The sequence below is a fragment of the Phodopus roborovskii genome, unplaced genomic scaffold (assembly GCF_943737965.1).
Source record: "Phodopus roborovskii unplaced genomic scaffold, PHOROB, whole genome shotgun sequence".
Lineage (NCBI taxonomy): Eukaryota > Metazoa > Chordata > Mammalia > Rodentia > Cricetidae > Phodopus > Phodopus roborovskii.
This window is the reverse complement of record NW_026125489.1, coordinates 12,474,772-12,618,950: the sequence shown is the minus strand read 5'-3', so window position 1 is coordinate 12,618,950 and position 144,179 is coordinate 12,474,772. Positions and strand designations below refer to the sequence as shown.

At 36.0% G+C, this 144,179-nt stretch overlaps 1 pseudogene; it reads right to left on the bottom strand.

Annotated features, from left to right (window-relative positions):
* Nucleotides 1-8,283: 8,283 nt before the first annotated feature.
* On the bottom strand, nt 8,284-8,720 carry LOC127215855 (60S ribosomal protein L26-like; annotated as a pseudogene).
* Nucleotides 8,721-144,179: the final 135,459 nt, after the last annotated feature.

The following is a 144,179-nucleotide window of genomic DNA, read 5'->3' as shown; positions in this document are numbered from 1 at the left end:
CTATCAAACACTCACACTGGTTTTCTCAGTGGTTATGAGCACTTGTTGCTCTTACAGAAGGCTCAAGTTCAATTCCCAGAACCCACATGGTGGTTCACAACTATTTGAACTCCAGTCTCAGAGCATCTGATGCCTTCTGCTGTCTTCTGCATGCACAAGGAATATATGTGGTGGATATAGATGCCTGCAGACAAAACAGGCATATATACAATAAAATAAGAAAATAAAAACTTTGGGAAAAAAATTCTACACTTAAGAAAAAAATTGTTTGCTTGGGAAATAAGTAATAAAATAAAAACATGCTGGGATAGCCTTCTTTAAAGCAGCGGGAACTGATTGCAACCTATACAAACTTATTCGTGAGTGAAATGCTTAGATTAAGAATGTTCTCCCATGGCTAGATGACAGAGAGTGTCTGAAGAAGGATGCAAGGATTTCCCTGGGAAGAAGAAATAGAAGAGATTTCCTGGGTAAACTGGGGGCAGTGGAGGGTAGGGAAAAGGAGATGGTAACTTTGAAGGAGCAGGTTGGGTGGGCTGGGTGCAAGAGGTGGGTTGTGGGTGGGACTGAAGGGGAGAGTAACAAAGGAGCCAGCTTGATGGGGATGGGGGAAGGGAGAGTTTCAGGGTTAGGGGGAAATCTGGTGCCAGGGACACTCCCAGGAATTCATAAGGATAATCCAAGGTAAGACTCCTAGCTATAGTGGAGAGGGAGGCTGAAATGGCCATCTACTGTAATCTGATTGTTGATCACCCTAATGGTCATCAGAGAGCGTTTACCAGTAACTGATGGAAGCAGATGCAGAGATCTACAACCAAATGCTGCACTAAGCCACCTGAAGAAAGGGATGAGGGGTTGTATGAGCCAGGGGTGATCAAAGTCATGACAGAAGAACCCACGTAGATAGTTGACCTGAGCTTGTGGGAGCATATGGACTCTGGAACAGCAGTTAGGGAGCCTGCATGGGACCTCCCTAGGCTCTGTGCATGTGTGTGACAGCTGTGTAGCTTGGTCTCTTTGTAAGACTCCCAGCAATGAGATCAGGACCTGTCCATGGTGCTTAGCTGGCTTTTGGGAAACTTCCCCACACTGGATAACCTTGCCCAGCATTTATGCAGGGGTAGGAGCTCAGTACCCCTCAACTTGATGTGTCAGGCTTTGCTCAAGTCCATGGCAGGCCTGCCCCTTACTGAATGGAGATGGAGGAGGAGTGTATGTGAAGGCTGGAAGGTGGGAATCACCGGAGGGAGAACATAAACAAAAACGGTAAATAAAATTAAATTAAAACAAACAAACAAAAAGAATGTTCTCTGCCTTTCAGGCTCAACATAGTCCTCCAGTAATACCTGAATAATTACCAATATGTTTATCATTAGCAATGTGTTTATTCTAAAATTAATTTTCTAAAATGTATTCATTAATATATGAAATAAAATATTTTAAATTGTTAAACGTAGATTATGTTCGATTCTAGGAGCAAATTCCTATGAAAGTATCTTTATTTCTGGAAACAAAATTATTCAATAAAATAGGCACATGTATTATTATTTTTAATTCGTTAGACTAGCTTTATTAATGATCTAAAACTATGCAAACCAAATAGAAAATTATCACAAAAGTATAAAGTCATTCTTATTTTGGTCAATTTTTTTACATCAAAGCTTCAAAAATATAGATATCCCCTCTAATTCTATTTGATGACATTATAAAAAAATAACCCAAGTTGAACATACCAGTTGGGTAACATACATCCTGTCCAAAAGCAATATCGATACGTAAAGCTTTCATGAACCTTTGACAATAATAATCCATATTATTAAGTTCTTTTTGTCCTTTCTGAATATATATCCTCAAGTACCAGATCTGACATTTTACACCCTGAGGTTTTAGGTTTAATCACTAATGATTTATTACAAAAACATGAATAAACCCAGGTTAGGAAAATACTTTTCTCTGTGCTAACCTAATGCTATAATCAATATATTGGCTCCAAGAATAATGATATATAGCTAGAACATCATTAAATAGCTTGGCTAGCATTGGTATCAAATTTATGATTGTCTGTTAAGAAGCATTATCAATCCAATTGCAAGTGAGATCAATAAATTCTAAATGAAAAATTCCAAGTAACTTTGAATATGTAATGGGACGTTCATTCCTAAATAATGCTGTAGACCTGCCCAGGCATGGCAAAAGCTCCCTATATTATTGTCACCATCAGAAAACAGATATTTTACAATGTGATTCATAACAAAATTACAGTTGTGATGGAACTGCATTAAGGGGCACAGCATAAGGAAGACTGAGACCCACTGCTGTAAATGACGCAGACTCCAGTTCCATCAAGCCAGGAAGAGGATGATAGCCTCAAGGGCTATGACAAAGAACTTCTTCCAGACTTTTATGAATGTTCCATTTTTTATAATACTCTTAAATAGCCACCTAAATTGTGTTTAATTGAAGCAGATAATGAGCTTTAACTAACAGAACACTAAATTCTGTTGCTATTGAACAGCTGAGAAAAAAATACTTCCATTTTCTTAGATATTTAAAGTATACATCAATCTGTGGCTTTTTTTCAAAGATTAATGTAAAACAAGGTGTTCAGTTTGATGAGAAAAGTGTGCAAATATAATACTATAAAAATGTCAATTCTAAGCAACAGATAGAACATACACATTTCTTAGAACACCTAATCAGGAAAAAGATGAAATTCAATGTAATTTAATAGAAAAATTAGTGTTATGCTTTAAACACTAAAAATAAAATTTTGGAAATATATAAGAGAGAGAGAGATAGAAACTCTAATTCTCACTTCTATACCTTTAGTCATTTTGAATGTTAAGTTGGAACGTTTCTTGCATAATTTAATAAACATGTTCAATAACTGAATTAGAGATTTAGAGGGTTTTACAAAAATACTATCAATTATCTGTCAATTTGTTTTATATTATAAATTATTTAATTTATATTATATCAAACTTACTGGAAACAGATTTTTTCACTTTGTAACCTTTCATAGTCTTGCTTTTATATGTGTGTATTGGAATTCATATTATAACAATTCATAGAAAGCACCACCCACCTCTGGTAAGATTATTTTGATGGGAATAGTGAGTGCTGGCCTTCTGTCATTAGTTTTCCTGCTATTTCTGGAAGCTTGAGCATTAAGATTATTTATTTATTAGCACATTTACTTCTTAGTTTATTTATATATTTATTGATCTATCTTCCTATCTCTATATCTATCTACCATCTATCAATCTATCCATCTATCATCTGTCAGCTATCTATTCAGCCATCTATCATCTACTTATTCTACCATATATCTATCTATCTAATGACTAAGTGGGAAAATATCAGTTTCTCAAAACATACCTACCATATTCCCTCCTCTTGAGGACTGAGGTTGGCACCAATAGTTTCCAACGGTTTTGAAGTATTTAAGCTGAAACAATAGCCATAAGTTGTTCCTTTGCAAGTATGTCCTGTCTCTGGTGAGGTTTCTCTAGATCCCCAGCAAGGCAGGTAAGAGAGCACACTACCTTCTTACTCTAAATCTCACCAGATTTGGATAAAATGACCTGTTGTTAAGTGTGAGGGTTAAACATTAATATGATTATTCACTTTCTTAAAAATGAAATCGGGACATAGAATAATAGTTGAGTGATGACTCTATTTTATAAAGTACACTGCCTTCCCTCTATTATCTTTGAAAACAGGAAACCCATTCTCCACAGGGCTATCAAATTGAAACTCCATTCATAATTCTGATATTTAATATAATACGTTAGTCATGGAATGTGGGTTGTGGAGCTTAAACTTTACATTAATTTTAAAATGCAAAACAGTCTTTATTGCATTTATAAGCATTTTCCTTCTATGAAAGCGTAATCCCAGATTGGTTGTTACTGTAAATGTAAAATTGAAGATCAGTTTTGTGTAGACAGATAAACATTTGATTTTAATGTTCATTATATTAGTTGAGAATGCAAGCTCTCTACTCTTGGGGCATTAAAAATTACATTTATGAACACCTCACTTCACTTTTCCTATGGTGCATATGGGGTTATCGGTTACCATATATTCTAGTGAACATGGCACTTTGCCTTCATTTCTCTGTTATTTCATTCAGTGCAAACCTTTTTTCTGTCAATAGAGACTTTAAACAAGAACTATTACATTTCATGGCAAGGTGAATTATTTGAATTTAAAGTAGCAGAATAACCTGTTGAAAAAATTAACTCTGTATTTCTATTATCATAGAAAATGTATGATTACTGTTACTGTTGTTTATGATTTTTTCTTTCTCCTAGCATACTTGGCTTCCTTTATTTATTGGGAAAGAAGGCAGAGGAGATACTTTTGGAAGTGTTTCAACCAATATAGCTACTGGCAATAGTTATAGGAATGCAACCAATATTTAAAAATAAAGTTGCTTATGTATCTCTTTACCCTTTCTACCATTGTGAATAGTCTTAATTCTCTAAGGCAAAGAGCATCTGGAACATCTTTCTTTGGGACTCAGGATTGTGGTTCTTTAAAACTAGTTAGTCTGACATGGCCACCTCCTATAATTAGATTGGTGACCACCATTTGCCATCAGAGAGCCTTCATCCAGTGACTGATGGAAACATACAGAGTTCCACAGCCAACCACTGGGCTGTGCTCAGATAATCCTGTTGAAGATAGGGAGGGAAGATTTTAAGAGCCTGGGATGTCAACGTCATCTCAAGGGAACCAACAAAGACAACTAACCTGGGCTCATAAGTGCTAAGAGACTCTGGACCAACTACTAGGGAGACTACATGGGGCCGACCTAGTCCCTCCACATATATGTGATGGTTGTATAGCATGGCCTATTTGTGGGACTCATAACAGTGGGAGCAAGGGCCTGTCCCTAATGCTTCATCAGGCTTCTAGGAACCAATTCTTTATACTGGGTTGCCTTGCTCAACTTTAATACAAGTGGCGGAGGAGCTTAGTCCTACCTTAACTTGATATACCGTGCTTTGTTGATACCCATGGCAGGCCTGCCCATTCCTGAACAGAGATAGAGGAGGACTGGATTGGTTGGGGAGAGGTTGGGAGAGGAAATAAGAGGAGAGGAGGGAGAGAAACCAGTCAGGTTGTAAAATGAATTAATAAATTGAATTTAATAAAAAAAAAAACTAAAAATAAATAAATAAAAAGGCAACTCACTCCAAAACCCCTTCCACAAAAAACAAACAGAAACTTATGAGATTCTTAAAACATCCCACAACTGGCTGATTCTGAGGAGTGCAACATTTCTAGACCTTCACACTATTGTATTCTTATTGCTACAGCCTGGATTTTTCTAGAGATATTACCCTTATACTAGTACCTTAGAAAGGGTCAGAAGGACAGCATGCATGGTTGTATTTTAGTTTCAATGTAATCACTGGGATATTTCTGTCTAGCCAAATGTTGTTATGTGCCTGGCACAAGTAAGTTTAAAATTCCATATAATTTCCCTTACACTTATATTTGTAATTTAACTAAAGACAACAGTTTTATAGAAAAACTGCTACTGTTATAAAAACATATAGAAAGAAACGAGTACACATTTTCAAGGCAATTAAATAGAGACAGAAACCTTTGTTTTGATTTATAAGACTATAGGAACAAACGAAAGGCAGACGATAGCAGTGGCAAGGCTCAACGCGAAGAGCTAAAAGAAAACATTGCTTTATTTTTAGAAATGCAAACACACTAGCCTGCAGAATTTCCTGAAGCTAAGAGAGTGAATGAAGTCTGTAGACCTTATAACATGTGGATGCTGGGTGGTTCAAGAACATCAATATGTGAACAAATGTTATAAGATACTGAAAGTAGTCTATATCCTTAGACCTGGACATTCAAAGAATGCGGATCTGTGAAATATGATAGTTTGAATTGCGTAAGAAGTGGAAAGTAATACACTCTCACCTCTAGTTTTCTATAAAATCCTTGCTGTGCAAATTCAGTAGAAAATAAAAGTATAGGAAAATAAAATGGCGTTTCTCAATTAACACATTGAATTAAGGCTAATATTTTGAATTCACTATTTTGGAGAATGTAATTGTGTTGCTCTTCAACATCACAAACTTAATAAAGTATTTATGTGAGTAATGAAACCTAAATTAGCCTGTAGCTTATTCTGCTTCCTTGGGGACATTATAAAAAGTTAAATTGAAATGGAATTTCATAACTTCTATGTGCTTTACAGAAAATTAAATATTTTAAGATGAAGTTATATTGATATTTAGTTTTATTTAATATTCAAATAATTAGTAAAACAAAACAGGTTTAGGATTTACCAAGAATCCTACCAGTGTTATATTTAGAATTATGGTCATAAATATTATCCTCATGAATTATTCTTCTACTTACTGTTCTATATTTACACTAAATGTAAGTTAATAAAGTTTAAGTCATGAGCTTTGGAAGTTTACTAAAAGATATAATTATATGCTAAATATTTTTCCAGGCTTTAATGTTTACTTAATTCTATCATTTGGAAAAGGCCTATTCAGTGCTAGGTTAATGTACTGCATGCCTTATTTACCTCAAAATAATTGCCAAGAGTTATTTAGTGAATTCACTTGAATACTGTCTGTTAATTAATTTGCCCCTATAACTTAGTATCCTTTTCTCTATTAGGCCTATATAATGGTTCCATTTTTGTGTGGGTTTTCAAGACAACCATTTAACTTGGGGTGCCAGTATAGGAAATGGATACTGGTTTACTTTGTAATTCGACCAATACAATTTAAGCTTTCAAAACTAAACATTCATGAATAAAGGGAGAAAAGATATTACAGGTAATGTGATTTAAGCATTGTACACAGATCAAAAACTAAATTCTGTGTCATATGGAAAGGTGCATACTGATCTTCTCCATGGAACAGTTCATCTCAAGGAGATCATAAATAAGCCTGACAAGAGCAACATTTTGGTTTTATTCTCTTTAGTAGTCAAATAAATAATTATCTTGGTCAGTTTACATAAGTTCCTGGTTTTCTTTAAAGAATTCTAAATTGTAAATTAATACAGTGATTAATAAAACCTTCAAAATGCCTTTAAGTATATATATATATATATATATATATATATATATATATAAAATCATTTCAGCAATAAGAATACAAGAGACAATAATGAAATTTCAGCCAAAATATTGATAATATATTGTCCTTGTTATCCAGTCATTCCTGCACACCTTTCTCCTCATATGTAGCTACTCTTCTAGGAGCTGAAACTATTTGTTTCCTTTTAATCTAAACAATTTGAGAACTTCATGTATGCCTATTCTACTTTTATTAATTACACCCATCCTTCTCCCCCATGCAGAGCCTGCAATGTGTCCTCATCCACTCTCAAATTTTGCTTCTTTAATTATTATTGTTTTTGTGCATTTGCTTGTTCATTTTGGTGTCTGTGTGTGTACACATATCCTGATGTGTCCTTTTATGGTTTCTCCTATATGTATTTATTTAGTGCTGGCATCTTAGTATTGGGTCAGGGTTTATTCTCTAGATAAATCTTGTTCTCTGTCTCTTAATAGTCATTAACTCGCTGTAGCTCTTCATCCAGAACTAGAATTTCTTGGTATTTCCCCTATTCAGGTCTTGTTTTGGGGAATATTATTTATTTTTATTATTTTGTGGATAAAGCTTTCTTGATATAGTTAGAAGACAGCGTCTCATATCAGACATCCTGGCTTTCTGGAAAACTTTCTGTTCCTTTTCAACATTCCTCGAACTTTAACTGTAAGAATTCTGGTGTAGATGTATCTCAGTTGGGGCTGGCAGCCCATTATGAATTGTTCTCTACATTTGGATTTTGGTTATGGATTACTGTGATGACTCTGTCTGCTATAAAGAAAAGCTTGGTTGATGAGGGTTGAGAGCTGGATACACTTATCTGTGAGTATAAGGGAAGACAATTAGTATGTAGTTAGATTGGGGGCCCTTGGCAGTGGTATTGGAACCTATCACAGGTGCATGAACTAACTTTTTGGAGCCCATTCCCTATGGGGATACCGTGCTCAGCCTAGACACAGGAGTAGGCTTGTTCCTACCTCAACTTCATATGTCAGATTTCGTCGCCTCCTCAAAGAAGGCCTTACCCCCTCTGCGGATGGGAGAAGGGGAGAGAAGGATAACTGAGGTTGGTATGTAAAATGAAATATATTATATATATATATATATATATGTATATATATATATATATATATATTTACTTAAATCGTCTTTAATGAAATCTGTGTACGAGACGGCCCTACTCTTGCATCTTCTCAATCGTTTCTTCCTTGTATTTGCCCTTCTTCCCTACTTGTTGAGACTTGGCTTTCCTTTCCAGGATCTTCTTGCGGTCTTTGTCCACCTTTAGCCTGGTGATAACCACCTTGCTGGGGTGGATGCCCACACGGAGAGAGTTGTGCCATTAGCCTTTTCTCGCTGTACTCGTTCAATGTAGATGACATATTTCTTCCTGTACACTTGGACCACTTTGCCAATCTGTTGACCTTTGTTGTATTCTCGGCCAGCCTGAACTTCATCATCCTTTCAAATGGGCATAGATCAAACATTGTACTTCTGTCTCAGCTCTTTGGAAAGAGGGCAAGACATGATCTTCCTCTGAATGTGAGAAGGTGCATTGAAATGCCGTTTGCGGTTCTTGTTTCAGTCAGAAGTCACCAAAGGATTGAACTTCATTTTGGCGGCTGCGATCCAGCGATGGCTGCAAGAAGAAAAGATGAATGTAGTTATAAGGTACACCGGTTGAGGAAACTGACAGTGATAGGCTCTTCTCTGAGGTCATGGCCTCACTAGTTAGTGATAGCTATCTAGATTTATAGTAATCAGCATGGATTCTCTCATTTTGAACTGGCCCTGAGTCCAATTCAGCATGTATATAAAGACATACTTGGTTAAGCTGAACTTCTTATGATGTTCCTACAGTTTCAATGATTTTATTTGGCCTGAATTCCTGTTTTCTTACCTTTGTGAAGGACTTGAAATGAAGCTACTTCTTTTTCATCAAACTGTTTCCAAAGAATGTATTTATCATGTATAACTCAGAGTGTTCAAAAGATTTAGCTACACACACACACACACACACACACACACACACACACACACGCACACACACACATACACACCCACACACACACATATATAGTGTACAGTTATATACATTTGTATATATATGGAACCACAAAATGCAGTTGCTATTTGTACTACCCATTGCTAAGTGTGTAACAATGATTAAATAAAAAGCCTTTTTAAGTTTCTTTAGTAGTATGTGTACCTGCTGGTTTTTTAAACATGTTCTGTGGGGAAGAAAAAAGCCATTGTGACAGTTTTTGGCAGGATGCTACTTAGTGCTCAGGACACCACTTTTTCCTTTTATTCATGTTTGAAATTTCAAGGGAGAGAACACAGGAAATAGCTTTGAAGAATTTAGCTTCTACAATTCTACTACAATAGTAGCATAATATTCAAGTTATTTCTTGTACATCTTCACTAAAACAGTCAATAAATTTGTCCCTACAATTTTCCTTGATCTCTTTGCTCTTACCAGATAATAATATCTATTGGGGTAATTAAATTTTCTGTGAAATTCATATAAATATATTAATTTCAAATTAGTAAAAATACAAATATGCATGTTGAAGATGATTCTTTAATGATAACAAAGGGCTATAGCTGTGTTATAGAAATGTGTTGATAAAGGGAATGAGGAATAAAAGATTTACAACAAAACCACTGACTGAATTGAAAGCACAGGAGAGACATTCCAAATTAGTAAGTCAATAAATTTTCAGCTTCAAATATTACATATTTTGCATGCAACAAAACTGTGCATGAAACCATTCACTGTAACGAAAACATCAAATTGCATTGTTTATATCATTTAACAGAAGTGTGGCAAAGAAAATAACATGATAATAAACAAAACTACTCTTTGGACCAAAGAAGAGGGGAATAATAATTATAATACTGGATTAAATATTTGAAATTATTTGAATATGAGACAATAAATAAAATGAGCAGTTTTTGGGGGGAGGGGAATTGAACATGGTTTATTTCTTCCTACTCTGTTTGCTTTTAAACTGTAACAAAGTTAAAAAATATAGCATGCCCATTATTTCCTAATTGCAGGTAATATTTTTTAGTTCTTTATATATATATATATATATGTGTGTGTGTGTGTGTACATATATATATATATATATATATATAATTTTTTCTTATTTTACATATCGATCCCAGTTCCCTCTCCCTCCCTACCATGCCCTCCCCAACCTCCCCTCCTGCCCACCCAGTCCCACTGCCCCCCCACACTCCACAGGGAGGGTGCTGCCCTCCAGGAGCAATCATCAAAATCTGTCAAGTTACTTGGAGTAGGGACTAAGCCCTCCCTCCTGTCTCTAGGTTAAGGGAGTATCCTTCCATGGGGAATGTGCTCCCTTGGACTACCCAGGCCATATCCAGGGGGTCTGGGTTGGTCCAATGCTGGTTTCCCAGTTATCAGTCTGGATGTCCATGAGCTCCCCTTTGTACAGGTCAGCTGTCTCTGTGGGTTTCTCTAGCCTGGTCTTATCCCCTTTTTTCATCACTCCTCCCTCTCTACAACTGGACTTCAGGAGTTTGGTTCAGTGTTTAGCTGTGGGTGTCTGCCTCTGTTTCTATCAGCTATTAGATGAGGCCTCTAAGATGGCATATAAGTTACTCATCAATCTCATTATCTGGGAAGGGTGTTTAAGGTAGCCTTTCCATTGTTGCTCAGATTGTTTGTTTGGGTCATCCTTGTAGGTCTCTGGAAGTTTCTCTAGAGTCAGTTTTCTCTTCAAACCTAGAATGTTCTTTTAACTTATAACTTTTAAAGAAAGGTCTCTTATAGGCAAGGCTGGCCTATAATTTACTACGTAGCCCAAATTGCACTTTAACTCTTCTTGATACTCCTTCCTCATCTTCATGAGTGTGAGGATTACAAGTATTAGCCAAAATCCATAGATTAAAATCAAGTTATACCAGCACTTTTTTTTTTAATTTCAAGTTCACTAATATTGTCCCAAAAGGAAGGTTCAAACTCTGGGGCTCAAATGATCTGTGCCCTTTTTGTGGTTATTTCTTAGTAGGTTGACCATTTAGACTGTATCACCCAATGAAATCTTTGTCTGCATGGGGGTGTTATGCCCTTCCAGGTCCTTGCATGCTGCACTACCAATGCTGCCTGTATTGGGGACACTTTTTTCTTGGAATTCCATGGAACTGTCCCATCTCTGCTATTCATTAAACTTTCTTCCCCTGAACTGGCTACACATTCACTGTGAATACTTGTCTTTCTTTGTTCTGTGTGTACTGTCCATGAATTTAGGAGAAGAGCAGAAGCTCTCTAAGGAAAAGAGCACCAAATCTTTTTACAGCCAACCCTTTGGTTTGTGGATTCTCAGTGGCCAGTCTAAGGTTACAATTGAGATCACGTGTCACCGCAGAGTAATCTCAAGGGACTGACATCTCTTTCTTATTCCCTTACAGAACCCCTAAATGCTGTCTGCAGCTCTTTTTCCATTTAAGGTTTCAACTAAACAACTGTAAAAATGCAATTTTTGGGGGAGAACAGTTATAAAAAGCGTAGAGAAAAAGTAGCAAGGCTGGCCACGTATCAGTGAGATTCAGCACACAGGTTGTAGAGGGATCTATCCCTGTTCCTCCAGCAGACATTTCAAATGGAGGAAGAACTAGCATGGCAGCCCACAGAGTCCCATCAATGTAAACATTGCAGGGTGTAGTTGCTATTTTTCCAATCAGAGCACCTGCATTATGACACTTATTCACTACATGCCAAGAATAGCTTAGCATGACCATTTTCCTTTGTCTAAACATTACAGCTCTGCTCTGCTTAATGTGTTCCAAACATCAATTATATTCCTTAAATATAGACACATCTTAAACATTGATTCTATGTGAGAAGGAAAGGAGAAAGGAAAATCTTCCAAGACCATTTTCACTTGCAGAAGTAAAAGTCAAAAATCTCATTGACTTTAGATCAAATTAACGGTGTTGGCAGAGCTACATGGACCAAATTCTCAGCCTGTAAACCAGTCACTTCTACACTGGGACCTGGGAAAGAAAACGTGTGAGAAGCATTCGTAGTCACAGAAATTATATGCATATTTCGATGTCAGACTAATAAGAAGGGGATGGGGTGAACCCATCAAGAACCCATGATAGTAGACTGTGCTCACCACTCGTCCAAATAGGGCACTGGCAGCAGACACCAGCAACAGCCATGTGTAGCCTGATTTTTGCCACTCTGGTACCATTCTATTGCATGAGATCTCTCAAGGAATATCAATATTCATCAGAGAAAAAATAATTGGTGTGTCCTTTCACTCTCAATATTCAGCTTTAAACAGTAGAAAAAGAATCTGCCACCACAAGCTGAGTTATTAAGAATAAAGGACATTTTACCTCAGAATGAAAGATAAACCCCAATTTATTTCATTGTTATGGACTGAATCAATTTGTCATGGTTGGTGTTGTAGCTATGTTTCTATTGCTGCAATCAAACATACTGACAAAGTAGTTAATTTTGTCTCATATTTCATGGGGATGTTGTCTTTCATAATGGTAAGACACAGCATTTCAAGCAGGAGGTTGCTGATCAGGTTGTGATCACAGTCAGGAAGATGACGGTCATGCCAGTAATGCATGCTTGTGCTCAGGTTCAGTCTCTCTCTCTCTCTACCTCTCTCTCTCTCTCTCTCTCTTCTTTATTTTAAATCTATTTTTCTTAATTGTCCCTTCCCTTTCCTCTATGCAAATCCTTGCATAAACTTTTTCATAAATACATACATATTCCTACATACATAAGAATGTATGTATATATGTACACATATATATTACTAAGTATAAACTGCTCCATTGGTATAATACTATTAGTATGCATACTTTCAGGGCTGGATAGCTAAGTGGTATAATCTTCCATGGTGAGAACTATTCCTCCATCTCAGCATTTTTTAGTTTCCTGAAGTTCTTCACTAGACCTCAGGTTTTCAATACTAAACTGAGATGCTGTGGTTTCTCACTTCCCGGATTAGGATCTTTATTCTCTTCTTCTCTTGCCTGAAGAAGGGAATTGTTGGATTACACATGCCTTTCCATGGAAACCAATTGAATAATGCCCATTTCATAGTTTTATTCCTTCATAGGAACACACACACACACACACACACACACAATGCACACACAAACACTCATCCATTTAAAGATAGATTATAGACATATGATATCTAGCATAATAGATGATAGATGAAAGCAAGATAGACAGATATTTGGTAGGTGGTTGATAGATGACTGATCGATGGTAACTAGATAACTGTGATAGATGTTAAATAGTTTATAGAGAGATGCTAGATAAATAGAAATGGATGTATAGATAGATGATAGATAGATGATAGAGATGGTTGATAGGCAGATAGATGGATGATAGATACATAGATAGATACATAGATAGAAGTGTAGATAATAATCAAAAACCCTGACCAAATCTAGACTTGTCATGAGGTTATATTTCTCCCTCCTCCCATTCAAGAAGTATTAAAGGAGAGCATTACAGATGCAATCTTTCATCACTAGTCATGCACCCTTTGGTGAATGTGTAGACTACATGCAAAGCAGAAACAAAAAAGTGATGATCATTCCAAGTAGGAAGATGCAAGTCAGCAGAAGAGCACGGAAGTTATCTGACAGCCACTCATTCACAGCTGTGATGAATACTTTCTATATGTGAGTCTCTTTATTTAAGCCAACTGTGAACCCTGTATTTCTACATACCAGTTGGTGGGAAAGAGGTGGTATTCATGAGTATACCTGTGGTGTGTGTGTGTGTGTGTGTGTGTGTGTGTGTGTGTGTGTGTACATCACCACTGCCTGGAGAAATGTTTTTTTTTTTTTTTTAAAGAAAAAAGTAACATAAAGACAGCCTTTAAAATGTAGCAGCACCCCCACCTCAAGAATGCTGGGCAATGGTGGTGCACACCTTTAAGCCCAGCACTTGGGAGGCAGAGGCAGGAGGATCTCTGTGAGTTTGAGGCTAACCTGGTTTACAGAGTCAGTCCCAGGACAGCCAGGACTGTTACAAAGAGAAATTCTGTCTTTAACAAAAAGAAACAAAAAACAAAAACAAACAAACAAACAAAAAAACCTAAAAAAAAAACTAAAAACCAACCAACCAATCAACCAACAAAATAAATACATAAAGTAGCAACCACCAAATCTTTTGCTCCTAATTTCAGTCTTTGTGAGGCTTCCTCATAACACTTGGAATAAAGCCTTGACTTGCAGGGCCATAGTCAGCATAGCTTCTGGGTTCCTCCTCTTCCTTTTCACATTCTCCCTTTCTTCTCTAACAGAACACGTATAAGACTGTAATATTCCAGCTGTGGCAATGCCAGAATGTTCAGCTCTTAATTTAAAAGTTCTGGAAACGCCTCTCAGAAGGTTTATGGGGTTTTCACGGTTTTGGTGTTTGCTTGATTACTTTCTCGTGAAGTGGTCACTCACTACTCTATTTCCATGCCTTAGTTTCATGCATATTATATTTCTGGTTTATTATCACGTGCAAGCCACTGTTGACTTCATTGTTAACCTTATAAATTTTTACCCATTTCGCTCATCGTGTATGTAGATAACTAACTCAGAAGCCCAGATGTTTTACATAATATCACTGGCACACAGGAGATACTTGCCAAATATTTATTCAATTAATAAATGAATCATTACACTGTAATTGAAACACTCGAAATTAAGAATAATTATATTGTAAAATGCTAAGAAAAGACTGTACCTTTGTTTACCAAACATATTTTAAAATTGTAAATATTACAATTAGGGAAGAAAATATTAAGACAATATAAATTTTGACAAGGCCTTAGCACTGAATCTTGTTCATTGTTTATGTTACTATCTACATCTAACTCATATTTTTAATATTTTTCTATATGAATAAGAGAAATTTGGTGTCCTTAGGCCAGACATATCTTCTACTGTCCTACTCTTTCACTGTCTCGAGGTTGATTGGATGCTCCTGAACAAAACAAGCTCAGCAGCCTATCTGCCCAAATTATGCATATGTGTTCAGCATCATGCCACGGTGGCAGATTTAAGTCACTGCCCTGAGAACACTGTGATATCCTTGACATCTTCAATTTCATAATTCACTCCTAGTCACTCTGTATCCTTGGATACAAACATAAACAGATCTCTTCATATACCAGGTAGCAGTGTCTTGTCTCTCTTCCTATGCTTTCAGTATATTCTGAAAACAGCTCACATGTCTGCAATCCATACCCCTTTGTCTATACTATGGACACACACATGCAAGCACGAGCGCGCGCGCGCACACACACACACACACACACACACACACACACACTTCCCATTCATCCTATTGGCTCATGATTGAGTGATTAATTTCCCCATTTTTTTTCTGCTATATGGTACCTGTGTCAAGTCTCTGCTCATCATGACTATCAGACTGATGACTTGTCATGGGGACAGGATAGTATACATAAAGGTTTGCTTCTATGACATGAACAACTAGATTAATCATACGTTTCTGAAAACAGACAATGGAATTACAACACATATCTTGGCCAGTGAGATGGCGCAGGGTAAAATCACCTGTCTCTGTGCATGAATATTGGAGCTCTGTGTCTGGAGCTGAATTCCACAAGGTAGAAAGTCAGAAGTGACTTTTAAGGCTTGTCCTCTGACCTACACACACACATACTCTCTCTCTCTCTCTCTCTCTCTCTCTCTCTCTCTCTCTCTCTCTCTCTAAATTAAAAGGTAAATGATAGAAAAGTTATATGAAAAACAAATACTTAAAAAGATACTTTTCTGCTTCAAAATCAGGCAAGTTTTCTTTTCTCATTTCTATGAAAGAAACTGAGAAAAATACCTTCTTCCAATTTTAAATCAAATTAGACATTTATGACGAGAGGTGACAAAATTCCCCTGATTTCTGCTCTGAAAAATAATAAGGCTATTTGGATACTTTCTCATGCTGTTTGGTGAGGTTAACTAGTTGAATTCGCAGAAACTGTCTTGATCATTGGGAAGCCATCTGTCAGTCCATTCCATGTTAACTGTGGCTGCCTGTTTTTAAGAGACCCAGTTCCTCTAACAATATGGCACCAAGTGTGACATTCTCACAGCTGCCAACTCTTCCCCAGACTGCACAGGTGAATGTCATGGAACCAGGAGACAGCCAAGCCCCTCTGCTATGTTTTATGTTGATGAAGATATGGATAAATTCCATTTTTTGGTCTTCAGAAAAAGGTGAATTAGCATTTAGCCACTGATTTAGTTATGGCAAAACCTGTGAATGGCATGGACCTTCAAGTCATAAACTTTGACAGTGTGAGGAGATCCAGGCCTAATCAAGGTGTATATAAACATGTACAAAGGAACAAAAGGGACACATGGTTACTGGGTCATACATAAATATATGCACATACACACACACACATATATGGATTTTAGTTGGCTATTCAATATCATGTGGTCAGCAGTGGGATCACACATACTTATGAACAGCACTAAATGGATTCAGAATTTCTTATAAATAAGTAGAACAATGTAATAATAGTAATTGAAGAAAGTGGGGCCATGCATTTGTGTGTGTGTGTGTGTGTGTGTGTGTGTGTGTGTGTGTGTGTGTGTGTATGGGATGGGGACATGGAAGGTATTGGGTGAAGTAAATAGAGTGGAAGATGATTCAGTGGCATTTTTATTTTTAAAGATTATCAAAATATTTTCACTTTGAAAGAGAATTATCTACACATGAGTATTAAAAAGACTAGTCATGTCTTCCCTGAATTTTATTTGCAAAACAATCACTTGAGCAGATATTTAATGGGAATTATAGAAAGAATTTCAGTGATAAAACACATTTTAGAAATAACTATGTATCTTATGAGTCAAAGCAGAGTGTGTAATTATATTTTAGAATCTGATGATATGTAGAAACTTCCCACACTTGCTTATATATATGCTTTTAATGAGTTATGCCTTGATAAAATATTTTGTAAAACAAAGATTTTGAAAAATACTATCACAGACTAAAGATAACTATATTTATAAGTCATTCTAATATTTTCCCTCTTGCTAAGAATGCATTTTCCCCATTTTGTTTTATGTGTATGGGTGTTTCACCTGTAAGTATGTTGGTACACATGTGTACCTATGCCCATTGAGGCCTGGGTAAAGTGTAGGAACTCCTAGCACTGGAGTTCCAGATAATCCTGAGCTGCTGTGTGTGGGCTGGGTCCTCAAGAAGATCAGAGGTATTGTTAGCCACTGAGTCAGCTCCCCAGCTCTGCTGCTTTCTTTGTACATATTGTTCATGTTTAGTTCTCTGATCTTAATAAACACCCCCTGAGCCTGGCATAGCAGGAGACTGAAGCTAATTATTGAAGTGGCAAAGTATATAAATATAAACTAAGAGAAGTATATTATACGAAGAGATAAATGGAAGTTATTCTTTAAAAAACTAATTTTTTTTCCTCTGGTCATCTTGATATTTTATAGACCTATTTCATTATAATATAAATTACTTCAAGAATGTCAACTGAAAGTACATCTTGGCCCCCATTTCCCTGCTGCATAGATTACCAGCTACTTGGGGATTTCATATGCCAATGAACTGTCATATTCCACATACTAGCCCTCAGATACTTGACTTTTAGTAAAATTTAAAACATTTCAAAAAAGCACAAAAGAATTTCTGAGCTCCATGACTCTTCAATATAGGTTTCCATAAATGGATTCTGTCTCATCAATATCTTTCTAACCTCTTCTGAGACACTATGTTGGATTATTAATTCAATGGTTATATTGTCAGCTAATATTCTCTCATTCAATGAAAAGTTCAGCAGTTAGTCTTAAATTGATACCAACCTGGGATGGAATTGTTTAAATATTCAGCCTGATAGTCTATATGCCTAATTTATTGTCATAAACTGAATAAGTGACATTTCTAAAATTCAGCTTTTATCATAAATTAAAATTTCTACTATAAAACAATCTCCAAGAAGCAAGTTGTTTAATATATTTATTAATCTGCATGATAGGAACAACAGTTTAATAAATTATTATCCATCTAGTCTCAGATATCAATATGCAAGATGCACCAAACAGCTTAGAGATAAGCATGGTTGACACAGAAAAAGAAGAAAGAAAATATAGTAAAGGCATCTTTCATAAGTCCAATATTATGTTTCCATAAGAAATAGTATTGCATAATGATACTTTTCAGTGAAGTTGTTTATGGACAGAGAGGCAAAACAAATAGCTATCATGGACTGCATACATATCCATGCTTAACCATGTAAGATAAAATGATTTAATTCATAGGAAAATACTATAGTTTAAAAAAATGTTATCCAAATCGAGTATCATTGGTGATTGTTTTTCTTCTCCTCCAATTCTTGCCAATGTTATCAAAAGAGCATCAGCTAAAGAAAGCATTCTACCCTTTTGTTCAAAATATGTTAGTGCCCATTTCACCCAGAGCAGTGCATGCACATAGAATTATTTCTATGTGTGTTTGTATAATTTTAGTTTGAGTTCTCCTATTAGATGTGACAAGAACCAAACAATTACATAATACACAATATTACCAGTTTTCATATACTGCTAGCATATTTCTCTCAAGTGTTCAGTATTTTCTCATATAATATTTGTGTAGCATGTATATTCAATGGTTGCTAAATTGACGTATCCTTTGGTCTTTGTGAAACACTATACAGGAGCAATGTTATCATCTCCAACTCACATTAATGAAGAAACCAAATATTAGGAAGTAACTTTTGGGTATACAATGTAGAATGCAATCTTGTCAGCTTAGTTCTACAGATTTCCATCTTAACTTGTGCATCTTATTGTTAGTCACATCAAGGATAGACAAGTTAGGGACTCATTAAAATGTGACTTTTCACACTGTTACACAAACACTAATAAATATGAGTATGTTTTGAATATTTTGTCATTTGATTTTAATTTATGTGTGATTACAAAACTTAATGATACATTGCAATGTTTTGAATAACAATTAGGTCAGTGTTTTTCTCAAATCCAGTGAGATGCTTTAATTTCTAGAAGGATGTAATTCATTTGATTAAGAAAGTTCCAAGCAGGAAATCATCACCGAACACTAGCAATTTTTTGAAGTGAAAAATTATGCACTAATGGATACATGATATATATGAGTGAGCACACAAATGCTAAATCCTAATAAGTGAACTGAAATGATTAATGTACCGCAAAGATTTACTGAGTTTCTACTGATATCTTGTATTTGTCTAGTGGTAAATATGCACCAATGCACAAGGCAAGTTCTCTGCCTTTGTGGAGTTTACAGATTAGCAATTTGAAAGGCATACATGTATATGGAAAAGCAAAACAAAACCATGATAAACTAAGTTATAAAGTAATGGTACTTGTAGAAAATATAACTGAGGTATAGTAAGAGAGAATTTGAAATCCTAAATGTCTGGAAGTGATGTCTTAATCAATTGTTTATGTTGCTATTTGAAGGAAATAAAAAGTAAGAAATTGGCAGGAGTCAAATATTATAAATAAAGAAACAAATAAATAAATAGCACAGGGAAATCAATAATGAGCTCAGATCTTATTGCAGTGGCTCACTCCTATCATCCTAGCTCTTTCTTGGGATGTTAAGGCAAGAAGATTAGGAGTTCAAGGCTAGCCTGATTTTATAGTGAAGTCTAGACCAGACTAACTGCATGGAAATTTTATTCAAAAACCAAACAAACAATACAACTAAAACAACAACAAGAGTTCTTTAAGATCAGGAAGGGCTGATATGGTCATGTTCTAGGAATATATTATATAAGTTGTTATATAAATAAATGCGCCAGCAGAGGTTTTATAATATATATAAATAAACATGTTGCGTTGAAAGATGAGAACAACAGAAAATTAAACACGTACCAGTGAATTGTGGCAGTCCTGCAAAACTGTCTTTGGTGCCAGAGTAAATGAGTAGGAGAAAGGAGTGAAAACTAGAGAGGTGTGAAGTGGCTGAATCTTGTGCTTTAATTTGACAGTAAAGAGGATTTCTTCTCTGAGGGAAATGAGCATTTACTGAATGACTTTGAACAAAAAAGTGGAATGCTTTAGCTGATGCTTTTTTGAGAACATTGGCAAGAGTAGAAGGAGAAATGAAAGCATTAATCACCAGTAGTTCTTTGAATTGGATAACCACTTTATTTTAAACTATAGTATTTTTCCATGAATTAAATCATTTTAGCTTACATGGTTAAGCGTGAATATGTATGCAGTCATGTGTTAGCTATTTGTTTGCCTCTGTGACCAACACTTGCCAGAAACAAGTTCACTGAACAAAGACTTATTTGGGCTCAAATTCAGAGAAAAATGTAATCCTCCATGGAGAGGAAGCCATTCTAGCATTCACAGCAAAGTAATCATGCAGTCAGGGGTCCTCACCTTGGAGCAGAACAAAACAGAGTTTACTCAGGACTTAGCACTCAAAGGCTTGCCTATAGTGACCTACATGAGGTCCTACCTGCTAAAGGCCACAGTTGTTTCCTGAACAAACTGGAAACAAAGGTTTGAATACATGGATCTCTGCAGACATTTTATGTTCTAATCAAAAGAGTTTATGTGAATATATATTGAGAGGATCTTCTCAAAATAAGGTAATTATTTATTTTTTTGTAAATGGATTATACAAGATAAGGATAAAGTTATTTACAGTAAAACTCAGGATCTGAGCTGCAAGAAATGGCATTATACTTAATATAAATGCACAGAAATGGAAATTCCTTGCATTATTGTCTCTTACTAAGTAGTCAGTATTCATTATAAACATCTAATGAATAAGAACATGTAAGTTGTAGTTTAAAGTACACAAACTGAAGATAAATACTTGTAAATAATTCAGGAGATTCCATCTCTTGAAAAAAAAAAATGGCATCATTAACAGGAAGAAATTTATGGGAAAAGCAAGCAGAAACTTGAGCTCTGGAATCAGCAAATTCCAAATGCCAGAATATCTTTCAGGTATCACAGTTCCTGCTGAATAACCTGAAACTGAGACGTGGTGTCCAACAGCAATGAATGAGCAATGACCAGACGACTGTTAGAGTGAAGAGGAATAGCTCTGGGCTTCAAGAATTCTTAAACAAGAAAATCTAAATATTATATATAGAATGCCATTCTGCAGATCACAGGAACTACAAAAAACATCATAGAAGTGATCAGAGAAGAGATAGACAGGCAGAGAATAAGAAGCTCAGAAGAGAGGAATCTTACAAGGCATGTGGATATAGATTGCATCATTCAGGTCGATTGGGTTACTGTCCTACTGATATGAAGAAATACCTACCATGACCCAGGCAGTTTATAAAAGTAAGCATTTGATTCTGTGGGCTGTGTTCTCATTGTGTCCTTTCCCATCTGGTTCCTCTGATCCAGCCTTGATATGGTGGTATGTGCTTGGTATTATTATAGTATGTTATGTCATGTTTGGGTGATGCCCTGGGAGGCCTGCTCTTTTCTCAGAAGAGATGGAGAGGGAGTGGTTCTGGGAAGAGAGAGACTGGGGGAGGGGAGTGAGGGGAAACCTGCTAGGATGTAATATATGCTAAAAGAATAAAAAACTAAATGGAAACAAAAATAAACCATTTAACTGGTGACTTGCTTGCAGTTTCAGAAGTTAAGAGTTAAGTCCATGATCACCATGGTAGGATTCATGTCATTAGATAGACAATGGCAGGTTCTGGAGATGAGAATTCACATATTGTCCACAAGAAGGAGAGAGAGAGAGAGAGAGAGAGAGAGAGAGAGAGAGAGAGAGAGAGAGAGAGAGAGCGCACAGAGAGACTTGGCTAGGAATTGGTTTTTGAAGCCTCAAAACTTTATACACCTTCTCCAGCAAAGCCACATCTCCTAATCCTTCCTAAAACAGTTATACCACCTAGGGACCAAATCACATGTACCTATCTTCAAATCGCCACAATTGGCCAACAATTATCTAATAATCATAACAGAAATAGTAATAACAATTACAAATGGCTGAGGTTGAATTTCATAGGAATAATTACCAAAGAGTTATTTTCCTTAATGGTATATGAAATGGAAATATCTACTTAAATTGCCTAGACAAAGAAAATGAAGCCAATATTTCCCATTGGTGTTTCTTTAACACTGTAGTAAGAGCAACATTTTCAATTTTAAATAGTGAAGTTGTGCATATATTTAAATAGATATTGATTTTTATCATGTAACATTGTCCCTCTGTACATCTTATAGTTTTAAGAATTATCGGAATGACTTAAATGTTGCAGTACTTCAATATTTAAATTTTTTAGAAGTTAGCATTAGTTTATTAAGTCACCAAAAATCTGTTTTTATCATATTAATCCCTCCCTCAACTCTTCCCAGATCCACTTCCCATCTCTGCCTTCCTAGCTTTATGCCTTTTTGCTAATTTGCTTTTGCTTTTTTGTGGTTTACCTTTCAGACCAATTTGTGGTGCTCATATATTCTTGGAAGTGTAGTATTTCACTTGACTATTATTAATTACCAGGGTCTACACTTAGATAAAACTGTTTCTTCCTCTTTCTGTGGCTAAAAATTGGCAATAGCTTCAAGGTAGGAGTGTCTAGCTCTCATTCCCATGTTCAATTTAGTCTGATTTGGGCTTACATAGATTTTGTGCATGATGGCACAAAATATGATATAGGTTGTGTGTACATGTAAATGTATGAATGAGGGCACACACCCTTCATGCATTATACATTGAAGGTCAGAGGACAATCTTGAGTTCCTGTTCCCATCTCTCACCTTGTTTTGGCAGCTTATTTTGCACTCTTGAGTGTGATAAAGTATATTGCTTGCAAGCCTCTGAAGGTGATCCTGTCTCTTCTTTCCATCACACCCAAGGAGTGCTAGAATTTCAGGTGGAGAGCTGAATTCTGATCCTCATGCTTGCACAACAAGAACTTAACTCACCAAACTACCCCTACTATATAAAAGTTGGTATTTCTTCAATGATTATTTTAATTACCAAGAATTCTATCTCTTCTGAAAGTCGTATCTTTGCTCTGGTGAGTTGTTATTGATACTAATGTACTGAATGTATTGTTAACACAATTAAAATAAAAGAGAAAATGTAAAGTTTAGCTTGTTATGATGAAGTAGAAGGAACTGGCATTCATTCCTCTGGCAGACATGGAGATGAATCAAATTTCAGCTATTTAAAAAAAAATAAAATAAAATGACGCAGAGACATAAACAACATTACATAAATGGAAGTATTTAGTAGAAGTCACAGTATTTCAAATAGGGACTCTAGGAAGCTATCTAGAAAAACCTTAGTGACAGAATTGGGTTAGCTGGAGAGTGAGTGCACTTTGAGCAATGATGTGGAGAATTTAAATTTTGCATATTATGAGTCTGCGATGACAAGCAAAGATTACAAGTGGTGACAACTTTTGCCTGTGCCAGTTGCACATTTGTTGTCAGGACTAGAGATATGAATGTGGAAGCTGTTCTCAAGAAACAAAAGATCTAAGGATGAACTTACAGGTTCAGGATGAGGACAAGAAAGCAAAACTGGAGCTGACTTCTAAGATTAAGCACCTTCCCATGATTTATCAGTAGCTACAGTCTTTTTCTAGTAGTGAAGAATCGATGGGGGGAATCTTGATATTTCAGGACACTGATGCAATGTGTCTTTATCTCATGAGACTACATGTTTATGTAAGTCATTCTTAACAAATGAAATTTTCATGAAGGTTGCTGCAGGCATGCCATATAAAGGCCTAGCTCTCAATTACATTTTATCTTTCCAGCTAGTAATAAAATTATTGTGGGGTAGATTGTAGGACTCTGTGTGTTCTGGAGGAACAAAATGCATTCAGCTGTGCAAAGTAATATATCTTTATACATGGAACTAAAAAACTCAGTTATAGCCTTCTTTTTGCAGCATTGTATCCAGCTTATAAGACAAATGAGGAAACAGCCTAAGGCTGTGTCAACCCAATGTCAAAACAGATTGATAAATTCAGTATGAAAACATTCAAGATCTGTAGTTACTTGAAATAATTTTAGATAAATTTTAATATTTTTATCTCACTTTAGGAAGATTTATGAGTCAAAACATACGTGTTAATAACAAGTTCATCTTATTAATTTTGTAATCTATTAAATATGGTACCATCAAAACATTGGGCTGAGCTGATGTCATGCCTAAATTTTTTGTCTTTAAAAATACTAAAAGTATTTGACAATCCATTTTCTGAATTTTTAAACTACTGTAGTATAGTTATGACAGTATCTTCACAAATAAAAAATCTGTAAGATTTTGAACAGAAAGCAATTTGCAAAATGACAGTGTAAAGGCAGGTGGTCCGTGATCTTTTACAGGGTGTAAGCCATTAGGTAGACTCTCTTTAGTTATTGATTCCTTATAACGGTCTCGGTTTCTTACTCTGACTCACCTTCACACATTATGTCTGTCAATCTGGCATCAAACTTGCTATTTGCTGAAACTGACTCGGGACTTTTCATTCTCTTCCCCAGGCTCCGTAATGCTAAGACAAGCATGAGCCACCACATAGAATATATGTAGCTTGTTAAACCTCCACTCCAGAGTTAAAGTGGAAGATCATTTTAATTGTTATTAAATACTACTATATCTAACTGTTTCCAAATCATATTATATCAGGTTAAGTTGTAGAAATAAGAGAATAAAAAAGAAGTATAATATTCAACCTCTTTGGATTCTATTAGGTTCATTTTATCATATATTACATGAAAATATAAGTCAAGATTCAATTAACATGAAAAAAACATTTGTTATACTATTAGAGAATTTGAGAAAAATAATTAACTTTCCTCCATAAAAGTAACATACATAGATAATAGATTTATTATTATCTATCATATATATCTATCCGTCCCATCCTTTGTCTATCATCCTTCCTCTAGCAGTCATCTATTATTTTCTTCTGATCTTACTTATCATTTATGCAAACTTTAAGTATCTGAAATCTGTTGCCAAAAATGCCTTTCCGTTTATTTCTAATTTATAAAAATGAGACAAAGATAACCACCGAAAACAACAACAAAACAGTTACACACATTACACACACACACACACACACACACAATGTTGAGCTTTGTAGTCCAAGAGCTTAGTGAGTGAAGATGGGTTGGTCAAGAGGACAATGTCAGCCTTTTTTTAAAATAGAGTTTGAGGCTATCCTTGCCTAATGATACTGTGTCATAAAACAAACAAAAACAGAGAGAGATAGAGAAGAAGGAAAAGGAGGAGGTACTTAAGAAGAAAAGGCACAAAAAAAATTTAACAAGTTTAGGAATTTTTTCTGTAAATTATCATTTAAAATTAATGAATATAATGGACTAATAAAGAGCACTTATGAAGAATAAATTTGGCACAGTTAGGGTGGAAAGTCAAATGTTTTCCCCAGCACTTGGCACCAAGGTAAATACCGCTTCCTCAGCATTGCCCTGGGTTATGCTAATGCACTGTAAAAGAGTTTAATGACTATAAAAGCAGTTGTAAAATTGTCCATAATCTTCAAGCATTACTGTTTTGTGAAAAGTGGAGAATAAGCAAAATAACATACAAGATAAATATAAAATCTCCTGCAGTTTGTAGGTAAATTAGTATGGTTGAATGACAGAACATGCTGTATGACTGTGTATTCATAGCAAAATGAGGCAAACATTAGAAGAAATATTCATTTTTAAATAGTAAGAAAATAGGGATAATAGCCAGGTAGACACATAACAGTTTAAACATACTATGTACCATAAACAAGTAGAACCTGAGAAAACTAAAGAGGATTTTCTGAATGTAGAGCCCCATCCATGTATTTAGGGTTGGTTAGATCTGAAACCAACAACTACCAGTTCCATACACATTATTATATGCACTCAGAGAGATACTTTCTTTATGGCTGTTCTATGAAGACATAACCTACGTATAATAAAGTATAGCATAGAAAGCATATAATTCTATTCTTCCTATAATTACAGTTGTCAAACAACCTAACAATGTAATTTTTGGAAAATTGTCTTCACTTCAAAAAAGTCCTGTACCCAATAGTATGCATCCTCTCATTCTCTCCAAAAGTTCTTAAGAGACCCCTAGGAACTAACAGCCTATATTCTGTGGATATTCACTTATTCTGTACATTTCATAAAGTAGAATACCACAAAAGGTGGTTTGATTTGTAAATATCTCTAATACCAACCACATTTAACACTCACAGACATTGAAGAATGCTTAATATTTCATTAGTTTTCACTGATACATGATACTGCATTGCTTGGTTTAACTCCATTCAGAAGATAACGGTTACTGTGGTACTTTTACTCCTGAGACTCCTGAGCTATTATGAAAATCACTGCTGTGAAGATCCATGCACCCTATTTTGTGAGAATACACCTGTTTTTTTTTTCTCTTAGATAATACATAGAATCAAAATCAGCAGGTCATATGAAAACTCTGTGTTTAACTTCAAATCTACCATGCTACTTTCCAATGCGGCTTTACTATTTGACATTGTAAGTCATAAGACATACAATTTAAATACCCCAACAGTCCCAAAGTTTTGAAATCACCTAGGTACAAATGAGATGAAATGCTGTATTTAAGTACAGGTCACTTTATTTTAAGAGACTAAGAGAGGGAAAATATGTTATTAAAAGAGATGATCACTTACCATAACAGAAACTATTATTAAGCAAGGAATCTCCTTATTTGAATGAAGTTAAGATATTTAATTCATGAAAAAAGATTAATTAGCCCACTCAATAAATACTCAGTAAATAGTGACTATTTAACCATAAAGTTAAATATTAGCTTATATAACAACTTTTATCTAAAACTATTTTTGTACATGTTCAAACTTCAACTAATGAGGATTTGTTTCAGACAAAAGTCAAGTTAATATAGTGGAAATTTGAAGGTTTCTCATGATAGGAACTTTTTGGAAGTGACAATTCATGTTTTCAGTTCATTTTGTAAATGGTTGTATAATAGGAGACCTGTTGGTGTGAACCAAAGGAACAAGTTTATTCATGCACTAAAAATTATTTCTGAACTACTGCATGCATGCTTCTTCTCCTACCATTCCTATTAGAGATAATTACTGTAATTCATGTGTTACTGGGAATCCTATGAGCCTGCAAACAACATTGCAATTATCAGCTCAATTTTCAGAAGAAAGAAAAAATGCTCTATGAAATCTGACAGCCTCCTACAATTTGATATGTGGTTCCAACTCAAGGTTGATTGTTTTTACCACAGCCTCCCCAGATAGTATAATTATTCATAGAAATATAATTAGTTCATTAATTACTGACATATTTTATCAGGATAAAGTTTCATATGCATGATCCCAAAATGAGTATTAAAGACATCAAGATTACAACTGCTGAGATCGAGTTGAATCTATAGGATTATTTATTTTTAGAGGTAATACTATTTGTTTTCCCCATTTAATATGCTTACTATGAGTTTGTCATTTACAGCCTTGATTGCAGAAATGTGTGTTTATTCTACTTACAGTTTGCTCAGAGATTTTTTAGCATGAAGGAATGTTGGAATTTGCAAAAATATCATGTAATTTATGCCACAGTCATCAATTATATTTCATTGCATTTATTAATTCCCACATACATACATACATACATACATACATACATACATATATATATATATATATAGAGAGAGAGAGAGAGAGAGAGAGAGAGAGACCCTGCTTGTCTGTATGTGCACTATATGTAGGAGTCTGCAGATGTCGAAAGACACAGCTCTCCTCAAACTGGAGTTGCAGGTGGAAATGAATTTTCTTACATGTGTATGCAACTCTCATCCTTTTCAAGAGCTGCCAGTGTTCATAACCACTGAACCATATTTCCAGCCCTCTCTGATTTTTTAAACTTAGATATTCATAGCTGTAAAATTCTCTCAAAACAAACAACTTTAATCTTGCCTGTTTCTCTTTTATTTTCATTCAATTCTAGGAATTTCTAAGGTGTTCCTCCTTGTTTTTTATCACAAACATTCATCATTCAATCATGAGTAGGTAGTTCAATCACATGAATTTGTATTTTTTCTGTAATTTAAATTAACTTTTATTTCTAGGTTATTCCATTGAGGTCAGACACAACACAATGTATTATTCAGACTTGTTGGTATTTTTAATATTATCTTAAGTGTTTGGGTGGACTATACTTTGAATATCTCTTATGTAAATCTGACACATATTGTCATTTAATTCTGTTGGTCTTGTGTTGATTTTTTTTTTTTCTGACTGGCTTGTCATTTGGTCTGAGTGGGATACATAAGACACCAGCTCTTGTGTTAAAGTCAATCTGTAACTTTTCATACATTGATTGTTTAATGAAATAATTGTCCACTGTAATGAATTACATACAGGTGTAGAATTCTAACATCTCCTTTAGCGCTCTTTCATAAGCTTATATCAAGTGACTATCTTCATCTTCATTCTTCTGGCCAATTCAAGATAGAAATCTGTTTTTCTCGGTTGTAAGTACAAGAAGTTTGCAATTGTTTTCTAGTTGCATTTGGTCCCGATGTTCTTTCCTATCCTTTAACACTAAGGTTGTGTTGTGTTTGCTAAGGAGATGTATTTATTATAGTAGACATTTAATTCTTATTTCTTTTTAAATTAATTAATTGATTAACTTTACATATCAACCACAGTCTGCCATCATTCTTTTCTCCCCACTCCTCCCTCTTCTTCCCATACACACCTCCTCCAATCCATACATCCTCCATAATGGCGTAGGAAGGGGAAGGCTACCCACAGGCTTCAGGAAAGCATGCCATACCAAACTGTCTTAAGGCCAAGTCCTGTTTTCAGGTTGGGCAAGGCAATCCAGCATGAGGAATATATTCCTCAGACAGTCAAAGCACCAGGGACAGCCCCTGATCCCATTACCTGGAGTCCCACATAAAGACCAAGCTACACAACTGTCACATATATGCAAAGGTCCTAGGTCATTCCCGTGCAGGCTCCTTGGTTGTTGGTTCAGACTCTTTGAGTTCCCGTGGGCCAGGTTCAAGGTTTCTGGTCTGTTCTGTCCCTGATGCTATGTTTCTGACACTCCCTTCTACCTCTCCTCAGCAGGATTCCCCTAGTGCAACCTAATGTTTGTGGGTCTCTGAATCTGTGTCCATCAGTCACTGGATGAAAGCTCTCCAATGACAACCAGGGTAGTCACCAATTGATCACAGGGGATGGCCAGATCAGGCAGCTGTGCATGTAATGCTGCCAGGAGTCTTAGCTGGGGCCATCTTTGTAGACCCCTGGAAGTTTCCCTTGCATCGAGTTTTACCTGACTCCATATAGCCCTCCTTTCCAGCCATCTCTCTCAGCACAGCTACCCTTGGCCCATCCCTCAACCAGATCCCTCAAGTTCCCATGCCCCAAACTCCCCCAGTCCACCCATGAGATGTCTTCTATTTCCTCTTCCCAGGGAGATCTATGCATCCCTTCCTTGGGCCCTCCTTGTTACCTAACCTCTCTGTGTCTATAGATTGTAGCATGGTTATCCTTAACTTTACAGTTAATATACACTTATGAGTAAGTACATACCACGTTTTTCTTTGGGTCTGAGTTATCTCACTCAGGATGAGCTTTGTATAGTTCCATACATACAGCAGGAAATTTGAAGACGAACAGATAGAACTAATGTTTCTTTCTTAATCCAGCCTTTTGGTTGCTGAATTGAGATCACTAACATTCACAGATATAATTGAGAGTGTGAGTTCATTGCTGTCAGTTTCTTCCTTATATACTGTTTACCACTTCCCTGTTCTTCATTTGCTTATTTGCTCTTGTAGAACAGTTTCTGTGCCTTCGTGGATGTGTTTAACTTCCTTTTAATATGTAGAATTCCAAATATCTTCTATGTGCTGCATTAGTAACCAATAGTTTTATATATGGGAAGTTTTCGCTTTATCCTTCTGTTATGAGACACAGCTTTTTTGGATAGATAATCTGGATTGGTTGCAATTCAGAACTTGTAATCCACCATCCTATGACCTCCTGAGTATTGAATTTCTGTTGGTAACACTGCTGCTGTTTCTTTCAGTTTTGTCTCCATATGTGACTTGGTATTTCTCTTTCAGATTTCAATATTCTTTCTGTGTTCTGTTTTAATAATGTTCTTAAAACACAATTTTGGGTGGTACATTTATGATGTTGTGTAGCTGACATGGATTTGTGGAAAGCAGAACACTTCTATACAGCTGATGAGAATGAAAACTAGTAGAAAGGTTATGGATATCAATCAGGAGATTTCTCAAAACCTAAAAATAATACTGTCATATTCAAGCTTTATCAAGTGTTGACATATATACAAAGGATTCTGTACCTTACTGTAGAGACACTTGCATACCCATGTTCCTTATTGCTTAATTTACAATCGTTAGGAAATTGAGCTAATCAATGGAAAGAAAATTATGGTACATACATACATTGATATATGTCAATGAGCTGCAAAGAAAAATTCAATCTTTTTTTGTTGCATTCATTCATGATATTATTCATGTTCACATTGATTTCATGGAATACTTTATAATCATGCAGTTGAATTTTTTGGGTTTCTATTTATTTCACTCTTGTTAGACTTCATACTGTGGAATTGGTAATTTTTGGAAGAGTTTTCCTTGCTTGGCTTTCCATGTTTCTTATTATTCTATACTTGGTCTTTCATATTTGGATGGGACATTTAGATATTTTTTATAATATATGTTTTGAACTTTTTATAATATATATCTTTGAACAGAAATATTTGTAGCATTTAAGAAGGACTATATTGTAGACTGATTAAGATGTTATCACTACCTTCTTCACTGGTCAAGTTATGAGTAGATAAAACCTCAATATATATGCTTGGATTATTGTGTATTATCTCAAAGACCACTCTGAGGTTAAATAACCATTTCCATGTGACCTCAGCTGATAGATGGGCTTGTTATAAAAATACAGTAACACTGTAAAGGAAAGTGTCTGTCTAGCCCTGTCTCCAAGCTATTTAGTAACTTGTTTGTGCTGCTTCAGCATTGTGATACAATGTAAAACATCAGGAAATTCTGGTAGACACTCTATATCAGGACTCTGACGGTCTATTAGTGCATAAGCTGATGCCCCCTTAAATGCCAGGGCACTTTCCAAAGGACATTTCTTTCCTCCTTTCCCCCTCTACTCTCTCCTTACCAGTCTATTCTATATATACTGAGGATATAGTTTAAGTTTTCAGATGCTCTTGTCTTGTCCTAGGCACTGGCATCAACCCTGTGTGCACTCACTGTGACCCTGAGAATAGGCTTGGGATCTCTGAGATAGAATTTGGACTATTTTCTCTTCTGTTTTTCTGTGCAAACTTCCATTCCCTTTTTTTGTTGATGAAGCTAGTATTTTCCTGGCATCGATATCACCCATCTCACGGGATATCTACTCTCCAGCTTTCCCAGTTTATTCCATAGAGGATGTAGCAGTTGGTGTATTAACACTCTCTGCCATCATGGGATACAGTTACCTGATCTTGATTAGTTTATTGATTTATTTTTCTTAAAATATTTATAACATTGCTTTATTTTTGTTTCTATTTGACTTACAAGGTTTTTTTTTTTTGGAGTATTTTGTTTGTTTTGTTTTTTCTTATCAGATATTAGAATCCTAAAGTAGCCTCCTGTAATCATTGTTTTGTTTGCTTTTGTGCCTTTAGGTATTGTGTTATTACTACCTTTGGAGCATATCCTCCTTCCTTTGTTCTTTCTTTCATTTTTTTTTTTTTTTTTGGAACTCCTCTGTAGACCAGGCTGGCTTCAAATTCACAGAGATCTACCTGCCTCTGTCTCCCGAGTGTTGGGCTTTAAGGCATGTACTACCACTGCGTGGCTCACATCTTTTCTTTTACCACCATGTATATGAAATCTCTGTGCATTATTACAGGACTTACCCCAAATCTTAAAGTAGTACTAACACACTGTGTCTTTTATGGCAATGATTACTGAAAAATTTCTACTGGTAAATTGCAAGCATGTCATGATATATTGCATGATTCTCTGGAAGGAAAAGGTATCCTTTTAATCCAATAATATTAAATCCAAATAGACAAACTATTTACACTTTATAGTAATGCATTTGAACTAAAATGTATGATATTTATGCATTTTTATTCCTTTTTCTTTTATATTCTTGTCTTATTTAAAGCAGTATTGTTATTTTGTTCAATGTTTCTCTTCCAACTTGTATGAGAAAGATACATTTGAGATCTTATTTTGTTTATTATCTTATCATAAACTTGTTAACAAGTATAAATCACCTACTATTCTCCTAATTTTAATATTGATGGGTCTCATTTTATTATTATTTCTATAGAATCTTTTGGATAGTGACACAAGCTAGATAAAGAATAAGTTTGAGGGGCTTTTTTTATTATATCAAGGGAATTACCAGAAAAACATTAAATATACTTATGTTCCAGATACGAGTCAAGCTTTCACCCTGCTGAGGAGATAGTCCTATGAATGAGAAAGTCTCCCTTCTTACATCCCTGTCAAGCCCACCAAGATGACATCTTTAGTATATCACTAGAGTCACAAGACATAGAAGATATATACTGTTTTAAGCCATAGTGTTGAGGTGGTAGGTGACAGAGATAAAGCAAATTTAGAAAAATATTATGTTTGTCTCATCACCTTATCTGTCTCTCAGACAAAATAAGGAGGGCTTAGTACACTGTGATCACTTTCTATTGAGCCCTTCCCTTCTGACTTCCCGATTGCTATTGTTGAGAATACCAGGTCCATCCTGTTTGGTATGTTAAAAGCCTGCAATTAATTAACATCTTGATTGGCCAGACTATTTTACTAAAATGCCATTCAGCATCTGTTCTAAAAATCTGAATGCCTCTCTGTGAGTAGCCTAGTTACTTTCCTCTCGGATGTCAGGCTCCAGATTTCCGGAAGTATTGATAGACAGGTATATAATATATTCTCAGCATTTATGACATTTGTGGAGTGCCGAGGACCCAAACTTCAGTCCTCCTCCTTCTGCACTCAGTTCTCTCCCCTGCTCGCCCACCCCCTCCTGAGGAAAATGTTAAGATATGGCTTCATTTTCTGCCCTCATTCGCCGCCATTAACCCCTCAGTTGCTACCGTTTCCTCATAGAGTGGTTCAACATGAGTTCGTGAAAGTTTCCGTTTCATAAGACCCACTTAATACATATGCATTCTCAAGCAATGACTAGAAGCAAGGGACTTCACTGTCACACCCACCCAGCAACTTTACTGCATCTCTTACTTTCACTCTTCCAAGAGAAAATGGTCACCTCGGCCCTTGATGCATTTTTCTTTTTGAAGGTAAACTGTCTCTTTATGAATTATTCTCTCAGTAGAATAAATGTATATAGACTTAATTATTCCTGCTTCTCAGCCTTTGATCATAATCTGTGAAAGAAGCAAAACATGAACTTGATGTTACATTGCAAGTAAAATCTTTTTTTAATAAAATTAGGATATTCTCCCCTTAGACTGAACACAGAATCTTTTCTTTCTTTCTTTTCTTTTCTTTTCTTTTTTTTTTTTTTTTCTTTCTTTCTATTTTAGGTCACCAGGAAATGCTAGGCTGCTTTCTTTCATCATTACTGTAATTTTAATGTGAGACAGGTAAGACCACAGAGATGAAGAAGACCAGCCCAGGGATGAACCGATATCCAAAATCTCATCCCCATTATGAAAATGTAGGTGATACAGAGATGAGTTGGAATTTAAAAAAAAAAATGCATAGGATAACACTTGGCACAGCACTCTTTCAGGTCTGGCAATGGTAGAGTTAATGGGAGTGACATGACTCCATGCTAAATTGGGAGGCAATTGCATTTGCAAACTAACACAGAAAAGACTGTATGGTCAAGTTAAATTATGTCCACTTTTGTGTACTGCCTTGTGTGCCTCTTGTTCAAAGACCTTAACAAATTTTGTGAAAGTGTTTTTTTGAGACATAGATAGGAACCGTGAACAGTTCTCTCTCAATGCTCTCACTTTAGTGGACTTCCTGTCTTCTCTTTTTAATAACCACCAAGCAAATTGCTAAACTTCAAAATATTCCTAAAGTCTTAATAAGTTATGGTTTCTTTATAGTATTTATTTTTATTAAATTATTCACCATTTAGTGCCTTTCCACTCAGATGTTAATGACTACCTACGGAAAGGCTCATGGTAAATGAAGCAGATGAGAATTTATCACAGTCCGCACAGAGCACAGTTAGAGGATAGATTAGTTGTCTCATGATCGAAACCTAAGTGATATGGATTTAGCTATGGCCAAGTCCTAATTCCTGAAGAGTTTTCCAATTCTCACAGGCTGGAAATGAAAAAGATGTGTGGAGAGATTGTTATGGTTGACCTTGACTATCTACCTGGCATAATCAAAATTCACCCAGGAGGTGGTTTGGGCATGTTTCTGGAGGATATTTCTTGAGTGGGTTGACTGAATGAGAAAACCGGTCCTCTGAACAGTTGGCACCTGGTATCAGTATATCTACAGAAAAGCCATTTCACCTCCCCATTTTCCAGTTTTCTTAAGTAAGACTGTGGATCCTGGCCTGCTGTTGTGCTTCTCCCTGATCTGTGACTCTGGCTCCTTCAGCTTCCACTCTTGAATTGTACTCTAGCTACTTATGAGGACATCTACTATGACTTCAGCTAAATAGTTGAACCCCAAGGCATTTGCCAGTGTAGGCCCGTTCTCTCCTGGATTGTAGAGAGTCTGGCTGGTGTACAGACATACACTGATGACCTGTTTAATAACTATTGTGAATCCAATAAATCATACCCATACACAGTCTATCAGTTCAGTTCTGAAGAAACTTGCTTAGGGCTTAAAACCTATTGTTCAGATGTATAAGCCATGTTGATATTCAATATCTTTTAAAATCCTTGTTATCAATTCAAGAAAATTTTATGACCTGTCAGATTTATATAAAAAAGAACGAGACAAATCAAAAACAAAATTCCACTATGCTTTAACAAAGGAGAACAGCAAAGAAACAAATTTTGATTCTTTGTAAGAAGGTATAAGTATGCACATTTTGTTTTACAAATTTTGAAAAATAATAAGAAATCAGAATGGAAGTTGGAGGACGCCTCAACCTTGGTTAAGTCTGAATCTTTATAGAGCCTGCAATATACAATGTTATCATGGAGTATGCCTTCTTGGTTTAGAAAACTTGTACTTACTTGAGGGCTGAAAAATTTTAATTTAAGGGTAAAAAAAGAATTAAGATACTATCTTTGTTACTTCTTTTCCATTTGCTTTCATATTTTCTGCTCTCTGGGACATCAGGGATATGTATATTCGGTTATCAGTTCCACAAGACATAAACACAGTACATGAAAAACTTCTCTATCTCTCTATGCTTACAGTGAATCTAGTCTCTATATGGCATGCCAATATTTGCAATATCTGATATCAATAAAATGTTCCTTACAAAGAAAAAGTGATGACTAATTAATTATTTACACTTTGTTTTCTTGTTCAGTGATACAGAAAGTTAGAAGACTATAACAAAGTTAACTAAAGTGTGCTGTACTTAGAATAGGCATGGGAATACAATCGCCAATAAAACTGGATTAATAAACCAACACTTCTATGAACATTGTTAAGAGAGAGTCTCATCACGTATTATTTTTCTAACACAGTCAATTAAATTCCAACAACTTTCTTAAATTGATTAGAACATAAATCTTAGTATTGCTGAATAACTTTTATGAATAAATTTTACAGAAAGTAATTGAAACAATGGACATATTTTGACACTGTCCTTGTTTCCATGAATAAATATTTAAAAATAAATTACATATTACAATCATGAGTTTTTACTTACAATGTAATGACAAGAAAAAAAATCATAGGTATCGCTGTTATTTAAGGTAAGATATTAAGCTACATCTAACTTATTCAAATTATGTTAGTAAAGGTTATTGTATTTCTATTGTATCAAATTCTGTCTTGGAACATTAGCTATTATTTTATTTAATACATAGTCATAGCTTAAAAAGAAAACATTTCCTGAAGAATGTTTATTGGGCTCTGATTATATGTTGTCATACTCATTTAATGCTGCTGTAATAGAATATGGAATAGTTGAACTTTTTTAATGGAAATTTATTATTTATTCTTTTGCTGACAGATCTATAGTGTGAGAAGCTCAGGAGCAAGCCAGTGATGTCTAATTATGACCAAGAATGTGTGTCTCTTTCTATTTTGTGGAACAGTTTGAGGAGTAGTGGTATTAGTTCTTCCTTGAATGTCTAGAGGAAAAGAAACTCAAATCCTGTATTAACCAATAGCTAAATTAGGTAGCTGTTCTTTATTCATACACTTTTTCTCTTTCTCTTCTCACATTAAATTCTAACTGGTTCTATATCTAAAGAGAGAGATAAAATTGGAAAGAAAATGCCTTTAAATTCCACATTCATAGTTGTGTTACCTAACTGCCACTTACCAAGGTCAGTGCATGCTGGGAGTTCTTAAACTTTATTGTGCATGAGCATCTCCTGGGAACTGTTACAAATGCCTGCCTCTGGTTCCTCACCCATAATTACTGTCAGCGATCACAGAAGTAGAGGGCTCTGCTTTGCGTTAAGTTTCACGGGGAATTCTTATTCAGGTTACTGGGAAAACCACACACTGCCTGGCTAATAAGATTACTCCAAATTGCACATTTAGCTGAATCCACTTATTTAGCAGTCCCGAAAGAAGCAAAAAGTAAAATCTTAAGTATGAACCATCTTGTGGATCCATTTAAAGTTTTTTTTTCCTTTAAAACTTTGTCCTCTGCTATTGTGATCCCAGTAAATCACAGTCCCTTCTTCCATCTATTTTCTAGTTAACATCTGCGTGAAAAATCTTCTTCCCACACTAGCAGCCTGTATGCCAGCTAGTCACAGAACGACCACGTTTGAATGCTATTCTTATATAATTGCTGCCTGTGGAAGAGGGTACCGCTGTGCGTGATGCTAGTTCGTTAGTTAGGAGAGACACCGGAGCTTGAGGCTTCAAACAAGAAACTCTTCATTTTCTTCCGTTTAGCCAGATCCTCCACAGCTATCTGTAAGCAGGAGGCAGATTTCAGTCTCCAATCAGAGAATCAGGGGAGTACACCCACACCTTGCACATTCATTCAGCAGCAGCAGGTCACCTCCTCCTATCCCTGCATCCCATCTCCAAGGGACAGCCAGCTGCAAAGCAAATGTAGTGCAGGCCCCTTGCCTAGGAGAACCGATTTCCACCAAGTGGGAAATTGATGAAGATTGTGTGATTCCAGTCAATTTCACTCACGATGGGTAAGAAGTGCCGGTGCCCATGCTGCTGTGGCCCATCCAGAGCAGCTGCAGCCATTTACCTGAGTCTTGACTAGATGGGGGAGAAGAAACACAGAGCACGGGAAACAGGAAAGATTATGTTCAAGGGACATTATGTCCTGTCTCTTTACAACCAGAAATTATTTCCTTTTCACATATTAAGTTACTTTAAAAGCACACATGCGTCTAGTTTTATAAAAGTGTTGTCGTTCCCAAATGCATCCTACTGTTCCAAAGGATACATGATTTATTTTCAATAGACTAACACATGAGATCACACATTTGCTTTTGTTGTTTGTTTTAAATTTGTTTCCCGGATGAGGGTATGGCTAGGCATATAGAGTGCCGGTCTAGTATGCACGAAGCCATAGGATTTATCCTTATCACCACACAATCTGTGAACAGTACTACACCCATCTCGTCTTAGCACTCGGAGGTGAACATAGGAAGACCACAAGTTCAAAGGCTTCCTTGCTATATAGCAACAATATGTAGCATGGGATGTATAGTCCAGTATAATCTTTCCAGTTTTATCACATGTATGTCAGCGCCCTTTCCTGCATTATTACTCCTTACCATCTTAAAATCTGTCAATGCTCTTGTTCCTTTATCTATCAGTAAATATGTCTGTAGGAAAGAAGCAAATGTCATCATTAGCATTTGGAAGGAAAAGCAACTATAACATCTCTCTTGTTTTCTCTAGCCCCACAATAGGATGAAAAATATCTAGGAGTTTATAAGGATTTTTCTGGAGCAGAAATGGGATGTATAGTCCAGTGGTTTCATCATATGTGTCTTAAAATTTTAAGGTAGAGCCTCGGAGCATAGCTTCTGCTGGCCTCAAATTTAACATGCACAACAGACCCATTTTCTATGTCATCCTTTCTCTCATCCTCCAGTCTTTTGAGTTATGAAGGTGAGCAACTATACACTGGCTTATAAAAAGTTGAAGTATCTAGAAAACTCACAAAACACTGAATTGTATCCATTTTGTGTTGTTGTCTGTCTGTCTGTTGGTTTGTCAGAGTTAGGGCTATAGATCTGAAGGAAAAAGGTACATAGCATTGGTCTGTGTTCTCCAATGTCTTCAGCTACTCTGGAGCAGACACACGATTCATGTTCATTCAGTTGAGGTCCAAAATAAGATAGCCAGGATTGGAAATCCATTGGCAGCTGCTGAGCTGAGCATATTTTATTAAATATAGTTCAATGTGATATCTAAAAATGTATACGTAAAAATGTCTTAATGAATTAAATTTGGCCATTGGTAAAATGGGATTGTTCACTGTAATCTGAAGTACACCTTCTTTTGCTAAGAGGGAAACATTTTAAGTTTTCTAAGAAATCTTTCCAGATTTGAAAATTACATGGAATGAAGGTGTTAATTTGCATCTTTATCATTACAAGAAAAAACAATGTGGACTAAGGAAGAAATAGCTCAGTAGTTCACAGCACTGGCAGCTATTCTAGGTGTCCAGGGTATGATTTTCAGTGCCCACATGGATGCTGAAAACCATCTGTAATTCCAGTTCTGGGCCATCCAATGCCATCTTCTTCTTCCCCGTGAGCATCAAACATTCACAGGTTGTACAGACACATTGCAGGCCAAACACACTTCCCATAAAATCAAGTTTAAAATAAGACATTAAAGATGGAAAGCTTATAATTATTATGCCTGTCTAGATCAAGAAGAGACCAAAATCTGTACTGTATCTTCAGCCAGAGACGTGGTAGAAATGATGCTGATGTCACAAGAAACTAGAGACAAAAATAGGACAGTGTATGTAAGAAACATTTCAGATTGTTTCTGGAATTTAGGCCTCAAAGGAGGAAATTCCATAGACTATGTCAAATGTAAATTTTTATGGGTTTAACGAAATGCCTTCATTTCCTCATTTTGAGAGAGTCTCCTTAACATAATAGTATTTAATCCAAAGACTCTAGGCCTCTCTAACCCACATTTGTTTTGAAGAAGAAGAAGAAGAAGAAGAAGAAGAAGAAGAAGAAGAAGAAGAAGAAGAAGAAGAAGAAGAAGAAGAAGAAGAATAAGAGAGAGAGAGAGAGAGAGAGAGAGAGAGAGAAACACATGGGAAACATCACAGATTGTGCTGAAGAAACTTCAAGATAGAGAGTCTGTTTAAGGCATAACACTTAGGAAAACTACAAATCTAAGATAAGAGACACATAAAAGTTACAAAGATATAGCACCTGCAGCTATGTCAAATTTTAAGTAAAGTCTACACCCAGTCAAAGTAACATAGATATTAAGGGCCTTATCATAAGGTATTAGATTATAGACAAAAATAAAGTGTGTGTGTGCGCGCACATAGTGTGCATAAGCTGAAACTGGCATAGATAGATATATTTAAAAGAGACAAATATATAATGAATATTTCATAGATATATCCACATACAAATGTGAGAGAGGAACAGACAAATTTGACTTCTGAATAGTAAACCATTCATCAAAAATTTAAAAAAACAATATATATATATATATATATATATGTGTGTGTGTGTGTGTGTGTGTGTGTGTGTGTATGTATGTATGTATTCACACATGTACATCAATATATGTCCTAACAACTGATGAACCATAAAAATCTTGAGAAAACAAAAATGAAAATATTGCATAAAAATGCATGGACCTAACAAAAACAGTTGTAAGTGGGATGCTATTAAAGGAAAAGAGATTACTAGGATGGAGCAATGACCAATGGTGAAGTGTATATACTGACTTTGAAATTGACATATTGAGTTCCTTACACTAATGTTGAAAAGCTAACAACCACCTATAACACCAGATCCAGAGAATTGTGTGTCATCTTTAGGGAGCTGAAGGAACATTTACTAAAGTACATATTTCAACACACACACACACACACACACACACACACACACACACACCATGATTAAAAATACAATAAAATCTTATAAAAGAATAATATTAAGTAATTATCCCATTTACCTGCAGGTGAGAGAAAAACAGTAAATTAAGTTCAAACTTAGTAAGTGATAGAAAAATTACAGCATTTCTAGGAGAAATAAGTGAAACAAAAAAGAAAATGAAAAACCAACCATAAAAATGAATTTTTTTAGATTTAAATGTCTCAGCTTTTAATTAGTTCAAGTATAATAAAGTAATTGAAAAATAAAATTAGAAATGGTGTAGATTTGCAAATAATATCACAGAAACATGAAGAATTATAAAAGAATACTGTAAACAGAAACATATTACCAAATCAAATAAGTTATTAGAAACAACGTACAAAGCTATGAAGATATAAGAAATGTGGATATGTCTAAATGGATAGTAAGACTGGAATCAGGAATCAGTATTTGTCCATACTTCACTCAACAAACTCAGTATATGATGGCATTAAGGTAAATTCTACCAAGTATTTTAGAAAAATCATCATCAGTACTTTATAAATTATTCCAAAAAAATGTAAAAAGCAGAGTAACACATTCCTCTTACATCACCTTGTGCATTCAATACTAACATGATACAAAAATCAGAGAAATATACTACCAAAGTTAGATGAATAAATTAGACCAATATCCTTTGACCATTGATTCAAATATCCACAACAATGTTGTAGCACAGAATTTGTGAACATTACTATGTAAAGGTTATCATACATCACTTTCAAACAGGCTCTCTTTTGGCATTCAAGATGGTTTACCTACACAATTAATCAATGTATAATATCGTTATAAAAGAAATGAGAAAAATATGATAATATCAATAGAGGCATGAAAATGATTTTGTAAATTCCAACATCCCTTCAGGACAAAAATAACTCTGAACAAATTGCTTTTAGAATTATATAAAGCACAAGGCTAACATCTCAATAATAGTGAGAACTTCTAGGTCTAGCTTGTGTATTAAGAAAGATCAACGATGTCCACTCTGGGTATTCTGTTAAATATAGTGTTTGAAATTCTACCCAAATCACTTAGCTAGGAAAGATCCCTAAATATAATGAAGTAAGTTTTTATTTATATTATTAATTATGCTTATGGCTATTACATGCATTCCTATACAACATATGCATCTTCCGTGCCCTCAGAATTGACAGGAGGGCCTCAGATCCCCTCATACTGTAGTTACAGGTGACTGTTAGTTATTATTTGGATTCTGCGTATTGAACCTGGGTCTTTTGGAAGAGCAGACAGAGCTTTTAACTGCTGAGCCATCGTTCCAACTCCTGTAAAGTGATTTTTATATGATGATACTTCAAATGATTCCATCAAAAATACTACCAGAACTTATACATGAATTTATTAAGTTTACTGTGTAAAACAAATAATGGGGGTTATCCTGAATGTTGTGACTATATTTCTCTATTGGTTTGTGAAAAAATGCTGATTGGCCAGTTGCCAGGCAGTAAGTATAGGCAGGGTTACCTGACTAGGAATGCTGGGAAGAGGAACAGACATAGGGTTGCCAGGGAGATGCCATGTAGCTGCTGAGGGAGTAACAGGTCCAGGCAGTAAGCCAGACCATGTGAAAGTACTTAGATTAATAGAAATGGGTTAATAATTAAGAGAGAGCTAGCCCATAAGAAGCCTAAGTCATCAGCCAAGCAGTATATCAGTAATAGATGCCTCTGTGTGTTTATTTTGGACTAAGCAAATAAATAAATAAGTAAATAAATAAATAAAATCCCAAACAAACTAAAGGAACCTAATTTTATCTGTCTACTGGTTTCTCCAAAATTAAATCAACAAAAGGACAACATTTTTGTTAGTTCCCAAAACAATATTTAGTAATGAGTCTTGCCAAAGTTAGAAAAGATTTTACACAGAGAAAGAAGGATCCTCAAGGAGAGAAACTGAAGAAAATACAACTCTGTATAGAAGACATCAGGGAATTTAAAGTTATAACCACAGAGACTAACCAACTCACACGTATGAACACAATTACTTCTAGAATTAAGAGATAACAAACAATGGTGAAGAATAGGGAAAAACTGCATTCTGAAATAAAAGTTAGTACACCCACTATAGGAAACAATGTGCTGGCTACCTCAAATAGTTAAAATAAAATTAGCATGTGAACCTAATGGCTGTGAATCTCAGAAATATAACCATTACCTAGAAGATCTACCTGCACCCCTATTTTCATTGCAGCATTACACTTAATAACTGGAATATTTATAAAAATTGCTCATAAGAATGAAAGCATACTGAAAATGTTACATACACACATGTATATTTATAGACAAACATTATATATGATATGTAAAATTATATGTCATATACATGCATTAAAAGTTAAGGCGACCATATGATTTCCTAGAATAAGGCTGAGTCTTCACAGTGTGATAAATAAAATCCACACAGTGATGAAAACCAAAACTGAATATAAAAATATGAGTTCTGAGAAACAGTATTAAGGGTGATAGCCAGAAGGCACCAGGTGGAAGGGTGCAGGAACTGAGTGGAAACCACACATTTTCTTAGGGAATATATATATAAACTGTCTAGAGCAGAAAGGCTGTATGTTATAGTAAATCGAGACAAAAGACTGTGAAAAGTGGATAAAGAGATGTGTCCCGGCTTATGAGTATTCGCTACTCTTTCTGCGGGGATGAGTTCAGTTCCTAGAACACATCTGGAGGCTCTTGACTGCCCCTTACTCCAGTTACAGGAGATCTAGTGACTTCTAGTCTAATGGCATCTGTACTCCTGTGGCACACACACACACACACACACACACACACACAGAGAGAGAGAGAGAGAGAGAGAGAGAGAGAGAGAGAGAGAGAGGACTCTTATGTTCATACTTATATACATCAATCAAATGACTCACAAATAGAGAGTAAATCTTAAATATTCTCAACCAAACAAAAATGTTGAACTCAGAAAAGGCTTTAACAAAGCTATAATTCTTATACAGTTTATAATGAAAACATCATGATGCATATCTTAAGTATATACTACCGTGTTGTCTATTTCACTTGAAGTTGAAAAAGAAGACAAAAAAGGGGGAAGGTAAAGGAAATGCAATTTTTCAAATGTTACAAAAAATATAAAGAAATGGACCGCAGAAATCTATGGATATTTTAAAGTGCACTTTGTAGCAATAGCATTATGGAGAAACTATTGTCAAACATCTGTGGAGCTGACATTTTTCTTTCATAGTGCCGGATGCTAACACAAACAAACAATGATGAAATATTTCAAGTTCCAACTTGACTTTTGTCTGCCAATACTCTAATACATCATTGTATATATCTATCCCATCCATGGCAACTTAAGCTTTTTCTGGCTTTTTTCAGTTGCTGTGATAAATAAAACTTTTCTTAGTTTCCTTATTAACATGTTCAGTCCATGTAAGTACCTTACAGCAAAGAGGAAGCTTTCTTTCATAATATGTAAAACTCTCTTCTCCACCCTTTATCACTGACGTCACCTACAAACTGAAACACGCATACCCACAACCCAACATCGCACACCTCTGGACTGTGACAACTGTTGAAAATGAAGAGAAGCTAGAGATAATGTAAACCAGCATAGGTGCATGTAAAACAATCAAGCTATGATACGAAACAAACAAGAAACCATAGATGTTTCTAGATTAGGATTTGTTCTCCTCACAAGCCACTGTAAATTTGATATAAAACATTTGACAATTCAGTAATTATGAATAATATCTCCAACCAGATCTAGACATTAAGCTACTCCAATTCAGATCAAACAATGAGCTAATTTGGCACTTATTGATAGATTGGGGGCAAGAAAAATTTAAGTTAGGGACTCTCGCTAGATAATAAAACTTAAAGATATCTACCCTTTCTTTTAATTTCAATTAGTGAATGATCATAAAGAATTTCCAGACACTTGAAATACAGTACATGCACTCTATTTTTTTTCCAGTTCTGTACTATGACCCAGGGCTTTGTACATGCAAGCTAAGTGCTGTACTGTAGAGTTATGTCAAGAGTCCTAGGATAGTCTCAAAATAATCACTTCCTTGAAAAGAAACATGTTACAAAGAGGTCGCAATCACCTTTTTAGTATATAAATAGGTAAATATTTCTTGGGATGAATATGTCATAATATAATTACAATGTCATTTAAAATCTCCTAAAACTATAGCACATATTTCTACAATTGCTGATTGGGTAATTAGAATGTTTTATTTTATCCTTTATATAAATTTTATAGTATTTGAACAAGGGCTATCAATTGACTCTGTTCTAATTATAGAGTGTTATAGAGTGTTTTGCATCCTATTAATTTACTTTACTTTTGAATAATTTGTGTAATATATAACGTGTGTGTGTGTGTGTGTGTGTGTGAGTGTGTACATGTGTGTGTGGTGTGTATCTAATGCAACAGATGCATGCAGTTCCAATGCTTGTCAAAATTGTGTGTCAGATCCTCTGGAACTGTAGTTCCAAGAGGTAATGAACTACCATCTGGATGCTAAGAACCAACCCTAGGCTTTCTACAAGAGCAATAGTTACTTTTACTCTTTAGCCATTTCTTTAGCCATAACAATCTGGTTTTCAAACTTTGAAATAGCTTTAGTATGTTTACTGGAATTATTTATCAAAACTGTAAAAAACATACTGTTTATGGTTTGTGTTTTTTTAAAAAAAAAAGCAAAGCAAAACAAAATAATGAGTACCAAAGAGTCTTTAGAAAATTGTCATCATTTCATTTCAAACAGTAGGATAAAGAGATGTCTTGGTGTTTCCAGATCATACAAGCAAACAATAGGTGGCTTTTTATTTCCTTATTTAGAAACAGCATGGCTATTTTTATAATATTCTAGAAACTCATAATGTTCTGTTCATATGGCATGGCTTCTAAATCTTCTTTATTAATTATAAAGTCATTGAGATAGTACCATTGAGCATAAACAGTAGGTTGAGCTATACTACAGTTCAACAACCAGTTATTCAAATTTTCAGAACATCTCTGATTTAATCTATCTAATGTATTATATATCTTATGGTAATGGCTTTAATTTATATTATGAGTATAGGAAATAATTTTATATTAATGATATAAGTTCAAGAAATAATAGAACAACATATTCCAAGCCCCAAGACATAAAATTTGGTTCATTTTACTTCATATCATTATATGATATACTGTAAATACCTGTCAATTCTTTCTGATTTTACAAAAGAAAAAATAAGCTAAAACAAAAGTTTACCATATTTCTAAAGCATAAATCACCCATTATCAGAGGATAAATTATTTGAACAGAATTCAAAACATCATTCACAAGAAGGTTTTGTTCCAATTAAAATGCCCTTTGTATTACTAGTACATATCAATTACGCATTAAACCATACTGATCATTTAAAAGGCACAACACATTTCTTTCTGAATTAGAGGTGGCAAATAATTTAGGACATAGAAATTGTAACATCAACTATCCTTTGTATTTTGGGTTTTCCTGGTAATTTCTGCTCTCTTGGTTCCCATTGCACAGTAGAACCTTAAAGTTATAGAGAGTAGAGAGTGTTTGTTAAGTTTCATTCCCCATGGGTGCTGGTATCTTAAGAATGTCACTTTTAAATTTCACAATTATGATCTCATTGAATACAATCATATGTTGCAAAGGAGCCTGGAGCATGTAGCTGTACCTGTACCAAGCACCATGGATAATCACAAGATAGTCTAGTAGTAAGATGGTGAAAGTAAGATATCCAGACAAATAACCACCCTTATCAGAAGTACTCTTTTTAATAATTCTAAACATAATCTGACTTTTTATTTTGTCTCATTTATTCATAAAACATTCATGACATTCTTGCTCATGCTTATTAGTTTTTATTATGTAGTATGTTAAATTTATGTCGCTGGACTTTGAATGTTTTTCAATTCTCGGAAATTCTGTGCACGTGTATATGCTCGTGTATATTTATATATGCATACATACATACATTATTGTTTTTGACAACAGAACAACAAACCATTCTTTCAATATGCTAATATTTTCCATAAATTTTCAATTCATATAAATCAAACTTTTAAAGCTATAGAGCAGTTTCAGTGAAGTAGAGGAAAATTCATTCTGATTCATTACAGTGTTCTCCATCATCACAGAGGCTAAACTGTGCAAATAGTAGGCGGCATACAGGAAGGACTGACATGGTTATGATTTTGAAGCAAAGGTAGGGCTAACGTTAGAAGGGTAAGTACAGTCTCGTTGGTAAAGTCCAAGGAAACCACCTATACTTTCACAGACCTGTCATATATATGACAGATATAAATATTTCATTGTAACTATGTATCAGTCAAGACTATGATCATGTATGTATATATGTGTGAGCACACATGATCATATGCTACTTTTACTCATAAAGTATATACATGATTATATATTGATTATAGTTATAAACTTCTCTGGATTGCAAAGCATATAAAAATATAACAGATATATGAAGGGTGATACATGCTTCAAGTATTTATTTTAATTGCATTTAAAAGACAATTATTGTTATTTATTGCATTTATTGTTATTTCTTTGATATTTAAATGTATAAATCTTACTGATAACAGGCCACTCAAAATTAATACATATATACTTTTTTCAATCACAATTATGCTCCAATTACCATGCAGCATTCAGATGAGAGGAGGCCAATCTCTTGTGTTCTTGAAAATAGTAGAAAAAAAGAAACAAACATTCCAAAGAAAGAGTGAATGCAAACCAAAGGGTTGACTGGTGATGGCTCTTTATTGGAAACATTGCAGAATCAGTTCTCACCAGGGTAAGATAAGAAATCACAGCTACCAATAACCTCCCCCATCACCAGAGGCTACTTCTATAACATAAATATTGGCTTAAAGACTTCTCCTTAACTACATTTTCTGAACAGTTCTAAGGAGAGACAAGTGTGTTCTCTGACAACTGTGTGCTCTGGTGTAAATTTTTTATTTCTCAGTAAAAAGTACAATTGATATCTTTATCTGTGATATCTAAATAACGGTTGCCTTGCACCTATAACTTCTATACCATTTAAACTTTTGAACTGCCAGATCAAAAGAGAACATTTTTAGGTTTATGCACATGGTATTATTTTTATGTGTTAATCACCAAAGCATTTTTTTAAGTAAATGAGAATAAAATGCACTAATCAGCTTAATGGAATGTGAATACTTTTGAAGGGAAACTGTCAATTTTTCATATCATAAAATGTGCTTTTTGTTAGCATAATTTAGTTAAATGAAAGATGGGTTAAAAACATGGGGGACTTATATGGCATCTTTTGTTTTCATTTTTTTTCTCTTTTTTATCTCTATTTACAAAGTATTTTTAATTTTTTTTCTTTTTTATATTTAATATTTTTTTCTTATTTTACATATCGATCCCAGTTCCCTCTCCCTCCATCCTCCTATACCCCCCAACCCTCCCATCCCATTCCCCTCCCCGACTCCACAGGGAGAGTGATGCCTTCCAGGAGCCATCATCTAAATCTGTCAAGTTATTTGGAGTAGGGACTAGGCCTCCCTCCTGCCTCTAGGTTAAGGGAGTATCCCTCCATGGGGAATGTACTCCTAAAGTCCTTTCATGCACCAGGGATACATCCTGGTTCCTCTGTCAGAGGTCCCTTAGACTTCCCAGGCCTTCTAACTGAGACCCATTTCAGGGGGTCTATGTCGGTCCAATGCTGGTTTCCCGCTATCAGTCCGGGGGTCCATGAGCTCCTTCTTGTTGGGGTCAGCTGTCTCTGGATTTCTGTAGTGAGGTCTCGACCCTTTTTCTTATCACTCCTCCTTCTCTGCAATGGATTCCAGGAGTTCGACTCAGTGTTTAGATGTGGGTGTCTGCTTCTGTTTCCACCAGCTACTGGATGAGGGCTCTGTGATGGCATGCAAAGTCACTGTGGATTGAAGTGCTGTTCTCTTGCCTCTTCTTCAGTGGTTGGACAAATTGCATGCAGGCTACATTAAATTATATCAAGCAAAAGTTTCTAGTTGTTCAGTAAAGGTTGGACTATCATACCACATTTAATATTTTCAGAAAAATCCATTGCAAATGCAATATTTATGTTATTTCCACCTTATCACAAATTTCATTCTCAAATTTCAGCTAATAGTGGTCAAGTACAACCCCAAAACATTACATGGAAATGTCATACATGAGACAGGAGATCTGCAATTTAGAACCGTAGAAGAAAATTCAGAAAGATCTTTCCTTCAAATGAAAACTTTAAAAGCTTGTAGGCTTATAATTGAACTATAACTTACATGTTGAGGGTCCTAAGATTTTGATGATTACACATTCTTCCCTCTATGAAATCATAATGAAGGGCGAAAAAGTAAGCCAGTATTTTTTTGTACCCATAGTGCAAAAAAATGTAGACTCAGGGCAAGATAAGTCCTTAGTTACAATGAAAATATATTTAATTTGTGGGTAGAAAACCGAGAAGGCAAGCAGATGAATATACAGATTCTGATTGGAAAGTCCCGAGTACTGGAGAAAATGCATCAAGCAAATGAAGGAGCTACTGCCACTTGCAATGAAGAGTCATCAGTCTACTAATAAGACCCAGGTATCAGCGTGCCATAAAGTGATGACGCACATTTGTATATGTTATTAGAAACACACTGCTATAATTGCTTCTGTTTATTATTAGTGCAGGTGATCTGTCATTAATAATTTATAATATAAGCGTGTGTGTGTGTGTGTGTGTGTGTGCGCGCGCGCGCGCGCGCACGCGTGCGCACTTGCGTGTGTGTCTAATGGGAGTTTTATAAAGACGTGTACATTAATATTGTTAGGACTCTGTTTTGAATCTCTGACTTTGAAAGCATTGACTATGTACTCTATTTTTTTAACTCTCTGATTCTAAAAACTAAATTCTCCACACTGTGCCTTAACTTTGGAATAGCATATCAAACTGATAATGGAAGTAAATTACAAGATAATTACAGTAGGCTGGTATTGGTATATAGATGGATTATCACTGAATGTTATCTCATAAAGCAAATTCTATTTATATAACATAGCGATTTTAATTGTTGTTGTTCCTTATGTAGAACATGAGAATATAGTGCAACCGGAATTGCATTTGGAAGAGACATGAGGATGCTAAGACTGATAAAGTAGTTGAACTGTGTGCAGAGCTTCCTAACTGCTGCTGGAGGGCTGCTGCAGTGAGTAGCTCTCAACCAAGCTCGTGATTCTTGGCTCCTTGACTATATTAGCCCTTTATCAGCCATCAGAACAATGATTTTACTGTTTTCTGTTCCCCCTATATCTGTTCCACACAGCAAATTAAGGATCTAGAGCACCTATTTTGCACAAGTGTTTGGGTTACAAGCCTTCCTTTTAAATTATAATTGAAAAACCATTGATGTGGCCATACAGAAATAAACTAAAATGTTCAGTTCCCTATTTGTTTATTTCCAGAATGGATTATGCTATGAATGCTGTTTGTTTTCTGGGTCTTTTCTTATAAAATACTAACATGAATTCTTTTCCCTCTAAGTTTTACATGGATAGAGAAAGTCACAGAAGAAATACAGTAGCTGTTTCAAGATTAACACGTAGTTTAATGGTGTCTCTATTTCTCCATTTCTCCATCAGGCACTTGGAACCTAAGCAGGCGTGCAATGTTCTGCTTCATATCTATTAACTTTTAGTATAAAACATTCAAATTAGAAAGTTTCATACTTCTGTCTTATTCACAGATTCTGTTTTCAATGATGACATGGAAAATTGAAAAGCATAACAATAAAAAAATTACAGACCAACTTTTTCTTTTTTTGCCAGATGAAATTCTCAACAATTCATTTCTATACCAAGTATAACTTTAGAAACATACCTTTTACTCTTTCAAACAGGTTATTGATTTTTTTATGGTTTCATCTCTCAATCAAAGGCTAACATAAAAATGTGTTTGTTGATTTGAGCCTTGATGTAAAATTTAGTTGTACTTTTTTTTTTGGTAGTAATATGTTTGTCAGAACCATAGCAATTTTTCTGTCACAGAAACCAGTGGACTTCTTAACTGCTTTGTTGACCAGAGTATAAAATTATTGCTTACTTCATCTTGATTTCTTGAGTCAACAAATGTTAATTTAAAGAGCCAGAGAGAGAGAGAGAAAAAGAGAGAGAGAGAGATGTCTCATGGGAATACCTTGCACTCCATAGAATTAAAACAGATTTTTCTGCCTTAATAATTCTTATACAAGTTTTGTAACTCAGACACTGGACTCTGTGCTTCAGAGTCACTGGGAAACAAAAGTCCGTAGATAGCTTTGCTGCATATATTCCATAAGAGGCCAAAAACTCTTAGCAATTTGTATACATGGAATAAAAATAGTAACATAGTAACTGGGTTAGTAAGGGGTAGTTTTAACCTGTGAGGTACTTGGATCTGATTTTCTCCTACCATTATTTATAGTTCAGATCCTGTAGATTTTAGATGACAATGTTGGCTAAGCGAAAAAGAAATCAGACTTTATTAAAATTCACAGATATTTATATAAGAATGGCTGTGCTCTTAAATGATATTTAATGAAATATTTGTTTGTATTTTGTAAATGTTTTCAAGAGCTTAGGCAGATGTGTTACCAATTTTAAAATAATAAGCATGTTGTAGGATTGACCAGTTTTATTGAATACTTATTCTTTTATTTGTATTTTTATATTCTGTTTACCATTATAGCCACTAAAAATCAGAGATTAGTTTTTTTTTTTTTTTTAAAGGAAAAAATAATTGAAAAAAGCCTTCCTGCTCTTTCATTCAGGTTTAGCTTTGACAGCTTCATGTAGGTCAAATTGAAAAAGATGTCTCCACCTCTAATTCTTTTCTCCTGAAGATCTTTGGATACTATTTACTGCCCTTCAGAGAGTCTTGTTTCCTAATCTTTCTAAGTTTCATTCCAGAACTTTATTTATGGGAAAAAATCTATTCATCATCCTTGGTGTTCTTAATGGGTTTTGTGTTTAGGCTGCTGCTAGCAAGCTTTTGATTGGGCTACCAAAATTTAACAGTTGGCAATCCCACTCATTTCTAGCCAGCGGGAGCCATTAGCCTTAATGAAGCAGCCATCCTCACATGCTTGAATCAGATTGGCAATCAGCTTGCTGGTAATTGGATTAGTAGAATAGTGTGAGTTTCAAGTCTCTTTGTCAGTTTGCATATTCATACAAGTTCTGCTTCACTCTGATTTACAACTCTTTATGTATACTTACATGGCTGGTCTTTCATTTTACAAGTGGATGGCCATACCAAAGTAGATTTGATTGATTTGCACTAGCTCACATTTATATGAGTGTTTAAAATTCATAATTTAAAGATATGGTCAAATACGATTCTTTGTGTTCACACATTTATGAAAATAAGCTGTATTTTGTATGCAAATACAACTTATTATATCTACATTTAATTCTGCGATAAATCAGAATGTTCTCTCCTAGTGTAATTTTTGAATATGCATATTCTACCAAATCTTGTTCCTGTGTACAATCCTGGATATTGAAAAGCTTTTCATGAGTCCTTCTGCAAGAAATGATCAATACTATGATTTGGATCTCTGAGTTCTCACAACTGCTAGATTAGACCTCTGTTAGCACATTTTTTTTATTAATGTGGCGGTATGGATAAGAATGGCCCCCATAAGCTCATATTCTTGATTCCAGCTAGTGGAACTGTTTGGGAACGATTAGAAAGCATTACCTTGTTGGAGTAGTTTTTTTCTTCTTGGAGGAAGTGTTTGAGGCTTCAAAACTTCAGGCCACGCCCAAAGTCTCTCTTGGTTTGCATGCTCCCAATAAATTAGAATTCAAAAATCTCAGCTCTAACTCCAGTGTTCTCTAATACTAAATGAAAGCCCTCAATTATAGGTTTTCTTTTATAAGAGTTGCTTTTGGTCATTGTGTTTCTTCAAAGCAACAGTAACAGCGACTAAGACAATTGGTCTACCAACATGACTTAAAGATGCCTTAACTGTCTTCTGTCCTCTAACATCCAGAATTATTCTCCTCTAGGAGACACAGCAAGTCAATAGAGTGGGTAAAAGCATTCTAGGCTGGGCATCTTCTAACCTCTTCTGAAAGTTTTAAGTTCTTTCTCAGAAGAAGGCATGATAGATCTCTGATGTTATTGTATAATTAAGGTAGTTTATATATATGAGACCTTTGTATGTTGTGTTTAGGCCCTCCTCATGTATCTAGGTTGAGAGAGTGTCCCTCCTTGTCAAATAGGCTCCCAGAGTCCATTAGTGCACTAGGGATAAATGCTGGCTCAACTGTCATGGGTCCATAGACTGCCCAGGCCTCCCAACTGGCACTCACATTCAGAGGTCTTGGTTTCCCAGCGTTACTACTGGGGTCCTTGTGCCCTCACTTGGTGAGGTCAACTGTTTCTGTGGGTTTCTCCAGCATGGGCTTGACCCCTTTGCTTATCCTTCCTCCCTATCTACAACTAGATTCCAGGAGTTTGGGTCAGTGCTTAGCTCTGGGTCTCTGCTTCTGCTTACATCAGCTACTGGATGAAGGCTCTAGGATGGCATGCAAGGTAGTCATCAATCTCATTATAGGAGAAGGGCATTTAAGGTAGCCTTCCTCTATTGCTTAGATTGTTATTTGAGGTCATTCTTGTAGATCTCTGGACTTTTCCTAGTGCCAGATTTCTCTTTAAACCTATAATGGCTCCCTCTATTAAAGTATCTTTTTTTTGCTCTCCTCTATTCTTTCCCTGACTCAATCTTCCTGATTCCTCATGTTCTCCTCTCCTCTCTTCTTCTCCCTTTCTCTTTCTCCTGACTCCCTCTACTCTCCCCTGCTCCCAATTAGCTCAGGAGATATTATCCCTTCTCCCTTTTCTGGGGGTACAATGTATGTGTCTCTTAGGGTCTTCCTTTTTTCCTAGCATATTTGGTGGTATGGATTGTAGGCTGGTAATCCTTTGCTCTGTGTCTAATATTCATATGGTCACCTCACTCAGGTTGATTTCTTCCAATTCTACCCTTTTGCCTTGAACTTCAATATTTCATTTGTTTTTCTGCTGAGTAATACTACATTGTTTAAATGTATCACATTTTCTCCATTCAGTTTTTCAGTTGAGGGTTATTTAGGTGCTTCCAGGTTCTGGCTATTACAAACAATGCTGAAGCTAGAAGCAAAGTGCATTTCAAATGTAAGAGTAAAGGACTATACCGAAGAGGAACCTAGCAACCAGGATCGCTGGGAGCTGTGGTGGATTTGGCTACCATATGGCTGTCCCTTTGGCCGTTCCATTTTTTTTTTTTTAACATATTGTCACTAAATTTAAGTGTGCTTCATTTACAGAAAGGAGAGTGTTAAATGTAAACGAATGCTATTTACTTATCACTAAAAGACAATACACATGTAACTGTATTATTGAATATGCCTTCCACTATCATGCTATTTTGCAGGAGAGAAGGATGAAAATTATAAATAGTGAAATGAATAACTGCAAAATAGACACAAAAACATAAGTATCAGATCAGGTTGTTTTAATTGTTTACATGCATGGCGAGAAAGGCTTGGTCTAAAACATGGTGTTATGTATTACAATCAGAAGAAATATGTAATAAATTTTGAAACACATTACATGCCTTTTGAGAAGAGGTACCAATGCTGTATTAACTTGGGAATTGAAGGCAACTGAGATAAATAGGATGCTAAGGGCCAGAATAAGAGAGAGGACAAGAAAGGAATTAGATCTGTGATCTTTATATCTCCTATTGTCATGACCTTCAAAGACATGAAAAACAAAACAGCAGAATTATGATGAACTTTGAGCAACATCTCAAAAGGGAGAAAGAAAAATCAATAATTTGTGTTTTTTGTCAAGCAGAAAAGTCCCAGTGAACATCTATGGCAGGGCAAGGAAAGTCTGCAAATGTTTGTGGAAGTACAAAGGAGTGTGGTTTTCCAATACAGAATGAAAACATTGCAGAATAATGTTTTTTTTTTTGTTTTGTTTTGTTTTGTTTTGTTTTTTCACTGCAGGGCTACTGATGAGACTACTTCAGTTACTTTCAATAAGTAAAAATTATTTTCTTCTTTATAGAAACTAATTATAAATATGTATTATGAATATAAGTGTATACTATTAGTTTGTGTGTTAATGCTTTCAAATTTTGTCAAATAATCTTCTGTTATCACATTATGAAATAGTACATGAACATCTAATTCAAACCAGTGGAATAAAAACTTTGGAATTTCTTAAGCTGTATTGGGATTTTTACATATTTTGCTTTTGATGTAACATTTCCTTGCAAGTAAATCACCTCTGTTAGAGTTGGAAATTGGGAAAATTTGAAGCTGGGAATGAACGTTTCTGGAGTACTTGAGGTATGGACTTAAATCATCAGAAAGAAATTCTTTGACTCTGCATCAGGAAATAAAATGCACTTCTCACACTGAAATTTAGCTCTCAAGGATGTGATTGGGGCAAGAGAGGACTCATCTTCTCGGGTATATAAAAGAATGGGACAACTACCACAACAGCATTCTCCTTTTATAAATTCTGCATAGAGGCAGACTTGACTTGGAGTTCTTACGGTAACTATTAACAGGCATGGAAATATTAGTTAGGAATAGTTTTACTCAGAAATATTCCTTTCACCTTTGTTCTCCAAAAGAACTTCACATTGAAATTAAGCAGTGCTAGCCCTAAGAGCAATGGTAAAACACACCAACACATAGAGCTGGTAACACTTTGTTATGGTCAACACAGCTTCTACTCTACTCCTAGACCAGTGCCCTGAATAGACACCATCAGAGAAGCTTCCTCCTGCAGTACATGGGAAAAAAAAAAAAAAAAAAAAAAAAACACAGGGACCTACACCCAGACAATATGCAAAAAGTGAGAGCCCTTGGAACACTCCTCCCTAAAAGAATGCCCTTGTCAAATCCCTTCCCTTGGGGTTCAGCAAACTGTGTAGCATTGGAGGTGGGAAAATTTTAAGAACCAGAGTGGTCAGAGGACACGAAGGAATCAAGACCGTCTAAACACAGGTGCTCATATGAACCCACAGTGACTGAGACATGGGGCACAAGGCCTGCATGGTACTTCACCAGATGAGGTCCCAGAGCTGAAAGGACTAAATCTCCCATCCCTAACACAGAAGGTGTCTGTAATTAAACTTCACTTGTAAATGAAGAGTAGTTTTCTCCAAGGGTGTCTCTGTGGGGAAACAAACAGATTTTAAGCTTGCCCCACATCCAATGTAAGGATGGAAAAAGATGGCCTAACTCTCCAGTGACCCCAGGAAGCTATAAGTTTAAAAATACTAAATACCTTAAATTCCAGACCCTGTCTTCAGCCAGTCAATAAGCTCAAGGTCACATTCCTTGCTACTTATCTGACTTCATAAACTGCCTGTGAAACCCCGCCCCAGTGACCTAACCTAACTGCCATATGTCACCCCATCTAGAAGCCCGCTCAAATGCAGACCTCCAGGGCTATAGAAAACTGATTGTTCCATAAAGCATGGGCTTGGATGGTTTAAATTGATTGGCCCACACTGCGCAGGCTCTTGATGATTGGTTTGCAATACATGGGCTTTGTCGTAAACCCTGTAAAAGCTGTCTCAATTCTGCACTCAGATCCTCAATCCTCTACCCCTGCGTGATGTATGACTGTGGACCCCAGTGCACTTGGAATATAAAAGGCCTCATGCTTTTACATGAAGACTATTTCTCATGAGTGATTTGGGGTGTTGCCTTTCCTGAGTTGGAGCATGAGGGTCCACACTCTAGATGGCTGGCACCAATCAAACTCAATAGTCTATTGTAGGTTCTTTGCCTCTTTATGATAAGTTTGAGCATTCCTTCCTTACTTGCTTCCTCCCTCCCTCCCTCCCTCCCTTCCTCCTTTTCTTTATCCCTCCCTTCCTTTGTTCCAGTGTAACAGAAAAAGTCTGTAATCCTGCCATCTCAGATCACCAGTATTTTTCCTTTTCCAACACTTACAGAGATCACCAGTCTCTTTAAATCTATTACCACTTTGGAGTACAATTAAAATTGCTTTACTGGAAATATTTAAACTAACCAACACTTACAAGAATCGAATCATTTTATATTTACTGTGTGAATACAGTAACCTGAGAAATTAATTTTCTTCTCTAAATGAGTTGTAAGAGTGCTGGTATTCATGACTCAGTCACATGACACCCTTCAGTAAGAAAGCACTTCTGAAAAGCAATTTCAAATTCAGCATTTGTTTACCTGTTGAATAGACTCTAATATATAAGTTTCTTCTGTGTATGTTTATAAGGCAAATATATTAGAGTTCTCCATGTACATTTCAACTTTAATTTATAAGCATGATGTTATATCTGCAAGGTTTATTTTCTAAATCGCCCACAAATGATGAACAATAACTCATATTCATGTGAGGATCTAAAAGAGACAGGCAAAATAATAGGCCATACTATTAAAATATATTAGAACCAAAGCAAGTAAAGGGATTAAGTACAAACTGAGCCTTTGGTAAGAAAGGAAAATTGAGAGTATTGCACTGTACACCTATGCCTTGAAAGGAGAAAAATGTTGACAGTACGAAGTAAGAAAAGAAGTTGTGAAAATAATAATATGCTATAACATAAACACTTAACCTATTTTGGAACTTCTTATTCTAGATCTAATCATTTAATTTTCTGCTAGAAATGCATTTATTTTTATAAATGATGTAGAATGTCACGGAATAGTTTCTTTTATAGTTCTATGACTCAAGAAAGTTTTTATTTCATTACATTATGTGCAGTGCACTGATTTGGTGTATGTGTTGGGGAGGGATTTAGACTAGTTTAATCTAAAACAGAGTATTTTATGTGTATTATTTTCTTTCTTTTTATTGAGAAAATTTTCTAACATAATATATCTAGCCTGATTCTTCTATTTTCCCCAGTTCCTCCCCCATCTCCCTCTCATTTAGATCCTCTGCCTTTTTGTATCTCATTAAAAAACAAACAGGCTTCTAAGGGACAACATTATAATATAGAATATAATAAGTTATAATAATATAAAACAACTGACACATTGGTATTGGAAACAAAACACAAAACAAAACAAAACAAAAAACAAACAGACAAACAGAAAGAGCCCAAGAAAAGGCACAGGAATCAGAAAGCCACTCATTCAGACATTGAGAATCCCATAAGAACAGTTAAGTGGTTAAACTCTATGCATTTCTCCATCTTGGTCTTGACCTCCTCCCCCTTGCTTATGCAATCCCTCTTCCCTCTCTTTGGCTGGATCCCTGGAGCTCAGCACCCCCAGGGAGGCCTTACACTCTCTTAGGAGTTTTTGTTAAATTTTTGAAATAATCTTTCTTTTAGTTTTTTTTTTTTTTTTTTAATCTGCACACTTCTACATTTATTTTAAAAATTATCGACTGAAATTTGGTCATTTCCCACGAGAATCCTGGAAATGTGCTGTGAGCAGACAGTTAAGACTCGGCAGCACTTTACAGAGCTTTAGGCATCAAATGAACAATAAGTAGACGTGTTGCTGATGATATCAGTACTAAGATTTTCCATGGGCTCCCTATTCAGATGACACCACTACTGAGATAATAATTGATAGATGAAGTGGATTTGTAGACTCTAGCCCAATCTCTCCTCCATTTTATATACCATTTCTTTTAATCACAATTCAGTATTGATTGTTTAATTGTTAAAAAAAAATGTCAAATAACAAAATAAACTTGGACCCTCTATTTTAAAAAAAGTTAAGAATCTTTTATTGGTTATATAAGTTAATACTGTTGGAATTTAAATGTACCTAGGCAATTTGATTCCTTTCTTTCTTTCTTTTCTCCTTCCTTCCTTCCTTCCTTCCTTCTTTTCTGCCTTTCTTTCTTTCCTTCTAGCTTTGTCCTTTGTATACCAGCTAGGGTTTGAATGGAGCAAGTTCAAACATTTGCTTATTTGATTTCAATAGTTATGAGTCATACTCAGCCACCATTAGGTTGTGTATATTGTCTTGAGTGGTACACATATATCACTGAATATATGACTATATAGGTACTAAACAAACCGTTAGCTAAACTAGTTAGAAACACTGGTTAATTAAGTACTACCTTGAACAATAGTGACAATATGATAACCATATTTCATGACTACCATAAAAGTAAACCAAATACATAAAGGAATGGAACTACAATGAAGACCCACAGAACTAGATTGAAATTATAACTCATTATTTTTTCATGAGCCCCAAATTCTATTAAAACTGAATTCATATTACTTGTCATTAAAAAAGAGCTGTGAGAAAAAATTGAGACAATGATTGTAGAACTATGTTGTATAATAGAAAATGCATTACAGATATGGGTCATTAGAATTACCATAAATTTAAAAGACAATGTAATCATTTCACGGTATTCTGGTTCTTTCCAAGTCTTTCATACATTTAAGGGAGGAAGACATTAAATGTATCACTTCTACATTCATTTTCCAACTGCAAAATTAGGAATGACCAGCTCTTTATTCTTGATGAAATTACAGTCTATTTCACGACTCTCTAGAAATCACAGGTAAATGCATCTGAAATATGGTGAGGGATCCAAGTGTTTTGAACTAGAATATCCTTCAATCCTGACATTAAGTGAAAATCTACATGAAATTACTGATACCTGTTATCATTGCTAGTTAAGTTTGTGATGTTTATAAACTAATCTTGGGAAGAGAAAGCAACTGTGAGTCCTGTTTTTCTTTCAAGATTTTAGTAAGTATCACATGTTAGTCCCAGAGTATTCCTGACATTATGATTGACTTGTATTGCTTTTGTTTATAAGCATATTGCAAGAATCAAACAGCAATAACTAAGAATGAACCACAAATCCTATTCATAAAGCACATAACTAATGCAAAACAAAATCTGGCTTCTGCAAAAATAAATACAAAATCCCACTATGGAAATCATGCTTAGATTTTATTTTTACAAGTCTAATTAAGACCTGGAATCCTTGAGGCAGTCATATTTATTGGCAAAGATAATGATATCTTTACATCTCCAATAAAAAGGATTATAGTTACACTACTGAAATTTTCCTTTAGAATGCCAAGTATTATTGTGGCCTTTCTGTAACTTGTACGGGAGATGATACAGAAGAAATAGTATGGTTTATGTGTGCGTCCATCCATTAAAGTTTCTCCTTAATAAGTAAGTTGTTGACACCTATTTTTCATGTACTTTGTGGTGTATACCATTTTGCTTTTTATAATTAGATGCACACACGGCAGGACCTAGGTAGAAACTTAAGCAGCACAGCATTGAAGAAAACACATTATAAGCATTATCTAGTTACTAATTACACTCTAACACCACACTCATCTGAGATGATTAATGTGCTCTCAGCAAAAGAAAAAAAAATGAGTCTTCCTGCATATGAAGTAGTCCTGACCAACACTGCAATTAATCTTTCTATTTATATGAGAAAGTGTTTAGCAAAAGTTTTACTTACTTGACAAACATGGATGAATTATCCTAGCTGCCAGTCAAAATAAATTCAAGCTATGGTCTCCTTGTGTTTCAGTATTGATTAATGTGAGCTAATAATTTCTTGATATTTGTCTTCTTCATGATCAATTACTACACATAGGAAGAGCTTTATATTAAACGTAAGTGACATTTTGTAAGAAAAACTCTAAATATATGCCACTTTTGCATGCTGTTAGGTACACTTTATACTGCAATTAGTTTATTTTTGTAATAGAGAAAGCTCTAAACTGAGACATACGTTGACCCTACAGAAGGAAATGAATGATGGGAATGATGAATGTGAAGAAATTGTGTGACCAATAAGGTTAAAATCAAATACTTATTGTTTCCGACATAATTGCAGTAGTTGTCATTGTTAATTTTTATTGTTGTGATAAAACACCCTGAACAAAACAACTTACAGACTGAAGAATTTACCTGGGGGTTAAGTTAGTGATGGCTATGCAAAGGCAGCAGGGGGAAGGTGTGGCCACAGGAGCTGAAACAGGGAGATCATATCTTGAACATCAACCAAGTAAATGGAAAGAATGCACCGAAAATGGCAAATAAAGTTTTAGAGTAGCTAAGACATTGTAGGAAGCTCAAAGTCCTGGGGACGTTATAGTTCCTTGAAGGACTCAAGGTTATCATCTTTTCCAATTAGACATTATCATGTGTTATTGATGATATTTCACCCAGTGTCCACCACATATTTCATAAAATTATTATGATCTAGGAGGCTATCTGCAGGTGCCTTGGCCATCAAAGTGTTTTATCTTAAAACATTCAGGCTTGCCATGTCCTGCTGATCTGAGTAACACATATAAAAGCATATTTAAGAGAATTATGAACAACACATAATACATGACAACAGCAGGAAATGAACTACCATGTCTGTTTACTTACTTACTATGTGGGGTTTTAAAACAATATTTTAGAGTGTGTTCCTGCTGTTTATGCAGAATACTATAAAACAGTAAGTCATGCTTTGCCAACAGCAGACAATAAGATCTGGAGTTGATTGTCTCCTTGACCTCATCATTTCCCCTAGTGCTTCATCTAATCTGGTATTGTCTTGTTTGTCATGGCCCCAAGAACAATAACCTATAAACACACAATATAGCCTAAGTGGATATTTGACTACATTGTCCAGATTTGTCTAAGTACAGTCTGTTTCCACTATGACAAAATTGCAAAAAATGACACTACAATGTCTTGCCTCTATCAAACAGTGAGGCATGACTGATGCCATTATTAGTGTGTTACAGGTGAGGAATATGAATGAAATTTGCTTCTTTTCCTCTACTGTCAGAGTTGACTCTGTTTGTAGCTTCTTTTTATACAGCTGCATTAAAGGATATCATAGGGTTTTTTTTTCAATGTGTCACTTAGTCAAAACACTAAACTCACCTTAGAGTTTAGATGGTTATGATGACATAATAATATTTGACATAGTTAGTGTTTCTATTCCTGTAATAAAACATCATGACCAGAAAGACTTTGGATTAGTAAAGCTTATTTCATTTTTAACTTGTAGTCTATCATCCACGGATGTCAAGACAAGAATGTGAAGTACATACTTGTTAGCAGGAACAGATACAAAGGCCTGGTCAACTCCAACTCTACTACTCTCCGTAGTGCACATAGTTTTTGTTCTAAGCTCAGGCAAGCTTTCTTCTCTAGCTGCAGGTACTGGCACTTGCATTATTTTGGGACCTCTACTGAAATTGTGTTGTATCTTCTCCAATACCCTTTCCTGGCTTCTCTTTAGCTGAAGCTATAACCATAGTTCAAATCTGCAACTTCTTTCCATGACTTATTCAATCTTAGACCTTCTACTTCAACTGAGTCTGTACATTTATCATTTTGCCTCTTCTGGCCTCTCAAATAAAGGCTAAAGATCAGTTTGTATTACTGTGGAAATTATATTGAGAATTGACAAGTATACTCAGAATGACCATAAAATATACCATTTTTAATACATCCAAATATATTACACGCTACTTGGAGGTAACATTTAAAATAATGTATGAAAGCATTCATGACAGTATGAATAACTGTTGTGGAAAAGATTTCCTCTGAGCAGGGACAGTGGAGAGGAGATGAAATGTGCTATTATCTAAAGCTATAATATTTTTAAAGTGAAACCCTTAAGATATGCTTGAGTGCTCTAAAATGTTGTGTGATTCTTTGATTGTGTTCTGACATACAAAATTTGCTTGGAGTCAGAGAGCAGAGCTAGCCACTACCTGACCTAAATTAACCATTGAGGTTTGGAGGACTGTAGACAGAGAGGAGACAGAAGAAGTGAGGTTGGGCTGAGAGAGGATCTTGGCCATTTTGGACTCAGTCATGGAAAAGGTAGTGGTGGGTGGAGGCTCCCTGATTCTCTGATATTTCAGGTTCTTACCTCAATATCTGACTCCTGATTTTTTTAATTAATAAAGTTTAATTAGATCAATGCTTCACATAAACTTGAAAGATACTGTATCTCTACCATTAGATTTAGTATGACTGAGTAAAGTCCAGAAAAAAAATGTCAATTCCCAGTCCTTTATATCTGAAATTGTCAGAGAAACAGTATCCATAAAGTTTTAGATGTGATACACAGACTGATAAAGTAACAATAGTCTGAAACTAATTAATCTTTACTTAGACACTTTGAGAAATAACTTTAGGATTAAGAATTTAACTGTTAACAATCATGATACAAATTTTTTGCATTAAGAATTTCCAATATAAGCAATTGTAACTATTGTTTTGATAATTGTGGGGTAGTTTTTGAAGGAAAAAATGAAACAGAAAAAAATTGACCTATGCTAAGGAGCTCAGATGTTTAAAAAAAAATGGTAATAGAAATTTTAATTTCAAGGGGTTAAAGTGATAATAAGCAATTTCTTACATGCCAAATTATCTCTGGCATATGAAAATATTTAACATTGTAATTTGTATCAACTGCAAAGTTTTAAAAATAAAACACAATTGAAGCCTGTGTATCTCATGCAATACTTTCTGTATCTCATCTCTATTGTCTATATTCAGAAAAAAAAACCTTTACTACAACTGCTGACATTATCATGAACATTTTCATGATATTTTACATGATACCTCCAAATACCATGTGATATATTTGGTTGTGTCAAAATAATTATACTAAAGATAATTTATTTTGTGGTAGTTCTGGAATATCCTTGTCAATTTTAATATAATTTTCATAGTAGTATCAATTTCTCTTTAGCCTTTACTTGAGAAAGTGTATATTCATCTACCATGTACATGATACAATTGGGTAACTTAAAATTTGTCCTTCCCATCTTCCAATAATATTTTCAGTACTATTGCAAACATCTCTGTACATGGATTATTGACCATGTGGGGTTTCTTTAGCTGTCTGAGTTTAATACATGAGCCTCTTTCCATTCACTAGAGATTATGAAGTTTCTTTCCAAAGGGGCTGTGCCAAATTATAAACATGCAAGCGTGGAAACAAGTTCTGGTTGCCCTATATCTCGGCAGTAGCAGTTAGTACTTTAGAAATTAAATTATTTTAACTTGACAGATGTGAAATTGCAGTTAATTATTATTTTAATTTGCATTTCCCTAATTACTAATGGATTGGCTAATTTCCTGTATGACTATGGAGTTTGTGCCTAAGAAAGAATTGTGATTTGCTCTAATTTGTTATCAGCACAGGGAACTTTTAAGAGGAAACTTACTTGTTTTGCTCAGAATTTATGTTGTGGAGAAATCTTTTATCTTTATGGGATTTTGTTGTTGTTTATGTTTTCAAAATGTTGTTCTGTAATTATTGATGTCTATTTCTTAGCACCCAGATATTGAGACAGAGTTACTGTGGAGAACATCTGTAAATTTAGAGTCTTTTTTTTTTTTTTTTAATAGAAAACCATACAGTTTTGAGTAAACTAGTAATTAGGAGTGGATGATTTCTCTTGGCCTTTCTTGCATAAACAACAAAAATGAAGTCAGTGGGTTATATTTATGTATTTGTGCATCTATATATGTAAAAATATGTAAAATTAATACTCCAATCAAAGAAGGCTATAAATTTAGAGTAGAGGGGATATGGGAGGTTAAACCTAATAAAAAAAACAAAGAAACAAATATTAATACAACAAAAACCAAATATTACAATTATAACAGAAAACACATTCCATCTCAATGTCTCATGTTCCTTTGCATATGCCAAGGAGGTATATTTGCGCGCGTGTGTGTGTGTGTGTGTGTGTGTGTGTGTGTGTGTGTGTGTGTGTATCATATATTCTCACTTTTCTGTTCTCTTCTAAACTGGGTGAAGTGACTCAAAGACAGCAGCATCACCAAAGTTCATTTCAGCATGGGTTACATTTCACAAAATGTCTCAACCGGTTGCACACAGCACAACCTTAGACTGATTAACAGGATAGTGAGTGTTTTTTCCCGGGTGCTCAGTTGGTCAGAGTCTTCTCCAGAGACCTTAAGTGGTCTTTATTTTGTCTAGGTGTCCAGCTGGTCCTTGTTTCTTTTAGGTGATTGGCTGATCTCTACTGCTTCCAAAAGCATGGCCATTCTAAGATTCTTTGCAGCTTGCTTTAGCTTACAGTGAATTTCAGAGGCTGCTTATACACTCTGTTTTGTCTTGTCTTGGTGTGTGTGTGTGTGTGTGTGTATGTGTGTTTTGTTTTTAAAACAGAGTTTCTCTGTATAACAGTCCTGGCTGTCCTGGAACTCACTTTGTAGACCAGGCTGACCTCAAACTCACCCAACGCATTCTCCCAAGTGCTGGGATAAAAAGCATGCACCACCAAGGCCCCAATTGCTTATACACTCTTGAGGCAGGAACGTGTATCTAATCAGATTAAGGGACTTCCTGAAGCTATTTTGAGTTGTTTACTTCCTGTATTAAAGGAAACTTCCTACAGTGTGGAATGTTTCACCTCCTTATAAAAATCATACTTTCAAATATACCATTGCTTCACTTCCCCATTTACAACCTGTGTCTTAAGAACTTTCAAACTAGTATGTAATGTTTTAATCTCAGAAGAAACTATTGTAGAACACCTACAAAACCAAACTTGTGTTATATTTTTTAATCCATCAAAACCATTTTTTTGCTGCTTAAATATTACTGGATGTGTGATCATCTAATGGAGTAGGTCATAATTACCAGGGGCTACACTCTTAGAAAAAACCAAATTACTCTCTCCAGAAGCTAATAATTGCAAATAACGTGACAGATAGAGTAGGTTTACCAACCCAACTACAATCTCCATACTAGGATTTGGTCAACATGTGCTTTCAAGGATCTAGTACATGGTGAGACAACTTCTCTGAGTTCATATGTGTAGTTCATATGTGGAGCTACCCTTCTGTGCTCCAAAGACATATTTTCATATGTTCAACCATAAGTTCTGACCCTTTCACTCTTTGCAATCCATCTTCTGCAATAATTTCTGAGCCTTGGTGGAGGAAGTGTGGTATACATGTTCCATTTATGCTTGAGCATCCTTCAGTCTCTTATTTTCTAGACCTTGACTATTTATGGGTCTCTTTGTTAATATTCTCCTTCAGATAGAAACATTTTAGACAAGAACTGGGAAATATGTTGATCTATGTGTATAACCATTTGGGGCTACTCAATATTATGTCTGTTTAGCAAGTCATAGTAGTTGGTTCTCCTGTAGTGCCTATAACCTTTCTAACACAGTTCTCAGTTGGATAATTGTACTTAGTATGAGTTTTACCTTGTGTAGAAGATCTTAAATCCAATCACAAAATGATTTTTAACTCCCATAATATTTAGTGCCACTATTGCACTGGAGCCGTATCTTGTCAGGACAGTTATCTTTGTAACTTGCAAGGTGAACAACTGAATATGAATGGCAATGGTATTGTGCACTAGTGGGATGCTTTTGATCTTCAGGGTCTATGAAACTAGCTAATAGGGGTAATGGTATCAGCCTGATTTTTTTCATGGTTTATGATTTATATGTTGTCTTATTGTTTTAGAAATGTTTCACTGCTTTTTATTGCTCTTATGGGCAAGTCTTGCCTCATTTATTGTTGAATAATACCTTTGTATATAATGGTATCTGCTTTATTTATTAATTCATACATCATATAAAAGATTTGCTAATAATTTCACTTGAAGATTAAAATCAGGAAAGGTGTATGTTATGAGAAAACATTAACCCTTAAGCTATCACATATCTAGTTAAATAACTGAATAACTGATTTCATTGTTCTGTCTTTCCTCTCTACTTGAAATTACTTGGTGTGAATGAGGAGTTGGCTATTGTTTTGTCTGTGTTTGTTTTCCAGTGAAGTATACACAAAGGCTCTGAGCATTCCTTTGTGTTTTGTCTTACTGTATGCTTTCACTCATGGTTGTTTCTGTGTCTCTAAGTTATTGTGGTCCAAGTCTGTAACATGTTTATATAAAAGAAGACTCCTCTGTTTTCTTCCTTGGGTCTTCCAAGAACTTAGCCAGTGTGCCTTCTTTGACTTTTTCAGATTCCTCCTGTAAATTTATTTTCAATGGAATAGTTAGAGTTTTAAATTGTGCTTAGAACGAGGAATAGGAGAGAGTGTCTGTACTCCTTGAAATCAGAAGTTGGATGGAAGTCATGTTCGTCATATTTCAAGTTCAGTAGATTGATTCTTAAGTACCTTTATATGGAAATGGTAATACTCTTAGTGGCAGAAAAATTAAAAAAAATATATACAAAATGTACAGTTTTCTTTTTTATCTAAAAATTGTCAAAGATTTCAGAAAAGCAAAATATACACTCAAAGTTGCAAACAAAAATAATACAATAGCTCACAGGATGAAAACAACACTTGATCCAGTATTGTTTCTCATTTCCCATGCATCTATACAAATACTACTTTGTACCTCTCTACATTTTCTGTTCTGAAATGAAAACTAACAAACTCGACAGCGAACAAAGAGGACTATGCAAAGTTGAATTAATTTATTAAATATTCATGCAGCCCTTTATTTTTAAATTTTAATAATTACATATAGAATTTTACATTTTCCTCCAACACTCCAGTGAATCTTGTGGCATGCTCCATTTCAGGATAGACCTTATGTGAAGAACAGGTCGATAAAGGAAAAGCAGAGTTAAATTAAAAAGAAGATGAAAGGACAGTCATTGGGAGGGGCAAGGCTGCCAAATATTCTGCTGGGTTAGTCAGTCAGTAAGTTCCAGTGATGGGCATTTTTAGTTTGCTTTGCCGAGCAAAGTAGAGAACTCAGCTCAATAGACTGACAGCAGCAGAGACAAGCAGCAGGGAGCAATTGTCACACCTCTTTCTGATAAGTCAGCAGGTTAATTAAAGGCAATCAATTTAGTGACAAATAAAAGAGAATTGCCAGAACTGTTTCAACAGAAGAGACAAAAGGCAATCTATTCAGTAGTGAGTCATCCATGCCAATTTAAGAAAATGTGGAAGGAGAGTGTCCCTGATTAGGTATACTAACTAAGACAGAATCAAATAACTACTACCATATAAGTGACGTTGTGGATTTTTTCTTTAATGCCTTGTATGATTCTGACCCAAATTACTTCCCATTTAGACTCAAGCATATACCCAGCGTAATCATCTTTTAATATCCCCTATGTGTTTGATCATGTGTGATCCTCAGCTGCTGACCATGTTCCAGAAAGTTGTGTGACTTTTAGAATGTGGCACCTCACTAGAGTAAATATGGATGGGGCTTGAGGTACTGTAGCCTGACTCCATTTCTTGTTGTGTCTCTGATTCCTGGATGCAGAAGCAATGTGACCAACCTGCTTCCTGCTTCTACTACTATGTATTTTTATCATGATAGACTATATACTTTACCTGTGAGGGAAATGCACCCTCTACTCTCCCCCCTCTTAAATTGCCTTTGTCAAACTATTTTGTTGCAGTAAAGGAAAAGAAATTAAGGCAGAAATTGGTATGGAACAGTGAGGACATTGTGCAATGAACCCTATCTTGTTGTTCCTATACCTTTGTAACTGGTTTCTTTGAGAACTGTGGAAGGATTTGTAACTTAAGGCTAGTAAGACCTTCCAATGATGTAAGAAGAGTACAATAGGCCATTCTGGTTGGATTTTGGAAAGCTAGAAATTAGAGACAAATGTGGACTCTCCAGGTCTGGTTGTGAGATTCAAAGAGTAAGAAAGAAACTAATGTAAGTTTGGCTGTGAATTCTGAGCTCTAAGTACAGTTAATCAGATCAGCACTGCAGAGTAGATCAGCGCCACAGAGGGAAAGATTGTACTAAGACAGCAATTGAAGGCAATAATTTACCCAAGAAGCTCTTCAACGTTTGAAAAGGAAAATTCCTTTCAAACAGAGAGCCTAAGCTCAGAAGGCTGAAGAATTTTCCTGCTCCTGGAGAGTAACAGCCTGAGGAAGCATTTCCTCTACATTTGCAAACAGGAACTGATGTGACTGTGGCCCAGGAGGCAGGCTCCATCCAGTGGTGGCAGAGATGCTTAGCACTGGGTATGTGCATATGAAAGATGCTAGACTAAGGGAGTCATGTGCCATGTACCAAGAGTGCTGCTAAGGTCAAGCAGTATGTGGCAAGTTTGGAATGCCACCGAGAAGGTACCGATAAGCCACAGAGTGAAGCTGTAAGGATGAAGTCCAAGTTGCAATGGCTAATGTAGTGTCAGAGAGAGGCCAGAACTGCAGGATGCCTACTGAAGAAATCTGCTTACATCATATGTACTGCAGGTAGCATCAGATTGAGAGGAAGGATGACCTAAGTCACTAGGGACTTAGCTGTGTGGTCCTAATTCTTGGGTGATGAATTCTTGGGTTTAGAATTATAGGATTGGGCGTTTGCTGTACTGGATTTTGGATTGGTTTGATAATTTATTGCAAAACTTTACTTCTTACCGTGAAATAGGAAGATATTCCCTATTCATTGTATTTTGGACTACAGAATTTGATCTTTGATTTTGCAACTGTTACAGTTAAATGATTTCCTTTAGCCTCAGAATAGACCTTTGATATTTGAACAGTATTAGATTGTCAAAGACTTGGGGGGGGTATACAGAAGTTGTAGAGCCATTGCCAGCTTCCTGTTCATTCTTTATTAAAAGTATGGATATAATATGAACAGCCAATTTCCTGCTTCTGTTGCAATGTCTTTCTTATCATGATGTATTCTATCCTTCTAGAACTAAGAGTCAAAACAAACCCTTTGTCCCCTATGTTGCTTTTGTCCAGGTTTTAGTACAGAATGAAAAAAGTAAATTATAATGTTTATTTCCTTCACATATCCCCAGTGACAAAATTTCCCAATACGGTAAATATTTGAAATATTTACGTTATCATTATATATTATCCATTTAATTTCCTTGGTACAAAATGGTAATGAGGTTGTGTTGGAAATGCCTAGACATTAATAAGGACGTGATGTCTTATATTTTATACCTTCTTTCATTTCTGAATCTCAAGTGACTTAAATATACCCATTAATCACTAATGCTTACTTGGAAGTGTGTAGGTGGATGGTTTGAACATTATTATCAACAATTAAATATTACCTTGGAGACCAGTCTTCTTTTTGTGACATAAAGGAAGTACACTTTTCATCTTCAAAAGGCTCATAATGAATAAAAGAGAAAGACACTCAGATATGAACATATCCTCAACCACCCTGTCAAATTTCAATGGGATAATTGCACAAAATGAATCTGAAAGTCATAGCGAATAAAGTAGTCTCTTTAGAATATATTAGCTTTTTGTGAAAATATTTTCAATACTTTCATGCCTGTTGGGTATGATTAAGTGCATTAAAACAGTAATTTTGCTTAGTATTGACACAGAAATGCCTCCTGGCTTACTTGTGTGTCCGTTGCTATGATAAAACACTCTGAACAAACACAACTTGTGGAGGAAAGGTTTTGTCTATTCTTACACACCCTAGGTCATAATCCATCACTAAGCAAATTCTGGAAAGGGACATACAGGAAATAAGCCAATGGCAGTAACCTGGAGGCAAGGACTTAAGCAGAGACCATGGAGGGATGTTGCTTATTGGCTGCTTGTTCTGACTTCAATATCTGTCTTTCTCACACAGCCCAGGCCTGCATGCCTCCTGTAAGCAGGGGCCTGCAGTAGGCTTTACCTTCATGCATCAATTAGTGGTTAAGAAAAAGCTTCAGAGCCTTGGCCACAGGGCAATCCAACCTGAACAATTTCTCAGTTTGGGTTCTTTCTGCCCAAATGACTCTAGTTGTGGGTCAGGTTGACTGAGAAACATTCCATTTGTAATGACTAAATTTCTGGAAAGTTTTTATGAGTGAAATCTTAATGAGAAAACAACAGAAAGACAGAGTAAGCATGGATCCTTTCAAAAGACAAATATGATATGATAGTTCATGCATGTGTATAAAAGTATTTCTAGGGAATGTTTCCATAGAGATCCTTTATTTAGAAAAAGCTATACTTAAAATGCTATAAGAAGATATGATTCTGTAGTAAGTTAAAATTACTGAAACTTCGACTAGGTGCTGTGACACATGCCTATAATGTTGTCACTCACGAGAGTAAGAATCAGGTACCTGAGCTCCAATAAAGCCTTTATTACATTTAAATCTACACCTTAAAATTAAAATAAGAAGAATGCATCTTCAACTATTCGGGGGAATATATATATATATTTCTTTTTTTAGTAGCTCTCAAATCCTTCAAATTTTCTTGTATTTTATAATGAAGTATCCAGTAATAATTTGTATCTACTCTTCCAAATATGCTTCACTCAAGTACACAACAACCTGCATAGAGAATTAATCCATTTTTCTCTTTAACGTAATCATAAGGAAAGAGGTTTAGGAACTATGCCATTTCTACATTATCCATTCTTGAAAATACAAAATGTACCTGATTTATGTTGCTAGAAGTATGACCTTGATGCGTATTTGTACATCCAACAACCTTATAGAAGGAACACAGAGATATTCCTCACCAATTCAAATTTCATTCTGACTATATCCATGATATTTTAGCATGATCTGTAAAATTCATTCTTACATCTGCTACAGTGGATTTGCTTCAAAACATAAGAAATGTTTTTATTTCCATTAAACCATCAATATAATTAATATGAAATTTTAATCCAAGTGCCAAGCATCAAAGCTCCTTCTCCATTAAAGATGGAAAAGGATCCAAGTCTACCTAAGACAATGTAAAACAAGGAAGAGTTGAGAAAAGAAATAAGATGATGAAAGGAACCAAATTCAATGGCCTTGACCTTAGAACTAGAAAATTATGTTCATTTTAGGCAAAAACCACCAGCATATTTCATTATTATCACTATTATACTTTGTAGAGAAATAAAGATTTCAATAATACAGATGACTGTAGATAAATGGAAGTAGATATAATACTACTAATGTGTAAGCTGAATGACCATTTAAAATTGTTCTAATCTCAGATCCACACAGGTGGCAGAGGACAGAGATAAATGACTGGGAGAATTTCATGACTGGTGATTTCTTTGGCCACCTCACACTCTTCTCACAAATTGTGGCTCTGTCAAAATTTAGAATGGTTTAAAAGGTAATTTGTCTCTGTTTCTGTAGCCTGGTCTTGACTGCTCTGCACATCATTCCTCCCTCTATGTGGTGGGGAGCTCATGTACCCCCAGACTGGTAGCTGGGAAACCAGCATTGTACCGACTCAGACCTTGTGAAAATGGGTCTCAGTTAGAAGGCCTGGGCAGACTAAGGGACCTCTGACAGTGGAACCAGGATGTATCCATGGTGCACAAAAGGACTTTGGGAGCACATTCCCCATGGAGGGATACTCCCTTAACCTAGAGACACAGGGGAGGGCTTAGGCCCTACCCCAAATGACTTGACAGATTTTGATGTCCCCTCCTGGTAGGTATCACCTTCCCTGTGAAGTGTGGGGGGAATGGGACAGGAGAGGGTTTGGGGGTCATGGGAAGATGGGAGGAAGAGGGAAGTGGGATAGATATGTAAAATAAGAAAAGATAATAAAAAAGAGTTTAATAAATATTATGAGTAATTACAGAAACCATTTACAATCATAATTTTTTATCTGTCTTTTGCTGTTTAGAGTCTTTTATGCTCAGAGTATGCATCGTCCAAGAAACTCTGAATGATGCCTATATCATAGGAAGGAATAGATTGCTGAGGATTCACTTTTTTTATTTAATTTATTATTTTGCATGTAGATCCTAGTTCCCTCCCTCCCTTCCTCCCTCCCTCCCCCCTTCCTTTTCTCCCTCCCTCCCTCACTCCCCCCAGGCCTCGCTCCCTACTTCCCTCTCTTTTACCCTCTCTGCCCTCTCACATGCACCCAAACCACCCTCCCCTCCCATCCCCCACCCCAATTCCATATGTAGGGGAATGCCATCCAGTTGGGGTCATGTAGATCAGACAGGTCATGTGAAGAAGGGACTAGGGCTTCTCTCCTGTCTCTAGATTAAGGCACTTATCCCTCCATGGGGGATATGTTCTCAAGGTCCTTTTGTGCACAAGAGATACATCCTGGCTCCACTGTCTGAGGTCTCTTAGACTGTTCGGTCCTTCTGGCTGAGACCCATATTCAGGGGGGCCTGAGTCAGTTCCATGCTGGCTTCCCAGCTATCAGTCTGGTGGCCCATTAGCTCCTCCTTGTTCAGGTCAGCTGTCTCTATGTGTTTCTGCAGCCTGGTCTTGTCCTCTCCCTCTGCATCTGGATTCTAGTTCCACTCAGTTTTATGTATGAGTGTTTGCTCCTGTTTTCAACCGGTATTAGATGAGGGCTCCATGGATAAATTAGTTGTTGATCTCACTATCTGGGAAGGGCATTTATGGTAGCCTTTCCATGGAAGCTCAAATTGTTTATTGGCGGCAGTCTTGTAGTTCTCTAGTCTTTTCTTTGTGTTCAATTTTATCTTCAAACCAATATTGGCTCCTTCTTTTGTGTTCTCTGTCTCTCTGTCTCTCTGTCTCTGTCTCTCTCTGTCTCTCTCTCTCTCTCTCTCTTCTGTCTTCTATTCCTAACAGGGCTCAATCTTCCTAGTCGCACGTGTTTTCTTTTAAAGCATGTAAATCTGCCAAGAAAACACCTGGCACTTCTTAAGTTGAGCTCCAGGGGTTCTTCTAACCGTTGAACAGACTTCACTATACTTGTTTTATTGATGTGAAGAGACACCAAAACCAAGGAAAATTTTAAAAGAAAACATTTAGTTAAGGGATGACTTACAGTTTCAGAGGGTCAGTCCATTATCACCATGGCAGGGAGTGTGGTATCAGGTAGGCATGGTTTGGGTGGCAGTGAAGAACACACACACACACACACACACACACACACACACACACAGGTACACACACACACACACACACACACACGGATTGAAAGTGTGTATCTGCCTGTGTCTGTGAGTGTGTGTAGTATATGTGTGAGTCTTTGTGTGTGTGTGTGTGTGTGTGTGTGTGTGTATGTATACTTTATGGGCCTATTTGCCTGTCTGCCTGTATGTGTGTATATAAGTGTGTGTGCCTGTGTAGAGGTGTGCAGGGTATAAGCTATTGAAACCTCAGAGCCCACCCCCAGTGACACACCTCCTCCATAAGGCCACACCTCCTAAACCTTTCAAAACAGTTCCACTAAGTGGAAACCAAGTATTCAAATAAATAAGTCTGTGGGAGCCATTCCTATTCTATCTACCACGGCCTTACTCATTTTTATTCTTAGATACGGCCTGCTATATGCATAAACCTTAAAGAGCCTGAATCACGAAATCATTATTGTACTGGTCCCATGGAGCCATACTTCAGTCTTTCTGCTTCAACTTTACACATGATGCTAGTACCAGCTTTGTCACATACAATGGAATCTTGTCACATTACCTATTTTCACTGTTCCTCTCAGAGAGGTGGGTAGTTAGAAACGGAGTGGCGGCGGCATTCGCTTATATTAACCAACAGTTTAAACTGGTTGAAGTATTTGTATTAATTCTTCATTTTTCTTGGGGCTGAAATTTTCACTTGGGAAACTGGGTTGTATGATAAGGAAATCAGCTGATATTTGTCTTAGTACAAGGAAACATATTAAAAAGATAGCCACAGCATTCTAGTATTCTACAAAGAAATACAACCATGTGGCAGAATTTACTAAAATCATTTACAGGAAGCAGGTGTGATGCTAACCTTTCATTGTTAATTTGACTATATCTATATATATATATAGATATAGATATAGATATATGTACTGATTATTTTGTAATATAGGAAGGGAATATGTCTTTGAGGGTTAGAGATGGAGTATTTTGGTTTAATTACAACATTCTTATGTGTCAACTTGACAAGGAGCAGGCTTACCATAGTTTATCTTCACTGTCAACATGCTTAGATTTAAAATTATTCAGGAAACATACCTCTAGGTATGTCTTCGAAGACATTTCTAGAGAAGTTTAATTAAGGAGAAAAGACCCACCCTGAATTTAGATAACAATATCCCATTAAGTAGGATCCTAGACTGAAAGAAAATGTAAAGAGGAGAAAAGTTGCTAAACACCAACATGTTATTTCTCTTCTTTGATACTGTGGCTTTAATGAGTCCGACTATCTTGTTCTTGGTCATTATTCCTTTCCTGCTATGAAAGACCTTCTACTCCTTCAAACTATAAACCAAAATAAATTCCTAATTGCTTTTTAGTTTTTCAGATATTTTGTTACTGTAACAGAATACATCACTAATAGAGATAGAAATGTAATTTTTACTTTTTAGATATATGCTCTATAGTGGTGATACATTATTTATGATTTATTAAAACATGCCTGAGGATTCACAAAGCAAAGCCAGCCTTAAGCTATAGAGATCAGCCAGTGGTAATACACATTTTTAATCCCAGGACTCAGGATTAAGAGGTAGATGGATGTCTGTTTGTTCAAGGCCACACTGACTACATGAAATTGATCCAGTCCTAAAACAAAGAGCTCACAAAAAGGTGATCTCAACACCTGGGATCATAGGCCTTCAGTGCCAGCATTAGGGAAGAATTTAAAATAGGGAAGGGTCTGAGAGCTGGCTTTCATTCTCCAGCCACACTGAAGATAGGGCAGCATTCTTAGAGTAGTCTAGAGACATCTTGAAGAGAGTATAGCAGTCAGAGTGAGTCTGATTAGCAGTGAAGTCAGGAGAAGTTTGGAGCTAGTGAGTAGCTGCTTTGATTTTTCTGACCTTCAGCTTTTATTTATCGTGCTACACACAATGCTTTTGAACTGACTGTCTTTCTTCTACAATCCACAAGAGAAATGACTTAAAAATAAATTGTAAAAGGAAAAAATGTATCTTTCTAATGGGTAATTTATCTGTCCTCTGTCACATATGACACAAAGTAACCAAGAATACATTATTTGCTGACCGGTTTTAAACACCAAATTTTTTAGTTAGGTTGGTTGGTTGGTTTTTGTTTTTCAAGACAGATTTCTCTGTGTAACAGGCCTGACTGTCCTGGAACTCACTCTGTAGACCAGGCTGTACTCAAACTCACAGAGATCCACCTGTCCCTGCCTCTGGAGAGCTGGAATTAAAGGCGTGTGCTACCACTACCACCAGGCTTTCAAAAGCTTAGTTTTAATTATATTAAGTCTAAAAAGTAGCTTTGTAAGTTGTGGCACATTTGGAAAGTCAACACTTAGGAAGCTAAGGCAAGAGGTCAAAGTTCCTTCCAAAAATTATCTAATATGCATTAATTTCTGATTAAAAACCAACAATAGGAACAATAAAATGATTAACAGAGCAAAGAGGGAAAGAAGAGAAGTAATGGCAGAAAACTACAGTTAGAGTCAAACACATGATGAGCTCTAGATTGCAGTGAAAACATATGTCTGTTTTAGGGATATTGATATGTTCTTAATTTGAAGAACGAAATATTAGGATCAGAGTCAAGAGAAATGTGTCTTTTCCTCAGTTCTTATTTAAACTTGTTTTTGGAATGCATTCCCCAAATTCAGATTCTCCTGCATGATTTCAATATGCCTCTTCGAAAAGTCCCCTCTTGCCCTACATACTATTTTGCTCAAGTGTTAATGTTATTACGTAAATTTGAATAAATATTACATAGGGGGATGAGCTCTAATAAATAGGGGTGCATTTTATAAAGCAGGACTTAGACATCATGGAAGTTCGTCCACTAGTCACTGGAATTACAGACCATGGTCTGTGCTAACAGTGATGCATCGCTATGTAGGGCTCTGATTTTTCAACTATCAGATACATACAGCTATATGCAGCTTAGGGCAGCTATGAGATGTATCTGATACCTTGTGTTTTTTTATTTTGCAGTTTTGCCTTGTAACTGAATGCATGGTTCACAAGCACAAGCTTGTCTATGACAGTGTTGTATTACAATGTCTAAAGGTTGGACATATCTGTAAAAAGGAATAAAAGAGGAGGATACACTTGTAAGTATCAATGGATTATTTTCTTTAAAATTAGACTGTAAGCCAAATGTTGTGGGTTACACCTAAAATCATTGAACCCAGGAGCTGTGTGAGGTTCAAGTTTAGCTAGAGCTACACAGTGAGATGTATTCTTAAACAAACTAACAAGTGAACGAGAAACACCAACTCAATATTTCTATCACACTAACATTCTGAACTACAAAAATGTGTAAGTAAAAGATGAATTTTAAAAGTTAGAAAGTATTGTTCTAAACTTAAAAGCACATAGATTTTAAACCTCATACCGGAATATAAAACTCAGATTCATATGACTTATTATCAAATATTAAAGGGAATTGATGGGCCATCCATAAACCCCTTGATAGCAACAAAGCTACATATAAATTGTTTCCTAAAATCCAAATCTTTTGACTTCTAAATTTGTCAAGAATAGTTAAAGGAAATAGGATAATACCTAGTTTCTTCTCCTGGATATATATACTAACTCTTATAAAAAATTTTAAGAGTATATATATATATATATATATATATATATATATATATATATAATATTAAATAATTAATAAAATGATGGAAATTGAATTGCATACATCAGCAATTTACATAAATCAGAAAAAAAATGTATTACTTCAGTAGATGAAGAAATTACGTGCTAAGATTTAGAAAGCAGAGACCTATTAGAACTTTTAGCACTTACAGTTTCACCCCGAGCTACAAAGCTCAAAGCAATATTCAGCAATCTCCCTCTGAATGTATAAATTATGTTATACGTGTCATAAAAGTGAAGCTTGAGTCCCCTTCTCTGCAAAAGAACCCTGGGGTGTTTATTAAAACTGCCATCATAAACATGTGATCATTTTAATTTGTCTGTTAATTATTCAAATGGAAAGAAGATGCCAAATGTGTTCTTCATTTACACTCCCTGCATCTTGAATGGACCATACTGGAAGTATAGAGAATAACTTTCATCCAGAGCAGAAAGCCTTATTGGATAGCACTCTAGGGAATGAGCCAGCATGATGATGAGGAGGAATGATTTAAAAACAGTACTTTTTGAAGAATTTCCTGGTGAGCTCTGCCCTTCCTCTTTCCAATCCATATTTCTTGGCTTATTTTTTCTCCACCATCACCTTATACTCAGAGAGGAGGTTCTTAAAGTACACACTGACAGTCCAACAGCTTCGCAGGCAGATTCCCCTAAAGCTGATCTCAGCAAGTGGGAAAGTGATTTCAGAGCTCTGTGACGGAAGCTTTCAGACAGTTGGTGGAAAGCAACACCTAAGTACATTTACAGGAAACTTGATTTGGCCCTTGACAAAGAGCTAATCATAAGTATCCTAAGTGTTCACTAAGAGGATCCTAGGCTTCTTACTTAAAATGTGATACTGTAGATGTGTGTAAACAATATAAGGAGTCAGCATCATTGCAGCTGAACTTGAGAGAAACCCACAAAACTCATACCCCAGAGAGCAGTTACTTTCTGACCACACTTCATGTCTTAAGGAAGTGGTTTACATTTGTAATTGTACAGCAGTTATCACTCCATTCCTCTGAACCCTTCTATTCCAAGACAGTGGGTATGAGGAGAGACAAAGAACACAGAGTGTATATAGCACAGGGTGTACAGAGACAGATCAGAAGTGAAGCGCTCTTCTTTTAAGGACTTGGTTTCAGTTCCAAGAAGCCACGAGATAACTCACAATTTTCTGTTACTCCAGGTGAAACCATCTTCTGAACTCCACAGGCAACAGGCATGAAGGAGGTGGACATTATATATATATATATATATATATATATATATATATATATATATATAAGCAAAACACTCATACACATCATAAAATAAAATAAAATTAGTAAGTCTAAAAAAAAAGTAAAATTTTGTAAGGTACAAATCTTCAGAGGAAAGCAGTGATTCAGACCTTATATGTAATAGTTAGATCCTGGAAGCAACCTACATGCATTTATTCTTTATTTTTGACAAATGTACTTAAATGGATCTTAAACTGGTAATGCTAAGAGAGAAACAAGGCAGGCATCTTTTTACTTTGGTAGAACATTATATATATATATATATATATATATATATATATATATATATATTCTTATTTTACATATCGATACCAGTTTCCTCTCCCTCCCTCCCTATCTCCCATTCTCCCATGCCCCCGACTACCTTCTCATCCCATTCCCCGCCCCACTCCACAGGAAGGGTGATGCCTTCCAGGAGGGGTCATCAAAATCTGTCATTTGGAGTAGCGACTAGGACCTCCCTTCTGCCTCTAGGTTAAGGGAGTGTCCCTTCATCAGGAATGTGCTCCCAAAGTCATTTTGTGCACCAGGGATACATCCTGGTTCCACTGTCAGAGGTCCCTTAGTATGCCTAGGCCTTCTAACTGAGACCCATGTTCAGGGGGTCTGAGTTGGTCCAATGCTGGATTCCCAGCCATCAGTCTGTGGGCCTGTTAGCTCCTCCTAGTTCAGGTCAGCTGTCTCTATATGTTTCTGCAACCTGGTCTTGTCTTCCCTCTCTGCATCTGGATTCCAGGAGTTAAGCTCAGTGTTTAGTTGTGGGTGTCTGTTTCTGTCTCCATCAGCTACTAGATGAGGGCTCCATGATGGTGGATAAGTTAGTCGTCAATCTCATTATCAGGGAAGGGCATTTATGGTAGCCTTTCCACTATTGCTCAAATTGTTAGTTGGGGTCAGTCTTGTAGGTCTCTGGACATTTCTCTAGAGTCAGTTTTCTCTTCAAACCTATAATGCCCCCCTCTTTTATGGTCTCTCTCTCCCCTGACTCAATCTTCCTGGTTCCGCATGCTTTTCTCTTCTCCCCTTTTCTAAAATTTAGTAAATCTTGGGTATACTTTTATATTAAGAATTATATCTGACTTATTAAAAAAAACAAATTGCACATTAAAAGATATAGGACTTATTTGCCTCACAGCCATCGCTGGAGGATAAAGAACAAAATGGGTTTCATATTTATATCTATGGAGAACTACTGACCTTCTGTTAGTCCTATCAAATTCTTAAAACAATTTTACTCAAATGAATGGTTATGGAAAGATTCTTTTTTAATAGAATGATACTATCTAAATTAAAATGCATTTATGTGTGAAAACATAAGGTCACATGCATTTCTGATCCACATATAATCCAGAATCATGAATAAAATTGTGTTATTAAATCATAATTACTACAGTTTTTACATTGGTATTTTACTTTGAGTCTGTGAGTCTGAGACTGTTTTATAGTTAGTGAGGACAGTGCTGATTAAGTGCTCCAACTCATCTAAGTATATATAGTTATGTAAGAGTCATCTGCGCACAACCAATTTAAATTATATTTACAAAGCTCCTTTAAGGAGGCTCATGAGAAAAATCTTTATTTTATTTTACTTTTTTTCCTGACCACCCTCCCCTCCCCTCCCATCCCTCCACCCCAATTCCACATGTAGGTCAATGCCATCCAGGTGGGGTCATGTAAATCTGCCAAGTCATTTGAAGTAGGGACTAAGACTTCTCTCCTGTCTCTAGGTTAAGAGAGTATCCCTCCATGGGGGATGTGTCTGCAAGGTCCCTTTGTGTACCAGGGATACATCCTGGTTCCACTGTCTGAGGTCCCTTAGACTGCTCAGTCCTTCTAGCTGAGACCCATATTAAGGTGGTCTGAGTCAGTCCCATGCTGGATTCCCAGCTATCAGTCTAACAAAGTGCATGGAAGGAGTTAATAACATAATATCTATGTAAATGTCTTAGAAGACACCCACCCTACACACCTATTTACAATAACATCCCTTTAACAATAACATTGTTATTGGTTTGATTAGTTATGAATCCTAAGTTCTATCAAGCAAATTTCCAGATAGTTTGCATATTGGAGACATCCAAACAAATTGATTATTAATAAATATATGGACATGTAATGGAGCGCATATGAAGAAGGGTGAGTAAGCAGATGGTTTTATTTCCTCTTGTGTGCAGCATGAAATGAAGGCGCTGTAGTGTCACCAAGCAGAAGAACTGGGTAGGAAGAAAGCACAAACATGCTGGATTCCACTTTTTATTCAGTGCTCAGACATTGTCTCTCTTATTCCTCCTATCGTACAGTGTTAGAACTTTGTTCCTTATGTATGTTGAAACCTGAAATTAAATATATTGTTAAAATGATGTCTAAACCCTGTAAAGTAAATAATTAGCCATTATGGAGAATAAAGTAGACGAAATTATTGGTGTTTCTTTTTTTCTTCTGAACAATACATTTTTACTCTCACATAGTTTGTACCGAATTTTACTTAGTTTCCCCTCCCTCTACTCCTTTGCATTCCTCTTAGCTCCCATCACATCTACATCCACTGCTTTTCTGTCTTTCCTTAGAAAAAAACAGGCTTCTAAAAGGTAAGAAAACAAAATAAAATATAATAAGGCAAAACAAAAAAATCTTACATTGAAGTTGAATGAGACAAACTAACAGAAGGAAAACGCTCCAAAGAGGGCACAGTTTTCGGGAACCCACTCATATGCACTCTCTGAAATCCCATAAGACATTTAATTCTGGGCCTTGACAAAGAAAGATGCAGAAGATATGGCCCAGACCAGGGCACACCCTCTGCGTGCTGCTTCCGTCTCAGTTAAGTCATAAAAGTTTTGCCCATGTTGATTTACCCAGTCTTGTCCTCTGTTTGTCCTCCATGCCCTCTGGCTTTTACACTCTTCCTTCCTCCAAAATTAGGGAAATATTAAACTGGCAAAACAAATGCATGAATCAAATAAATACAAGGATGAGTATCTGACTTAGGGTTACTATTGCTGTGATAAAACAATGCGACCAAAGCAAATTTGGGGGGGAAGGAGATTATTTAGCTTACACTTCCATATCCTTGGAGGAAGTCAGGATAAGAACTCAAGCAAGTCAGGATAAGACCTCCAGGATAAGAACCTGGAGGCAGGGACTGATGCAGAGGCTATGGAGGGGTGCTGGATAATGGTTTGTTATACATGGCTTGGTCTGCCTGCTTTCTTATAGAACAGCCTAGGGATGCAGCCCAAGGGTGACTTTCCCCACAGTGGAGTAGACTCTACCCCCATCAATCACTAATTAAGAAAATGACCTACAGACTTGTCTACAGCCTGATTTTGTGGATGCATTATTCTTAATTGACCTCTCCCTTCTCAAATGACATTAGCCTGTGCTGACATAAAACCATCCAACACAATTTATCCCTTGTAAGCTGGACACAGGAACAAGTAAATCCTTTCCTTTCTTGATTTTCTCCAAGACCACACATTCATATAAAATCACAATTTAAAACATTTCACAAACTTAAAATGTCCCACAGTCTTACAAATTCAAATACTTTAAAAAACGTAATCCCTTAAAAAAAATCAATCCTCTTTTATAATCAAAATTCTCTCAACAGTAAGCTCCTACTTTAAAATGTTAAATACTTTATTACTTCAAGAAGGAAGAACCAGGGTATAGTCACCTCACTGTCAGATCAAAGCAAAACAAAACTACAACAGTGTAAAAAATCCAAAGATCAAGGTCTGGGATCCATATGATCTTACAGGCTCCTCCTCTAAGAGTTGGGTCATTTCTCAAGTTCTACCTTCAGCAAAACACAGCTTGTTGTTATGTGTAGGTTTTTCCCTGTAGGTCTGGTCGCACCGCTGTGCCAGCCCCAAATAACACACAGAGTCGCTGTATTTGATATAAAGCTCCTGTTCCTAGTTTCTTATCGGCTAGATCTGTCTTAAATATTAACCAGTTTCTATTAATCTAAGTATTTCCACGTGGTCTCATCTTACGGGAGAGAAGGGCTGGCGTTCTGCTCTCTCAGTCTTCTATCTTGGATCTTCTCCCTACTACTTCCTCTCTCTGCCTAGTCTCCTAGTTTCGCCTATCTTGCTTTCCCATTGGCCAACAGTGCTTTATTCATTAACCAATATGAGAAACATATTTACAGAATGACATCTCCCATCAAGTTGTCTTCTAGACTCAGGCTGGCTTCATTTCAATTCTGTTACTGTTCTTGGCAGTTGTCCCTGTGGTTCTGGCATTCCCAAAATATGAGGCCTTCACTGCAACTGAGCTACACTTTTACAAATAGACTCCCTGGTGTAAACCTCAACTTTTCTCCATGACTCCTTCTGTTCTGGGGCTTCCTCTATTACTCTGGTTGTACCTGCACAAATTGTTTCTCCTGGCCTCTCACAGTGGCAAGCTTGATATCCTATCCATGACCCTATCATACCACCAGGGAAAAGCATATACATGACCAAGTTTAGATGCCCCTTAAGGGATTCAAACTTCCCTCTGATATATCACAAGCCTAAACTTCCATTATCTGCATTCTATCAACATTCTTATCTTCCAAATAACCATAAAACAGATCACCAAGCTTGGAACTGAACAACCAATTATTTTTTTTTCAGTCAAAGTTCCAGAGTCCTTTCACAACCCTCTCCCCCCAAAAAACATGGTCAGGTCTGTCACATTAATACCCTGTTACTTATACCAGTTTCTGACCTAGTTAAGTTTACTGTTGCTATGATAAAAAAAAATCACTACCAAAATAAAATTATGGAGGAAAGGGTTATTTGGTTACACATCCATGTTACTGGTTATATTCGGAGAAAACAGGATAGAACCTCAAGCAAGACCGAAAACTGGAAATGGAATTAAGGGAAAGGCCACAGAGGAATGTTGCTTACTGCCTTGTTCCACTTTTCTTGCTCAGCCTCCTTTCTTGTAGAAGCCAGTACCACCAGCCCAGGGATGGCACCATCCAGAATGATCTGTGCTGTCCCCCGTCTGTCACTAATTAAAACAATGCTCTTCAGCCTTCCCTACAGACAGTTCCTATGAAGGCATTTTTATTAATTGATGCTTCCTCCTCTCAGATGATTTTAGCTCACATCAAGTTGAATAAAACTACCCATCACAATAAGCTAAATTGAAATAATTACAGGAAAGGAATTATCTGGACCTTTGTTGTATATGACTGACACCTGAGCACTGACAGACCTTATCATCTTAATCATGTCAGCTGTGAGTACCAGGAGGCAAACTGCTGGCAGAATGTGCCTGTTGATAGAAGGTTGAGGGGCATATTGAGAGCACACAGATACTTCATCTACTCTCTTCCCTGTGCTTTCTTCAAAGTTGCATGCAGTTTTGTCCCATCTACATGTGATTTGGACACGCATAAGGCACATAGGAAATGCAGGAATCTCTGACTTGGCATCTGCAGCCTGCATTTGTCCTGGAATAACAATTAAGATGTGGAAACACAAATTCTCAAACCTGATTAGCCTAAAACATTACACGATTGGATTGCAAGAATCTCTAGTATGGACTTGGTAGTTGACAATGATGACAACTTGATGTGGCAATGTTAAAACATTGTATAATCTTTAAGGGGGAATCATCATTCTCATGAGGTGGGCCTTTTCAATGAAGCATCGGCATTCCTGTATAACCCATCATCCATGCACCCATACTCAGCCCAAGTAAAGTAATTCACCAAACGAACTTGACTGAAATCATTCCTTTCATCTGTAACTGATAGCCTCACTGCAATAAGTAAACAGAAAAGTCAAAGCAATAGTTTTAAGGAAAATGAGGCAGAAAGAAGACAGAGAAGAGTGCAAATAAGACAAGAAAAACCACAACCTATGAAAATGTTAAAAAAAGAATGGATATTAAAATTATTAAAAGGGTAGAAGCTCTCTAAAATATGTAGACAAACATATGGCTCAGTGATAATTGCTGTATAGAAGACAGAAATTTTCTACAAGCCAGAAGTGTTAGATGACTACTAAGAAAGTGTTTTCTGAACACATGGGACCAGTTTTGTATGTGGACTCACAGCATATATGAGTCCAATGAAACAAAAATACTTTAGAACATGGTTCCTCCTGCTTCTGCCCTGTTAGTGAATTATAGAAATACAGATGAGCATCACTGAACCTGGTTGATCCTATAGCAGAGGCAAAACTAAAGTTTTCCTGTGTGCTAGGCAAGAACTCTTCAAAGTAATCTACACCCAACACCAATACTTTTTAAATGAAAAAAAATCTAAACAAATATATATAAACAATGTATTTCTACTCACAATGATGTCTCTAATCAAATAGCTTTATCTGAACACAGGAGATTAAAAATTACCCTAAACTTATACTGATATTTTTATGGTTCCAAATATGTTTGCATAATTTACGTACAATGTGAGCCAGTAACAGGTGTTGGGGATCATGTATTTCACCCCTCGCATAGCCGTCTGTGTTTATTGGCAGATGTACAGCATTTGGTGCATCACTGTAAAAAGTACATGCATCTTAAAGTGGTGAATGCCATCCAAAATGAGTACAGCATGAGGAGAGCTATTGTCCAGGGAAGGAGCTCTTAGAATGTTCAGTGATCATTAGAAAAAAAAAATTAAGAAAAATTAATCGAACATTATATTGCATAAAAAATTCTTAAGGTTACTAAACCAATAAACCTATTAGTAATAATAATAGCGTATATATAAAAAAAATTGCCAAGATTGTATTTTGTGCCCCTCTAAGAAAGTAAATAGTTAAGATAATGAATAAATTTATGAGCGTGGTTAACCATTCTGCCATGTATATGTGTATCGTTATATCGTAGACACAGTATATTTGCCCCTTAATGGATGAGTTTTAAAGGCCTAAGAAATCCAAAACAAAATGCATCACTATTTAAGTTCCTACATTCAAATTACAAAGTCTGCAACGATAGCTACATTCTTTCCAGTGTGTCTAAGGGAAGGTACTGTGATCTTTGAGAGGATTTTCTTAACACCATTAGAGTGCTTGCCCCAATATCAATTTCATAACACTTTAAATTCCTTCTTCAGCATGATTTTCAGTTAGGTGGCATGCACTGAGGGTGTGTGATTAGAGACTTTCCCACAGGCTTCCCTTTCACTGTCTGCCTTAGAGCTCCCACTGAGCCGGATGCAGCTTCGGGTCACATTGATCCTTCTACCTGGTGTATCTCCTAATTCATTTGCTGAGGCTGGGTTTTTCAGAGGATCTATGCCAGCCTGCTGCCTCCAGAAGCAGCAAGGATTAGTTCTCTTCCTCCTGGTAACCAAAGCCGTGTGTCCAAGGCTGAAACTTATTCCACTGGCTCTCTGGATTTTCATCTTTACAATGTACTCTTTCACAATTCTCCCTAATTTCTTTAAATATAAACCAAGTGTTGAAAAATGAATCATCTATCTTTACCTTATGTACCCATGCCTAAACTGTTTAGGTTTATATCTGGGAATTTATTTTTGGATAAATTATAAATGTCTCCAATGCAATTCTAGCATGTTTTCTCACTCATAAATAAAATAAGATCGAAAACAGGTAAGGTGCAAGGAACATGGTGCCAGCTGGAGTAAACTTATAATAAGTAATTGAAAGTAGGTTGGCTCAGAAATTACTTCACCCCTTAAGCCAAACTGAGGGTAGTAAGGTTCCATATTCTTAATAGGAATTAAAATCATACAAAATCATACAAAAATTTAGTATTGAAATATAAAGCTCTACTCACGGGGACACAAACATTCTCACTTCTGGAACCTGTGACAAAAATAAGAGTTTCCCCAGGGAGCCACTGTCCTTTAGCTATAGATGAGAGAATGGAATATAATATCAGTCAAGCTGACATTATATAGAACCAAGAGTAAGCAACACATATAATTCTAGGTAGGATGAGTAGAAAAACAAATTTAAATAAAATTACAGGAAAATGAAATTGGACCTTTGTGTATGTAAAGAGAATTATAGCATTATGTAAGATAGTATAATCACCTGCTGGACTATTGAAAATAATGTTATAAAAGCTGAATGTATACTAGCCATAAAACATCATTTATTTCTAGTCAAGTTTTGTAAGTAAATAGAACTTGAAATCTTAAATTGAAATATAGCCCAAAACTTAAAATAACTGTAACCAGAAATGCTGGGGTACTTTAATATAAGCAGAAAACGCTGAGGCAGTATAGTAATAAGTAAGGGGAAAAGCAATTAATAATGTAAAAGCCTCTTTCCTTATTATTCCTCTAAATATTTTTACTTATATCGTAATCAAATTTAAAAATAGATATTTCAAGAGTAGAAATTATCCTGAAATTAATATGAAAGAAGAAACAGAAGAAAAATAGTGAAACAACTAAAAATTAAAGTGTATTACCAGAAATCAAAGCATTATATAAAGCTATAGTTATTAAACTTTTGGTATACCTGTGAAAATGATGAATGGAATACTTTAATGGAATGTAATAAAACTTACAATAATTGGTGCTTTATTAACTTTTTTATTATATCTCTTTATCATTTCTAAATATTTTGAATGAGTTTTCTGTAGCTTTGTTTTTATAAAAACATATATAATGAAGTATTTTCTTGGCATAAAATAAAAAAACATTTCTAATATTAATTTAGGGCTCATTAAATAAGTATTTAATACTTAGGTATACTCTTTAAATTAAGTACTGTTGGGCCAGCTTTGTTTGAGTAACACATTGATTTGGAGCTATATTAACATCTAAAGCTTAGTTTTCAGGGTTAGAGATTTCTTATTTCCCATGCAGGACAAAATACATGGGAAGAAAGCAGGAATGATAAACAGGGATGTTGGTGGAGGATGGGGCACAGGAATTCTTTATATGAAGGCATACACAGCCCCAGGATTCAGTCTCAAACATACATTTTACTACATGTGCTTTGTAAAAATCAGTCATGGTGTCTGTGTGCTGTAGGCTGTAAGCTCCGTCACTGCTTTGAACAGAGTACTGTAGCTTCTCTTATTGCTCCAATAAAGTTTGTACATCACAAGCCTTATTATTGTCAGAACACTCTGAAGTAGCCTCACTTTAACTTCAAGTACTTGCATTTCCAAGGGTAGTCGGTTACCCTGTTTTCTGTCACTGTGGGCTGAGAAAAATAAAATGAGAAAACCTGCAAACCCTTGGTCTAATACAACTCATCCTCAAATCTTGATACAAGAACAATTTGAAAACATTTCTCCTGGTTTTGTTTTTTCCTAACAAGAAAACAAAGCATGAATTAAAAAAAAAAATGTTCAAAGGATCTATGATAGATCCATGGAGTCATTCTTCTTCAAAGCACTGCACTAAAATAAACTCGAAAGCTACAGAGCTACTCCTACTGATCTGACATTTGAGAAAAGAAGTGTCTTATTAAGAGGAAAAGTCAAAGGAAAGAAAAGAATTGAGAGAGAAAAGGACAGAGGGAAGGAGTGAGGCAGGAAGTAGAAAGGGAAGGAAAGAGATAAATTACACAATGATCAAAAGCAACTTGGGAGAAAGGTTTACTTCATCTAACATTTCCTTGTCATAATCCATCACTGAATGGAGTCAGAATGGGAACTCAATGCCAGAACTTAGGCGGGATCTTGGAGCAGACACCATGAGGAAACATCTTACTAACTTACCTCTCTCTCTCTCTCTCTCTCTCTCTCTCTCTCTCTCTCTCTCTCTCTCTCTCTCTCTCTCTCCTACTCCTCTTCCTCCTCCTCCTCTCCCTCCTGGCCTTCTATTATACCGCCTGCCTTATGATGATACCACAATGGACTATTCATTTCCACATCAATCAAGAATAGGCATAGCCATCGACATGCCCACAGGCCAATACGACCTACATAATCCTTCAGTTGTATTTCCCTTGTCCCAGATGACACTATGTTGTGTTAACAGTAAAATCTAACAAGCATGGTAGAATAAGTATAAATCAATTATCATGACAAGGACCTTGGCATTATAGTTGTTTTCCCTAGGAGGGAGTACATCTGCTTTTCTTTCCTTCAGAATAGTTATCAAAATTAATGCAAAGCTTTCTTTATTAATTTCAATGTGTACTTTTCTAAGGACACATTTAAATTTTGTGTTTACTTGAATAATTAAATACTTTGCATCATGTATGTGAACAATAGCAATAGTGCCAATGTTTTGACTCTCTTTGCTCTGAGAGGTGATGCTCTTGTTTCTAGAAGATTGTTTATTCCCACCAGGCACAGCTAATCTCAGTAGAAAGTACCAAAAACTGTGTATAAAGTAGAAAACCAGAAATAACAAAGTTAAATTCAGGTATTTGTAATATTCATACAGGAAGCATCATTGTTCTATAAAGCTAACCATATGCTAGCGACATATGTTAAGAATTGAGACTATTGAAAAATCTGAAATAATACAATTAGTGATGCATAAAACTTTGTACATTCTTCAGCTTTCCATGAGCTAATCGAAAAGGAATGTAGAGCTATTTTAGCTATATGCAGCTAAAGTTGACTAAGAACTTTGTGGTAACTAAACAGTTGAGTACACATGTCAGGAGATAAAAATGCATGCTAGGAGAAACTGAAGATAAGCATGGCATCCTAACTTTTGTGCACTATCTTTGATCAATAGATCAAGAGGAAGAGCTAACAAAGCCATGAAGAACCCTTTATGAAAACGGCATTAAACAGGCCTTTGTAAAGACATCCCCTCTCACAAAGAATAAATAAGTCTGGCCGTAGACAAAGTGAATGTTGGGGTCCAAAGAAAATTACCAAATATCCAAACTACTCATTGAAGGGTCTGAAAAGACTATTGAGAGTGGATGATTGTGGTTAAAAAGAAGTAGTAATTTGTGGTTTGCGATGGCAGTTAATAGCTGATGACTGCAATTCCATGTAGACTTTGTGTAGCGGCCCGCACACAGTAAACACAATCAAAAGCTTTACAGGAAGTGACATGACAAATTTTATCTCAACAATGCAAGCAGGTTCTAAGTATAGGGTTTGTTGTTTGTCACAGCAGGGGAATGGAGTTTAAGATAGCTCTGCCAAGCCTCACTCATTATAGTGATGGCCACTCTCTTGAGATTAATCTAAACACCATCTTTTAAGGGATTCTCTTCTTATAGTAAAGGGCTTGCCATTTATTTCCTGGAACCAAGAACTATTTTTTGTTTTGTTTTGTTTTTCTCTTTTTGTTTTCTTCTAACTCTATTATTTGACAAGCTGTAGATATCCAGATGCACAATAGCATTTTATTAAAATATACATCTATTATAACTATAAAAATCAGTCTCTGACATTTTTTCATATATGGGAATATGTATGTGTACGAATTTTATAGGCTATTTATATAACTATCTGTATGTATATTCTGGTTTCCTGGAAGGAGTATTTCCTCATCAGTTTTCCAAGTTTTCCAAGACATTCCTTATTTTTCCACTGTAACATTCAAAACCAGGTAAACCCAATCCCAACTGATCCGGGATAGCTGGTACCCATAAATGAAATTGTAGGTAGGCAGACAAATGAATGTCCTACCTTATATTACTTGGCACTTAATGCATTTGAAATTAACAAAAGTTATAAAAATAATATCCCTATGATATCAGTTGTGAAGTTCTCGGCTATATGTTTTGACAGCAAAGGGGTAAGGGTGGAGTCAAGTTAAGTGTGATAAGACTGGGAAAAGAAGCTCATAAAGATTTCATTTTTAACACAATGTCACAAGGCAACCTTCATAAGTATAGCAATAAAATAAACTTGGTAAAACAAGAACCCTCTGGTGGATACCTCTGTCCATGTTGTTCCATTCTGAATAAGGTACTTAATTCTCTTGAGGCTAAATTTCTTCATCTGTATTTCAAGGAAGGTGGGGAAATTTAAGCTTGGTGGTCTCCTGATGGCCTATAGTCTTAGAATCTAAGTGGCAAGGCTTACACATATTATTTTATTCTCAGACATTCACATCCTGGTACTCAATTACTCACTGGCTGTCCAAACATTTAAGAAACAGAGAATAATTCGTCTTTCCCCATTGGCACAGTGTCAGTATTAGACACTGTATAAAATGTATTGTGTCATTCTTTTTTCCTTTTGGGAAAAGGAAATCAGCTTAACAGTAGAGTGACTGCTAATACAAAAGAGTTTGCTATAAACTTGTTGTGGTAGTTTGAATAAGAATGGCCCTAATAGGCTCATGTATTTGAATGCATGGTCATCCAGGAGTGGCCCTTCTTGAGAGTGTTTAGTGTGTGTGGTTTTTGGGGAGTAGGTACTCGCTTGATGGAGGTGTTACTGGGGTGTGGAGTTCAATGTGTTCTCAAAGTCCATAGGGCCCAGCGTGTCTCTCTTCCAGCCGTCTGTGCATCTGGATTAGAACTCTCAGCTATTTCTCCCGAATGCCATCATGCTTCCCACCATTTCAGTAAAGGATTCAACCTCAGAAACAATAAGAAACATGGTCATGGTATCTCAGCAAAGCAAAGAATACCAACTAAGACATATGTCTCAATGAGGGACATTGAAATTAGGCCAGTCTAAACAGACTTCCCACCTTCATGGGAATCACTTAAGAAGGAAAATGAGGCTTATAGATTTATTTCCCTTGTGATATATATATATGTTCTCAGTCAGTGATGGGAAATTTAAATGGTTTTAAACAGCAGTGATCATGCTCAATTGCTTCTCTAGTGACTACATCTGTGGACTTTCAGTATGGAAACGTGTTCGTCCCAGGGTCTTTATGGTCCTATTGCCTTCCCTGGAAATCAACTCAGTTACTTACTAGATATGATACCATGGCTACACTATTTATAAGCGTTACAAAAAAGATAATATGCCTGATACTCCAGAATTGTTTTAAGCTTTATTTATTGTATGGATAAACTGCTAACGTGTTACTTAACATACTGACTCTACAATAAATATTTGCTTGAAACATGATTAATAAGAAACACAAACCTGTCTTATGAGATTCAGTAATGTGTCAGTAAGTAGTCATTTGACACTAGTGATCAATTTTGTTTTTAAATTTTTTTAAATTTATTTTATATAACAAAGTCCATTTAAATGAAAACAAACATTTATAGACAATATTTGGGAATTTGGGCGTTGTTCTTTCCAAACTACTTCCTGCTGGTAAGGGGCACTGTCATGGGGGATTCGAAGAAGATTCAGAAATCCTGGCTGTAGTCTGTAAGGCTGCTTTGTCCAGCTGTTTTGAATGTAGGATCACCTTGTACTATCAGGCAGTAGATGTGGATTCCTTCCAGACTAATGTGGTTTGATCAAACTAGTGATCAATTTTAACATCTTCTCCAGTTTTAACTATTATGCCATGCCTGTGTATGTGTGTGTGTTTGTGTGTGTGTGTGTGTGTGTGTGTGTCTTTATGTATCATTTCATACTGGCAATTTTGGTCTGGGTTCTAAGATTTCATACTGTAACTTTTATAAATATGATGGTACATGTTTGTAACTATTTTAGTTGGAGATATGTGTTGAGGTACCATTTAAGTATACACAAGAACTACCACAAATGTCACTCTTGTACCTTTAACTTCAGTAGATGAAATAACAAGTTGGGTATAACTATCCTAACGAAAGCCACTAATAGGAGAAGATATCAATTATTCCTTTTGTTTCTATTATTTTGCTTTTAATTATGCCAGCAAAAATTGTTCACACATTTCTAGGGAGCAAATTATATGTAGCAGTGATAATTAATAAAAGGGAAAGAAGCCATGGAATTGAGAGAGAAAGCAGGGAGAGTTTGACTGGGGAGAGGGGTAGAAATCATGCAAATACAGCAATCATGTATTCAATTCTCAAAAAATACTGAATTAAAAGTATATTTTTTCTACCATTTATTGGACAGTTAATAAAACCTATCAGAGTATAGATACAGGAGTAGGCATAAAAGCTTAGTGGGAGAATATGTGCTGTGTGCACATGATGCACTGGTTAGATCATGCATATGTTTTTAGTGTGTCAAACTGAAATGATTCCTCAGGTGGTGCCATTTGTGGAGAGGGAGCGGGGAGGCCAATGCAGAAGGTGAAAGACAGAGGAGGGAAGTACAAATAATACCAAAGTTACTTTAATATGATAAAACCATATATGTTCATATGTGTATGCCTGCATATATATATATATATATATGAACTTGTTTGCAAACACATATGTTTACACATACTATACATATAAACACACACGTATATATGTAAACACACTCAATGTACATGTGTCTATATCTTAAATGAGGTTACGCCCGTTGGGATGATTATTCTCCCCAGAGCAATATAACAATAACAAAATTACCATGTATGAGTAACTTCTTTTGAGTGTGTTGCTAGTCAGGGTAGTCCAAGTCACTCCCAAAAGGAGAGTCAATTTGTATTGTTCTCAACTGCTGCTCAGTGCTTGATGTCCCTAGTTAAGTTCCTATTGCTGGAGACATGGCACACTTCATTCGCAGGACTCACAAGATTTAAGCTGGATGTAACTTGAAAATGTCCTTCCTATGTTCTAGCTTTCAGAGTATCAGAAAATACTGTGAAGGCAGCCAAGGGAGGGAAGCAATCAATAGTCCTCCTAGCTTTGACACCCATGAGCTATAACAATGAGCCACATAGCAAGTTATCCTCAAAGTGCAATAGTGCTACTCATACCCTGGCAAAAGTGCCAAGAGAAAGAAAGCCAACATCAAATGTTTCATTTATGGTTGTGAACCAGAACTGTGTTCCTGCAAAATGTCTGCTATCATAAAAAGGGGAAGACAACAATAATAGAAATTGACCTATAAGCAGAAGAAAAATGGGCCACAATAATAATAATAATAATAACAATAATAACAATAATAAAATCAGAAACACCAGGTATTTCCACGTGTGAGCTAAATCCATAATAAAAAGGTACAACTAAAATGTTATCATTTTATCAATCACTTTACTCCAGGTAAAGCTCTCAAATTCATAGTTCAGGAGATTCAGGATATGGGCATAGTTACCATAAGATGTTTTTATATTATGTTAATACAATATGTTGTTTTCAATAACAACAAAATTTTAACACATACATAAAATCACGAGTGGTTTATGTAAAGGAATGAAAAATGTTGGAAAAAACCAACATGAACTCAATGAGGACTTTGAAATAACATGTCATGTGTGGTCAAGTTCATAATGAAAATCAGAAGTAAGAACCAAGGAGAAGTCAGAATAAAAATGTACAAATAATAGTAAACCAAATGGACAGATTACAAAAAATAAAAATGGAATTACCTCATCTGTAGAGCGTTGAAGAGCCATAATAATGAAATGAAACTTTGGCAATGGGGTTTCAACATCAGATTTTTCACAGTACAAAACTCAGAGCTGGCCCAATGGCTCAGTGTGTAAGGGTACAACTTACTCAGGCCATATAACCTGAACTAACTATCCAGAACTGATGAGGTGAAGCAGAGGACCAAATCTCCCAGGTTGCCTCCATCCTTCACATATACTCCTCCTGATACTCTTGTGGCAACATCATTTATATGCGTGCAAACATGCATACAACCACAAAATAAACAAAGCTTTAAAATAATACATTAATATGAAAATTGAATGGCTGGGTTAAGGAGAGAAAAGTAAACAAAAGCAAACAAAACACAGTAGAATCTAAGCTATATCCTGAAGGTTCTGAGCTGTGGTTAGAAATTCCCCGGTATGAACGCTGAGGGAAGAAGAAAGAGTAATGTTTAACATGTAGTTAGGAATTACGCTAGCCTAGTAAAGAGGACACAGCAGACTATTTTCTAAGGTCCATGATCTCTATAATCACAGGAAACTGGCTAGATTTCCAGTAATAGGCGTGATTTCCCTCCTGTTGAGTAGGCTTCAAATTCAAGTAGACAGCTGTTGGCTATCAACGTTTGAGTGCCCCTTATTTCAGTTTTATGGATAGTTGCCATGCTGGTCAATAATAACCCAGGCAAAAGAGGCTTTTGAGAGTGTAGTGGCAGGGTGGATATTGGAAGGTTTGGACTGAGGGTTCCTGCCAGGGGGCTAGAGGGAGGAAATTGAGGGAGGAAGGTAATGCAATTCTATTTATTTTTAAAAAAGAAAAAGAGTAGAAAAAAATATTGGGTGAAATTCTAGCTGAGTCCTCCCACACAAATGCACGTGCAACAAGGAACTAAGAATACAAGATGCTCTCAGTCAACTCTGAACAGTGAAAATTCAGAGACAGTGCTATTTGCCAATTACCAAATCCCCGAAGACAAGGAATCTTCAAACCACAACCTCATAAATACTAATGTACATGAGTCTCCCCAGTGAAACTAAGGGGTGATTTCTCCCCAGAAGTTTTTATGGACAGAAAGTAAGATAAACAGTTTGAAGGGCTAAGCAATAAAAGTAACACCACCAACCAAGAATTTTGTGTATGGGGAAACTCTTCTTCAAAACTGAGGGAGAAATTGCTGCATTCTTAAATCCACATATATGAAGAGACGTCTTTACTACTGTGTTTGTTCTATAAGAAATACAATAACCCTGAACTGATAACTGAGGAACCTGCATAGGACCAAACTACGTCCTCTGGATGCAGGTGACAGTAGTGTGGCTTGGGCAGTAGGATCAGGGTTATCCTAGTGCTTGAACTGGCTTTTAGGAACCCATTCTCTTTGGAAAGATGCCTTGCTCAGCCCAGATACAGGGGGAAGGGCCTTGGTCCTGCCTCAAAGTGATATGCTAGACTTCTTTGACTCCCCATGGGAAGCCTTACCTTCTCTGAGGAGTGGATAAGGGTGGGGTGGGGGAAAGCTAGAGGAGGAGAGGGAGTGGGAATTGTGTGTGTGTGTGTAAGTAAAATGAGAAAAGATTGTTTTAAAATAAGAAAAATGATTTAAATTAAAAGAAAACAAAGAAGCTCAATAATCTGCACTCAGATTGAAACAAAAGCAGAAACATTGCATTTACCTTACCTATGATACTTAGTTGGCTTGCATAGAAGTATTAGGCTAGCTTCTGAAAACTAATAAAAGCCAAGAACCCTCATTTCCTGAGTAGATACAATTTTATCAACCCCTATGTTTGTAGGGAAATTACGTTCTGTTTCAAAAATGTTACAAGTTTCTGGGGGAACTTTTACCCTGAAACACATGGAAAGTACCAAAAATTAAATGTAAGAACTCTATTCAGATGGCAAAGATAGCCAATATGCCCAGTATGGAAAAATATGAACCTCCATGGGAAGATAGTTAGCTCTATTTCGCTGATCAAAATATGTTCAACTTGATCAATGTGATGAGGCCCCTTTCCAAGAAACATTATTTTTTACCAGAACTCGTCATTTTCTAGCTTTTTTTTTTTTTAAAATGCTGAGATTGTGAGAAAAACCATCTCTACGAGTCCAAAAAGGTACATAGATTTTTCAAACACAAAACAAAAAGATGAACTAAAAATATCTATACATGTAATACGTTTAAATACCATCAGTGTTTAAAGATTGTGTTTCCTGTTTAATAATTATAAAACTTTTCCTGGTTAATAAAATGAATCAAAAAGTTGCATATAATTTTTTATTCAATGACAATAGATTCTTTATATTTTAAAATGTCAACAAAAGCAGGCAGAAGAGGACTTATAGACTGAGAGTCAAATGTCTCATAGCAAGAGAGATAAAAGAAATAGTGTCCTTTTCATGTAAAGATGGTGTAAAAGCAGAGAGGAAAGACCCCCAAATGAAACTAATAAAACAAAAGGAAATTCAGAATTAGCAGAGGTGAAAAGTAGCTCAAAAATATCTTAAAAATTATAGTTAATAAAATCAAATATTTTAAACCTGTTAAGCTTTATTATTTTCCCCTTTTAGTCATTTTTTGATATTATAATCTATTTATATCATTTCCTTCATCCCTTCTCTCTCTCCAATTCCATGTATATACCCTGCTTGCTCTCTTTCAAACTCATGGCCTCTTCAAAATCAAACATTTTTTCCAGACAAAAGCTATGTTAATATTCTTTAAGACTATACAGAAAGCAACGATTAGCAATGTCTAGAATGAATGGCTTAACTAGAGGAGCAAAATCATTAAAAAATATATAAATAGTTCATGCTTCAACATACACACTAATTTTAAGATTTGATTAGGAATAAAACAATATGCTAAACCTAATTGGGAAAGTATAATTGAAAATGAAACAGAAAACTTGAGAAATGAGTAGTCACAGAACAAAGAATCAGAAAGTGTGGAGGAAATGTCCATCTGGAGAGTCTGAATTAGAGCTACAGCTGAGATCTGCTGCAAAGCAGCCAAAGCTACAGGATGTATACACTTGTGCAACTCTTGATAATGTTTGCAAATTGCTGGTAGTGGAGAGTGGCATAGTATAAGGTCAGGGGGACAGAAGTCTATACTTTTAAGGATTTTGCCTCTGGGAATTTCATCTGATTCTGGTGAATAAACTACCTCTTGTTTTTGCTATAGGATCATAAAGCTCACACTATTAAAAAATACTTTGGCATTTAGATAATAGCCTCTCTGTTTATCATAGTATGCTTTTAATTTTTAATATGCTACAATACTTGGAAAAGGGGACTTGGTAAATATGAAAGTAAGTATCATGACACATGAAGGTTATTGTGCAACATATACATAGGTAACACATAATCATATGACTTTAAAACCCTTTCCTGATTTCACTACTGGGAAAAGGTCAAAGGACTGATGCATTCTTGCTTGCTTTGAAGGTGGTAGGAAGAGAACTAGTAATTGAAAGTATGTGGAGAAGGATTCCAAACTCACAAAGTGGAGAATTTCCCTTTAGGTTTTCAGAAAGAACCATAATCTTGCCATCACTGGGATTTTAGTCCAGTGAGACTTCCACAGTTCCTCTGACTCACAAAAATAGATGGTAATAAGAGGTGTGATGGGAGATGTCATTCTGTAAATATGTTTCTCTTATTGGTTAATGAATAAAGCACTGTTGGCCAATAGGGAAGGAAGATAGGTGGGACTAGGAGATGAGGAGGAGAGAGGAAGTAGTAGGGAGGAGATCCAAGATGGAGGACCTACAGGGTAGGATGCTGGTCCCTCTCCAGTAAGATGAGACCACGTGGAAATACTTAGATTAATAGAAATGGGTTAATATTTAAGACCGAGTTAGCCAATAAGAAATGCTAGTAGTAGGCCAACAGAATTATATCTAAAACAGAGTCTCTGTGTATTATTTGGTGCTGGCAAGGTGGAGGGACCAGGCTGGCAGGGAAAAACTACTCATAACAGAGGTGTTATTATAAGCCATCAAGTGTGTAACAATTTGTACCTGCAGCAAAATACAGTGCAAAGGTTCCTGTGTATAGTCTCTACTGTCTTTATAGAATCACTCAGATTCAGCAATTATTCTGCAAGCAGGCACCAAGCAGCTGTGAGCACACAGGCTTGGTCCACAGAGAATCTAAACCCTAAGTTGTGAAGCTTTGACTACAATCACTGTGGTCCTCTACTTGTGATTTAGGTGAAATGATGTAATGCCTACCACCGGCCACCCTGCAAGTTTGCAGATTGGAAAGGCCCATCTGACATCTGTCATGCACCAATTGATGCAGTTAGTTTAACAAAAGGAGGGCATCAACTTCTGTGAGAACATGAAAACAAGGCTAAGGCCATAAATTAGAAATGAGTTATGTTGCATCTGACATATACGCAGAGAGTCAAGGCAGTCGAATGCTCTCACTCAAGTCATGGCTTAGTGGGAGAGAGGAAAAAGGTCCTTGAAATATCTCTGAGAAGTAAAAGACTGTCTGGAGAGTTCCCGGGGTTGGTCGCTGAGCTTTTTACTTGTGGACAAAGTTCACAGGTCTGGCAGTTTGAGGAACATACTGTGACCTGGAAGTGACAATACATAATTCTTTACTTGTTCCCTTTGTCTGAAAAGGGATTGAAAAGGGAGTCAGTGTTCAACAATAGGCAATGTTCGACAATAGGAGAAATGGTTATGCGCAATCATGTCCTTTGTTCCTATCCGTATCTATTTCCATTGCCTTGTGCATGGAGAGATATGAAGGAAAACTCCGATATCATTAGGAGTTCCCTGTAATCTCCTAGAGCTGTGAGACACAGTGGCTGTCGAGCATTTGAAATATAGCCAATCAAAATCGAAGGTTATAAATGTATACAATACAGAATATTAATTAGGCTCAAAACAAAAGAATGAGAATAATATACAGGCTAGCACAATGCTGAAATAGTTCACCCGCAGGCGTGGAGCAATGGCTCAATAACCAAAGTTCATATTCATCCTGCAGAGGACCTGAGTTCCCTTAACCCGCAGGCATGGAGCAGTGGCTCAAAAACCAAAGTCCATATTCGCCCTGCAGAGGACCTGAGTTCCATTAACCCGCAGGCGTGGAGCAATGGCTCACTAACCAAAGTCCATATTCCTTCTGCAGAGGACCTGAGTTCCCTTAACCCGCAGGCATGGAGCAATGGCTCAATAACCAAAGTCCATATTCCTCCTGCAGAGAACCTGAGTTCGGTTTCCAGCGTTCATATCAGTGGCAAACAACTACCTGCAACTCCAGCTCTAAGTTTCATTCCCACAGTAATAAATACTCATTTCTAGATAGATTTTGAACACCCCATCTCTCTCCCCCCTCTCTCTCTGTACTAAAAATTAAACAAATAAAATAACCTAAAATTGTTACCTGTACTTAGATGTGATAGATGTATTAGTGCATATTTGCAATCCTAGCTCTGAGAAGACAGATCAGGGAAAATCACAAGATCCATACCAGTCTCCACTACATAATGAGATCCATATCTTAAAACGAAAAACAACTATCTTTGTTTATTAATAATGGATTTATTAATTTAAATAGACCATATTATTGAAATTGATATCAATTTTTAAATGTATCGTCTAGGAAAAAATAGTAAGTATGCTGATGGTTTCTGTTTATTATACATTGAGTTTGGCTTGGTGTCGATGTGGGCCAATATTAGAAAGCTTTTTATTTCTATTAAAAGCTAAGTAATCAATATTTTAGAATGTGCAAAATGTCATTTTTCTTAATTTTTCTCTCATTAATACTTCTCCTCTTCTTTAGCTGTAGCAACATTGAAAACATTCTTATCCTAGAGATACAAATAGAAAAGCATGTTATATGTATGTTCCAAGGACATAAACTGTCTACTCCAGCTTTATTCTACACTGTGATGTATAAAAGAGTAAGCTACCCCTGATCATACACCTGGTTCATGTGGGGTGAGGCCTGGAAGCCAAGTATTAGTCATGACTGGTAACATTATTTCTAACACAGAATGCATTACTTATTATTGAGGATCATGAACCCTTTTGTATTTCATCACATCTACTGTGGTGATAAAATACTTTATGCCATTTAGAGAATGGTGAAGTGCATGCAAATTTCAGCTAATTGTTGGACATATTACCAGTCTTCCTTTTCATCAGTAGCTTGTGAAATGATTTTTAACATCAATTTAATCTGATAACTACAAAGAACTGCTGCTCATTTAAATTCCTTACATTGTACTATCCATTTAGTGTTCCTTTGCTAAATTAATTCCTCCCTGGAGTGTTGCCATCGACACAAGCTTCCTCTACTGTGTTCTTCGGAAACATTCTTTTGGAACGTCTTTAAATGTTCTTTTTCACACATCACTAGTACATGAAGAAATTTCCCTGTAATCTCAGGGAATCTAAATCACATTGCTACCTCATATGACAGCAGTGTTTTGTAACACTACCTGGAACAATCAGTCTCCTTCACACAGCTACATTGCCAAGATTCTTGGCCTCATCTGCAATTTCAGCACACAGGGTACTTTTCATAGTTTCTTCTTCCAGGGGCTCCTTAGCCATCAGAATGTTTGCCCTTGTATATCAATAAACAAATACCAGCCTTCTTAAACCAGAAAAAAATGTAATTTTTGTTGTTGTTACTGAGGTATGGTACTAAAAACAAAACAAAACAAAATGCCAGGAAAAAAAAAAAAAGAAGTGAAAGAAAATTGAGGATAAATAAAATCTAGCCAGTGATAGATTTTTTTTTTTATAAAAGAAAGGGGAGAGCTAGTTGTGATCATCAGAGTAATACACACACACACTCATACACACACTCACACACACACATATGTGTGCACTACACACACATTCTTACCATATAGAATGTCTGTTTTCTCTTTCCATTGTAAGGACTCTAGAGAACTATCTTAGGTGTTCAAGACTACTAGTATAGCATGGGGAGAAGGGTGAGAGCCTAGAAAGCTTAGTGTCATTGGCTACAGGCACTTTCCCCTACAAAAACTCTCTACTTGGAAAGAAATGAAAAAGAAAATGCTTCATGTACTATTACTTATTAAATTTAATAGAAGGTGAAACTTGATTTGACATCATTATGTTTTGTATTGTAACAAGGTGTTTCTTGGCTTTTGCTATAGTTCCCTCTTTTTTATGAAAGAGAGGATCAAGATTATTCAGAGTGATTGGCATATAAAAGTTAGAAAGTATAAAGCAGAGTAAAAGAGCTAGTTAAAGTTTCCTTTCATAGTATTAAGTTCCACAAACACGTTCTTTGGTTATCTCTTCTAAGTATGATAGTCTCCATCCTGGTGCTCACCAGTATTTGACAATAACAATACCACACTACCCCTGATGGCGATTTTGGTAGTGTAATCCTGAGTAGTCCATCACTTTGTTTTAAAAATCTATTTTAGGAAATCTTCAATGGCCAGATATCTTTGATGTGGTTAGATTATTTCCCTCTCGACACACATTTGTAATCTTAGCATAAAACAACTATTCCTTTATAAAGATCATTGCATTTACCAAATAAACTCCTATATTTAAAATGTGCACATCAGAATGACACACTAAAAGATTAAAGCAAGTCATTTGAGAATAAACTACTTAATATGCATATGAACATTTCAAGTAGAGAAGGTACACTTTAAGGTTTATTTTTCTCTATGTGTATGAGCATGCCTGTAAGATTTATGTGGAGCACTTGCACACAACTCTGCACAGAGGTCAGAGGACATCAGTTCCCTGGAACTGTACTGGCAACTGTTTTGCGCTAATTGCTATGGGCTCTGGGAGCCAAACCCACACCCTGTGCAAGAGCAATAAGTGCTCATAACCACCAGGCCATCTCTCCAGGCCAGAAAAAGACAAATTTCTAAACATCTGTCATATCAAACCTGAGATGTTTTTCACTGTGCACTGACATGAATGTGAATGTAGACATTCTTTGAAACACAAGCTTGCAAAAGTACCAGCATTAACAAACACATAATTGTCGGTCTTGTGAACATGTACTTAAATGTGTTATTTTTCTATGAACTTGAAGGACTTTTGCTCATTGTATGTTGTTGAAAAGGACACATTCTTCCAGAGCTAGAATTAAGAAGGCAGAGGACACTGCCCGAAAACCCTCTTGCTAGTCAGATGCATTCTTTTTGAAATATTTTTAAGTCCAAAGGAAAAGATAAGTAATGCATGAAATTATTGCAGTGAAATAATAGACAAAAATAATAAGATCATATTGCTTCATCTATAATATGTGTTGATGTTTGTGTATTTGTGCATGTATCATGGGGTCACTTACATTCACATGTTTATGTACATGTGGTGATCAGAGTTCAATATCAAGCGTCTGTTTCATTACCTTTCTGCTAGTCTTCTAAGACAACTTCTCTCATTGAAACTGGAGTTCACCCCAGACTAAGAGGGCTGACAAGTGAGTCCCTGGAGTCTTCTGATCTCTTTCTTCCGGTAAGGACACACACCACCACACAAGCCGTGTTACATGAGTGCTGGATGACTAAACCCATGCCTCCTACCTTGCCAGCAAGCGCGTTATCTACTGAGTTGGTTCCTCAGCCCTTGACTTTTTGTGTTTTTTTGTGGGATCGTATGCGTATGGAGGTCAGAGGTCAATGCGAAGCATTTTTTCTTTGGTTTTATTTTTGAAACCAGGTCTCTTAGAAACATGGCTACACCTAAGGGCCAATAAGCTCTAGGCATCCCCGTCTCTACTTTTCCAGTGCTGGGATTACCTCAGTGGCAAGTGAATCTGATGGCTCAATACAGCCCCTCCTGTGGCAGTCACTTCATGGCAGAGTCATGTCCTCAAGCCCTGTCATTCCTCATTCTTTCAATGAATTCCGTAATGCAGTTTATCTGTCAGTCTTTCAGCAAATCACATGAAAGATTTACTTGTCAATTATTTTACTTGGCAATTATTGCTTTAATATAAATTGTTTAATATTGCTTTTTCAATATAAATTGTAAGCAGCATAAGTGGCAAGGAAGGGTGATGTGAAGGGATACAAAATAAGGGAGGGGATGCACACAGCACATGCAGGACAGGGTGGAGTGGGCAGGTCCAAACAAGGTAAAATAATGTGTATTAAAATGTCACGATGGATCCCATTATCTTGTGTGCTAAGTAAGAGCCGACTTTCAAAAGGCTGTAAAACACAGGATGCCATTTTCTTAAACAGCATGTCAAGTTTTAATTCCATATCTGTTGTGTATAAGAGGATGGACATTATTTTTAAGTCCTAAAACTAGACAAGCAAGAATAGAGATCGATAGTATTATTTCCTCTATCACTGATTAAGTTGTATTCATATGATCTGGTATCTTCAGTGCTAACGATGAATAATATGCATGTTGAATGAGAATGGTCTATAGACTGATATGGTTGATAGGTCTGTGTAATAAGAATGTGATCAGAATGATCAAATCACTCTCATAACCAGGCACAGCCACAACTATAAACTTTAATAAGTTGCTCTGACTTGTTAATTTTAGCCTTGATAGTCACTAGTGTAGCATTATAACACATACCATATTCATAATACATCAGATTATTCCCAAAGATAACAAAGATAATTGTTGTCTCAAAATTTAGGCTTGAAGATACATTACTTTGAGTTGATACAGTTGAGTTTAACATTATTCTCTCTGAATTCTACTGCAGGTTTAAATATTAATATTGCCAGTGCAACATATGCCGTATTATGGCTGAGGTTTCTTATATTATTCTTTATTTAAAAATTGGAAAATTATTGTTCATATAACAGATTATGATGTCATTTGGACAAACACAATGCGATACAAAGTAATTCAGTTGTGCTAGAATATATTTACTTTGGGGTTATCATCTACCATGACACATTATAAAATATTAGGAGTTTAAAATTAATTTGGAAATGGTTTTAGTTGCCATGAAAATATAAGTTTCAGGAGAATCAAATTTCACCTTTATACATCAAGAATATAGGAGAAAGGTGGTTAAAGACTTTAAAAGTTTTTTTTTTGAAAAACTGAACATGCTAATAATCTTGCAATAGCTAATTTTACATAGTCCATCAAGTTTTACAGCAGAGTATCAGAAAGCTTCACAAAAGTTCTATACATGTCCCATGTTGTCTACCATCAAAGTAACATAAAGCTTGGCAATGCCTTTGTATTGATGGTTAAAAAATATTGAGTAGTCCTCCAGTGGGTAGATCTGCAAAATACTACATACTAGAAACTAAAAAAGATGCAGAAACAATGAAAGAATAGAAAATACACCACCTTTGCTGTTGATCATGGTAATCCTGAAGTAGATATAGGATGTACTTAGTGTTGTATCCAATAGATTAGGGTTCAGATTTCATTTGCTCCCCCCCCAAATGATTGTGAGTTGAATAATTATATGAGGCTCAATTTTCCCACATGTAAGATATAACAAGTTGATACTTGATATGATTATCTACTGCAATAAACACTTCTACTATATTGAAGAAGGGGTACTGCATGGCTATAGAGTTGGTACCCATTGAGTACTCTGGTATTAGTTGGCAAAGAATTTGTGTCTATCTTGTGTCCTGACTCCAACTGTTAGTTAAGCATTGAGTATGTACAGATGAAAGCAATGAGAGTGATAGAAGAGAGAGTCAAGGTGGAGAGAGAAAGACTGATCCATCAATGCTGTAAATAGCAGTTAGAGACACAGAAAAAATAGTGAATTATCTTAGCACTTGATAATTAATTTTATATGTTAATTTAAATTTATATCAAATTTGAGCATTTGCATGCCAAAGTCTAAAGTCTAATAACTTTAGTAGTCTCAAATGATGAGGCATGTGAGACATGACAAACGTCCCAAAAAGTCATGCTCTGGGTGGTAGAGAAAAGCTAATGAATAAATAACCACTGAAAATGGCCATATATCAGAACAAACACAGGAACAAACTCCTGGGGGAAAGGAAGGGAATTTTCCTATCTCCAGCCTGTGGTGGCACTGGCAGGTTTAAAAGACTTGAGTAACATGTAATTAATGACCCTGAAACAAACCATTGCACTGTGTAGAATTTTCACTCATTCATGTCAGGGAAGGCAGTGATGGGGAAAGGAAGACTTAGGTAGAATGATCCCAAGGCTTGAAACCATTGAATCATGGCATTCAGGGCAGTTCAACTGGGTACAATGGAGGAGACAGACATTGGACTATAAAGAACATGGGCAGAGCTGACAGAAAGTTCACTAAGTTAAAGTGCTCTATTTGGTGTCAGTTTATTTCTTATGCCACGAGAAAGGTAAAATAAATGGTTGTGCTTAGAATAGGATCATTTGCATGTGGAGGCACAGAACATAATGGAAAAGAGCACATTTTAAGTGTAGAGGTCAAGGGATAACGTGTATGAGTCCATTTACTCTTTTCATTATGGTGGTTCCTGGGATCAAACTCATATTATCAGGTTTGGAAGCAAGTGCTTTTAGCTGCTAAGCCTTCTTACAACCACACAATCCCCTTTAATTTTCAAATCCCTCACAAGTTTCTCTCTGTTTCTGAAAACCTCTATTTATTTCATCATTTTTTTCTGATTATATGGTTCTGGATGTAAGATTTATCTGACATATTTTACTCTCAACACATATATTAGTTTTTTATGGGAAAAGACATAGATGAATCCAAATATTATAAATGGGAGCTTAATGGGAAGAATTACAAATAATAGGGCCTGGGTAGTCTAGCAATGGCCATCTCTGTGCAGGAGAGAGTCATAGACAGATGGCTTCTCAGTCCAAAAAGGAGGATGCCTTGGCTGTGCAAATGTGCTACTAGGTCTGGAAGATTGTTGGAGTCCCTGGTCTTCATCTTAAAATGCTAAAAAGGCTAGATGCCAGTGTCAGTGAAGGATGGCCATAGCCACAGCTGAAACGTGATAGCTGGGCTTACTAGTAAGAAGATAAGGCAGCAAGGCCAGAAAGACTGATTATTTAGGTAGAGACTGTTTATATCCGAGGTATAATATAGAAGGTGATACTCACTCTGGGAGATTGTTTTCTCCCATCATTGCTTCCTGGAGATGATCTTACCATTGTCTCAGAGTTGAATCCAGATCCTACCAAGTTGGCAATGGAAATTAACAGTCATGCTAGCTATCAACATCTCCCTCCCAGAGACAGAAATAATTTCAATATTGACCACCCACGAAAATGCTTGATAGTTTGCTAACATATTAAAATTACTAGAATAATCATGTAGTTATGTTGCAATATAGGACATACATTGCAGAAAATCACTGTTAGATAACGTGATTGTCTGAGTGGACTTAGCGTGATGTAAGGCTGACTTGATGTTACTAGGTGAAATAAGCCCATTAGTTCCTTTTGTGTATTCAGTCTATTATTGTCTAATTGTAACTATGTAATTCCCAACTCAATATATTTTTTTACAAATTGACTCCTCATTGGAGGAGAGGCCATTTTTATAATGTCAAAAATGCCTGTCACATTCAAAGACATATTTTAAGGTACTGTCTTAGTTAGGGTATCTGTTGCTGTGGAGACACCATGACCAAGGCAACTCTTAATAAAAGAAAGTATTGACATGGAGGCTTACATTCACTTTCAGAGTGTATGCTATCATGGCTGCTAGTGTGGCAGTGTACATCCAGGTGGGCTTGGTGTTGGTGTTGGAGAAGTAACTGAGAGCTACATTCTGGTCTGCAGGAGAGAGAGAGAGAGAGAGAGAGAGAGAGAGAGAGAGAGAGAGAGAGAGAGGGAGGGAGGGAGGGAGGGAGGGAGGGAGGGAGGGAGGGAGGGAGAATGATGGGGGTGGGGGAAGCTGGGCCTATAGTAAACTTTTAAAACCTCAAAGGAGGTGATATACCTCCTCCAATAAGGACACATCTACTCCAAAGTTTAACTGCTATCTAATCCTTCTGATTAGTATCAGATAGACTATATGCAAATATATGAGCCTGTGGATCATTCTCACTGAAATCACTACAGACACATAAGTAATAGTTGACACAATCTACATTGTCTCCAGTCTATGTTTTCCCCATAAACTACAGACTGATGAAGCAATCTATGAACAAGACATCTCCACTTTAGACTTAATAGGAAGCAAATCACACTAAGGATGAAGTTCTAATACTCCCTCCGAACCTCGTCTGATGATGGCGTTGGACACTCATTAATTTAAGCTAAATCGTTTCTTCCTGTTGTGTAGGTCATACAATTTGTAGCTTCCACTGGTTTGGACCTACTCATATTAAGTCTCACCATCAGTATCCACCCGGAATCTCTTTGTCCTTTTCAACCTCCCTCACCGCCCTTACAGCTCCATCTGAGTCTAGCTTGTCTTGAGTTTTCTAGTAATGTGTGCAATCTTTCTTGCACTTTTTATTTCCATACATTCAATGTATTTTCAGTAGTAGAGTCACGCTTCTCATGTGAGAAGGTGCTCGTTGCTTCCCTGCCCACTTCTATCATTTCATATCTGAGTCTGAAGAAATGGCAGTCTTCTCCTCCAGGGCCCTGAAGGAAGAGGATCCTGTCACTCTCCCAGGTCAAGCTGGCATAGTTTCTGCTCATTTTGCTGAGATCACTTCTATCTGTGACTGTTCCAGAGAAATCTAAATATCCTGAGGGAGTAGCCTATGTAGCCTTTGTTTTTCCCTCTGACTGAAATGCTTTGTCAATGATACATGACTCGCTGACTCACAAGCTTCTTGTCTCAGATAAATCTCATGCTATCACTGAATCCTACCTGGAAAATAGTATACAATACTGAAATTCTCTTGAAACTATAAATCATTTATTTAGAGAGCTTCCCATTGCCCGATGTTTAGTTATATCAAACTATTTTTGTTCCCAACCTTAGAAGACGAGCTCCAGAGGACAAGTACGTAGTGATTTGTCTGGCTTAGGAAATTTCCATGGCACTTAATCAAAAAAAAAATATTATCTTTTGAATTGAATAACTGAATTGTTATTGAATTGAAAATCGTTATTGAATTGAAACGAGTAATCAAAGACCGAAGACCCAGTTAATTGAAAATAAATGTACCCATACCCTAACATACCTTATTTAGATTTGTGATACTTCTCACTGTAATAAAACCATTTTTAAGGTAACTAAGTGAATTAGATTTGTTTGGGGGCAAAAAAAAAAAAAAAAGGGAAAGAAAGAAAGGGAGAAAGAAAGGAAGAAAGAAAGAAAATGACAAAGAAAAGTAGCTATACAAATCTAAGCAGCTCCAGGTTTTAAAATGACAGGATGTATCTTTTTGTGTGTGAACAAGAGCACTGAAAAGATCACAGCAGGAGGAAGGATTAGTGTGGATAAAAAAAAAAAAAAAAAAAAAAAAAAAATTGAGCCACATGACAGACAGTCGCTGACTTCAGTTGTTGAAGCCAACACATTTTTCTCACTTGCCCCTCCTAACTAACTTCCCTAATTTGCTGAACTCTCCCCATTTATAGATGCTCCTAACTGAAATGGCAGGCTCACCCTCTGCCTGCAGAGTCTTCACTCTTCACAACACACTCTTTTATTTCTCTGCATCCACCTCATTTTTCTCCTGTATCTACTTTCCCTTCATCAAGTTTCATGGCAGGCGACATAGGCTTTGTTGAAACTGAATACTCAGATCATGCTACATACGCTGGTTTATTGTTTCCTAACCCGCAGATCTTAGGTTGATCTCTTGAAAGTCTCTCTTTCTCTCTCAATATTATCTGAGTATGCATATCTTTGGAAACTCAGATTATAGAATATTTTATTACATTTATTTATGTCTCTTCACTTCCTTCCCTGTCTCTCTCTCTCTCTCTCTCTCTCTGTCTTCACTCTCCCTGTGTGTGTGTGCATGTGCATCCGTGTGTGTGTGTGTGTGTGTGTGTGTGTGTGTGTGTGTTTGCATGAACCACAGTAAGTGTGTGAGGATTAGACTGTCAGGTTAGAGGACAACAAAGTTGGTTATTTCCTTCTACCTTGTGGATGTAGTTACACAAAATTTGGTTCCTCAGGCTCGGTGATAAGCTTCGTTATCCTCTGAGACATCTCACCATTCCAAGGAGCCTGCTCATACTCTACTTTTGTGTTTCTCCTTGACCTAATTAACTAAGTTCTATGACTTGATTTAGCGTCTCACCTGTCTTCCAATCAGAGTTAATACCTCATACTTAAATCCTAATACCTATTCTGTAACCTAAATATATAGGAATATTTTTGGAAGAAGCACATAAGTCATTTGAAGTGGTGAATTATATTTCTGCCCATTAACATCATAAATAAAAGGCTATACTTTATAGTAGTAGGTGGTTTCAGTTTCATAATGTGTGTGTGTGTGTACAAAAATAAACTTAAAATCAATCATTTACAAATAATTCTAGTATAGAGATTTATATGGATTTTAGACTCATGGTTACATTTCTATATAATAAAACCAATTCTTCATTTCCTGTCCTGTGGTGGCTTGAAAGAAAATAGCTCCCAAAGGGAATGGTACTATCAGGAGGCACGGCCTTGTTGGAGTAGGCATTGCCTTGTAAGAGAAAGTGTGTCGCTGTGGAGGCAGGCTTTGAGGTCTCATACATGTCCAAGCCATGCACAAACCAATTCCTATTGCCTGCATGAAGTAGGAGTCCCAGCTGCTTCTCCAGCAGCATGTTTTGCCCACATGCTACCATACCCCACTATGATGATAATGGGAGATACCTTTGAGCATGTAAGCCATCACTTCAATTAAATATTTTCCTTTATAAGAGTTGCTGTGGTCATGATGTCCATTCACAGCAATAGAAACCCTAAGACAAGCACATGTAAATGGAATGCAGAAAGAAAGGAAATTAAGTGAGAAAGAAGACAGGAATGAAGAAGGGAGAAAAGGTGGGAGGGAGAGAAGTGGAAAGGAAAGACGGTTAAGAGGGGGAGTGTGAATCTACATCAAAAAAAAATCCTATAGAACATTAGCTTTTTGTGCCTTTGTCTTTTCTCCTGAAAACAACTCATCAATTTCACTTTTGTTCAATTTTTGTTTCCCTTTTTCTTTTCTTCTTCTTCTTTGTTTTTAATAATTCTTTCATTAACCATGCATGGTCAAAATGATGGGAGAATAGTGGTTTTAGAACAAAATTGTGAAAATATACCAAATTAAAGCATTAATATATTCTTATTCCCAAGGATCACACACAAATCTATCTGTGTATTTAACCAACAAATGATATGATCTAAATAATGTTCATTTACATTACAAGATCTTTGTAATAATTACAATGGATTATAATTCACCCAAGTACCATGAATGAAGGAAATAATGATACAGTGGTTAGGAAGAAGGAAGGTGTGTTCCATTTCTGATACAGAAAGATTGGTCATATCTCTAAGAATTCTACTAGTAAAAGAAATATTGCTAATGTGTCCAATATTCTTAGTATACAGCATAAGACATTTCTTTTGTAAAGGTTCAAGTCAAAAATAGGGAAGTTGTCCCAGGCTCCCATGCCTAACAAAGAAGCTATCTACAGTTGGCATCCTCTTGCAAGGAAATAAAACATGTTTTCTTGAATGCAGTTTTGTTGGGCATCTCATTTTAAGAGTAGATCCCATGCCCAGCAACAGATAAGTAGATGGCCAAAGTAAAGTATAGTAAATGGTATTTTTGTAAACATTTTTTTTCTATTTGTTTTGTTTGTTTGAGCTTTTTTTTGGGGGGGAGAGGAATGGGGGAATTTTACTGTCTTTTAATTTGTAGAGTTGCTGACTTTGTGTTTTTATGGCTGTGTGTGTGTGTGTGTGTGTGTGTGTGTGTGTGTGTGTGTGTGCATTTCTTGTGGCTTTTCATTTTTTAATTATGGTTTGTTTATAGTTTTAGATGTCTGTCCATTTGCTTTTCTAAAGAAAGAGAGAAGAGACATGTTGTTGGGTATGCATGGAAGTGGAAGGATCTGAGTGGAGTTGGGAAAGGGGGACCATGATCAAATTAGTTTTTTCAAATAAATAATAGATTTAGAGATAAATATGATCTGTAAGAATAAAAATAAATTATTATTTCTTATAAAATCAGTTAATGATAAAAGTTAAATGGAAAGTGTGTGAGTGGAATGTTTATCTAAATTAAAAATTCGTTAGCTAAATATTTTAGGCTCATACACAGGGACATATTTCCTTCAAGCATATGTTACTATTTATATTTTCCATGCTAAAAGTCACATTACTGAGTCTAAGATTTACGTGACCTCATGGGAAATTTACAATATTCAATTGTTTTCACTTCAAAGGCTTTGATGAAAATTGCAGCACATTTCTTTAATTTACTTATCCATGTAACACATCGTCTTGTACATTAAGTTTCCGATTACAAAAAAATAATTTAAAACATGGCTTTGAGAAAGAGATAGAAGATGAAGTCAAGTTTAGAAGCATCCTAATTTCAAGCCACAAATGTTAGTATTTTTCTATAATTTTCCTTTTCTGTTTGCTTTTCCTCTGTGGATAAAAGCCAGCTCTTACCTCTTCAGTGCAAAGCCAATCTACCCAGGAGGAAGATTGACCCCTCTTCTAGCTGCTGACTGCTATGTGCCTCACATCCTGAGTGCTGAGTCTTTCAGAGACATTGCAAAGTCTCCTGTGGGCTGCTGGGAGCTTCCATGCAGAAGCGGAAAGTGAACAGATTTTCTTTGGAGCTGGCCTCATTTCATTTACATACCGGACCACACATTCTAAGAAGACTTTCTCTATTTTTCAAGGGGGAAAAAAAAAAGGTGTTTTTAATATTTGTTCCCCAGAAATCAAAGGGGTCCAGAATTGATCTAGGGATTTGTGGGTCTTGTATTCAATGTCCTTCAGAATATAGAAGATAAGATTACAGGCCTTTGGCATTGCCTTTAATCTATTTGGCTGCATAGATATCTCCCACAGAGTAAGTGGAATATCTGTTCTTTATGGCTTCCACGTAGGGCCTGGTGGTACTCCTTTTGTTGGGTAGTGTGACATCCAGTGCCAGGTGTTAAAGTCTCAGGATAAACCAGGACTGCCTGTGTCTTGATGACAACAAACTTATTATAGTTTTAGTTTTCATTTTCCCTTTTGATTAAACCTTCTGGTGAAAAAAAAGAAGGGAATTCACTTTGTATATGCTTATCAATGTTATAAATTAAAGAAAAGCCTCTATTGAAGCCAGGAGCAGCACGGTAGTTTCCTTCATCCCTCTTTTGATAGATGTGTGGTCAGGCTCACATCGTTAGCCTTAGCTGCTTTGGTGATAAAGATAAAAGGAGTGTGGTGTTTATATAAGTAACTAATAGGGTAATTGTCCATCTAGGTTTCAGACTTAGTAAGAGCTTTTCAGCAAGCTCATTTGAAAGCTGTCAGTCCTTAAAGAAACACCTATGCCAATGAAGGTTCTATCAATACATAAATAAAGTAAATATTAATAAATTAATCACCTCCTATAACATCAGCTTATTCCATACTTATCCAGTGCCATGAATGTAGAAACAAATTGACAAATTCAACACTATGCATAACTTCACCTTTGTTACTAAGGAAATGGGAGGTGTAGCAGTTGGTGTTTGGATGCCTTGCTTTTACGAGGTGTGTTCACCTTATTGTTACTACTACTGCTTGAGTATTTTCATCAATAAAGTCAATATCTTCTTTACTATATCTCAAGCTTCAGAATAAACAGAAGGGTTTGAATGCTCGCTGAGAGTTTTTGTCCCTTAGAATTGTTATCAGAAGTTTGTCTAATATAGAAGCATGAAGAACCGAACTTACATTTCCAATTCAGATAATTTACCATATCTTTTTGTCTTTTCAGGGTGAGTGTCATTAAGGAGAAAATGACAGTGAAAATTCTCCCATCTCTTACAAAAACTCATTTCAAATCATAAGAAGATACTGTCTACCTCTTCTTTGGTATGATCAGTTACCTTCCTATCCCTGGAGGACAATTAGAGAGAAAACTAGAGAAATACACCAGAAAACAAATGAATCAGAATGTTTTCTTATCCCCTTCATGACTATCTTTGTGTCTATTGATATGACAGTTAACTACAGGAATGAAATCTGCTAAGGGAATTTAGCTTGCTAGCCAGCTGCCTTTGAACTAGAAAGATTATTCTGGATTACCAATATGTTTGTACTGAGATACAGAAGCCCATTAATATGAAAGAGGAAGGCATAAAAATGAGTAAGATGTGACAACATAGGACAATGAGGCTTGAATTCTGAGACAACTAGATGAAAAGTTCAGGAGTCATGTTTCTGTGTAGGACCAAAGATTTCTCACAATAACCAACAAACATAAGAAGTCCTCAACTCTATAAGCGGTTAGAATTGAATTCTGACTTTAGTTATAGAAGATTACATGATGACTCTCCAATAAAGAATGCAATAAAGATTGACAGATCATATAAGATAATAAATTGTGTTGTGATAAGCTCCTTGATGCATGGTAACTCATATACCAACAAGAGGAAAAATAATGCAGTTTTATGCATTTGCTTGGTGCAATTAGTTTCTTTCCTGTCCCCAGGGGAGAAAAAGGGAGAAACTGTAGCTAGTTAGGACAACAAAACAATACATTCAGAATATTTTCTTATCCTCATGTCTACTTTCAGCATCATTGATATGATGGAGGTATGCTTAATAACAAAGCCCTTCACATCCGTAGTGTTTTTCAAACCTGTGTCTCTGTGATGGCCTATGAAGGAGACAAAGACTTGTGCTAATGATTTCTCACATTTGTGGTGATATGTATCACTTTCAATGTTTCAGTTGAATTTCGTTAAAACTTCAGAAATGATTACCCTGATATGTGAAATACACATAATAGAACAGAAGCCCATAAATTCTGTGTCATTTGTCCAGTCCCAATTAGACAAAATCCTCCAGGTGCAAATGCAGAAGGCACTAGGGGAATGAAGCATTAATAGTAGACAAGCTACAAAAGGAGCTCAAGGATATCATAGCTTAGAACAACTCCAATGGAGGGCCTGGCCAATGCTGGGGAAGTGGAAGACCTACGCTGATTAATACAACAAGATCACAGGAGTTTTCCATCATTAAAACAACACCACGTTTGATATCTGAAGCTTGGCATGTCTTGTAACTCAATTCAAACACCTGGTCAAAGGAGCAGGTAACCATGATATCTATGCAGTGGGTTAAGGATAATTAGACAAAACAGTGAACTCTTCACTAGATTAATCTGCATTTGGCATGGGATCTTTCAAAATAAATCTTATAATCTTTACAGTAAGTGGAATCAAGATAAGAGGGACCAGTTGGAGGTAGATCTCCTGAGCAAGGAAATGATCCTAGTGTCCTTTTAGGACATTCACACTGAAAGACCTAAAAAGTAATGTTAATGATGGACTAACTTGGAAACCAATATCTGTTCCTTGGAATTTGCTAGCTTCCTCTCACAAGGCCCTGAGATAAGAAGAATTCACACTGCCCCTCCTTTCCTGTGAGTCAGCAGTTGGTAAATAGGGTCCTTAGGAAACAAAGAGATAGCTGTAACTCTGGTTTGCCCAGACAAGATTAATTAGCACACTGAGGCCCTAAGGTCTGTTGACCCTAAAAGCAGACCATCCGGCCTCCAAGGGTCATGTACTCAATGGACAGAGGGTCCCACCCCCTCCCTAAGCTAGTGGGTTTGCCTTTAAAAACACCTGGGCCCAGGGGAGGGGACTTCTTCCTAGCCTGCATGCTGGAGGAGCCCATTTGTGCCAACGTTTCCTGTTCATTAAAGCCTCTTGCGTTTTGCAGCAACTGGACTGGACATTGAGTTCTTGGGGTATCGACCGAACCTGGAAGACTCCTCATTCTGAGGGTCTTACAACACATGTTCCTCTAATGGGATGTGGTATTTCAGCACAGTGAACTAAGACCAGTGACAGTGGCAGCATTGGTATTCAACAAGAACAGACCTCATAGTTTTGTAGCACCAGTGTGAAGTTCTTACTTCCTCCATTAAAGAGGGGCATTTAAAAGAAAGGCCAAAGGAATGAAGAGTTGTTAGAGAGATAGGAGAGGCAGGGAGCCAGGTGGTTTTCTTGCTTGTTTTGTTTTTAATTAATTTGGGTTTTTCTTTGTGGGGGGTGTTGTGGGGTGAGGGGCAGACACGGAGGGGCTGAGAAGTGAACAACATTTGGATACCTGGTGTGTACTTTCCGAAGAATCAGTAAAGAGTTACATCTGAAAAAAACGAAGGGCCTGGGGAGGTAAAGAGGAGACTTGTCTCCAGTCTCCACCCACTCCAAGCTGGTGAAGGAATGACAAGAATGATCTGAATTTGAGGAGAAACCTTTAGAATCAGACATGATTAAAAACATTAAAGTGATTGAAATTCATGGGCTCAAATTAGAAGCAGCTGCAGTAATCAACTACATAGTGAGAACAGAGATTTCAAAGTCCATAGGAAGATAAGGGGAAAAAAAAAAAAGCAGAAATATTTTCTACTTATATACTTTAATGATTTTCAATTCAGTGGCCAAAATGACTTCCTATTACATTGTTCACATCATAAGCTGTGTGTGTATAACATAATAGGTTATTTTTTTTGTCTCACTAGATAATCACGAGGAAAATAGAATGCATTTGAACATTTCAAAGATTTATTGAGCACTTTATGAAGAAGAACTTATTGGTATTTTATATGTAAAATGGTGTGCAAGCTATCGGTATTGAATTAAAATAATCTTGGTAGTACAAGGAAGCTGACATAGTGACCCTTGTGTTATATGTAACATAAATCACAAAAACACAGTGAAAGGCAGGATTTGGACAAATAGTGATGGACTCTTTGGCTCTTTTTCATACTTACTGTTCATGAAGAAAGCATGAAAGCTTTACATTAGAAATTCAAAATACTCATAGTTGTTGACTCAAATTCAGAAGGACTAATCAGTTAATGAAAGAGTGATATTCCTCCAACACATTCCAAAGTCTCCTTAGCATATTTTTGACTGTCACATGTCTGCTGAAATGTTTATTTTATTCCATGCAGTTCTTGAATCTGGACAAATAAGTTGCTCTTGTAGATTCTCAGGTATTTTTCTTTCTGAAAACCCAAATCACTTCCAAAATCTCTTTGGGTCTTCCTTCATTTGATCCCTCAATCTCGAATTGCTTTTATTTTTCAATTTTTTCCTCATCATTTTGCCTCATTATGGGATTGTAATGACATATGAATAGATAGAAATGGGATTGAGTCTATGTGAGATACCAGGTATTCTATTTAACATTTTTGTAGGTTTACACATTTGTCTGTAGGCCGGTAACAACATGCAATAAATAACTCTACAGTAGGGGTGTATTTTCTGATGCTACCAGGAAGCTAAATAGTCAAAGTCAGTCAATCTAGCCACAAGCTCTATAGTGCTAGCTCTTACATAGTCTTATGGTTTCAATTCACTAATTTCTTTTTAGAGAAAAATAAATGTGTTATTTAATGTTCATGTTGAAAACATTATTTCAATATCTGCATTTTTCAATTTCAACACTTCCAAATTATTCATTTTTATTTTTCTCTGTACTTATGTTGTCATTTGCTGTTCTCACCCAAAAGAAAGATTCCAGGATTATAACTCTGGAGTCTTTATTGAACCACACAGACCCAGCTTGGAACACACATTCCTGTGACTACAAGTCTAGATACAGCCCTGAGCTGATTGACTAGGGGAATCATACAGGTAAAAAGCCACAAGTTTGGTACATCTTATTGACATGGCTGTGATGGCAGTTAGCAAGCATGACAGAATATGAGCTTTTTAATAAGAACAGGTATTTTTTTTAGATCAGGCAACAGATGGCCTTGAGTTTCCAGAAACAGAAAAACTCAAGTTAGCAAAGGTTGATATGAGTACTATATATGCCTGAAGTTTCAGGCTTACTCCAGTTTTAGACTGAAGTTGGATCAAAGTTTAGCAAATATGTTTTTCTCATTCCACATAAGGGTTTTATTTATTTATTATAAAATATAATATAATATATAATGTAAAATAATATAATATAAATAATATAATATATAAAATATAATATGAATTGTTATGCCATATGTAGTTTTTTTGATAGTCAGATTTCCAAAGTGCTGAAAACTGCTTTAAGTATCTCTTCACCATGTGTATGTTATCAAATGAAACCTTTCTCTTCTTCCTCAGCTATGGGGTGTTATGACTGAGTTATTAGTTCTCGTACCTTCACTGCTGTGATGGGCAGGTTTGAGTTAGTGACTGGACATGGATCAGAACAAGTGATAGTCATGTTGATTAGGTTATGTGCTCAAAGTGGCACACTAGATTCTCCTCACACCCTCATTAACACATTTGACTCAAGCAAGATGATTTGTGATCATAGGTGTTTCTTGGGTTTCCAATATCACACAGGAAGACTGTCCTCTCCTCCCTATCTTTTATTTGGGAAGAATGTACTATCAGTTATTGGTTTATCTGGATGACTTGTTTATTCCATTCGACAGAAATTTTAGATTTTTATATTGCTCCAATACATTATTTTTCTAAGTGTCCTCATAGTATCATGAAATGCACAAAGTTCAAATTGGTAAACTTAGCATTTTGCTAAGTAAGAACTGAGGAAACTTCTGAAGATCTAGCATACTGTATTACAAATCTTTTAGATCAGGGGCTTGCTCTTTTGAGACAGTGATTCAGAGTGTAGCCCTGGGTGTCCTGGTGCTTTCTCTGTAGACCACGCTGCTTTAAACTCAGAGATCCACCTGACTCTGCCTTTGTCTCCTGAGTGTTGGGATTAGAGCGTGCCACTACTACCCAGCTAGAAAATGAATTCTTAAGCAACAATGATTAAATTGCTATTTTCATAATTTATATTCATATGGGTAAATTGGCATCATTTAATACCAAAAATACAAGACAATTTGTTTATAAAATATTACTTTGTTTTTTATTTATTAGTATATTAGAAATGTGTTATATAGGAAAGACAGGGTTTACCCTCAAGGTAATTCCACAGTTTTCCCTATTACAAGTAAGTAGTGACACACTATCTTCCATTGTTTTTATCTTTTTTACGTAGTCATTAAGTTAATAATGACAAAGATATTTTCTATTTTCAAAAAAAATGTATGCTATTTATTTAAAAGGTTTTTCTTTAGACAAAACTAAAAAGTTCAAAGAAATTGACCTCTCCACATCATTTGGAACTATACAGTCATTTTTTTTTATCAAAATCTAAAGTAACACCAAACTCTCTGAAAATAATATTATTTCACTATTTAACATCATTCATCACTTTCAAATTATAGGGGATTTAATTTACTTTGTAGTTAATATTGTTAAACATTTCGTGAGGTATTTATTCACATTTAGTATAACATCAATGTATTAGACAGAAATGTTTTCAAATGCTTTATTGCTGACTTATTGTTAGACTGATAGAACTACCTGAATCTATGACTAATTTTTCATTATGGCACTGTCTTAGGCCATTCCAGTTAATGAAACAAAGTATTTAAATTTGTGTAAATTATAAACAAACAGCATTCATAACTCACATTTCTGGAGAGTATGACATTGAGAAACCGGAAGAGAAGTTTCTGCTCCAAAGTTGACCCTTAAATGCTGTGTGCTTACCTAGCAAAAATGATGAACAAATTCATTTATATGTCTTATTATCATAAATGTCTTGTCCTCATGATCATCTTGCACCATTTTAACTTATATGTGGAGAGTAGGAGGCTTCACTGTACAAATGATTGGTGAACCTAAAAGTTCTGACTGCAATATCTTGTCCTTGGCTTTCCAAATTTATATCCATCTACAACATAAACTCTTCCCTTCCCCAATATTCTCCAGGGACTTAACTGATTCCATAGCTAAATCAAAATTATAAACTCTGAAGAATCTAGTAAATTTCATCTAAATGACTCAAGAATACTGAATCTGAGGGAGTCATCCTATGCTATGAGTTAATGAAACGAAACATGTTATATACTTCCAAAGATAGGATTAAGACAGACACTGCCACTCAAAAGACAGAATTAGAAAGCAGTCACCTACTGAGTACACTAGCAAGGGAGTTGGCACTCAAGGGCTAACTATTTTAAGATTTTTTTCTTAATTATTAAATTCAACTTTCTAAATATTTTTATGTAATTTGAAACAAGCTTGTTTTACATGTTAATCCCAGTTCCTGCACCCTCCTGTCCTCTTCCTGTTCCCCCCTCCAAACCCTGTCCCAACCCCTTTCCTGAATTTTTCTTTTAAATAATATATTTTCTTAGTCCTTTCACCATATTTTACTGTGATATTTCTTGCTAAATATCACATTCTACTGTTCCCTTAATCCTCCTTCCAAAAATGCTGAAACTCAAATTCAATTCTACCAAGTTTCTTCTACTCCATAGAGAAGAATGCAGTTTTTTCCAAGTTCCTAATAGCTTCTGCTTCATTTCTGCTTGAGATTTATCAGAGTCAAATTTATTATACGCATTTCTGCCAACACTTAGTTGTGTCCACCTGGCAAATGATGCTCATAGAAAAGACACTTTCTCTATAGCTTTTTTCTTTTTTCTGAACCTAAACCTGAATTGATGTTAACAGTTTCATCACAGGTCAACACTGTTCTTTTTTAATATGAGCTTCAAAACATGTACCTTTAAAATGAATTAACTATTTTTTTTTTCAGTTTGGTCTCTTGACAATTTTTTAAAGATTCATTTTTGAAATTTCATTTATGTTTACAATATATCCATGTCATTTCCACCCATACTCCTTTGCTCCAAAGACAATTGTCAACATCATGGCGTCGTAATTTCTAATAGTGTACTGAGTTCATTTACTATCTCCCATGTGTCCATGGATGTGGAGTCATCCATGGGGGCATAGAAGGTTACCAGATGCCACAATATAAATTTTAAGATACTTGAAATGTCAATATATTTGGTAAATTAAAATTACCTTAATATATAAGATTTAAATAACTAACAATTTAAAAGCACTTTAGCTTTTAAATTGTTATTAATGATACTAATACTACACTTAGAGAAGTTTAATTTTTACAAACTGCATGATTTACTATAGATGTCATTAATTATTGCTTCTCTTTAGGTTTACTGTATTAAGTAAACCCTAAACGTTCTTTGAATTGTAGTAATTATCATGAACTTAAGAAATTACTGCTAGAGTGTTATGCAATTAGTCAGTTCTGTGTTTCATGCTATCACATGCATGCCTTGGTGTATTGCTTCCAGCAATACAACATCTGTTCTTTAATGCACTTTTTATGTTTTAAAATAATTCTTTCATAATAAGTTATAATACTTTCAGCCACAGTTTAATAATGTACACAAAGTATGCGTTAAGAATTAAATAAAATCTTAACCAAAGATTAAAATTAATTTGATTTGAGAGTTTTGAAGGTTTTGAAGCACACATACACACACGGCTTAATTTTCATATAGACAGTAGTCTCGCTTGTAAATATTTAAATAGCCAGAAATGATGTATTGCTCAATTATTTGATAAGTGAATATTAATAAAGTAAGAGAAATTGCATACTTGTGGTCACAAGTAAGAATAGATGGGTTCTGGGAGAACTATCAAAGCAAAGACTGCCACGTTCATGATTTTAATGTCAAAACCCTCATGGCATACATACTGGTTGCCTATATTTTGACTTTCTAACTCTTTACACTAGTGGAAAATACTTAGTGATTTTACTTTTCTTATTCTCAGATTTACAAAAAAGATTTTGATTATAATCTTGGATGAGTTACTTATGCCGCATTTTGAATATAGTGGGATAGGTTCAATTGGCACATACTATTAGAATGTGGATGGTTAAGATATAACATTAGTTTGATGTAGGATTTGAGAAGTTACATAGAAGTTTAATGAGGACGATACAACAAGAAGGATGCCAGCTTTACTAGTGAAAACTCTCAACTGGAAAACGGTTTTGAAGAGAGGGTGTGGTGAAATCTGCTGGCTCAAGGCTTTCTTTTTACATTGTCTGATCTGGTGAAGCTACAAGGATCAGAGGAGGCAAGTGGAATCAGGAAGTAAAACTCATTTTCCTGGATTATGTGGGGTAAAGCTCAATAACTTTGCACTTCACAGCTGTTGAAGATGTGCAAAGACCGTGTCTTCGGTTCTACAAAGCAAAGACACATACATAAGTGAGTCAAAAAATTCACAACTGTAAGAGTAACATAAATATATAAAGAAAATATGATGTGACCCCCCCAAGAAAGTTACATACACACACATGGCTTGCACTATCTCTCTCTCTCTCTCTCTCTCTCTCTCACACACACACACACACATTAAATAAACAATAATAAAAATTAAAGAACTACAACATTTCTTAAACCTTTATTCTGATGAAACCAGCAAAATGAATAGAATGTTCAGTGTTGAGAAATGTTTGCTGTGTCTCTTATGAGATTAATAGTTCTAGTTAGGACGGAGAAAAGGGGGTGGGCACAGAAGTACAAGAAGACAGGGTGATTGTGCGAAGTGGCACGTGAGAATCGTTACTCCTTAAATTTACCACATAAATGTACAGGCCTTGTTCTGCCCTCATCCTTAGTACAGAATCAACTACAGAAGACAATGTGTATGGAGATTACCATACCATACTCACATAGGTGACGCGGAGAAGAAAGCTGTCCATAGTAATTCTAAAATCTTATACATGAAGTGTAAGGTCATACATGCATATGTGATATCCTGCGACTGTATTTGCAATTATTCTCTATAGCTATAAGCCAGTTGGAAGAAAGTTTAATATAAGCTGGACATTCCTTGTGGGTTCACTTCTAGAATTTAGTCTCTATCTCCTATGTTGTCCTCGGGTATGGAAAGGAACTTAAAAATGGGTGTTTCGAATAACACATGACTGCTTTAGGAATAACATGAAATCTTAAAATCTTCAACAGTTAGAAAGCACTATTTAAATAAAGACACCGGTATTATTCTTAATAAAATGGCCTGCATGCAAATCTTCTAAACAATAAAGATAGATTTTTTGAAGACCAATATTTCAAAATTTTATTCAGGATATCCTTCATTTCAAACAATGTTTCAAAGAATACAGGAGAAATATATTTTTATTATATTCCTTCAGCACTAGACTGTATTACCAATTTAAAGGACATAACTACCATTCCACCATTTTATTTATTCTTGTGTATTATCAAGTCTGATCTTATATCTACTGTAATTTCATAGGTCTCAAACAAATGTTTCATGTTTTTGTATTTTCTTGAGTAATTATTAGTGCCTTCTTTATAAGATCTTCATTACAAAAACATTGTGAGTTGTTCAAGACTCATGATTCTAAGCATATTTTGAATTTTTGAACATGTGAATGTAAGGCTTGAAATACACTATTGACAGTATTTACAGGTTTCAAAACTCTCTGCTGACAAACATATTTGCAAAAAAACTGAGAGCCCATCATAAGCATTCTTTTTTTTTTTAATCTAATTTATTATTTTACATGTCGATCCCAGTTCCCTCTCCCTCCTTCCCTCATTTTTACCCTCTCTGCCCCCTCACATGCACCCTAGCCACCCTCCCATCCCATCCCATCCCCCAACCCCAATTCCACATGTTGGACAATGCCATCCAGGTGGGGTCATGTAGCTCTGTCAAGTCATTTGAAGTAGGGATTAGGACTTATCTCCTGTCTCTAGGTTAAGGCGGTATCTCTCAATGGGGGATGTGTTCCCAAGGTCCTTTTGTGCACCAGGAATACATCCTGGTTCCACTGTCTGAGGTCCCTTAGACAGCTCAGTCCTTCTGGCTGAGACCCATATTCAGGGTGCCCTGAGTCAGTTCCATGCTGGCTTCCCAGCTATCAGTCTGGGGGGCCCATTAGCTCCTCCTTGTTCAGGTCAGCTGTCTCTATGTGTTTCTGCCGCCTGGTCTTGTCCTCTCCATCTAAATATGGGTTCTAGTTCGACTCACTGTTTAGGTATGGGTGTTTGCTCCTGTTTCCAACAAGTATTAGATGAGGGCTCATGGATACAAGGTGTATTCTAAGAGATTCATATAAAGTCCCTCACAGAAGGGAGAAGGGACAAGTCCCCCAGAGCACAGGGCAAGTGTGTGTGTGTGGGGGGGGGGCAGTGAATGGAGAGAGAAGTAGGAGAAAGAGAGGGGGAAGGAGAGGAAAACACGTGCGACTAGGAAGATTGAGTCAGGGTAGGAATAGAAGACAGGAGAGAGAGAGAGAGAGAGAGAGAAAGAGAGAGAGAGAGAGAGAGAGAGAGAGAGAGAGAGAATATAAAAGAGGGAGCCAATATTGCTTTGAAGAGAAAACTGAACCTAAAGAAAAGTCTAGAGACCTACAAGACTGCTGCCAACTAACAATTTGAGCATCCGTGGAAAGGCTACCATAAATGCCCTTCCGGGATAGTGAGATCAACATCATAAGCATTCTTACAGAAAACTGTTTACCATTGGTCACACATTTAAGTAATAGAAGTTACAATGCATAATTAATCGTACTAACTAATTGATTTTATGTACTTGTGTAGTACTCAAGTCACCTGAGTTTTAAAGAACCAGAAATGCTTGCTGCTTGGACTATGGCATATAACAGGAAATGAGGCTCAAAGTGGCGCTTCGGAAAAACACAGCGGACCTGACGCTTGAGCTCTGTAACTTTCACATGGGTGTGCCCCTCCACAGAAATACATAAGAAATGCAAACAGCACAACCGGTGCTCAGGGTGCATGTGAGGGGGCAGAGAGGGAGGCAGGGAGGGAGGCAGGGAGGGAAAGCAAACACTAAGCTGTGAGGTTACCTCAAGACCACTAGCAAAATGCAAACTGGAGGCTGAAACACAAGGTAGAATCTCTTTATATTCTCCAGAAAGAGCAATCCTCCACAGTGACTCTGACCTTATCTGAAAGGGTCCTAAGTGTGGCATAGTGACACTGAGAAAAATCTATCCAAATATCATGGAAAAAATTAAATAAAAGGCCAAAACATTATTAATGGAAGATGATTTGCAAATATCAGTATTTTATGGTATTTAGAAAATATCTTGCTTGAACACATCAAAATGGAAATTAGTTTAGAAATAAAACAAGGTCACTGAAATCATTGAACTATTAAATAGATTTAGAAATTTAAAAATATTGATTTATTCAGATGGTGTGTCTTTTCTTCATTACACATTGTAATGATTTTTCCTAATCCAGCAGAATGTACGCCTTATTGTTAATTACAAAAATGGCATGTGCCACAAATGATTTAGGTTTTATTCTTACCCAAACCTTGAAGTTATTTTGTATGTTTTATAAGGGGGAAAGACATTATTTTTTGTTTTAAATTAAATGTCATTTTTGATTTTCCCCATCCACTTAAAATAGCTGGATTGAAAACTAACTTTAGTGGATATCATTTTCTGGTTATTGCAGAAACAGCATAAGCCAGACAGTGTCTTTCTAACAGGGTAACATGAAGTCGGCTCTGTACAAACATTGGAAAGAAGCTGGGCAGGGCTGCAGGGCTTCATAACTCCACAGATTAAGAGAACAATGAAAGCTCTTCTCTTTCATTTGTCCCTTTCCTCCTATAAGAAAGGGCAACACCACACCCACATGCCAAGTTACAAGTCTAAGAAATAAGAAGTTCTTGGGGTCTCCAGACCAGGCTAGAGAAACCCACAGAAACTGCTGACCTGAACAACTGGGAGCTCATGGACTCCAGCCTGACATCAGGGAACCCAGCATAGGACCCACCCAGATTTCCTGAATGTGGTGTTAATTAGGAGGACTGGGCATGTATGGGGACTCTGGTAGTGGATCCGTATTTATCCCTAGTATACGAATGGCCTTTGGAGCCCATTCCACATAGAGGGATACTCTCTCAGACTAGATACATGGGGGAGGGCCTAGGCCCTGCTCCAAATGATATGACAAACTTTGAAGACTCCTTGTGGTTCAAATTTAAATATATGTATGTATGTATGTATGTATGTGTTAGGAGTAGGTTTTTCCTGCGGTTCAGGTCCCACCACCATGCCAGCCCTAAATAATACACTGAGACTCTGTATTTGATAGAAATGCTGTTGGCCTATTACTAGTTTCTTATTGGCTAGCTCTGTCTTAAGTATTAACCCATTTTTATTAATCTAAGTATTTCCACGTGGTGTATGTATATTTCTCCAAGTGCTACTCAACTACAGAAAATGCAATTAAAATTTTAAGAGTATTGCCATAATTTGGAATTGAAAACCCAAGTTTTCAGAAACAAAGCCAGCAAAAATATTTGGACTGTACAAGCCATGACTCTTTAGCCTTTTCCCATGCTCTAGTCCAGGGAGTATGAGGGGTAGGACAAGGACACTAAAACAAGTGCTTAATTATAAGGCAAACCAGATTCCTACTCCTAAAGACAAAAGTCTACACCCTGAGTATACGAAACAGCACTGAAAAACATAAAATCCTTTAAAGCTGTGATTCATTTGGGGTTTATTAGTAGACATAGTGAAAAGGAACACTGGTGTACTAGAAAATACATATGCACAGAATATGGAGGAATGCATAGAGTGGATATGGTAAAGCCACAGGAAGGAACGAAATATGTGCAGAGGTCATTATGAGGGAGGGAGGTCTACCTCCAGTTAGAGTCATAAAAGAACAAATAAGGGAGGCACGTAAGTTCCAACTGAAAATATGTTTCTAAGAGTCTCCTAAAAATCAATGTAAGAATGCAACAGCACTACAGAAAGAAAAAAAGTCTGAAAAGTTTCAACTTAGGCAAACTACTGTAAAATTATGAATATTTGAACACAGGAAAAAAAAAGAGCAATAAGAGAACGATAAATGCACCTTCTTTGCACTGTTATTCAAATGAACAGCAATAAAAATGGCACTTGAATCTTAAGCTGCAATGTTGAAAACTAATGGACAGTGAGTAATATATCTAAAATATTTAGAAATGTGTTAAAATATGATTCCAGGTCCATTTAACATACATTTGAAACTGCAAGTGAATGAAAACTAAAGAGAATTGTGGTTAATCTATTTGCATGAATAGGTACAGTAAGAAGAAATTTGATGTAGAAGGGAATTCTCCCAACTTGTACTTCAGTAACGAAGGAGAGAAAACCCAGCAATGAAGGGTAAGGGTACATCAATCTAGGTGAATTAAGTTATATAAAACTGTCATGGGAATTGGCTCATAAGAATTTCAGTATCTAAGTTGAGAATCACTGTCGAGTGTGGATAACATAACAAGTATTATTCTGGGAAGGCCAAATACTAAGGAAAATAAATAACAAACACCACAGAAATAGTTTGAATCAATTTCTAACAAATATGCTGGTTTTCTAGTATATCATTATTCATTCAAAGTGCACTTTTTTTTTTTCCAAATATCTTGCAACAATCGGTGCAATATCCACCGATGGACAAATCCTAATTAGACACATCCTCTCTCTATCCGCCACTACACTACATCTAGGTTAATAACACATTCAGATTATTATATAATTCAGCAATTTCTTTAATTCACATAAGGAAAGAATATCTATGGTGGTAAATATGAAATATTATGAAAGCTTCCAAATGGAATTTACTTAACTGAGCATCCATACAGTCATTTTATTTTCTCCCTACTCAACTGAAATTGGAATTTAAATTTTCTGCACATTTACACATCTTTTCAGATTTCTTTAAGCTTATGTAATTACCACATCCTTGCATTCTACTGTTAGGAGGAAAGGTTTTGCTCAGTGTCTTTTACATTTTGTGGTTGATAGTATCATACAATGAGTTCATTTCTTGTCCCCTGGTTGTGCTCAGATATATATACATGTTTCATTGCATGGTAGTTTTATCTTCATGTTAACTTGGCCGAGTTTAGAATAGTTGTGAAAATAAACTCCTGGGTGTTTATGTGGAGACAACTTCTGAAAGATATAACCAAGTGTAGAAGAGACAGACTCCAGTAATGTGGGGACCACTGTCCCTTTGACTGGGTTCCCGAACAGAATAAAATGATGAAAACCAGCTCATTTCTGGCACTCACTTCTCTATTTCTTGGCTGCAGAGGTAATGGGACCCTGGTCTCCTGCTGTCATACCTTACCCACTAGCTAATGTGGACTCACTATATGTTCTCAAATTGCAGGCCAAAGTAGATTATTTCCCTTTAACTTGCTTTTTGTCACAAAACCGCTAAAAGTGGCTAAAGGGGTAATGTTTCTCCAACATCTATATTTGTTTTCCTTGAGTCAGGTAAAGATTTGTCCCTTCATTCTATTCTTTCTTGATGTGTTAATTTTCTCCAACTCTGATGGACCTTATTCATTCAGTTATTTGAAGAGAATAAGCCATTTATTTTTCCATCAAGTACATTCTCTAAGAACCAGTTAATGTTGTGAGACACAAAGAATATATAATATTTGATGTTAGTTCAAATTTTATGGAACAAATCAAACAAATTGTTTGATACTATAGAGGAAAACAGGTTAAAGCAAGTGATATTTGATATATAGAATCAAATGAGTTGATGCCAATATCACAGTGTTCTAGATCTCCTATTTATTGTGGCAAAATATTTCTTCCTAATTTTGATGATATTTCAGTGACTCAGTTATAAAATATCATCGTATTCTCTATGAAAGACTACTGAGATTGAAGGATATTTAAGACAGTTATTCAGATTTCTAAATGTTAAATACCGATGTGAATGGTTTTCTTGAAGTTTTTAGAAAATGTTAGATTCACAAATATATTAAAGGGGAAGACTATGCAACTTACAATAAGAGACTGAGGGAAAAAAGCTAATAAGATATGTTGAAGTCATGCTTTTCACAACGCGAGTGAGTTAATTCTACCTGTGCTCTGTAAGGCAGGCATCTCCTATCTCTGTCTCATATATTTGTGCAGTTTCACCATTAGAAGATAAAAGAGCCTTAGAGGAGTAGTTAGTAAGCCCAGATGAAGAGGTAGAAAATCAAAGTCCGTATCAATTAGGTAATAGTTTAAATTAAAAGGAAGATTGTAAATAATTCAGTGATCATAATTGTAGAAATAATATATGATTAAAATTGCTTAGGCACTCAATTTCTATGAAACCAAAGAGATTATAGTTTTTAATTTCATGAGTGTGTGAGAAAGTACTTGAGTTTGGAGTGAAAGAGGACTTGATCATACTAGATCAGAAAATAATGAAAGAAATGTAAGCAGGATATGGCCTGTTAGCAACCAAGGCCTCACTATACTCGGTGAAAGTAGATACACATCTTAAAACTGTTGAGTCAATAAATGAGAAGGCTGACAAATAATTCAAAGGAGGTCTCGGGCCACTTAATTCTCTGAGGTTCAGGTAAGGGCAGAGAGGTATGAAGGAGGGGGCCCATCACAGTGTGGAGCATTGACTTAATCTCTTGCAAAGGGCATTTTCTCCTAAAACTCATTTTATGTCTGTTTCTTTCTGCAAAATATATCTGACCATATAAAGATATCTGCATTAGTACTTTTAGATTTTGTTGTTGATGGCATGTAAATGAGTGACCACTGACACAGACATGCATACAGACAGTAGAATTTCATGAAATATTCACCTAGATGGCGTTTAATTCTGTGAACAAAACTCTGCTAGTATGCTAGTAGTTACGAGTACAACAGTAAAAAACTACTTGGTTACCGGAAAACAAAACAAAAAGCCAGAATGACTTTCCAAACAACATTGTGTTTTGATCCAGAGAGAGACAGATCAGACTTCCAACTCATCAAGGGGTCATCAAGCATCTTCACTCTCAAGCATGCAGCCCGTGGCCAGTTCATTTCATGTTCTAGAATCCCAGATTACATATGGAAGTATAAGGGGCAAGGTTGGTTAAAGATTTGAATCTATTATTTTTTTCCAAGAAAATGAACTAGGAATTTCAGCAAGGTAGACAGCAACTCAAACAGCCATGAAGTCCAGAAGTGATGCTTCTGTCAGTAAGGCAGGTGTCTTAAAATAATACTACATTTTAGTGTATGGGCATTCTTACCAAGTGGATGTTATTTCCATAAGAAAGAAAAAGAGTAGATGTTGAGTAGAAATGCAAGAACATCTCTTTCTACTTTTTGAAATGTTAGGTTCTACATAATCTTTATGAACCTAGATAAGTCTTTGAGACTGTGATGATACAGAAATTTAAATGAACTTACCTAGTGTAAATACAAATCAGTAACATTTCTTGCAATTATAGCCTATAAACAAGAACCTGGCTGTAATGACAGAACCCATGGGATGCATTTATGATTGTGACTTCAGAATCTTTCATTACGACAAAGTTTTCTCTTTCATCAGAATTAACAGTATATGAAAATAACAAGTAAGTGAATGCTAGAAATCAGTTAATTAGGCCTTTTACTTTTTATATTGTTTATGTTAGATGCAACAGACTGTCACATTTCAAAACAACAGAAACTCAATTTCATGGTCTTCTGCCTAAGTGACTTAGAGACATATACTAACTGCTGCAAGTTTGATTATCTTAATGATTTGAAGTCTACCGAAACTGAAACACAGATTTGTGATTTTTCTAAACAATATAATTGTTCCTGGGTGAGGACGCTATGTGTTAAATTACAAATTTGCTCTTTAGACCACAGACAAGATGTCCTCTGTAAGAGAACTAAAGGGCTATCAAAGTCATATATCTAATTTATGACTAGTAAATTGGGTGTACAATAAAGCATAACAGAACTTAAATGTGATTATCAGATAACCCAAGGTTATCTATCACTAAAGCTAATCTGGCTGTTTATTCAGATACTTGCTAAAATAGGTTTAGTTCACTGACAAATTATTATTTGATTGCATGCTTTACTTTGTAGGTTGTCTATCATTGTTAATTAAACTATTTTGAGTACCTGGTAGATTTGTTGTTGTTTTGTTGTGTTTTTCAAGACAAGTTTTTTTTTTTTTTTTTTTTTTTTGTAGCTTTGGAGGCTATCCTGGAACTAGCTCTTGTAGACCAGGCTGGTCTTGAACTCACAGAGATTCACCTGCCTCTGCCTCCCAAGTGCTGAGATTAAAGGTGTGCACCATCACCTCCTAGCACCTGGTAGAATTTTAAATTTGATTAATGCTGTGTGAATGACATAAAGAACAAAATTTAAAACACCCTGCTTTATGTTCTCTTATTGGCATTTGTACATCAGACCAGATAAAAATATTTTTTTATACAACTGTGCTATTATACTATATACTTCCTAGATTATATTCTGAAAGTAACGTAATTTTAAAAGTTAATATAAATGTGTAAGGGCTATATACTATTTACAACTGATAATGATGTTCATTAAGTCCCTTGATTGGAATATTTGAGTATACTTAAAATACACGTTCTTTAATTTAATTTTCATATAAAATTTGATAAATATTTACTTGAGCTGCACATATATGCGTACTCATCAGGAGCTGTAATGAACACCAAATAATTCAAACAGACTTCCTGCTGAGAATAATTAGAAGATCTACAAGGATATAATGAATCAGTCTTGCTACGAGAAACTGAAGATATTACGTGATACTTATAAAGACAAATCAAGGCCATGGGAACAGAGCTTGGAACTTTTTGCCTCTCCAGGGTGTTTTATGATTATAGCCAGGGTGCCTCAGAGGCTGAACTGTAAGGTTAAAGATCAAATAATTACCTTAGTGGTCTGCTGAGCGAGGTTAGTTACTGAAAAAATCTTGGTTTTTTCCACTGGGCTCACAAAGCTACTTTCAGTGGTAGCGAAGCGACACTGAGAATACCTAGGTGAATACAAAAACGAGCAGTCTCTGATAATCTCAACTTCTAAAATTAAAAGGTTTCCTAGAGCATAGAGTTAGTATGATAGGTTTATGTCAGAGTCAAACAAAATCCTCTCAGGAGGGGAGTCCATTAGGGTAAGGACTCAAAAGTGTCCCCAAGTGTTGCTCCTACTCTGAATAATGAGGCAAAGGTGACTTACATGGTTAGAGATAAATCTACTTGAATAAAATTATATGGAGGGAATATGTAATAGAAATATAATTAAAAGTTTCTCAAATGCTGTGAATAGCGGGAGAAATCTTCCATGATTATCTCAAGAAGACGAAGGGAAAAAAAAAAAAAAAAAAAACCCAAAGGAGAAGAAATAAATAATGTAAAAATAAACAAATTAAAGCTAAATAAAATTAAAAATTATCACCTCTGTAGACTTGATGAGAATACACGAGACACAGTTAAAAAACAAAAAACTCAATGTGATGTAGATAATTCTAAACAAAAGATTTAAATCTGAAAGCAGAAACTAAGGCAGCAGTCCCAGTACTGTATAGAAATGGTAAAAGAGAGGTGGGGGAAAGAAATAGTAGCATGTCTGCTGAGTTCCTGGAAATGAACTGACAATACACAGCAGTAATTTTCTTATTCGGGCTTCTAAAACAAACAAAGGAAAGAGATAATACAGATGAATTCTTGCAAATTTACAAAGACAGCATTTTGTTAATACACTTTAACTTTTACCTCAGTCGTGCCTATATGCTTTATAGTTTGGCAACATGATTTCTCCAGATTTTGTGTTTATGCTATGATGTCTTTACAGAAAACGAGTAAGTAACATTAGTCCGAAAAGTTACCAACTATTATAAGCAGATACAATTTAGTAAGGAGGATTAACATAATGATTTTTCACATGAAATTAACTTACGCTGTTATAGATTTTTATAATTTATACTATTAGCAAAGAGAAATCACTCATTTTCAAATTAATAGTTTTCCATTATGCTATAATAATTACACCATTAAAAAAATCAGAACCTTGCTATTATAACTTCACCCTCAAAACCACTTTGAATCTAAGATTTCTGGAATTGTTATATTCAGTTACACAGACTGCTTGGGAGTATGCTTTATATAACAACATGTGCAAGACCATGTGCGCTTTTTGGTTAGAAATATTTCCTTTGTTCTCTAAGTTGACCATCATTTCCATCTGACTATGGTGTTTATTCATTTTTTGTTGATAATAGCACAGTAGTACAGGCACAACCCAATTTTGCATACAGTTGTAAGCAGAGCTAAGTCAAGTGACCGGACATTGTGATGGTCTTGCTGGCAGTGTCCTGGCTGGTTCAGTGCATCACACGGCAAGAGCCAGGCTTATTCTCTTCTAGTCTCTTCCACTTCTTACAAAACTATCAGTGTGCAGTCATGGAGCTTCTGCCTTCTCTCAATGACCATCCCAAAGTCACACCTTCAAACAACATAAATTGAGATTTACTATCTCTTAATGCATGGTTGTGGTGGGGATGTCAAATTTAAAATAAAAAATGGAGGATATGCTGCATTCCACAGTTTCAGAGAAGCTAGATAACAAGGAGAGCCCTAAGAGGATCACATGGATCATCCTGTGAAGGGGAAATTGATTAGATCTCCTGCATAAACTGGGGGGGGGTGGTAATGGGAGAGAGGTCATAGGGTTGAGAACATGAGGGAAGGAGATGGTTGACTTGGTGGAGGGAAGGAGATGGTTAGGAGAGAGGATGGGGGTTGAGAACATGAGGAAAGGAGATGATTGACTTGGTGGAGGGAAGGAGATGGAGAGCATTGAAAGAGATATCTTGATAGAGAGAGCCATTGTAGGGTCAATGAGAAACTTGGTACTAGGAAAATTCCCAGGAATTCACAAAGATGACCCCAGCTAAGACTCCTAGCAATAGTGGAGAGGGTGCCTGGACTGGCCTGCCACTATTATCAGATTAGTGACTGCCTTAATTGTCATTATAGAACCTACATCCAGTAACTGACAGAAGCAAATGCAGAGACCCACAGTCAAGCACTGGCACAAGCTCCTGGAGTCCAGTGGAAGAGAGAAAGGAGGGAATTATACGAGCATAGAGGGGTCAGGTCATGACAGGGAAACCCACAGAGGCAGCTAACAAGAGGTCATGGGAACTCATGGATTCTAGACCAACAGCAGGGAAGCCTGCATGGAACCTAACCAGGCACTCTGCATGTGGGTATCAGTTGTGTAGCCTGATCTGTTTCAGGGGCCCCTGGTAGTGGGACTGCGATCTTTCCCTAGTGCATGAACTGGCTTTTGGGACCTATTTGTTATGATAGGATGTCTTACTCAACCTTGATGCTGGGGAACGGGCTTGGTCCTTCATCACCTTAATGTGCAGACTTTGTTGACTCCTGATGGGAGGCCTTACCCTTTCTGAGGAGTGGATGAAGGTAGGTTGTAGGGGAAGTGGGAGGGGGTGGGTGGGAGGAGGGGAAACTGTGGTTGGTATGTAAAACAAATAAAAATAAAGTTGAAAAAGAAAATGTTCAAATCATGGTATGAAAGATCCATGCTGAAAACATCAATTATGAAGAAAAGTTACGAAGACAGGGATGTTTAGAATATGCCTTTGCTCACTGGTGATCAGACTGTTATTAGAGTACAAGAAACTCTAAGGTCCTATGAAAGTTACTGTGCAGAAGGAAATTAACAATACAGAGGCTAACTCCCTATGAAGTGTCACATCAAGGTCATACTTGGATGTCATCTATTAACAATGTAGACAGGTTCCCTTCCTCTCAGTCACAGCTCACACAATTTACAGTTTGGTGTACAGAAAATCTACACATGACTCATATGTGCATGGAAATGAAAGGAAGACACTTAAAAATAATTCCTTGATTCTCAAGACTTAATCTCTGCTACTGGTCCAAAGCAAATCCTTTTTTGAATTTTCTGAAAATCGAAAGAAAAAAGTATCCCAACAATTTCAGGATGTAAATTGATAGAGAATACATCTGAATGAGTTCAGGATTATAACTAATTGTAGGTGCTTTAGTGCAGTATAAATTTTATAGATGTGATTTACTGTTTGGGAATTCTGTCATTTAGTCACAGGTTTGTAATTCTTCCTCCTGATCTGGTGTCTGTCTTGATGATCAAGTGATGTATAACTTACAATGTTTAAAATAAAATTGCACTATTCTAAATTCTTATGACTTAGAAACACATGTGTGTGTATGTGTGTGTGTTTGTATACCACAAGTAGGTCTCTTTAAAATAATAAAATACAAAAGCACTTTGTAGTATATCATCAAATTTGCATAATGGGACATTACTGAGATTTATAACTAATATACTAGAGTAATTATATTGATGAGAAAGTTAAATATTAGGGAGAATAAAGAATTTGACTTTGTCCTACAGATGTTCTTCCGATTAGTAGTGCATTTGAGGTGCCTTGTAGCTAATCCTTTTTTTGTATTATCCTTGGTTGTTAAACTGTTGGTTGCTTCTAAAGGGCTATGGTGGCAATATTTACACCAATGGTAAGTTTTACCTATAGGAACATTTATTTAATTTACTTAAGAACGCTTTTCTTTACCAGCTACATAGTATGTATTATCTTAGACTTTATATTCTGATGTATTTTATTAAATAGCCCACACTTTTCATTCCTTTATTATAGAATTTTCACTGTGACACTTCTGTTTAAAATTATTATTACATATTAATGTAGTATTAATAAGGTTAATAAAACTTAAATCATACTTTGTAGGGCTCTACAATGAATCACTAAACTTTCCTTGATGAAATTAATAACCCTTGAATGTCAAACTAGTGAATGTGTCCTTTATTTTATAGCCAATGGAGAATTCTCATGCTAAGTGTGGCTATTATCAGATTTCTAATTCGCTACTTATTCTCTGGTACGTGGGTTCATGCCGTCTTTTTGTTTAGAAGAGGTGGGACAGAAGGAATCAGAAGGCTGTCATATTGTCTCTTATAAGGTAACAGTGTCTCTATGTAGTAGTGGCAGTGTTGCTTCTGAATTTTATTTCACTAGTAGAGGACATCTGTGTAACACAGTGGGATGCCATATGGGAGGCTGGCTTTGGTGGCTCAGTGCACAATTTGCTATTAGACAATAATTGGTATCACTTGGAACTATTGTACCCAAGTGTCCTCCCTTTTCCCCACTATCTTCTAAAGAGTATAGCACCATCTCTAATTAGTTGATGGTAGTAATGAAGTGAATTCATCTTTAAATTTTTAAGGTTTATGAAGCTATGCCCAAATGAAGGCAATTATTTTGTCACAGAATTATCTAGTCTCTTGGTTTTCATGTTTCCTCCATCTGCCCAAATATTCAAAACATGAAGAATGCCTTTGATCACATCCAAACTATCCTGTACTCTGTTTTCTTATTTTGCTAAGTGGATTTCCCACAATTTTTCAGATTTTAATTTGTCTTCAAAATATAAAAAGAATGTATTAACATGAAGGATTTTATACTTCGTATTTCAGTACTTCAAGATTGCCTTAAATTATTGTTTTTAAGAAAAAAATAATTCCAAAGTTATTGGTAGACAGAGGAATAATTATTGCTGTAATACCAGACATGGACTTTTTAAGTGTATAATTAAATTAAGAAATCATTTAACATATATCCTTTAGCTCATACATTGTATGCAGAAGTCACTAATCTCACCTTTTAAGCTATTTTATGGGAGAAATACCACTTACCTATTTGGCAGAAATTCCATTTACCAATTTCTTTAAAATTGCTTTGTTAGGTGTTTTCATAGAACTTCTATTTCTCTGAGCTGACCTTACCTTCCAAACTTCATATTACATTACACCCTTTTGCACTAGTTCCCAAAATCTATCTGGGTCCCCTAGGAAAAGGGTTTCTGATCTTGAGCTGTCAATCTAGATTGCTAAGTGGCCCGCACATATGTATTTCCCTTAGATATGGTCGCTTGATAAGTCTTTGATAGCATTCTTTGTACTTAGAAGTCACAAGTTTTGAAATCATATGCCTGAAGACTGAGCCCTCTTGTGATAATTTATTTGTGAAACTTTTATACTTGTATCCCCAGTATTCTTCCCCGGCATTGTTTTGAAGCAAATCTGGTTCTCTGTCGCCTATAAACACAAAGATTTCTTCTTCCATCCCATCTTTTCCTTTCTCTGGGCAAGGATGACTCCATTATCTAGGGACACTCCTTTTCTTCTCCTACAGTTTGGGGAGGTGACTGAGTATTAGAGGGAGGGAAGTGTGTCCCCAGGAGCCTGCCTTGGGAAACATTTTGTCAGCCCCAATTTCTTCTTGTTCCTGTGTTTTCTTCTGGACCAGTATGAGATAAACAACCCCGCCTCTGCCTCTCTGTGCCCTTCTGCTGTGATGTTCTGTCACATCATGGACCAGGGACAACTGAGCCCGCAGTGCTGTGGAAAGCACACCTCCAGAAGAGGGAGCTAAGATGAACCTTTCTTCCTAGTAAGTTGTGCTCTCATTTGGTTACAGTGATGGGTAGTCTAGATCAACCAGAATCTCAGGTTGCTCTCCCCATTCACTGCTTTTTGTTCTGTTTTCACTTGATTGATTCCTATCTGCCACAGGTGTAGTCATCCAGCCCTGCCAATGATGCTGCTGCTTACACAATACGGTAATGGTGGAGTCTTGATTGGCCTTGGAAGGACAGAAGTAGGGAAGGGAGCGGCTGAAGGCAGGAAGTTTTGGATACTCCAGAAGGGTTTCAAGAGTGAATGCTGCTTTATTCATTCTGACATATGGTCAGTTCAGAACTCTAAATTACTTATTGTCAATAACGCATAGTTTTATATAGCGACTTCTTGAGCAGAATCTCTGGCATTTTCCTATAACTATAAACGAACATCTAATCAGCATTGTTCTCCTTGCTCTCCTTGCTAAAGAGCATCTCCTAGTCTCAATCATTTTATCAGCGTATTTAGTTTGAAGACCACTGGGCAGCCATTATGTAAGTATCTCATTCATACTATCCAAAGCTGCAACTCTTTTGACGTATACCACTCTTCATATTCACCTTGAATCCTCCAGCACCTTCTTTTTTCAATCTCTACCAATTTCCCTTGCACACAAAGTCTAATCTTCTCAATATTGTTACAATTAACTGTTTTATTAAGTGTAATGGATGCATCTGATGTTGAATGTAAGGTAGAATTGCAAAGAAAACCAAGCAGCAGCATGTTCTCATGGTCCGTAGCAAAAACACAGCCCTCATAGGAACAGCACTTTTAAAAACACAGCATAAAGGTGATGAACGGCTTCGACTTTGAACAATCACTTTAATTATGCTTTCCAATTCTATCACTGAGGTTGGGAACATTTTCATAAAATGCTTCCCACAGGTATATTCAGTCTTTCCATAAAGCACTTAGCATTATAATAAAAACATAGATTATTTTATATGCGGAAATACTAGGTAGCACAAACAGTAGGCTCCATAAATGCTGACAGGAAATGTAAATGCTATCATGAGATATTGTAAAAACAAAGGGTTCAAAATTCCAATCACCATTTCAGTTTTTTTGAAAGATAAATACAAGAGCTCTATTTTAATTCTGACTTCCAAATTCAGCTTTGTAGAGTATATGATGCAATTTCACAGCTCAAAACAAGCTTAGAAAGCTGTTTAATTCATTTAGGCTGACATAAGAATATTATAAATTTGATGGGCAAAACATAGAAAATTACTTCTTATAGTTATTGTAGTTATGGAGATTGGAAATCCAAGCTACATCATATATCTGTGTGTATGTGCGCACACGTGTGTGTGTGTGTGTGTGTGAGAGAGAGAGAGAGAGGGGGAGAGAAAAAAAAGAGAGAAAAAACAGACAGAGACATAGAGAAAAGAGAGAGAAATAAAGATAATCTCTATGATATACTGGAATTGTTTTTTTTTTTCTTTTTTTCAAGAGCACTATAGATAAGCAGTTGTAGGAGACAGAGATTTGTCTTTATTGAGGATATGATATTGCCACTGGCAGCTTAGTGTTTGGCCATACCTTCAAGTTATCATGGGCAAATCTATGTAGAATTTGTGGGTTATCAAAAAAAAAAAAAAAAAAAAAAAGACGAAATGTTAGGATCAGATTTTATTGGAAGAACATGAGGAAGGGCTAGAAAATGGAAATAAACAACAGACATAATCATACTTCATGTGTGTAAGAATTTCTAAAAAAATGAAAAATAAATATCAATCCATGTAGTACAGCGCATTCATTATATAATTTAATCCAAATCACCTCTCCAAATCCATTCCATATATTTGCACATTTTTAAAAAAGACAAAATGCAATCCTTACTTTTTTTTAACTAAAACGTGTTTGTTTGGTCTCCCATAAGATTTCGAGGAAAAAAAGCTTTAGTTAGATTAAAATGCTGAACAATGTCAATCCCCATTATATTATAATCCTTGTTCCTTCTTGTGTCAAGAATCAAAAGATATATATGTACAACCATGGAAATTAATAGAGAATCACATGTCACATTTAGTGCATAAATATTTTGCTAGTTTCCTGGTTTTTTTCTGACCATTCATTCAGCTTTACCTCATTTCATCCCCAGTAACACATCACAACCTAATTTGTAGGCAAACTTTTAAGCAATTTCAAGTCAGGTGAAACTAAGGACAATAATACAAAGTTCACTTCTTTTATTCATTTTCAATAAATTATATTTCTCTTCTTTAATTCAAACGGTCTTATGATTTTCTTTCATTATTTTATGGCAGATGCTGCTTTATTTTCTCTTTCTTGAAGATTGCATAATTTTCTAGCTTTGGTCAGCTATCTAGCATTTCTCTAGTATCTGAATTTTAGTAGCCATATGTAGATGACATTAGTCTCAAAAAGAAATAAAGATCAATCAGGCAAAATGTATAGACAAAATGACACTAAACCAAAATCCTAGAAATTAAGTTCTTTAGGGATTGATTGTGATTTGTGGGTGTAGGTTAAAACTTTGGTTTTAGAAGAAAATGATAAATACCAAAAAAAAAAAATTTCTAAAATGAGATTATTAAGACATATTATCTAGTAAGAATGAGATGTCTCAGTCATATTATCTGGCAAAAAGCCAAGTTCTCATTCATTCCGTGTTCAACACACACATGTTTGGAGCCTGTTCTGCATTAGGTATTGCTAAAATGTTTAGATATTACCATGTAATAAACAAAAACCCTGTTTCTGTAAAACTGACCTCTCTGTGTTAGCCAATGAAGATGAAAATAACGCACTGTCAAAACATATTGTAATCCAAAAGTTTGAATTAGAAAAGACGTAAAGGAAAGTAAAACACATTGGCACACCTTTAATCCCAGCAGAACTCAGGAGGCTGAGGCAAGAGCATCAAAAAGCCAGTCTGGGCTACCCAGTAAATTCCAAGAGAGCCTAGGCTATATAGCCAGACTCTGCCATAAAGAAACATACAATAAACAAACAAACAAACAAACATCCACTTACATCATGTCAGACAGTGATAACAGTCAAGAAGAAAAATACATCTGGGTAAGGGAAAGGAACGTTCAATTAGATAAGGTAAATGAAAAAGACCTTTCAAAATCGGTGAAATATGGTTCTGGGAGGTGAATAAAGTGATGAAGGAAGCCATCCATATTACTGAGTGATGCACCTTTCATGCAGTGAAAATAGAAAATGCCATGTCTCTGAAGAAAATACATACTTGGTAGGAGTAGCACAAACCAAGAAAGGAAGTTGAAGAAAAAAGTAGGATGCTTGAGAGTGGTATGAATGAGCTTCAAGGACCATGCAAGTGAACATCAGTAAAACCCATGGTAGTTCCTTCTCATTCATAACCAACATTGCTCTCACATTCCACTTGAAAACATCTTTCCTTTGGCAAATTTATTTATTTTTTAAAATTATGAACCCAGAGTTATAAATTTGATTTTAAAATGCAGAATAATATATTGTTCTTGAAATCTTTAATGTTTCTAAATTGATCAAATGTAATCAATTTACAAAGCAGTATAATGGGAGGAGTAAAAAGTATCCTTTAAGTAGAAGTGTGTATGTCCAATAAATCTGTCTATGTATATATCTGTCACTATATCTATTCAGAGAGGGAGAGAGATGGAGACAGAGACAGCGAGACAAGAGAAAAGAGAGTCAAGAGAGAGGAGTATAAAAATCTGAAGTTCAAGAACATTTAGAAACATGATTTCACTCTTATAAATCTAAGAGGGGTGTAACTTGATGTATCCCTGGGAGGGGAAGGGAATCCTCATAAGCGTATTTTCCAGTGCTTGGATACAACTTGACAGAGTTGTGCTTTTCTCTTTGTGTGACCAACTTGACAGCCAAAACTGTGAAGATCATTATAGTGTTCAGTTTATCAAATAACATAAAATTTATGATTTACTGCTACCAAAGACTGCATAATGAACATTAAATTACTAAATTAAGTTTGAAAATAAAGAATAAATGAAAGAACATGTTATTCTTTAATTACCGCAATAGATGTTAAAAATGTATGAGCCCTATCCAGGCAATGTACTCAATTACAACGTACAATTGATTCCACAGATTGGAATTAATTGTAACACAATTGGTATATTCAGGATATAGTTTATTCTTTTTTTCCCTATAGTAAAAAGCAAATAATCACTTGATTTCATGTTCAAAATACATTGAAGAATTAAATTATAGATGATGTATAAAATATAATTTATACAAAAGCACCTCCCCCAAACAATGAGTGATCCAGTATTGGAGAAGAGAATCCAAGAAGTGAAACTTATTTTTGAAACTTGTTTATCAAGAATTTTCAAATTCTCCAAATATTACCAGGCAAGATAACCTATGGAGTATAGTGAAGTCAACAGCACAATCTAGAGTAGTCCTGGAGGAGATATTGCCTACCAAGGTAGGATATAGCCTATCTACACATCAATAATTATAATAAATTATAATTGCCTTCTTCCTAAGAAACTTTCAAACAGGATTTAAAACTATACAGTGAGTTCTTGATCATAATTTACAATATCAAGTACATCGCTGGTATGAGTATAGAAGCCAGAGTATTTTGAAAAACTGATTATCCAAATGTCCCATAAACTTAAAGGTCATAATACTGAAATATGGGAAACACATTGAAGTATCAGTACATACCCAGCATATTGTTAAAAATTAATTTAAAAAGACCCAGTAAATTGGAAGAAAACTGAGAATTAAGGGAAGTCAGTGTGTTTCATTCATTCATAGACTATCAGTAATTATCGATTAATACACACTATGACTCATGACTCAGTAACTCCATATTTTGTTGTACTTCCTCCATAACTATAAGGATAATTCAGAACTCACATATTGGAAAGAATATAAAAACACTCCTAAAAATTAGAATGGAAATATTTTAGTATGTAAGAAATATTATGTAACAGTGTATTGACATTATCTTTAGATAGGTGTCAAAACCAAAGAAATTATGGTTGACATAGAGATTTAATTTTTCCTCATTTTTCATTTTATCAATGAGATTATTACAACAGGCATGAAAACAATTGTTTTTCTATAAATGAGAAGTGATTTAGAGTTGACAGTGCTTTAAACAAAGAGGAAAAATTTTCTAGGAAAATTAGCATTTGCTGAAAGCTAACTATTAGTGTGAAGAAATGCACTCAAGCTTAGCATCCAGCAGCCAATGAATGATCCCTTTCTACTTTCCTGACTTCTATTATTCCATCAGGCTATATATTCCCATCTAATGTTTACAGCTAAGACCCACAAAAGAAAGAGACTCTATGACATTCATCTTTCCAGGTCTGAGTTGACTTATTCAGTGTAATATTTTCCATTTACATTGATTTATCTTTTACATTCATGATTTTTGAGTATGTGAATAAATTATATGTAAATACCATGTCATGTTACATAAGGGACATAATCATTCATTAACTTTGAATCACTTAAGTTTCATGAACCTATCTTCCACTGATATTTAAAGATTTGGTGACTGCAGAGTTAAGGTATCTTTTCCTTATCTCTCTAATTACTTCTGTTCTGGTAGTTGATGGAAGAGATGATGTTCCCCTTCATCAGGCAGCGTGCTGCTCCAGTATACATTTGTGATTCCAACAATGATAATGAAAGAATCACATCTCATAAGAAAGGTTCTTACAACAATTCAAGGATCTCCCACAAAGTTCACCTGTCTCACATCTGATTACCTCCTAAGCACTGTTTCAAGTAGTTCTTTCTTGTCTCTATTCTATGCTGCATTAAACAACCAATAAATTAACAGTGTTGCATTTTTAAGAATTTAACAATCTGGACTACAGAAGACAACTTTCAGGAGAAAAGGAGGGAAACAACTAAAATAATCACTAACAGGAAAGAATATTACACCTACATAATAGGTGTAAATAGAACAATGTAGTGAACCAGGGGTAAAACAAAGGGAAGGATATGATTGAATTTGGGAAGATAATATTATATAACTCATATACATATCATACACACATACATATCATACATACACACACAGAACTAGAATGATTGTGTTTTCATCCACTTAATAATTAATCAATACGTCTCACATGAGCCACCTAAATTTCCTTCATATATGCTATCCTAGTAGCTTTAGAATATTCTCTGTAAAAGCAGTCATAGTTAATATTAAAGTGATATTTTTTTCAAGTACCAATTTCAAAAGAAATCAAGAAATTTTAAGCACGTACTTATCATGTTTTTAGTAGAGAACATCAAGGAAAGACTACTAATATAAAATGGAATTTTGTCTTAAAAAGGCCTGCAATAATTCATGGGTCTGGTGACAATTTAAGTAAGGAGTTTTGATTTTTAAATTTAGGGAGATTCACTGATCCTGAAAGCATTTGCAGAGCACATACACCCCAGCTCATCTCCCAGGTTATAGGATTTATCAAGATGCCCTTAGTGACAGGAACAAAGAATGATTGGTGATAAATGTGAAATGAAATGAATTATTCTCTTACTTCACATGTAATTTACATATTAAAAGGGATAGATAAAGTCATAGTTTTTTTCACAGATCTGGGTTCCTGTTAATGTAAATTAGGTGAAATAAGAGTTGTAAGTAATTTTAGCATTGAAATAACCATGCAAATTCAAGGAAATATATAGAAGAAAAGGTGTTTATAGAAGGTCAAAGCCAGTTAATCCCTAAAAACAGGATATGGAATGGCGGCAGGTGGGAAGGCTAGTTGGAGGATCAGGTGGGGATATCAAGGGAGAGAATGTGCTGAGAGATGGCTGAAACTGGGGGGCATGTGTGAGGTATGGAAACAGTACAGTAGAAAATTCCTGGCATCTATGAGGGTGACTCTAGTGAGAACTCATAGTAATAGAGCATAATGAATCTGAACTGTCCATCTTTTGTAGTTCAGCAAGGCTTCCTATAAGTAGCCATGGTTGCATTTTGTTAAGTTTGGGGCTGAGTGGTTACAGTGGAGATCACCAAACAACCCAGGCTGATGCTTAGAAAGAGAGTTTCTTTCTGCAGAATGAGAGCAGGTCCCCACTGCTGAAGACAACATCCACACAACTCATTGAATGTAGAGAGGTTAAGCTGGTGCTTGAAGGGAACGTCACCACTATCTTCTAGTCTATTTGCTATGAGAAGGTACTCTGTAGGCAACCAAAAGAGAAACCTGGACACCAAGCCAAAGACAAAATCTTCAAACTACAACTTATCTAGCCTGTAAGATGTGCTGGGACAATGGTATTGCAGAACTTGTGGGAATGGCCAACTAATGTCTGATGTAACTTGAGGCCCACACCATGAGAAGGACTTCATGCCTGGCACTACCTGCATGGTCAGGAAACTGAGACTGGATAGCCCAGAGACCTAGAGCAGAACCAAACTTGTCTGGCTAGTAAATAAATAAACAAAGAAATATATAAATAACTTACCAGTGAAATAATTCCTAATGATATTCTTCTGTACTCATAGGTCCATGCCCTGTCCAGTCATCACTAAAGAGGCTTGCTAAGGCAGTATAAGATAGCCAGACATCATTTGGAGAGTAAGTCTAAATTGGATTTCTCCATCAAATCTGTCCCCTCAGAGCTCAGGGAAGATGATGAGGAAAGACTGTAGGAGCTAGAGGACACCATGAGAATATAGCCCATATAAATCAACTAAGCAGGCCCCATATGGGCTCACAGAGAATGAAGCAACAGGCATTGGGGCCGCACTAGGTCCTCTGGCTATATGTTAGGGCTGTTAGCTTGGTGTTTTTGCTGAACTTCTGAAAGTGGATGCAGGTATGTCTCTGCCTGCTTTGCTTGTGCTTGGGTCTCTTCCTCCTGTTGGTTTTTATTGTCCAGCCTGGATACGAGGGCTCTTTCCTTCTCTTATTGAATCTTGTTTTTGTTGAGTTTGGTTGTTGTCTCTTAAAAGTCTGCTACTTTCTTGAAGAAAATAGAGGAGGAATGAATCTGGGGCAGAGGAGAAGCTGGAAAGAGGGGAGGGAGGGGAAACTGTTGTTGGATTATTATATGAGAGAATAGTCTATGTTCAACTAAAGGAATACAGCCCCTGCAATTTAAGATAAATTTGAAAGTTGTAAGAGTTATTACTATCAACACATTTTATGGACAGTCATAGTATGAAAATATTAATCCCTCCTGAAAAGATCAGGCTGTCTAGACTATGGTCAAGTAGAAGACAGGAATATGCAAAATGAAAGGAGAAAGATGCTTTTGCAAGTGAGGATGTATACAAAAGGTAAAAAGCATAAATATGGGACAATGAAGAAAAATAAATAGAGAGGAGTGTGATTTAAATGTGTGATTTGATCATTAGCATTTTGCAGTCTGATGTAGACAAAGATACTTGGTTCTCACCATTTGTGAGTAGTGT